A 121,896-nucleotide genomic window follows, 5' to 3' on the forward strand; every position below is an offset into this window, starting at 1 on the left:
TAAACTAGATGAAGCAAGCTGTAGAAGAGTTATGAATTATACTGTTATCAATAATCATCCATACATCCACACCTCCTTTGGGTCGGATTTAAAAAAACACATATAAAATTGATAAGAGCTGCATAATTAGCTGTGAGGGAACAAGGGCTGGGATCCACACATTTGGGAATTGCATCCTTGCGGCACAAAGCATCCATGCTGTATCAGTAAACAGTACATTGTGTCGAGTACTCACATCAGTATCACCCCCTCGGTCAGACCGTGCAAGTGCATGCAATGCCACTGCTTTCATCACGCTGTTTAAAAAAGCAAGAAGAAACCCAAAATGTTTCAGACACAGGAGGAAAAGAGAAGCTGAAGACCAGATTTTGGCTCCTGCACACCTCCCTTGCACACCTCTGCAGTGCCCCAGCTCACAGGGCCAACAGGGACAGAGAAACCCAACGGATAAACCAACTGAATTATGAAAATGACATCCTAGGTCTCTCTCATATGCCTTTTCTGCCAACTTCTAAGATTTTTTTTTAATTTATAAGGTTTTAGAGTAAATTCTTTGATTACTTAAATGATCCAAGTCTCTTGCACACAAAAGTTGCATAATTTTAAATAAAAGTATGAGTTAAAACCCATTTAGTTAAAGAGGGCAATTCCTACAGAGACACACGTGTATCAGTTTTGGTGACCTGTTCCTAGATACTGCACTTGCTTTGGAACTGGTTTAATGTTAATTAAAATAAGCCACTCTTTCAATACCCTGCAACTTGAATTTAATGAAATTAATGTGAGAAGTGGAGTCAGGTTAAGCAAGTGCAGATTCTTTGTGTTGACAGGACTTGGAGGCAGCTCCCAATGTGATTTAGACACTGCTGCCCAGGATCTCAGAAACTTCAGATACACTTAGTTTAATCAGCTTTTACTTTACCCAAATGAGCACTGACTTCTTCCAGTGCAATCGTGGCCTGAGCACCTAGACAAAACATCCAGAAATTTGCCCCAGATGGTTTTCAGAGATTCAGATCTGAGGTTACGAGAGTCCCAGGGACACAGGACATGAAGGAACAGCAAGAGCTGCTGAGGTCCCACCTCCTGCACTAGGGCACATTCAAGTAGACCACACCTGCACTGTGCAGGAGGAGAATTAAAGAAATTCCTCACATTGCAACCCCAAATCGCCAGGTTTGACATGAGCAGCCAGTGAGCTGTCTCACTCTTGTACCCCCCACCCCACCAGCCCCAGATCCCTCTGCTCCCTGTTGGCTCATTGCTTACCTCCAGTTATCTCAGACAAAAAAGTTTGTTATCCTCCCTTAGCTGTCTCCCTCATGAAGTAAACAAACCTTGTTCTAGCCAGTTTCTGATAAGAGATTTTTTTAGAAAGCTTGGCTTATTTTGCTGGTTTTTCCTCTGGGGTCCTTTCCCTGCATCCCCTCCTCCATGATCTGGAACAAAACTGGACCCATCTTTGCCTCTAAATCACTGCAGTGCTTGGACCATTATCGATGCTCTCTGAAAACAGTCTTTCAGTTTTAATACATCCATCTTGTTGCACCTTTTTTTAGCCTGTATTTCCTCTTGGTTTATAGGAACGTCACAGGCACAGCGTCAAAAGTCCTGTGAAGATAAATACAGATCAACACATACTGTATGTCTCCCCAAGAAATATATTAGATTACCTTGAAATTATTTGTTCTCAGAAATCTGTTTAGCAATGTATTTCTCTGTAGACATTTATCTATTGGTCAATAATGCTTTCCAGTAATGTGCTTGGTGCCGACGAGAGAGAAAGAGGGAATACATGGGAACAAAAGTCACGCAGGTGAACCAGCGGGGCCAGGAGCTGAAGGGTGAGGAAAGGTGGTGGATAACCCTCCATGGTTCGCTGTGTGGTTCCAATAGCGTTCTTCAGCTCTTGCTTCATTCAGACACGAGCGATGCTTTTACGCACCTTGGGTGTATTTCAATAGAGCACTGATGTGTGTTTCGACCTTGGGCTCCAACAGGCAGATGGGTGCATGCACATCCCCAAAATGCCGTCCTGCAGAGCTCCACCTTTGGGCTCATTTCCACTCTCTGTTCAAACTTTCTCATGCTTCATTGGTGTCGCTAAATATTTACATGAGGCAGCAGCGATTTTGGCTGTGGTTAACAGAGAGTTACGTATTTGCAGCATCTGTCAGGGTATTTGTTTTTATTCCTGCACTGCTGGCTGAGTGAGCACCCACACAGCTCCCCACGCTGGTGGAGAAAAATCCATTTCCCTGCAGCCATCGCAGTTTTTATAAACAATTACACGTAAGAAAATAAAGGCGTTGAATCCATATTGGACTTTCCCTCGGTGAGGAAGAAAAATCAGCTCTTGGCTTTCATGTCTCCATTGCAACACTGCCTGACCCCGCTGCCCGTGCAAACATCTCTGCTTCGTGTAGCCGGTGATGGAGAAGGGTCTCACTGGAGCACAGAAGTTGTAGATATGAAATGCATTTGTCAACGCCACGGCAATAACAGGAGGTTGCCACAAGGTCAAGATAAGAGTGTCCAAAATGGGTGTAATAAGCTGGCAGTGAGCAGCAAGGGAGGTTGTTGCAGCCAGCAGGAATGGTCGCAGCCGGGCAGGATGCGGCCCCAGGCTGTCTGCAGATGGCTCTGCTTCACCAGGGTTTTTTTTTCTTGTCCTTAGAAAACTTGAGTGAGTGAGTTTCTACTTCCAATCAACTGCCACGTAATAACAATTTGTTTACTACCAACCATCTGACACAGAGGTGCTTGGCAGCACTGTACAAGAATACCAGGGCTTTTCCTTCTGTCAGGCTCCAAGCTAAACAGAGATGATCTGCCTCGATCCAATTTGGCCACAAAAACACTTGTGAGGCATTCACAGCAGCCGAGGCCCGCGAGCTCTTTGGCTCTGAAGACCTTCAACGGTGTTTCTGGCCACCTAATTTTCTGCAACTGGGACAAGATGACTGGCTGGGAGTCAAGGAGGGGGAAAAAGCTAGAGAGGACTGAAGCAACTTGTCAATGGTGATGAGTCTCATCTCGGCGAGCACAACAAGGTGACCTTCATCTTAGTAGCCTGAATGATGTTCTGACGACATTTGGGTATTTGTTTTGTTGTTGTTTTTTTTTTTTAAGGGATGATCCTTTACCATGTTGAAATAATCTTCCACTGAACTCTTAAAAATATCTCCTGTTGAGCTTATTCATGGCTCTGTGAATCATCAGACATTCAATCAATCATCGACTTTTGGTTTTTGTAAATAGATGTTGCATGTTATTTGTTTCTTGGCACCTTATACTAGGCTTTTATCAAAGCAAAATGCTGATGCAATTAGCAAAGGATATCAATTTATGTAGCAATTTGCATTATCTCTCAAAGCTTCATTAGCCTCACAAGCTAAGGCACTGGAGAGAAAATTTGGGGAAGTGCTCTGTTACCTTCTGCAGCTCAGCCCATCTGCCCTGCAGCAGCGCTCCGGCATTAGGCTGCCCTTCGCGTCCGGGAAAGGGAGATCTGGCAGCACCCAGCTCTGCAGCACGGGGAGAGGACAACTACTGCCTCCATCCACCCCAGTTCCACCTGAGGACCGACTCACACATTCACACAAGTCCAAGCTATTGTGTGGGACTAAGCATGTTTCAACAGCCAGAGTCAGAGCAGCCAGGGGCATTACTCGCAAAGAAAAAATAAAAATAAAATTCAGATTTCCTGTCTTTGAGACACCCTGGAGCTCCTGCTGGCGAGTGACGCTCTGCCACCGTGGCAGCATGCCCTGACTGACTTGTGCTTCTCCTCTTGTTCCCTACTCCTGAGGTCAACAAGGCGAAATTACCCCGTTATTTCACAGAAAAGCCACCAGCGTCAGCAAGAAGTAGCTGCCGGTGGGATAGAAACCTCACTTAGCGGCCCTTTTGCTAGAAAGGTAATTTGGTCTTTACAACTCTGAGCACAACCACCTCTTTATACCTGTTTCATTGCATTTACCAGCAAATATTTGGTCTCCAGGTTTTTGGTGTAAGTTTTTTTTTTTCTTTCAGCTGAATAATTTTCATTATGTTGATCCACGTTGCTGTCTACCTCTCAACAAGTCTGAATACAAGCCTTGCCCTTGACTGCACAACACAATGACAGCCTTCAGGTCACAGCTTTTAGCACACTTGATATTATTTTTTCTTTCTGGAAAGAATAAATAATGTTAACCTCTCTGTTAGTGTAGAGGAAAAATGAAAAGGAGAAGGCTGTCAGAAGCATGTCAACAGACTGGTATTGGCCTTGGATGCTTCTAAACCCATTGTCTATTTTGCACGGCTTGACACAAAAATTAACTCATTTCCCAATTAGCTGAATAATTAAAATGCATCATCAGACTGCCAGTCACATCCAGATTTAACAGGGCAGCCAGATGAAAAAATATTTTCCTTTTCTTGCACGTCACGGCTGGAGCCAGCTTGTACAAAACACAGGCGCTGTCCCAGTGCCGCACCTGGAGGTGAAGGCGTGGGGAGGGACGCGGGCTGGGGGACAGCCGGGGCTGACGCTTGCAGCACATGAGGCTCTGTCTCCGGACATCTTCACGTCAGGAGCAGTGAACATATTTTAGTCACACACAAATCCACAAAAAAGAACTGATGCATGCTTCTGCCAGCAGGACACATTATACTATTTAGTCACCTGTAGCAAGCTTAAGTATCTATGGATTTATAGAAAATTACAAAAAAAAAAAAGTGACAGAATTTGAGTGACTCATTCATGTCTGGTACCAATGCAACACCGGAGTGTACTAGAGAAAAATCTGGTTGAGTGCACCCCTGTACAAATCCAGTCCCAACGATCATCAGCAGCTCCCCAACCTCGCAGGGATCCCGAGCCCCGCAGCAAAACGGTCTGTGCGAGGCTGGCCCGCTCTCTGTGAGCACCCCTGTTCTTCTGAGGTAGAATCATTTGCATTTTACACAAACAACTGTGCAGCTGGAGGTAAGAAAGAGAGCAAACACAGGAAATGGGTGAGAGCCCGGCTCTCCAGCTGCTTTCTGCTGGAGCTGCAGCCCACACGGCCAAAAGCAGGCAACGTTCTTCGTTTGAAGAACAGGGACAGGGGTGGCAAGCGTGCTCCTTTGAGAAGGTGTCATCTCGATTCCCAGCGCTGATGTCATGGTTTGCAGGAGCACAAGGAACTCCTCGTGCCTTCCCGGGACAGTAAATTCAATTCCCACCTGGCCAAAGCTGTACCAGCCCTGACCAGAGTGAACTGAACAGCTGAGAATAACTTTGTGTTCTTACTCCCTCTTTGCTGAGTGTCCTGCTCTTTCCTTTTCCTGGATCTACCAAGAAAATGGTACACATGTTCCTACACAGAGATGTCCAATACATCCCACTAAAACAATACATGTATTCTGATGCAAATCCTACCTCTTATTAATTATTCTCTCTCACATCCTTTCATCTAGTTGTAAACCTAAACCTTCTTGCAATTTTACAAGACGAAAGAGGTTAAAAAATGTAAAATGCAATTAATTGCGCTATTTTACCTGTCTACAACTGCATAAATTATTGCCTTTTAAATTTTTTTTTTTTTTTAGCAGCTTGGAAAACAGCAGGAATTAGCAAAGTGAACTGGTCCATTTACATTGACTGCGTTGTCCAGCCTTCTTCTGGCTTCTTGCTCAAATACGCAGGCAAGGCCAGCTGCTAAAAGAACAGTGTTAGTGCTATACAGGAGGTGAGAACAGGCTGGTGGTAGAGACATTAGCATGGGACTTTGCAGAAATGCACCTGGTTCCAGCTCGCATGGGAGGTGCGTGATGTGAGCTCAGGTACAGCCACACATTTAGAAGCCGTCACGTGCCTGACAATGCGGATCAGCACCTCGTGGGACTCATGGGCAGGAACTGGACGTTTGCCGCTCTGAGGCGCCGAATTGCAGGCTCCCAGTCACATCAATGTATTTCAGAATTTTGGCACGCACAGACCTTTAAATTAATTGGATCTCAAATTTAATCTGAAGGCCACTTTAGAAGATCAGGCAGAAAGAGCTCGGTGTGCCCTGGTGCAAACAGTGCACACCACGAAGCCTTAATGTCTGTGGCATGGTCATCTCATCATCATGACTCTCCTGATGCAGCTGATGGTGACTGTGTGAGATAAAGCAAAGATTGCTTTGCTCTGAAGTCCAAGACACATCCTCAAACTAGTGGCTAGGCTGGCTTTGCAGGAATTACTACGTCTGATAAGATTGTCTTGGTGCTATCTTCAGTTCTCCCTTCCTTTCCCACCTAGCCCATTTGATCCACAACAGGATCACGTACATCCGGACACAGAAAGGCTGAGCCTCTCCCGCTGCCATCTGGGGAGTAACTTCAGGAAGAGCCCATATCGTTCATCACCACGCAGATGGCCAACCATCCATCGCTGATCGCCATATGGCCATCTCATAGACATCCATCAATTTTGACCAACCACAGTTTTACCTCATTGAAGCCGGGTGGTATTTCTGCAGGACAAAGAGGACAGCAGACACTGCAAGGATGCAATCACGCTGTAAAAATTCCATACTTTCTGCCTTTTCAGCTGTATTTTCATGACAGATGGCAGATTGTGACACAACTAGAGCATCTCTCGCGTAACTGCAGAACAACTTGCCCTTCTAGCTGCATAAACTCCATACACGCCCTTGGTGGCAGCTGCTGTGAAATCATGGAATATTAAAAGGCTGTCATTCATATTTCTATGAATCTCTGCAGAATTGATAAAAATTGTACTTCTGGATAAGATTTGAAAGAATAAAAGTCAATCATCTAATTAAGAGGCACGGCCAGGCAGTCACATAGATTTAAAAAAAAAAAAAAAGCCACAAAAGTAGTTTCAAGGTGAAAAATTGAATCTGCCTAGATGGGCCCAAGAGAGTGACGTAAGGGCTCTCTCTCGAGAGAGAGATGCACTTTAATTAATGCTGTGTGATGGGGACCACTACCCAGACACAGCCTGAGGAGTACAATGGGCACAAAGAAAGAAACCAAGCATCCACTGTCGGGAAAGGATTAGGTGAGGAGGGGGACAGAGTCATCTCCAGTTACTGACACTAAGGCTTTCTCATTTCTTCACGTTTGGTTAATTCATACCTATGTTATCTAGTCAGACATTACAAAGAGTTAAGTCCTACCAAGAGGCTGATGGGCTCCCAGCCTTTTGTGCTTCCCAGGTGACCATTAGACAACCATGAGAAAAGAAGCTGCTGGTGTTGGGGCTCGGCTCCCTCCCCTTAAGATGCTTTTTCTTTAGCACAAACACACAAGGAGCCCTGGCAAGGCTGTGGGCAGCCAGCTGTGTGCGCACAGAACTGCAGTGATTCTCACGCCTGGGAAGATTTCACAATTTCTTCTGAATTGTGCATGAAATATGATTTCATTTGCAAATTCAAGCCCTGTATTACTTTGTTGTTTGCAAGGATCCAGACTTTAATGAGAACATCCTGTGAGTCCCATTCGAAGTATTTCTGGCAGTAAGCATTGACTCAGGATGGGAATGTCAGTCGCCTCAGTGAGTTTAGCTAAAGGAGGGAGGCTGTGTGACTGCAACTTAGAAAGAAAATTTGCAGAGTTAATTTCTGTTCAAACTAATTAAGGCTTTAAGATGGGACAGCACGTACCATGCACCTGACTGTGAACCACCTCCATGGTTCATTCAGATTGCCTCCTGCTGTTTTCATCACTAGGGTTATGTTCCTGGAGTGCACAAATTTTTTTTACAAGAAAAAGCTGCCTAGACTTGCTCATTGCGAACAACTACCTATAGTCCCATGCATACAGTGAGAATTACCTGCTGCAGGTCTGACGCTGTAGTATCATTATTTCCAGTCCCAAAAATATATCTGAGGGCAACGATGCTGTTTTATAAAAACAGCAGAATCTTTCTACAAAATGCATGACCTCAAAGGTGCCAAGTCAGAGGCCTTCCTCTACTTTCTAGAGTGATAAGATCGTTGCACCAGTAAGAAGTATTCTGGGCTTGGGGCTGGGTGCAGTTCAGTATTACCAAGTTAAGCCTTTGGTACCCCCTGCCCTCGCGGGTTGTGCTCTCCAGGCCAAGGCCATCTCCTAACACCTTAGAAAGGCAGTGCGCCCTTTGATGGGAGATGTCCTGCAGCTAACTCGGCACTTACTGTGCTTGACATTTCGGATACCTCATTAGCTTCCTCCTACCAGCTCCTCGCAACACGCCAGGATGCGTTCCCTCGCTTCTCAGCATTTTCACCTCTGTCATTTGGAGATGGGAACCATTTTCTCTGTCCCTCTTGGCAGCGCATATCGAGGTGCCGCGTCCCCAAAACACCAGTCTCCCCAGATGCAGCTCAGCCATGGAAATCCCTGCTTTTCTTCATATTCTCCAGGTGCTTACCTCCACTCCAGCCTGATTTCCCTCTTCATCTACCACTACAACAGAAAAACAGCTAAATCATCTGCTTGTCTCCTTGTTAAATCTTACAACAATTAGCATTATTGGAGTTAAAGAGACCAGACCTCAACTGCAGAGGAGATGGTTATGTCAGGTAAAACTATTAGCCTTTTCCCGTCCTTAAAAACACTTGAAAAATGCTGAGGGAGCAATGGTGTGGCCCAAAGCCACGTTCTCGGGTCACTGCTGGTGAGTGGGTGCCATTTTGTGGATGTTTTTGTGGTTTGTTTTTTTTTTTTTCCTAAGGACAGTGTTCCCACTAACATCTAAGGCAACACATTTTGCAATCATAGCGGCAACATTAGAAGTGACGGGATATAAACACCACCATATTATTGCACAAACATGTAATTCAGATGAGACTATGAAACACCCAACTCCCAACAGGAACTTCTAACACAATTCTTCATGGTAAAACATTTTCAAAAATGCTAAGTTTTTAAGCCTCTTATCCCCTTAATTCATCTATGCCAAGCATGCAACATGGTTACATTGCTGTATATACAGTAAAACACAATAATTGCATCATGTTTGCTCTGGTTTCCCCCATTCATCTTTTTAATTACATTAGCCCGTTAGGATTTTGTCCTTCAGGCAGCGATTTGAGTTTGCTTGAGAAATTAAAGGCATTAAGATGCTTTCAGAGATATGCAGAAGTCACAACAGTGATTTCTAACCCTTTTTCTGAAAAGGTAGGACTTGCCCACGCAGCAGGGGAATAAATCACCCTCGGGCCATTCTCAGATGCGTATCTTCTTCCTCTTAATCTTGTTTTCTTTGTTCGCTGTGTCATACACACATCAAAGATTTCCACACAGGCTGGTGGGTTGGTATCAGCACTTGTTGCTGACAGTGCATGCCCACAGGAAACCAGAGACAGACAACGACACCTACTCTCACAGATTGCTGCTATGGAAATTACTATGGCTAAAGGGCAATAATTTTTTTTTTCCATTATGACATGAAGTACAGTGTAACATTCTTTCCCTCCCAAAGAAAGACAGCAAAGAAGTGAGGACTGCCAGATTTGCACAGGCTTCGCGTAGGAGCACTGATGTGCATTGTCCCACCGCCAACATCTTCTCCCCATTCCCAGGGATAATGAAGTAAAAGATCTGCTTCCCTCATTGCCACCCAAAGCCACCGAGAGCCAGGCAAGCTTGGAGCATCCACCCCTGTCCTTGCTGCAACCCCCCTGTGTCAGAGCAGGTCACCCCCATCTGAGGGGTTTGTGGGATGGGATGCTACAAAACCAAGTAACATGAGTAAGGCTTCGAAGTAAGTAATTTGATCACAGTTCACAGTCTCTTAAATAGCACTTTTCAGAGCCAGGTGTTGACGGGGGTGGTGGAGGAGGTGTAGAAGACAGTGAGTAGGTTAACATGACACAAGTAAGACATGCCAACAGAGCTGAACCTGCTCAAACCCATTTCCTGAGCATCACCATGCTTCCTCCGCCTCCCTCGCTGTCTGCCATTTATACCAATCACTGTCATTTTGTTTTCTTTAGATCTTTCATTCTCACACCCCTTGACCTTTGCTTCATCTTCCACCTCTTATTTTGAAGTTTGAGCCACATCCTTTTATACCAGAAGGGGGAAGTCCCAAATCCAGATGGCCTGGGTGGCAACATGGCCAGAACATGAAACTCTTGAAAAAATATAGTCAAATTAAGAGGTCACTTCTGAAAGGCTCTGTAGAAAGTGCTACACACTCTGCACCTCACAGAGCTCTCCTGACTGATCAGACTGATAGCAAAGGCTGGGAATTGAGAGCCATCTTGGACTCTTGAGCCATCCTTACTTTTCTCACTCATGGTAGCTGTCAAGATCCAAGTTCTTAGCTCACAGGATTAGTTTCCAGCTTGCCCAGTGCTCTTTCCAAAGCTAAAGGCAACAAGATTAATAGACACATAAAGTTGGATTGTTTAACCTACATATTCCAGGCATTAAACCTGTGGAGACTGTTTATATCACTGTAATTACTTTCATACAGGTTGTTAAAGCCAGATTCATTAGCTTAGGTTACAACGACCTATACAACATGCTTAAAACTCATTTATCTTATTAAAGAGATTTAAAACTCGCCTCCTTTCATGAGATGTCAGTGATTCTTGATTTATGATTTGGTCATGCTTTAAAAATAACAGAAATTACCTCCTTACTATGGTAAAAGCCCACTGCCTCAAAGTTGCCCCAGTACATCTATAATTGAACAGCAAAAGCTCTAATCTTCAGTTTGGATGACAAAAGCATTGGCTATTGAAATATTGCCAACAATGGTGTCTGCATTGGAAGCACTACATCAGCTGACAAGTTTCAGCAGGAACAACTGCACCTCAGGCATCTCAGGATCCAACGTGCTGGGTGTTTCCTGGCAGTGGCAATACTTTCCATTTAAGTATCCTAACACTTTGTAGAAATGGAGGGGAAAAAAAAAAAAATAAGCCCTCCTGTTAATTTCCTTGCAGGAGCCAAGATCTTTTGTTTGAATGCTTTTCCCTTGAAGTCTGCATCAATTTTATTTCAAAGAAAGTTTCTTTGAGCGTTCCTAGAAATATGATGACTCCACGATGCACAACATCGTGGGTGTTGCACCACTTTGGGAATCCAACTTGCTTCCAAAACACAGCCATAAAAAGGCTAAACCAGGCAACGTTTTGTCTCTGAAAGCATCCCAGAATCAGCCTTTTAGGAAAAATGACCAAACTCACTTATTTGTCCCAAACATGCTGTAAATATGATTGGTGCAGAGATGCATGCTGATGGCCAGATGTGGACTCTATGAGTCAAGTGAATGAAACACGACCCATTTTAGTGTATCTGTGCAACATTGTGCCTGGACTAGTTAATTCAGAGCAAAACCAGTGTGTTTTGACATCACCAAGACCTGAAAGTTCCCTGGAAGCATCCTCTGAATACAAAGAATTATAACAACTTTTCTTATACAGCTATTAAAAAAAAAATACAATTAAAAAAGCCTCATACATGCCAGAGCACTAAGTCATAGGAACACAGAAGTTTTTCCCTCTTTTCTCAAGATAGCAGGGAGTCAAACTGGCAAAATCTGGTGATTCTTTAATATTCCTGTATAACTTACAGTATGGAGTCATTTTAAGTTGAATTTTAAATGTTTTAGTTTGGAAATAACTAAGCTTTTGTTCATGCGCATTAAATTAGAAAAAAGTTACTATTTTCTTTCTCCACATCCCTTTTTTGGCCTATACTGGTGAAAAATCAGCTTTAAGATTTCTGTATGTATGAGATGCTATACTGCTGGCTTTGCCTTGAACACCAAAGTTGTGCATGAACGTTACCAAGGCATCCACCAACAAATGGCCTGAAGCAGGAGGATCTGCTCAGCCTCTTCCAGGGCCCAAGAGCAGTTTTAGGATTAATCCCTGTCCCCACGTAATTATTTAACCCTCAGTGATCCAGAGCTCCCCACTCTCCTGCACCATCAGTTTCATCCAGCCCCAGACTCACTAGCAGAGCTCTCATTTGAGCACACTTAAAACTTTCACAGCCACCTTCCCTACGTCCAGCCATACAGGCAGTTCTGCTCATTAAAACTTCTTGAAATGCAGAGATGGTCCTTCAGCACCAAAACTTTCTGCCATGGTCAGACAGTGACCTAACCACAAAACCACCTGATGCTTTACCCCTTGTCCCCAGCTTGCAATGCTAGAAGCCTGCATTAGATAGCGTTGTCACCGGGGGCCCCAGTAAAGAGGGCAAAGAGACCCAGAATAAAAAAAAAAAAGTTATAAAAACAAATGACTTTACAACTCACCTTTTGTCTCACCAAACCTACATATCTTAAAATCAAATGTTCACATGAAGAACAGATGTCTGCCAGAGTAATAAACACAGAGTAGGAAAGTGGGAGCCCCAGGACACCAGCGAGGGATTTGCTTGGTAAAAAGAATCTGACAGCGTTTACTTCTTCATCACAACCTGCATTCCAGAGGAACGCTGATCAGAAGGATGTGGATAAAATCTACTCTTTAATCCTGATTTCTGGAGCATATAATCCCTTTTAAAGTATAGATGTATGTGCTTTTAATATATACAATCTTGATTAGTCGGAGCACTAAGTGACATTTTAGAGTATTATTTATTAGCCCTTTTTTAGGGCTACAGCCAATTTCTTCAATTTGTCAGATGCTTTTCTTCATGCCATATGCTTCTCATTAGGAATGTTGTCTTTGAAAATAGGCCCAAATCACAGTGGTTAGTTCAGGTTTTTTTTTTTTTAATATATCAGTTTCCACAGCTAGAACGAAACATCCTCTCTTCCTACACCTAAAAGAGCCTTGTATTAGATCAGCCTTTCTGGTTAGCAAAGGAGCTCTACACCTAGACACTGGTCCTTGAGAGCGTGAGCTAGCATCAGTTTTAACATCGACATGGGCGCGTTGGCCACAAACCCCCACAGTTTATTCTCCCAGCCTCACCATTTGGATTATTTGCAATGCAAACTATTACTAAAAGAAATTTAGCTCTAATACTACAGCCCATTAAATGACACATAATTCAATAATGTGTTACAACAGAATTATCTTTAAAATACAAAGATCCCTGTAGGAACAAAACAATAATAATCTTTGATACCACAATTATTTGAGTCTTGCTAAAAATATATTTGTAGTTAGGCAGAGAGATGTAAAATGACTATTTAGAACACAAATTTCCTGGGAAATAAAAGTAAAAAAATAAAACTAAATCAAATTTTCTATGTAGATGCCTAGTTTAATATGTCTGCAGTGTGCAAGATAATATTCCTATTAAGAAAGTGAAGGGGAGGAAAAAAAAATTACATTTTATAACAACATCCAAATAACAAAGCAACAATTAAAGATTGTTATGAAGATTGCTATGCAAAACAGCTAACTGGCTGCTAAGAGGAATTTCAGTTGTATAATGTATATTGCTCCTAATGGCAAAATTCCAGCCCACCTAAGTTACACCTAAATTGGTTGTTAAGTGAAAAACAACCACCTCTGTCCGAGACGGAGATCTTGACAGGAAGCAAGTTCTGTCACCCTGAAGGCAGCCAGAATTCAGAGGCTGCCACCCAGTGCACCCCCATTTCCCTTCAGCTCACAAGCTGCCTTTGAGCCATTTGGGATCACGTCCTGCTCAAAACAAGGCACCGACTGCCATTTTGTCCCTTTTCCATGGAGAAGGTCCTCTGCCACCTTCCTCCTCAGTGCTCGCCTAGTATGGGAGCAAAGGCAGCCCGGGAAGGGAGGGGCTGCAGCAGCAGTTCCCAAAAGCACAAAGGGTCAGATGAGACAGACACTCGCAACAATCCAGTTACTAAATATTATTTTTTCATTATGCTCTTTGGCTGACAAGAAATTTGGGAAATAAATAAAGGAAGAAATGGGCAGAGAGATAGAAATAATCCCAGATTTTTTGAGTGAAAAAAGCATTTTTGGTCACACTTTCTCAAAGGAAAGTAAAAACTTGTAATCAAGGGACTGATAGAAACCCACAAGGAGACAAGCCTCCGTAGCAAAAGCAATAATCATGACAGTATGTATAGGACAGGAGGATTTCCAGACTGGGGCACAAATCAAAATGGTGGGCCAAACCTGCTGAGCATCCTCTATACATTCACAGAAGTCTTACATTGAAGTAAAAGATGCAGGAGGAGACTGAAGAAATACTACAGGTGCAAATTAAACTGTGATTTTGTTCAGCTGACTGCAAGAGTATGTCACATGAGCAAGATTATGACAGAAGACTAGAACTTGTTCAGAAAGGACAGGGAAAAAAAGTGCATCTATATTTAAAGCCCAGAATGTAATGACTTTGAAATGTCTGTCATCTGAAAAGAAATGGATTTCATCAAAGCAATGCATAGGACAGACAACCAAACCAGGGAGCTCAGGGGGATGAGGCTTTTTTTCAGATATCACAGCCTTTCAAAGCCAGGTGACGTGACAGGCAATGCAAAAAGAGGGTGGGGTAGGAAAATACAGGCAGGCTGCCCAACCTCTTGGCATTGGTGTGGGTTTCATGGTAGGACACAGGGACAACCAGCAGCAGGGAGGCACTGGACCCTCCTAGAATTAATTTAGGCAAGGGGAGCAACCGAGACCTCTCAGAAGATGGACACTGGACTCCAGTAACGCCAACTTGAAGACTGCCTGATCTTCAAGGAGTGAGCAAAAGTTCTCCCAAAGCAGAGGGAGAAACAGGCAAAATCCTAAGTTCTTTGTAAACCCAGAATCGAGTAAGGAATTGCACAAAAAGCAGAAGTGCAATCAGAGTTTACTAATGATTAAAGCAGCACAGGCATATACAGGCAAACCACAGAATGACCAAGGTAGTGATATAAAATTAGCAGCTGACATACTTACTATTACTTTTTATAATACTGTAGGTTGGAGATTGTTTGCTTATTTGTGAAGGTCTTGATCTGTCTTTATTCATTCCTCTCCCCCCCCCCAACTAATTTATGTTGCTTAGACTAGCAAAAAGCACACATTATAAACATCAAACTATACCTCACAAAACTCGGGGAAGAAAAGGTGAATCATGTCTCAAGTCCAAAAGCAACAGAACAAAAATAAACCCTGTACTGGGCTGAAGCTGCCATGAGAAAGATTTGAATTAGGCTCTTAAATCTTTCCAATAATAGGAATATATGCAGCTTCTTATAATTTTTAAGAAAGTTGTCAACTCTCAAGGACTTCTTTGTTTTGTTTTAAAAAACAGATTAGACATCTGTCTGTGCGTTGGTGGTACCTTTTGAAGCAGACAAGAGCTATATAACCTCATGAGATACCTTATACAGAAGGCAGGATCCAAAGACATCAGGAAAACATACAAATTTCTCTAGAAATGCCCCATCTGGGATAGCTTTCTATTTCTGTTTATCCACCACTTTTCCTGAACATTACTCTTAATACAAAGATTTACCTCTGTTTCCAAGGCAGTGTAAATGCAATTTAACAAAGACAGTACAATAAATAGCAGTGTCTTGGAACAGTTTTTCCCCAGTTATCTCATCAAGTAAGACAAATGCTGATGGATACCTTAAAGATTCTTGCTTTCAGCTTCTGACGTTCTCAGCGCCCTCGGGACAGACTCAGTACTCAGCATCTTACTAATGAAAAAGTCATAGACCCAGACAGGAAAGTAGCAGAAGATGCAGAGGGGCACATAAGCCCCTTTGCCGGGGGTGTACAAGCCGCGTGGTCTCTTGGCCAGCAAAGCGTGCAGGATAGCGTTCAGCACGGGGGAGAGGTCGGCGTCGCAGTACGCGGGCATGTGCAGGAGGTAGCTCTTCAGCCCCAGGAGGTAGTCCTCACCATAGGCTCGCCTTGTGTCTGCTGGGAGGTTCTCTACCAGCTCCTTCTCTTGCTTGTCCCACAGATCAGGTGTGCCTTGTATACCTACAGTAGAAACATCACAGGATAGCAAGTGAGTTTAGGGCTGAATTTTAAAAAGTCATCTATAATTAAGTTGTTCTCCACCACCACCCTGATTCACAGTTGTTCTAAACTGTGTCAGTGACAAAAAGACAAAACAGCTGGTTAGCTGTGAGTGCTTTTACCTGGGAGAGAAGGGAAACCACGAAGCACAGACTATACAAAAAGCACGGGGTTCAGGCACCATTTGGTTGCCAGCTCTACCTAAAAAGACTCTCTCACTATGAAGTCAGCATTTTTTCCCTTTTCCCCACTCCCCTTGCCATTCTGTCCTTACTCATTTTGTGGCTGTTTCTGATCAGTATTTATTAACTGATGCGAGTGACTGAGGAAAGGCATGCAAACCAAGATGAACAGGATTCACTTGGGCTGGCCAAGTGCTAAGCTCCTCTTTCACGAGTGACATTGGTGTTTCACTAACTAGTTTCATGAAGGATAAGGCTGGCATTCGGCCAGGTTTAAAAACAAAATTAAAAAAAAAAACAACTATTTTTCCCCAATCTGCATCAGGTAAGAAAGAAAGCAGTGGCTTTTCCAGTGCATTTATTGCCTAACTACCATGAGTTATGCATTGCAAATAAAGACCAATCTTTAAATAAATATTTAAATCTCAAATACTTGTTTTGATGCGTGATGTTTTCATCCAGAAGTCTGACAGCAGCCAAGTGGGGCCCTGAAGGTACAATCTCAGGCAGGTACCACTGACCACATGGGTGCTGTCAGAGCCCAGTGCCCTGCAGGGCCCCTTCCCAGGAGGGGAGGCATTCAAGGGCGCGGGGTTTTATGAAAAAGACCATTTTGCTTTTCATCACCATAAAAATTGTCTCCATGAAGCCACCAGGACTTTCTGAGCAGGCAGCAGTAGGCTTTGATGTTGTCCTCAGGTAGCTGCCAGGCATGTCCGCAGAGCGGGGACCTGTACAGCACCCACTCTGCTCCCGGGCGGGCATGGGGCGCAGCAGGAGATGAGTCTGTAATGCAGACGGGCTCTGCAGAAAGTGCTCAGAGCACTGGAGGGAGGATTTGGAACAGCAAGCAGTAGAAGCACAGCAGCGTGAAGGAGTGGAGAGGACTATAGAGGGTAATATTGACAGCAAGTAGGATGACAGGTATTGCTGTAGATAATTCGATACAAGACTGCGCACCTCAATAAAGAGAGCTCTGATATTGAGAAAGGTAGGACGGACAGCCAGTCCTGAAGCTGTCATGCCGGATAAGCAAGGCGTAACACTCCAAATCAACTACACAGTGATGCTTGTTATTTTTTAACTTCAAAAAAGCTAGAGCAGAAAGAAAGCACCAATCGCCTGAACACTGCCCTGTCTCGAAGCAAAGAGAGCTCTCCCCTCCACCCAGGAGAAAGGCAAAGGCAGGCAGTGTGCAGAATGGGAAAGAACAGTTTATGTAAAAAATTATCTTAATTTCCGTAACTAACATGGAGAACGGGAAAAAAGTCCAACTGCTAAGAATCATTCAGAGCTCTGTTTGAGGATGCTGGACTACAGGTAAAGAGGCAAGGCAGAAAGAACTACCCAAAACGTCAAATACCAACCTGTTCGGAAGCCTGATGGATGAATTGCGGCAACTTTAATACCCCATTTGGAAAGCTCTTGCCTCATTACTCCAGAAAACATGGACAAAGCTGCTTTTGATGCACCGTATGCAGCATACCTTGGTAGCGGAATGCCTCCTGCAGGAGCAATATAAACATGATAAAGCTCGACGGCGGTTCTTTCCAGCCTTTATTTTCGTGATTTAGAAGGAAGATTATAGCGCAACCAAAATTATGCAGCTCTCACTGAGGTTAAAGACAAGTCAGTGAGGGAATCATTTCTTTCTGGAGGTTAAAAAAAAGTGAAAGTTGTAAATTAGCAGTTGCTTATAGCAGTTATGCTCAGTAACACCTGATAAGACACCTTGTATGGCAAGAAAAAATGAACTGTATTGCATTTAAGGGTAAAAACTGCTGAAAGTTATGACTGTTGGTTTCAAAACACAGATAATGTTTTAGTTCATATAGTGAAGCAATAGTTTAATCCTGCTGTTCTTGTTGTCACTGTAACACAAATTTCAAGCTCCTACCATAAACCACAGTTACAACAGGGTAAGTAATCTCAATTCTAGCTTTATAAAGCCAACTTGTCTTCCAGTTCTTTCAGCTAGTTTCAGAAAGACCAGAGACAAGACTGCAAGTCTGGGGAAAACCTCAGTGGACACACCAAAGCTGGAATCACATCCCCCAGGTGACAGGGCTCTCCAAGACCCATCGAGGAAGCAGATCCCCCATCTATAGTGATATAGAATCATAGAATGGTTAGGGTTGGAAGGGACCTTCAAAGGTCATCTAGTCCAACCCCCCTGCAAGGAGCAGGGACATCCCTGACTAGGTCAGGTTGCTCAGAGCCTCATCCAGCCTGGCTTTGAACGCTTCCAGGGATGGGGCCTCCACCACCTTTCTGGGCAACCTGTTCCAGTGTTCTATAACTCGCATCGTAAAAAATTTTTTCCTAATTTCTAATCTAAATCTACACCCCTCTATTTTAAAACCATTACCTCTCGTCCTATCGCAACAGGCCCTACTAAACAGCCTTTCCCCATCTTTCTTGTAGGCCCCCTTGAGGTACTGGAAGACTGCTATCAGGTCTCCCCGGAGCCTCCTCTTCTCCAGGCTGAACAGCCCCAACTCTCTCAGCCTGTCCTCATAAGAGAGGTGCTCCAGCCCTTTTATCATCTTTGTGGCCCTCCTCTGGGCCTTCTCCAGCTGGTCCATGTCCTTCTTGTGCTGAGGGCTCCAGAACTGGACACAGTACTCCAGGTGGGGTCTCACCAGGGCAGAGTAGAGGGGGAGAATCACCTCCCTCGACCTGCTGGCCACGCTTCTCTTGATGCAGCCCAGGATGCGGTTGGCCTTCTGGGCCGCAAGGGCGCATTGCCTACTCATGTTAAGCTTCTCATCCACCAGCACTCCCAAGTCCTTCTCCTCAGGGCTGCTCTCAATCCATTCTCTGCCCAGCCTGTATTTGTGCCTGGGATTGCCATGACCCAGGTGCAGGACCTTGCACTTGGCCTGGTTGAACTTCATGAGATTGGCACAGGCCCACCTCTCCAGCCTGTCAAGGTCCCTCTGGATGGCATCCCTCCCTTCCAGCGTGTCGACAGCACCACACAACTTGGTGTCGTCGGCGAACTTGCTGAGGGTGCACTCTATCCCACTGTCCATGTCGCTGACAAAGATGTTGAACAGGGCCAGGCCCAGCACGGACCTCTGAGGGATGCCACTCGTGACCGATCTCCACATGGACATTGAGCCGTTGACCACCACTCTCTGAGTGCGGCCATCCAGCCAACTCCTTATCCACCGAGTGGTCCGTCCATCAAACCCATGGTCCATCCATCAACCCCATATCTCATCTTTGCCAATCCCAGCAGCATTTGTTCAGACAGAAAACAGCCAGTATTTTATGCAAATTTAAAATAAATCCATATGTTCACAAAACAAAAGCTTCCAGAAAATAATATCCTCCAATTACAGAGATTTCGTCTGTTCCAGAAACTGGCAGATTGCCACTTGTTCAGCTTTAGAAAAATCTAAAGATGCTTTGATTTGAGCATCTTCCCCTTCTTCAGCTGCCCCCCTTTCTCCACAAGGTTGGCGTTACCACCGCACAGAGCATCACTGCCATGTCTAGGGGTCATCACAGCCACCATGGGCTGTGGTGGCACAGCAGGCAGGAGGGAACAAAAGGACAACCCTTCTCCCTTGAGGCACATCACTCCTCCTGCCTGCATGGGTAGTTGGGCACATCCTCCGATACAGCGTCCATCTCAAACGTTACACATTCAGCTCAATGTACTGAAATCTTTTAAAAGAAAATACTTCGATACAGGGGCATTTTCAGGTAAGCCACTGGTGCCATTTATTACATTTTATACTGCAGTGACCAAGGTATCACAGGACCTTCTCACACAGAGCCATTCCTTTGAATAATTTGGGCCAATTATATGTTAATTATTCTTCTGTATGCATCTGAATAAGTTTAAATTTCAATTGGTTTGAGCCCATTGAATCACATAGTTTTTCCCCTCTGAGGTCAGGCTAACCTTGAGTCCAGTTAGATTTGCTCTACACAGACAGGAATAGATTGGGCACAATGAGACCTCGCTAACTTTTCTGCTAATGTTTTACCAAAGGGCCCTCAGAGCCTGCATTAAGAGGAAGCTATTTACCCACATCAACCCGCATGCAAGAGCATCTGTGCTAACAGCTATAGTTTAAGCAGGGTCATTATCAACTCCTGCAAGGGCAAATTACTCAGCACAGGGAAGCTCTCCACTTATCCCTGCAAGGCAGCTCGGTGATTCATGCCAAGAATTAAGACGTCTGCCCCAAAACACCAAAAGTGCAAGCTCCACTCGGTCAGAGGTCTGTCCTCTGTGCTTGCAAGGGCTGGTGGGCACCAGAAAGGTCCTTCTGATAATTCAGTCCTGATTTCTTTAAGTGTCAGCAACAAACTATAAACACAGGCATGCAGATACAAACATACTTGGGATTAAAAACCAAAAAACCAAACAAACAGAAGACAGCAGTGTCAAAACTAGGCTGAGACCACATCCTCAAGGTAAGCCATGAACACAAGGTAATGTTTGCACAAGCCACCTCAGCAATACAGCAGGCATGGACACCAACTGCACAGAAATAAGGTTCCAAGAAGACAAGGCAAAGGAAATTTGGAAAGCAGATGATATGGTAAATTCTTAAGAGGTCTTAAAGCAAAAATGCTTTCCAGCCTCATGACATCCTGCTTCTAGCAGGTCTCGTTTTCAAAGAACCATTCCTGCTCCTCAGCTGTTGGCTACCAGATACTGTAGCATCTCAGCTGTCCTAGAACAGAAGGTTGTGTTATAAAGGCATATATATATAGCAAGCACAGGATCCAATTTATGGGACAAAACTGGAGAGCATATTATATACTGTTAATAACTTTTAAAAAATTATTTTATTAATGAAAAAATACAATTTTGCTAATATGTCAGGCTAGAGTATTTTAAAAATATTTGGTTATTTTCTTAAAAGAAATACAAACACACACTCTCTTCAGGTCCTGGGTTATTAGCAGACCACGCTCTACGACTCTGCACTCTGGAAAGAGCCATAGGATACAGCAAAAAATAAAACTGCCTTCTGCTCTTGAATTAAATGTTTCTCTTCAACAGGTGTTTTATCATTGTGCTTTCTCACTCCAACTAGAGTACATGAGCCCTACAAGGGTGCAGAGGTGGAGCTGCCCAACTGAAATATCTAACATTTATCAAGGACTGTTACAAATGGCAAATGTCATGAACATACCTAAAATAAATTTGTGTCTTTGGGGCATCTCCACGATGTGATTCAACAACACACAAACTGAGATGGTCACAGACTTCTGCTAGAACATGTATAAAATAGTCTGTGCCTTACCACTCATCTTTCTGGAAGCTCACAAAGCCATCACTCATAGCAAGATCTGAATTTTACTGTCTTTTATATAACAGCATTTTTTAAAGTCATATTAAACTCTTCTGCTTTAAGGGCTGGTATCTAGGAATAGTCTCCCAAATGAAAGAAAAACCTGCACTTATTACCTAGATACCCATTCCCTAGGTGTATTGACAAGCAAGACCGACCAACACTCTTCTCAGCATTTTTGCCAAGTAAGTTAGTTGTTTTTCCTGTTGCACCAGAAATTTATTTGGTACTTTAGTTCAACTCACCTGCCATGCTGGACACGTTAACCAGCCTCCCCTGGGATTTCCGAAGTAACGGTAAGAAGGTCTTGGACACCTCTACAGCCCCAAAGAAATTCACCTCCATGCATTGCCTGTACGTGCTCATGGGGAGCAGCTCACCGTCGGCAGGGAAGCCCAGGATGCCTGCGTTGTTCACGATTCCCCAGAGCCCTGGGTACAGGAGAAAGCACAGAGCTGCTATACAGCAGGAAATCAACTCCATAAAGATTAAACTGATGAGCTGGATGGTGCCTTGAGATCAAAGCAGACTATCCACAGATACTGATACACAGTACCCCCTCCTTGAACAGTCATCGTCATTTCTCGTATGTGCCAGAAAGCAGGAATCAATATAAATACCCTGAGACTGCAGCACAGAAATGACCTACACACAAGCCACGATGCAGCCAACAGGCAAGAGAGGCACCTTGTAAGCAGGTACATTAGTATGCCCATTATAATGGAAAAACAAAAGCCATACCTGTATTTTGCACCTTCTCCGAGACTTTTAGATAAGCTTCCTTGATTTGGGTGGCATTGGTTATATCCAGCTGCAGGACAGAGAGTCTCTGAGAACAGGTTCGTCTCAGTTCCTCAGCTCCAGGTCCATCCTTATTCAAAACTCCAGCAAACACAACAAAACCTATGTTATCCAGGTATTTAGCCAGTGCATGACCAATTCCAGTGTCACTTCCTGAAAGCATGAAAAGACACTTGAAAAGTGAGTTTGTCCCAAACCATCATCCAAAAAAAAAAAAAAAAAAAAACCAAAAAAAAAAAAAAAAAAAACCACAAAACCAACCCCACACCACACCAAAAAACAAACATGTATTGGAAATACATGCAAATGTAACCAAAAAGATGACCAAAAAAAAAATCACCAAAATACATATGACAGTAGAAAGAAATGTTCAGATCTGAAGGTTTGAGGAGCTGGACCTTTGCAGGTTCCACAAAGATTGACAGAGCATCTCCTCCTGGCTCAGAGCTGATGGAATCAGTTCATGCTCTACCACCAACAGATTCTAGGATTTACAGAAATAAAACTTCTGATTGGTTTTCTACAAATATTCAGACCGAAGCATAACAAGAAGAGTATTTAGAAAAAAAAATATCAAACTGAGAAAAAAAAACACAAATACTTTAATTTGTAATCTCAGTTAGACAAAGCAATTATAGGGCACTGGAATTCAAATAAACTCTTTGCTTCTATTTCTTAATTCAAAGAATTTTCATTATTTTATTCAAGTATCTACCATCTGGATCCTTCTGATACATACTTTTTGCCCACAGGTTGCCACCAAGCCAAAGGTAAGCAACTGTGTCTTTACCTGCAAAGGAGTTCAATGATTTCAAACCCTAAGAAAGCTTCAGAATGGCATTTTTACGCTAAGCCAAATAACACCAGCTATTTAAATTTATGCAAACTTGCATCAGAATTTCTCTTATGTCCTCTATCCTCCTCTAGACTTATTCCCAAACTTCATCCATCTAAAGCAATGAACCACCAAATGCAGGAAGCACCACTAAGGCAAACACACAATAACCTTTGTGATCACAATTGTGCAAATCCTCCCACCAGGTAAGAATGATGAATATTTAACAAATAATTCCATTGATTCATAAGTCTCTCCCTCTGATACAGTATTTTGTTGCCACTGCCTTATGGTACTCCTAAACATTTTCTTGCCCAGTGTCTTTTTTAATTCCAGTTTCCATGCTTCCCATCTACAGAGAAACAACTTGGCAAGAGAGGAAACATCTCACCCATCTGCCCCCCAAGACTCCCAATGAAGTGACACAGGACTCTGCTAAGGACAAGAAAGGCATTTATAGGGACTGTGCTGCAGGAGTTATGCAAAGGACAGTATCAGGAGAAAAACAAGGTGTTTAAGAAATGAATGTATTTTTTATATTGTAAAGCAGAGATACATCAGCATGTCCCACGATGCGGCACTGCACCCTCCGCTGCAAACTGCAGCAAGAAAGCTCCTGGATGCTGACGTGCACCAAGACCCATGGAGCTACCCCAGGGCTTGGCTGTCTCCTGCGATAGCAATTTATTACGTAAACACTCAGCTTCCAAACCCACCTGCATGGCTGGAAAGCTCAATGTGGGACAAAGGGCTGAGACTCCTGCCAGTTTTTTACTATTTCCTTGTTTGTGAAAGAGCTGTGATATTCCCTACTTACCCCCTACCAGAAACTTGTAAGGGCTAACCTGCCATCTCAGCACACTGAGGTGGAGATTATTGTAGTTATTCACAGGCCTGCTCCTGCACTCAAAATCCACAGTCAATAGAATTCAACTGCCATCTTAATCATGCAAGATCTTAATTTCTGGGTTCTGAGGCTTTAGTCCTGAAAGGTAAAAAAATATTAAAGCCAGGTAACTTGAAAGAAACACATACTACATGCCTGGATCAATCAGTGCAAGATGTTGAAAAGAATTACTCATGCTCTACTTAACTCCTTCAAAAAAAAAAAAAACCAAAACCAAAAAAAAAAAACCAAAAAAAAAAAAAACCACCACACCAACACGTTTTGGCATTTTTGAAGTCTGCAGGTTGTTGAAGATGCACCAGAGCACCACATATATCACATTTAGTTTCTTGCAGCCCTGACCTGAAAGAGAACAGAAGAACAAACCTGCATTCTTGGAATTCCCCAAAGAGGCATGAAGAGGCCTGCAAATACCCCACAGACAGGACAGATTTCTGGGTTTCAGGCTGGAGTGTCCTTCCTTCTTTTTGTTTTAGTGAAAAAATCCTATTTCTGGATCAAGTCCTTCCCAGCAAGTACACAGCCAGAGATCTACACATTGCTTAAGTTTTACAATGCAGCTTTACCTTGGGAAGGGGCAGAGCCCCCAACATCGAGGGATGGGTGTAGCAACCCTGAAAAGTAAATAAAAAGCAGTGTCTATCCGTGCCTGCCGCTGGGTTTGTCCCCAGCCTGTATCAAAACAAGTCTGATTTGAGTTTCGGACCTGTTATCCAAGTCCAGAGAAACTTTACCCTTCAAGTAATAAAATTCAAACAGTAGTTGAGTCTCTACATGGAAGAAATAGAGAATTCCCTCTCCATCGCTTCTATGTAAAGAATAACAATTTGTGAACTATTAGAAGACTTATTATAAGAAAGGCAGTCACTAGTGACTGTAACTGCATCGTTACTGAGAATTTATCATCAACTCACACCAAGCATCAGAAATGCCATCACACATTAAGAATTAAAAGACCAATTTAATGAAAGAAACTCATCGCACTGCACACGGAATAATCACAGCAAGAATACTACAATTCCTGCTACTTCGGCTCTCCATGATAATTTAATTTTTAGGGAAGCCAGCTATTGGGTCTACCAAACTAAAATACAGTATTTGCATGCCCAGGAGCTTCTGTTTAAGGATCCTGAAGCACTCACCCCTAGCAAGAGGATCCACAGAAATGGTTTCACCACTGACTTTAAGACTGAGCACATGCCCGCAGTTATTCATGTGCAAAAGCATTTTGACAACTGCGTACAGTTTTCCCTTAGCGTGGTTCTCCGGTGAACTGCTGGATTAAGGGACTTCCAGAGAGGACCAGGACAACATCTGACAAAACCCAGGGAGAGAAGCATAGAGATTACTCCATCCTCTGGCCAAAGGCAGAGGTCTCATCAGTGAGATGAGAGCACAGCAGCACTCCTCAACCCTGCGGGCTGAGCAGGGGAAAAAAGAGAGGAAAAAAAAAAAAAACCCACAAACAACAACAACAAAAAAAACCCCACCAAAAAAAACCCAAACCCCACCATCTCCCATGAAGTGCCTGCATCAAGTCTTGTCTAAATTGGAGAAAACTAAACCAAAATTGATTTAAAGGCACCCTGCACCAGCACATGCACACAGACACACATCCTACAATTGTTAAAGGGAAGAGTACTACAGTCAGAGCAACTTAACCAAGAAATGCGTTGAGTAAAACTTTCATTTCAGTTGATGGAGGGTGTGATTCAAATACCAGTCTGGATTCAAATAAAGACCAAGAAGAACCTCCTCAGATGCGTCAGCTGTCAGAGGTGTCCAAACTTGCGTTTCTTTGGGACAGTTGCAGCACAGGTACAAAGCGAGCTCATTCACTTGCTGGAGTACACCCAACTGTTCTTCACTGCCCTGTGTTGCTCTGACTCAAATTCTCTACAGCAGGTAAGCTCTGAGAGAGTGCTCTTTCCTGAAGAGCTGCAGTCTTACAAGAAGTAAGAAGATGCCCAAGTGCAATCCCTGTGTCTGCAGGGCTGGGACAGGAGCGCTCCCTGACACCCATCTTCATCCCATACACCTGCAGGGAGAAACCCAGCTGGCAGCTAAACTGCACGGGGAGAACTTGCTGCTCATCCTGTCCTCTCTTAACTTTTGTATTTAATCCCTGTATTAATGCTTGCTAGGCAAATCTAAATTATTTCCAGGTGTCCCTATAAAATGAAATGAAATTCTGCAAGAAATAGCTATATAAACCAAAGCAACTTAATTCAGCTTTTCAGAGGGGAAAAATGGAAAATAAAACAAAAAAGAGCAAGTTAACAGTGCAAGAAGCAGTTGTCAGGCAGTTTGGCTTAAAGATTTGATTAACACAAATAAACAACATTTAAAGTTTTAGAAGAAACAGGAGAAAAGCCATTAAACTACAAAAATGCCATCCTTGCAAACTAAAAGTGGGATTTGAGTAGATTAGAGTGTTAATAGAGACAGAATTCAGTAGCTCTGAACTTTCACTGCTAGTGAAGGAAATTATTCACTCCCAAATGATTTCATACATCGTTTCAAAGAGATGGCACCAAACCAGTGTCTGGAAATATATGCATGATATACACAGTGTGCACTGTGCAAACGTGCACACCAGAAGATAACCGCACATCCGTAACCAGTGCAATAAATTCAAGTAAACAAAAGTAATGTACGAATGTAGCGTTCTGAGGGCTTCCAGAAATAAATGTCTCTCCTAAAAAATTAGATCATCGTAAGTATTCTTATGCTTTTTGCACCAGTTAATTTCACAAGTACATCTAAAAAGCTACTTGTAAAGATTAAATGAGACACTAAAAAAATAACAGCATCTATTAAGATGCTTTTCTACTTAATTTCAGAACACTTATTTACCTGGAAAAAAAAACAAACATCTCTGGCAAAGCAAATAAAATCAGAAAAAAAAAATAAAAGGAAAAACCTTACAAGCATGCATTTCATAGGTACCTAACCCAAGGACACAAAGTTTTCCAGCCCACTTGCACAAAAAGCCAGTTTTTGCTTCCCAGAGTGCGTCTGCAGCACCTTACCTGTGATGAGCACGGCTCTGTCGCCCACGGGCAGCAGCGCGTGGCCACCCAGGTACGCAGAGGAGAGGAGACTCAGGGTGCAAAACACCGCCAGCCCCCCGCCAGCGCCCAGCACGGCCACGCACAGCAGCCCCAGCAAGACAGGCAGGAGGCTCCAGACCAGCACGTTCGCTTTCTCCACCAGGCTCCTCTTGGCCATGCAGATTACAGTCACCCCAAAAAGTGCGGTGACACCTGCACAGAGCCACCCAAGGGGGCTGCTGGCAAGAGCATCCATCAGCAGTGGCAAGAAGCACACACACACCCCACCAGCGGCTGGGTAAAAGCAGGTGTTGCTAAATGCAGCACGTGTTATATAGGAGCAGGGGGTGGGGCAGAGGAAGGGGACTCCGTTTAAAGGTTTGACATAATCTCACTTGCCCTTGGCACCAATAAGAAGCAGAAGCCTTCCTTTTCTTACCTTTTAATCCTTCTGCCTCACAGATCCACCTTCTGAACAATATGCTGGCTGGATAATGATTGATAGCACTGGGAATGGACATGATGTAGCAAGCTCTGCCTTCAGGAGAAAATTAACTGCTGTGTTTTATACGTTTAAAGTACATTTTCCTAGATAGTGAAAAAAGAACAGCTTCCTTTACGGGAAATAGTTGGAATTTGTTGCCTAAAAACTGAGGATGTAGTTGGAACTGATTTTTGATGGGCACAAAAGTGAGTCAGGACAAGGTTATTTACTCCCTGTCCTGCAAGCTGTGTGGTTAGCATTGGGCTTTATCACACAGGAGCCACCCTCCTCTTTCAACAAAAAGCCCAAAATGACCTTCCCTGCTTTAGTGCACACCTTTGGCTATTTACCTACTCCACAAGCAGTGAATATCTACGGCTAACTGACATTCAAGGGGTCCGGGAGGCTGGGAGGGGTGAGTGCTGGTTTGCCGTTAACAGCAGCTCGTTAAGTGAACACACCTGATATGAGCCTTTGGCTGACCTCCTGCGAGGACATTCACCTTCGTTTTGACAGGAATCACTGGTTCCATACCCGCACACGGCAAGTTGAGGAAGAAAAAAAAAATAAAGCAATTGCTTAACTATATTTGAGAGATGTAACACCTACTGTGGTGTACCCTGAAAGTTATTTAAACAGTAAGAAAGGAATAGTTTACAATCCATCCAACTGGAAGGACTGAAATACAACGTAGGCATATTTAGCTGTGTTTAAAAATCCCTGCTAATTGGTTTGAGAGATGAGCGTAACCCATCACACAACCAGCCAACATGATGTAGCTGGTTTTCCGAAAGAAAATGTCCTGCTGACCTATTTTATTTTAGACACTAGAAGACTGAAGTGCAGGGTGCAAACCTAACACAAGATTCACGTGCATTTCCATTCCATTATTCCTTTGGGGTTTTATGGGATGCCAAATCCGTTGAATATAAATTTTTACAGCCAGTGAAAATCTTTACATACCTCTATAGGTAGGTTACATTAAAGATGAGGTCACTTTCTTAAAGGAACATTACCCTCGAGGTCTGCTTGCCATTCACTACTACTGAGAGCACTCACACATCCATCCTCCCACTCGTGCACAAAGTGTAAACCATTTTCACTTCTCTTTGCAATTCACTGCTTCTGCCTTTAGTAGCATGGTGGTCTTGAGGTCAATGTTATTAAAGATTTCCTTGGAGAATTTTGATTTCTGTCCCTGATTGGTCTTCATCGCATAATTTAGATGATCACAGACATGTTGGCATTTGAAGCATCATCTCTCACACTTGAGGATATAGTGAGCTGGAGTTTTTGCACAGTTGGAAGAGGGGCAGAAGTGACCACCTCCAGCCTGATGCCCACCCTGGCTCCCCGCAGCCTGCAGGGAGGGGACAGAGGCGGGCGACAGGCCAAGCCGTGGTGGCCACCACGCCTGGTCCCTCTCAAATGGAGAGCAATCTCCATTTGAGTCTTCCCTCTGCTCCATGTTCCCCTGCCACGTCCCCCACTGAAATGTATACGTGCACGTGCGCATCCTCTCCCTCACAGACCGAATTGGAGGGTGGGGGGATACACGGACCACTGGGGATGCCACATGCACGCTTTGTACACGCGCCTGCTGCTGTGCGCTGACACAACACCCGTCTGCACCCGCAATGCTGCAGAACAGCTGTGGGAAGGGCTGGTGCAGACTGATCTCTGTCTGAATTAATGTTGAATTTCTACTTTTAATATAAAATATAACTACTGAAGGCTTCTTTTAATGAGAAGCTGACCATGTGTTCACCCTGATGTGCGAGTAAAACTATATGTAAGTGAATAGATCATACACACTATGAGAGGTTGCTATCAGAAAGGAGGGTATCATCTAGAACTGGCTAAGAAACGTTAACTTGGAATACCCACCTCACGTACCCTCTCATGTTCTCTGACACCAGCAGAGACAGATTGCTACTTCAGGACTTTTCAGCACAATTTTGCAACAAGATAAGCTTTATCATCTCATGCCCACTACCCACCTTAAGAAAGCCTCTACCTTCCTCTCTACCACTTTGGTATGTCTTCAGCTGTCACAGCTCTACGTTAACACAAGATTGCAATTGAGTTGCATTATTTCCTACTCCTCTATGCCATGCCTCCTCATCCTACGAATACCCATCCGTATCTCATCTCCTTCTTGACAGTTGTGCTGGCAAAGCTGTGGCTCCCCCATATCATCAGGATGTTGCTTCAACATGACATCTGACTTACAAGGAGAATGGATTTGGACTAATTGATTTTGAGGTAAGCTTGACCTTCTGTCTTTGCCAGGACATTTGTCTTTCTCCCCAGCTTTTCAGAGCCATCAGACAATAACTCAGTGCCCTATCCCTTTATGCCCTGGCGATCCACATATTCTATACTGAAGCCTGAACACTGCTTCCATAGTCAGCCTGTGCCAATGCCAAATGGCAGCAGAGAAACTATTCAGACCAGCCTCCTGGCTGAACCGTTCTGTTGCGTGATTACTTACCCTCAATGAGCACTTTGATCTCAGTGAATGTTTCAGATATACAAGGGACTTTGCAGATCTCAAGCAAGTCTCTTCATGCTGAGTGATAACTTTTGAAGGTCAATTAAAGCCACGCAAAAGAAGATGCTTTTCATGGAGAACGATCTTTCCATGGTAATCTGCAGCATGAACAGCCAGTCTCTACAGGATCTCTTGAGTCCAAATCCAGCTTGTTTTTCTCTGAATTCTACAGTCACAGCATCTCTCACCCCATCTAGAATCACTGCAGAACACTTTCCCCAGGACAAAGCAAGGACACCTCTCCAACGTGTGGGATCTTTATCACAGGCATCCACTCACTGACTCCATGTTCTCATTCTTTAGGCACACTCACTTCTTCCTAGATATTCATTTCCTTCCTTCCTTCCTGGTCATCCTTTGCTGGCTCTGTATTTTTCAGCATGATGGCTGCAGCCTGTGCTTTCGATTTCTGTTCTTAACACAAAAAAGGGCAAAGTGTTCAGGTTCTCCTGTTCCTTTGTGGTGAAGCTGAGCCTGTTCACAACTTCTTTGAAATGCACCAGCAAGAGTCCTAATGACTCTTCTGTCTTTGCTTTTCATGGTTCCATTTCTGGTTCAGAAGTTTTCCTGCTGTTTATTTTTTTAGCCTCTGCAATTTTCTAGCGTAGTAGAAGCTTCCAATTCAACCGTGATGCCTTCAGCATGTTTCTGTTACCTTTCCCTGCACTATTTTTCACTGCTTTGGCCACATTTCTCATGTGCTTTCTTTGCACTTTCCAGTAATTTACTAGTCAACATTTTTCCTTTCAGCACCTTCCCTTTGTCCAGAGGTACCACACGGCATATCCAATATTTGCTTTCTGTTGATATTCTGTCCCAGCTGCAACATGAATTACACTGTCTAGAGACACAAATCCTTTTTCTTTATGTCCAGTCTCTATCTCTGTTTCCTCTGCTTCTGCCAGTCACATATTTGTTTTTCAGTTCAGGCTTTTTCAGCTATGCAACACAATGACTGTCACTCCTCAGAGCCTCTGCTCCATGTGCTTTGTATGCTTTTGTGGCTTGGCTAGGGGATCTACATTTCAAGTTCTGTAGGGATGTTCTTGGCTACAAGGCTTTTCTTGGAAAATAATTACAGCAGAAAATAGGTTAGGATCTGTTTCACCGAATAAGTCATTAACCAAGACAGAAAAAAAATATTCTCATGAGTAAATAAATATACCAGCAGAAAGAAATATGGTGTTACTTACTTTGACTACTGCTTCTGAGAGACACAAATACCTTCATACATTTGGATTTTGGTGGACTTAATGGGTACACCAGCACTTGTCAGGCTGTAAGTCTGGATGCAGAAGCTATGGAACTTGCATACACAAAACTCATTTGGGCAAAGATACTTTGCTCTTACAAATACTGCAAACTCCTATACAAAGGTTGAGATAATCCTCTGCTTTCAGCCAGTCAGCTACTTATGCACTCAACTGGAAGCACATGAATCCCAGTGAAGACAACAAAACTATGTGTCTGCCTAAAGCTAGGAATGCAGCCAAGCACCTTTGTGAATTAAGATCTCTGAACGCACAGGCATGTACTGAATAAGAGCAAAAAAAAGATTATGTGCAACTGAAAATAAGGCTGTATAACCTCTCCTTTGTCTTCAAACTATTCTTTAATAGATCCTTAGGGAAAATAATTCCTGTCAAATAAAGTATGTATCCATTAAAGAAAAGTAAGAAATACATTTTACCTCGAAGTTACTGGAGATTTTGTCTCTAGAAATACAGTAATTGTAAAGATTGTAAATTCAGCGACAGACAGTAATTCCTGAAGATCACTTGGCAGTGAAGAAACAGCTGTAGTTCACCATTTTTCAATATTAAATTCTAACAAAAGCTAATAATAATTACTTCCTCAGCTAAATCTCTTGTTACTTTCTCAAGTGTAAGAACCTCAGAGTCAGGAACTTCTCTACTGATGGCCAAACTGGACCTGTAAATCCTTTTGGCAGGTACTCATGCAACACACACCTTAGCATTATACAATTTTCAACAGAAATAATTGCAGCCTGCACTTCCCACTTGAATCCAATGCCTGCAGCAGCTCTAACTTCCCTTTGAAGCAGTAGATCTCCTAATAACATGCCACATGAAATAGAGCCATGCGCCATAAGTTCTGCCTTGGTATTTATGTGAACTCTAATCGCCATCTGTAAATCTTCTGCAACAGACAAAACATCTTAAATCAGAGAAATCATTAAGATTATGAGCACTCCTCTGTATTTGCAAGGGAGGTTTTCTTCTCTAACTCTCCAGACATCTATGGATCTCTAGGCTTTCAAGAACAGCTAAAAGTAGATTGCACTCTTTGCAAAATAAGTCATTTTTAATCAACTCAATTGTCATTATTTTTTTTTTAAAGGATAGAATCAGAAAACCTAAAGGCAATTAGTTACTCTTTAGGAAGTTAGCCAGGTTATCCTCATGAGAAACTACATTTGCCTGCCTTTCTTCTGTCATCTAATAACATGAAACAGCTTTCACAGAATCATCAGTGTTCAGAGAAGAAAAGATACCAGTTTATAGTAGTTCACTTCTCTGACAGCAACAAACTCTTCCCTAGAATTTCCTTTGGTACATTCAGAGTGAAATTCCAGCCCTGCCTAGGACAGAGCACAGCATAGTGGTGCCTCAATACAAGAGAAATAAAGATGTAAGCTATACTCTGGACTGGAAGATTAGTTTGTTTTTTCAACTAGATTGTTGTGGTATCTCTCTTTTCTCTTCCCTTTTCTATAGCTTTGCCTCCTGAAGCTAACAGTAGCATCTATGTGTCCAGAACACGAAGGATTTCCGCATTTTCCTAGCCCACAGTTTGCTCATTACTTTGCAAGTGCGTCTTGAAATGCAACTGCAACTTTCCCTACCTTACTTCTAGGTGGCTTCTCCTAACCAGAAGCCATACAGACGCTGTCTACATCAGAAGGAAGTACTTTTCTGTATGTTCCTTCTGTAACTTTTCCTCCTGCATGTCTCCAAACAATGGCAGGTTGGGAGAAACATCTGTTTTACATCTGACCTTTTCCGCACACGTTAACAGTAGGCCACAAAAGCATTTTCAAATACTTAGGTATTACCCATGCAAAAGTAACATCATTTTTATTGTAGTTAAATTAATAAATAGCAATGTGAATATGGAGGCAGACAGAAAATTAGGCACATATGGTAATCAAAACTCTGATTAAAGCACAAGTGGACAAACTGAGCAGCTAAGACAGGTAACAGTAGTGATGGAGATGCCAACTTCAGCAATGCCAGCTCACCAGGGACTCCGGGTACACATGGTAGATTATGAGTTCCCGTTGAAATCTGGGCCCTATAGCACCCTTATAAATATTTAACCAAGTAGTGCTAACTTGCAGCTAGCATAAACATATATCTTTCATCAGACCTTTAACTGCAATTTAGACATGGACCAATACTCTCCAAAGCAAGGTTTTGAAAAAAAAAAAAAAAAAATCCTCACCTCCTAGTCTAGCTGCACTTCTCTCTTTTGCCCCCAAAACAGTACCTTCAAAGTGGGGGGATTTACTACATCACCAACAGGATTTGTCATTCATGGTAGATAGTGACAACATTAAAAATAAATGACATACAACTTGGAGCCCCAGAACATGTCTCTGAACTTTGAGCATGGATCCTGCAAAAAGAATGAAAGAAAATGAGTGATAGCATCTCCTCCTCGTCACTTGGGTTATTAACTATGCACATCTGCAACATGCCTTCCCTCCCATCTGCAAACTCTAAACAACTTCTCTGCCTCTCATAAACAGAATTCACTTATTTTTAGATTTTCCTCACAGTTACAGCAGCTAGTCTTTGAAATGAAAGCCGAAGCAGAATGAGATGAAAAATGAGTGATGAGCATCACCTGCCCTAAGTGCATTCTGTTTTCTGTCAACTGAAGGACAAGTCCTTCATTTCCAAATGGTGAAGCCATGTATTTTTCCTGTTGAGGAATTATGACCTCACTCTGTGTGTAATCAATGACTTACGTTATTATTTTGATTGAATGTGTGTTTGCTACATACCAAACATCACTGATTTCTCCTTTAATGCTGCTGATCTGAAGGGCATTCCTGTTGCTTTTCCGTGATGTTTGTGCTGCTCGTAAACTGCCACGATCATGTTCTAATGTTGTCAGCAAGACCAGCTCTCTGTCAGGAATGACTTGTCATAGAACCATAGAATGGTTTGAGTTGGAAGGGACCTTTAAAGGTCATCCAGTCCAACTTCCCTGCAAGGAGCAGGGACATCTCCAACCAGATCAGGTTGCTCAGTCATCTTAGTGATAGATGATCCTCCCGTACAGCAAGGGGGACAAACTAGATGACCTTTCAAGGTCCCTTTCAGGATCTACGGCAGGTTTTGATGGTTCTATGGCAGGTAGCATTTTAGTTAAATGCTATTTTTTTCTTTAGGCAATCCATCAACTATGGAAAAACCTCTATACTCAGTGTCATTTTTGTTGTTTTGTTTCCCTTTATTATATTGTCCATCTTAGGCATTTTATATCATGCAGTAACCTTAACCCTTGAATCAAAAATTGTTTAGATGTAAGCACATCTAATCCCATTAAAATCACTATGACTATCCACACATAAAACTAGACAAATGAGTTAATAGGTTGCCCAATGACAGTCCCAATACCCATTAGGTCTACACGTTCCCCTAAACATTAATAAAGGACAGAAATGTTCATACTGATGTATTTAAACATGTGCATACCTGCAGAATGAGACCCTGTCTTAAAGACCTCCTCCACCTCAATTTGAGATGTCTACACGCTAACAGATTTATGCAAATGAACCTACACCATAAAACAATTTATTTTGCTTTCCAGGTGACACAATTGTCAAGTATAACTTTAATGAACTTCTCCAAGTTTTACAACCAGTATTAAAATACTGTCAAGCCCCAGGTGGGGGTTCCAATTGGTGGTAGGCACCAATTCTATGGGGATAAGTCTGCACAGGCACTTCACACTAATCATCTCTTGCAGGAGATTCCTTCCTGAGATGTGCAGTTTGTAACTCGTTTTATTAGTACTGTAAACTATCACTTGACTTTTAGTTTTCATTTCAAAACTGCTTTTTAACAACATACATGACAGCCTGAGGGCAAACCTCTCTCTTGGATGCATGCAAACTTTGCTAGAATCACCAAGGGCTAGGCAGGCGTAGCTTCAAAGGCAGATTTGGGACCTATAACTTTAATTCATCCACCAAATGGAGCTCCAAAATCCATTAAGGAAAAATAACTAGTAACCATCTGTCTTTATTCATCAGGCTGAAAGCAGTTAATCAAACCTAGTGGACATTTTTACTTTCCTCTTTCTCTCTCAACAGCTTTGAACACAGATGCAGCCTTTCCATAATTAAGCTGAGCATAGTAGCTCCTAGAGAGATTAATTCTGGTGAGCTTGTCAAAAATGTCAGATGGCATACAGGTTCTGTGCCTTGTCCCCAGGATTTTATATATGTATATATATAGGCAGATTCAGGACACAATTATTAAAATTAACAGCTATCCATAGCCCATGCCCTTAACTCATCACAATGACAGCAGTGTTAGGAGGACCTCTTCTCCATTATAAGGTGTATTTTTTCTCTCTCTGTTAGGGACGCAAGTCAGGACATCACCTCCACAGTGAACAAACATCTGGAACCAGAACACAGCTACTTTTACTCACTGCTGAACCACATTTTTACCAGTAACTGAAAGGCAAAAATGTTTGTGAACTCATTGACAGTGTTTTCCATGAACCTAAATCATTTCCAGGTTACAGGAGTTACATTCGAAGAAGCTGGATTAGAATTAGATGGTTTATGCCTAACAGCTCTTCCAGACACGTGTTTTTAGGAAAGTTCTCAGATATATGACATGGTTTCTACTGACTTTAAAAGGATACGCACAAGTATCCAATGTGGCTTTTAGATCTTGATTACTATTAATAATGAGCTCATATGTGTTTTCAATTTCCCTTATTTCTGAGTTTTAACATTGTAAAGCAAAAAGCATCTCCAATTCTTAAAGATTTTATGTTCCTTGTTAAATATTCTGGTTTTTCAATTTAACTTTACAATGAAATTTATGGACTGAAACTAGGATTTAAAAGTACCAGCCTAGTAGCAATTTCTTTCTTCCTTTAAACTGGGATTTTATTTTATTTTTAAATAAAGTAAAAGCTCAGGTCAAATATATCTTTGAGCTGTTAAAATTAGATTTCAATGTCATAAAACTTTCAAAGTTCTTCCCTTTATAACTGGTTACAAAGAAGGGTTGATTACTATCACTTTTGATTAAACAATGCAGTTTGAAATTGAGTTGTGCAATATAAGGAGAAAGTGTCCCAGAGAAAGTCATTTAATGATGCTAGAAGAGACACGCGATGGGCTTTCAAAGGAGCCATGAAAACTGGACCACAGGAAGTACTGACAGAAATTAGCAAATACTGGACAAACTTCATAAGCTAAATTCAAATTACATTTTAAAAATTACAGGTGTTTAAAACATGGAATCTGTTTGCGCACTTAGGAGTATAATTTTGCCTCCATATGTTTAGCTGCTGATAACTGGCTTATCTATCAGTCTTCTACCCCACAGATATATTCAAAATGGCAAATGGAAATAAGGCACGCAGCTATACTTGGAAAAGTGGGCAAGTATTAAGTAGCCTTAGTACCTCTAGATATCAGACTCTACAGCAGAAAATAGAGAGGAAAGAGGTATTTTGAAGAAAAACTATGCTGGCATGATCTCTCTTTAAATAGCACTCCTTTCCCTCAGGAATATTCAAGCACTTAGCTATCATAAATGCTCTAAGAGGAAAGACAGAATTACTGTTCCCACAGTACACATGAATGAAGAGAAGCAGAGAGGTCATCCTCTAATTAGTCAAAAAATCATAGATGAAAACTCCTGTATCATTGCACTCAGTCTTGGACCCTGCTGCTTGAATTTGCTGTCGGTAGTGATCAACTTGACAGGAAGTGTCCTTTGAGTACCAGTAACCTAAAGACCATCAAATAATGTTTTATAGACATCATAACAGAGATTAAAGGCCAGCAGTAAATCAAGTTGCAGAGGCTTTCACAGAATTCCTTTGGAGAATAAGAGACACATGAGAAAAAGTAGGAAGAGGCCTAGCTGGAAAAATAAGTGGCCAGTGGAGACTGGAATTGCAGGCTCATCAGAAGAGAGTGTTAGCATTCTCTGCTAAATCAGAGATAAGTGTAGAAGATAAAAACATATATATGTAAATGGACAGACACAAGTGAAAAAAAAAATTGCTTTTACAAAGAAGGCCAAGGAAAAAAGATCTTAGGGAATTATGCCAAAAGGCTGAATAAAAAAATGTTTTTGTATGAAAATATTGCCCATGGGCAATTGCTAACTATGACAGACTTGGCCTCACTGATGTGATTCACAGAAGGGTTTTCTACACACAAGATATTCCTCTTTTCCTGTTTACTTTTTCTGATGTTATCATCTCCACTTGGTTCACGTCTATTATCATAAACAAAATTTCAGTATTGCTAAACCCAAGCATAATTACTCAAAATAAACAAATTAAATTTAAAAATTGGCAGGAGTCTGACAACTCTCAGTGTGAGGCTCTTCCTACGTACTCTTTTGAAGGCACAGCATGTTCGGACCTGAACCAACTTGCCAGCAGAACAAGTCTCAAATCCCGGATCTTTACTCAGGCACAAACTGCATCTACATTGCAGCAGAGATGCATTCAGCTAGAATTTGTGGAAAACCAGTCAGAAGCAGAGTGGGACTCTTGCCACTCACGGTGCCCCTTTTGAGAAAGGATGCTCCATGCAAAACTCTTTGGATTTAGCCAACAGAGGTCAGAGAGGAGGTATCTCAGAGAATGGAAAAAGTACAAAGCTGAAGCCTCAGCCTAGGCAGATGTGTATCTTTAAGGGCTAAGAATCAGAATCATTCAGGTTGGAAAAGACCCTTAAGATGATCTGACATATGACAGAAATTAGTAATGCTGCAATCTTTAAAACTGGAACTTTAGACTCTGTGAAACTTTGTCAGCATGTTAAACAGCTACTGCAACCTCAAGAGGCTAAATCACAGACCAGCATTGTACAGTAACACACCTGCACAAATGGGGATACATTCAACAAATTATCCGTTAAAATAAAAGTTCAAGTCTACAGTGATATAAGCCAGAACATTAAGAGGAAAATACAAAGACTTTTAATGAAAAAGTGAGAAGTGGCAAAAATTATTTTCATCCATTCTTTTGAATGCCACGACATACTTGCACGTTGTGCTGTTATAAAGAAGTCTCTTTGTAATCTCTGAAATCTCTAAAATGCCAGAGAATATGTAAAGCTTTTATAAAATCAGTACTTACAGCAAAGGACCATGAAGACTTAGCTGAATGGAATTAAAGGTTCACATTTGGTACCTCACCTGCAAAAGTACAGTGCAAGTACTAAAAGAGACAAAACTGGACAGCTCCATCGCCCAGAGACTTCAGAAAGTGCAACTGAAACACAACAGTCATAACTCAAAGGCTGCAAATGCAACCACGGAACACACGCACCAAAGGAAAAAAAAAATTACTCCAACAACCTTTCTTAGAGTGCTGTTATGCACCATGATGCACTAGACAAGCTACAGCCACAGTGTGTGAAGCATATTCTGTAGTATTTACATACATATGTTTAGTTTAGCCTTAGTTTCTGTACCAAATATTCCTCCTCTTATTCCATAAAATTAAAAAGTAAATTAGAAGTTCATAACCCACAGCACCTTCATCCCAAGGTATCAGGCCATGATATTAACGTCAGTTATTATGGCCAGAAACACTCAGTGGTCAACTTGTTAAAGAAATTTAATAACTCAAATAATCTAATAATTCTAATTTTAGGCAGTCTAAATTATGGAACATATTAACGATGTAATATTGCACCAAGATTACCTATAAAAGGTGGATTCAGTGGCAGCAGATGTTAACTGAGGCCCTTCTTAATGTATAACCTACAGGAACTGGAGGTCTGCCTCCTTATTCAGTCCTGGTTGGACTGCTTCATTCCTTACCAGACAAAATAAGGGGAACAGGTTTCCTACGTAAATGGGAGGAATGCTTGTAGCCTGTTCTCACAAGGGTCATTCCACCTTCCTCAAGTTAATAAACTTCAGGACACGATGAGAAGTCCATCACTGACAAAAAGCTCACTGAAAAGGCAAAAGCAGTGTGACCCCTTTGCAAACAAGACACAAGGAAACCCTGGCTGCATAAAACATTCTCATTAACACTTACAAACTGTGAGTCATTTGGGGATTTTAATTATGATTATTGAAGGCATTTTTTCATAAACAGATAAAACATCATGGGAGGTGGGATGATTCTCCCAGATAAGCTAATAATGTGCATGTTTCTGCCTGCTTTAGTTGATGCCTGTTCCTAGTAAAGATCACCTGTATTTATGAGGGTATGGGAAGGAGCTAGGACAGGAACTACACAAGAAACACAAATAGTGAAGTCTGTTTGGCTTTACTATTAACAATATGGCACTCAAGGGATTCTCAGTGGCCACTCAAACTGCTTTCCCAGGCTTTCCCAGAATATTTTTGAAAAAGGGCAAAGGAGCTCAGGCTATGTCAGTGACAGACTCAGGACAAGAACTGTACTAGATAATGCCTTCTCTTGGAAAGTACTAAAATGACAACTGCTAAAACAGGCATTCTTGCAATAATAATGATAATAATTATAAATTGTTAAAGTTGAATATCTAAATTGATTAAGCAAGTAATTTTCCTCTATATCATTTTATTCAGCTAGTGCATAAAGAACTCCTTAGGTAAATGGGGTTTTTTGTAACTTGAAGATTAGGTATTACACTATAGAAACTTTCATTATACAAGAAATCCAGTTACTAGAACATGTCGTTCTTCTAAGTCATTTAGAAGAACATTTTAGTTTATACAGCTTGTCCATAATGTGTTTGATGCCTGATTCTTTCACGTTCCTAGGATGAACAAAGAATTGAACTGATGTATGTCCTGGAATTAATCCAGCATTTTCAGCTGGCACAAATTCTGTTTCAATGGGCTGGATGCTTTCTCAAAGATAAAGAAACAGGGCTTTAAATGCAAAGCTCAGTCAGAATTCTTTCACTGCAAGAATCAAACAAAAAAAAAATCATATATTTGAATCCCCTGGTTATTGAGATCTTCCTTCTCACTCAAAAGTAGCAAAAATTCAAAATTAGTTATAACCAGATGCTGTGCCCACAACTTCTATTGAGTGGAGTGACAATTAAGAGCAAGAATACCTTGCAGTAAATTACTTTAAGTTACAGCACGCTCACACTCCTGGTTGAATAGCTCCTGCTTTGAATGTGTTCTTCGTGTTACCATCCCAGGACAAAACATGTCCAAATAAGGCTTTTGAACAGAAGATAAATGCATGTTATAACTATCTCATCTTTGTAGCTTCAGTAACTTTGCCCCACTGTAGACTTAGAGGATTTATTTTGTTTTGACCAAGTGCCTTCAACCCTCAAAATTTTTGGTTCTGAAAAATTCATTTCAAAGGAAAACTCATTTTTGTGCTAGAACCACTTGATTTGAAACAGGTCAGAATTAAGTCACACATCAGGCCATGATATATGAATTCTGATTCTACCATCATTACCTTCATGGAACAGAATAAATAACATCAGAGATACATAAGAACACTTATGCTGTTGTAAATACCAAGATGCCATTAAGTAAGCCTTACAGAGGTTATCTAATTTAAACACAGCTGAAGCAAGAAAGAGATTGCATCCTTCTTTTGAAGTTGTTTTCCTCTACTTACATGGTCAAACTCTTACCTAATCCTTCCTCTGCAAAATGATGTAATTTTTGCAATGTTTTCAAGGTAATTACAGAACTAAAATGGGTAGTACCTTTTTTAGCCAGTGTCTGTTCTGCTTTCTTGCTGTTCCGAGTGTCTGAAAACAGGAGACCACTGCCTAGACCTTAAACACAGTATCGTGAATATGAAAGCACCAGAAGTGTGAAGATGGGTAACATTTCCTCACCAAAGATGTTTCCCTTCCCTCTCTGCAAATAGAGCTGACTCTGAGAAACCCACAGCAAATTCAAGCTTTGGTGTTCTTGCTGACACATCTTTTCTTATGCTCACCACCAGCACCTGCAGATTCCTTATTCACAGTCAGAAAATTACCACAGTACAAAATACAGATTAAAGAACACATTTTTTGCCTCAAGTTTGTTCTACATACAGTATAGCACATGATTAGCTGCCTGTGAAGCTGAAAGATCCTTTAGATCCTTCCGAAAAGATCAAAGTAGTACACTTCCAACCATCAACTGGATGTTCAATTATTAGTGTCAATGATTCATAGCAGACCAATCTCATCTTGGTTTTGCTAGTTAAGAGGGTAAGATTTCTGTAAACTTATGGATAGCTGAATGAAATTATAAATTACTACAACAGGTAAGCCATTCCTCCTTATCAGTGAGGTAAATAAGGGCAGCTGCACGCACATCAATCACACTTGAAACAGAATCAGACAATTACTCAAACGTGTGTATTTACGTGCTGAAATAGCCACCTATTTAAACTTACAAGAAGGCTCGCTTTAAGTAACTGAATCAAAGACATTCAGCATCACATTCCAAAACCTGTCCTCCCTCACTTTGAGTGCAAAAACATCTGTGAAAGTCTTTTCAAGAATATTTTTCTAGTCTTTTCGTAAGATGTTTCTTAATATACTACCTTTTAAAGCATACCATCCTTTCAGGTACAAAGAGGCTCAATCCTTTAGCCTTTGCAGTCCTGTGTACCTTCTGTGCATTATTGAAATTATTAATGAAGTTACAGGATGGGCTACAATTTGGCTCTAAGGTGTCACAATTATATTGGATAACATCCTTTAATACTATTAAATATTAATACATTTGCAATATATTTTCTAAATAGATATTAGCATCTCAGAACATCAGGTAACACATCAGGTCAAATTACTACTTTAAAAAAACCCACTAGGCTCAAGGCAGCTTAAGATCAATATCGTTGGTGCAACCACTTACTTCAAACACCTAGACTGAAATGCTTAGGAGTAGCTGTTAAGAGTCCCTTGAGACTCTCTGTAACTCCATGGAGGTTCTGAAGATTAACATCCGCTCATTCTGAAAACTGTTATCTATGTGCTCTGCAGAGTACCCAAAGACATGCACAGACCATAAACAGCTATTTGTTGTCAAAGTAAAAAGGGAGAACACAGGTCATTCTCAGTCCTCTGCTGTAACCATTCACTCATCCAAAAATATGTAAACTTTCTTTCTTCCCTTTCTTTTAGAATAAATAACTAAATGTTAATTTTGAAATTACAATAATCTACATTTCTGAAGCATTACAGAACAGAAAATAAGTTCATTTCTGATGACTTCACAGAATGCATGCAGCGCTTCATATTGCTGAACAGACACATCAGAATCAAGGTTGTTCTTTAAGAATCCTTGCAAAAATAATTCAGAGCACTTTCAGTGTCTCTTACAGTAATGATTTTTCATAACTAATGCACTAAAGATGACACCAGTGAAATCCACACATAAAATTAAAAACAGTCTTGGCATAACTCCAAGCCGAGGTTGTTCTTTTCTGTGAAAAGCTATCTGGAAAGAAAGCTGACTTGTGTGATCCTGTTGTTTACAAGATACAGTGCACATATGCTGCACAAAATACCTAGTTGGTAACTAAGCTGTAAGGTCAGGTACCACGACATCAGATGTAACGCTGACATTAATGTCAGAGAGCTGTGCTACACGAGCACTATGGTACAACAGCACCCTCTCTCAGGTCACGCTGAAGAATACATAACTGCAAAGGGAGTCACCCAGACACTTTAAGCAGCTGGTTCCACTGGCAACCACTCAATATTTCCACCCAACCTGATAAAAACCTGATATAAAAACCTCCAAAGTTTGAGCAGTTTGTACCTTCTGCAGAGCTGACTGCACCCTTCTACACGCACCACCACAGGGCAGAGCCGGTGAAAGGAGGCTGCGAAAGGGCTCCTGACTGTGCATAGCTTTGAGCAGAGCTACTGTGACCAAATGAGGAGAGAGGGAACCTGAGAGCAGGGTCTTGACGTGCCGCTGCCAACATCACATCAGAGTCCCTCTATGGATTCTTTGTTGGATCTTGATTCTGGTCATGTATGAAAAAGAACTTGCTAGCTACAGGTTAACATTCATCCCAAAATCTGCATCCATATTCAAGATGATCCCTGAACAAAAATAAAATGGAGATTTTTTTTTTTTTTTACAATATAGGAAGAATTCTATTACAAAGCCCACACATCTTCAGTGCAACATATATCCAACTTCTTCCTCCACAGTCTGACCCTTTGCAAGTACTCTGTTGAGTAGAAATTACCTTCCATTTTGTGAATTCCTATTTTGATAAGGAATCAGCTACTGTCCACACCTCCTTCTAGTCAGGACTAGAAATGTTTATTAAGTAAGTCATCTCTCCTAAAATGAAAGAACAGAGAAGAAGTAGATTGGGAAAATTATATAAATCAGCCTTAGTGAATGGTATTCACTAAACAGTGAATACAGTTAATGTTGAAATCCTTTTCCTTTCCCAATGAGAAGAAATAGGCTAAGTTTTTCCATTACTGGAACTGTAAGTATTTTGTTTGTCGTCTCCACATCACCAAAGGTATGACACTGTACAGTGAACAGGTGTCCTAAGAAGAAGTCAGTGTTAACATTTTCAGAGGGTCTAACTTGCATACTTGCCTAAACTCTTTAAGTCCCATACAACAGATTTCCTGGTTTATTAATATTTGTACAGTACCTTAGAGCTGAGCTTCAGAAACAGAAATGAATCAAGCACCACCGCAACCTTGAGCAGTGAAGAAGGGCAATGTCATCTTTGCTGCAGAACAGAAATCGATTTTCTGAAGGTCACTCAGAAAACCTCTGTCAGAGCCAAGAGCAAAACTCAGACTAGCATTTTTATCCATTTTCACCTTTTTAGTACTATTCTAACCAATTGTTTTTATGTGTTTTAGTAAGACCATTAATGTGGTTGGTTCTGACCTAGTTCTCTAGTCTTGTTCTCTTCCCCTATCCCATTGTTCAATGAAAAAAAGCACAATTAAGTAATACCAAAAAGAAATCAATCAAATAATACAGAAATCAATCAAATAATATAAAACCAGTAGACTAAGGATTATTTCCCCAGATGAAATATTGCCCTGCTCCCTGAAACAGTACTGTTGGCACGTTTTGTGTTCTGATGACAAAAATAATTTTACCAGCTAAGTGTTTTAAATTGCAAAGGAAACCAGATGAACTAACATACCATGAAAGAATAATTAATGATTTCATTGCTCATTCTTTCTAACTTGCATTGTTCACTACAGCTGCTTATTTAGCTCTGTTTAGTTGCTGATTTAAGGATTTCTTTGCAGTCTATTTCAGGTTCATTTCAGCTCAGGTTGAGGCAGATAACACCCCATTGGCATGGCAAATGGTTCTATCCTGACACATCTTGCCCGAGTGTGCAATTCCACGTATCAATGCGATCTCTTCAAGTGGCTGTAACATAGTCTGATTCTCTACTCGCTGGGATACACGCAAGGCATGCTACAGCACGGCACAGGCTCTGAAATGCCCGGTTCCTTAAAGTGAAAATTGGTAACGGAGATTGGGTTTACAAGTTTTTCAAAAAAACAAACGATCCCAGCACAAACATTCCATTATATATAAAGTAAAGCCCTAAGTCCATTTATTTCATGGCAATATAGAATTTATGATACATTCCGAAAGTCCATAAAGTCTTAGGAACAGCAGAGTCTTGTAGGAAATGAAAGAGCATGAACAAATGGGTTACACAAAACAATGACATCTGAGAATGTCAAACCATAAAGTCAAATCTTTCACTGTAAAATTAAGACAATATTTACCCACAGCTTTCACACAGATGCCACCATTTTGAAGGAATGAATGCTCCTTACAAGTCTCTGAAGCCAAAAAGGACTACTTATAACAATGAGAAATAAAATTGGTAGTGGTTTAAGAGCAGAAGTTTTACAGTAAATTAATGACAGCTTTATTATATTCATAATATTTACTCTAATTATAAGATAACCCATAATGTTTACTCTAATTATGAGCTAATATGACACAATTCATTCACTGCATATAACATACCAGGCAGAAAGCAAGAAAAAGCAGAATGTAGAGAGGTCTCAATCCTGCAAGCTGTCCTGCATGGAGCTATCACAAAGCCCAGGGCACAAAACGTCATCCTGAGGTTAACAGCTGCCTATTCAACTACACGGATTTACCTGCTGCAAGGTCAGAGATGCCATTTGGAGAATACAAAATTCTATAAGCTATTATGGGAAAGTGGCTGAACATGCAGAGCTTCCATCCTCGGAGATAAGAATTTCCACTCCTGGAGATATTCAACACCAACACGGTCTGGAGTAACCTGCTCTGGCTGAACCTGCTTTGTGCAGGGCGGGTTCGACCGGACAATCTCCAGCATTTCCTTCTAAGCTCAACTATTCTGCAATTCTGCCGTATTTCATTCAAACACAATCTGTTTGATCAGAAGAGAGGCATCAACTGCCATAATCTACTGTGAGACACCTAAAAGATAGAAAAACACTTGGTATTAGAAGCTCTCGGGGAAAATTCAGGGCTCAACCCCACTCTTCTGCCCATTCAGACAGCAGACAGGGAAATCAGCTACAATTGAAGGATGCCCTCCAAACCAGACACTCCGCACGTCTACACAGATGAAGCAGTTCCGCATATTCAGGTTGTACAGCACAAGCCCAATGCTTGAAATCATTATTTAAGAGTCACAGAAGTCCACCAGCAAGAAATTTTTGCTAAAAATAATCTTTAATGTTCACAGAATTCCTTTTAGAATCTGCTTAGTTTTAATTCTTGCCAGTCATCAATCAAAATAAGAACACAACATACTGCATCTACTTCTGTCAAGATTTTGCAAAACAGAAACTTGCGGGGCTTTAAGTAGTTTTTGACACCGGATCCACTTTTTGAGTTCTTGCTAACATTCTCCAAGTGACTCACACTTTGATACTGTAATTCTGTTGTTTTCCTATCACAGCACGCTCTCACAGACAGCAGATTGCTGATGCCTGACTCGGGAGCAATGGAAAGCAGCCATGGTATCGTTGTATCAGTGTGTTCAGCAGCAAGGCCAGAAACTCTCTGGTCCGCCCAAAACACCTGAGACAAAAGGGCTGTTCAGCCGCCAGGCCTGTCTCTCAGCAGCCCTAGATCTCTGCAGAGCCTGACGCCCCTGGGCTGATACTTGTGGGCACCCACAGAAGGGAAAGGACAAACATGGGGATGTAACGCAGCTGCAAAGACAACGGGAGATTCCCCATTTTAAAGTGCCTCACGCTGAGAGCCATGCTCTGGTCGAATCTGAAGGGAGAAGGGGAACAGCAGCACCTCCGTGCACACAAATCTACACGGCACGGCACGGCACGGCACACTCCAACTAACCGAATTCAACATCTACCGAGCTGCTCCCCCACAGGCCACCCTCCCGCCCACCCCGCCCCGCCGCCATCTTGTCTCTCGGTACCCGCCCACCGCCCCCACGAAACTCCATTTCCCGTGGAGCCCGGCGGCAGCACGGCGCTCCGAGCAGGCGGCGGCCGGCAGAGCAGGTACGGGCTGGAGCCCGCCGGCTCCCCCGAGCCCCTTCCCGCCGCGGGTCGGTTGTGGCTGGGCCCTCGGCTGCGCCCTGCGCGGGGTGGCCGCGCTGAGGGGGCCCAATCCCGCCCGCACCGCCCCGCCTGCGGCCGGTGTACACTGAGTCGCTGCACCGGAAGGCCCGGGAGAGGGAAGTTAACGAACTCCTCATGACGGCAGCTGTATATTTGCTTTTTTTTTCCACAACACTCATCTCTTCTCTGAGTGTGACCTCTTTTTTTGAGGAATCCCAGGACAGGATGTATTTCTGCCTCTCCTAGCAGATGGTGAAACGAAGGGCTTCAACTAAAACATGAAATAGATCTGTGAATAACTGAATGTCTAGTAACATTAAAGGTCAGATTGATTTTAATGTGTATATTTACAATGTGTTTTATAGGTCAATTTCCTTAAATTGTGCCAAAGGAAAGAGGATGGAACCAGAACATACTGCCAAGGAAACAGTGCTCATTACGGGAGGAGGTGGTTATTTTGGCTTCCGGTTAGTGCATTAAATAGTTACTGCATACAGGAATAAATCTAATAGATTGCTGCTGGTTAGGCAACAAAATCCATCTATAAAAGGGAAAACTGTGGGCCTGAGATACCAAATCCTCTTTACCCTCAGTTTTAAACAAACACATTATTCTGTTTCCACATGTTTTAAGTAAATATGTTCTTCTGTTTCCAAATGTCAAGCATCAACTGACTTGCAGACGTTTACCTGTCTGGTCACATTTGTAACGGGGATTTAGATCATCTTTCAGTCTGCTCTCAAGAGGAAGCCTACACTTGTACGCAGATCTTTTTTATTTTTGACAGTAGGCCATGGCCTGCAAATAGTTACACACATGCTTAGCTATATCGATTAAATATTCCAACTGCTCTCTCCTCTCTCAAGAATATATTTATTTTTATGGACAGTGATGTTTTAAGATTAGAGTTGTTAATATGGTGCCTAGTTCGGTGAAATCCATTTCCCCTTACTGTAGATGGCTCTGCAGGCCATGTGAAGAAAAAAATCCTATTTTGAGCCCTAGATTATCTTCTAGAATACCTTCAAGAGATGTAACTGCTTACATAGGTGAAAGAGATTATAGTCATGACCGAAAAGTAAATTTCAAGCGGGGGTCGGGTGGGAAATCTCAGAAGATACCTATCTGACTTCTGCTTGGCTTTCTCCTCCACTGTCTCACCCTTTAAGCACTATAGAAATAAAACAGTTCTAAGAAAGGGGGAGAGGAATACCAGCTTTATACTTTACATCAGTACCTGTGATTTGGAGTAAACTGTAGACACGTGGCAAAGTATTCATACCAGCTTAGAAGCATCTCGTTCATTGCTCTTCTCCATAAATTTCAAACACAACAGCAAAGACCAACCTCTTATTCTGACGGAACAGCAATAAGATAAACCCAGTCAGATTTTTTTTTTCAAGTATTTGGCTACAGGTTTATATCTGAAAGGTTTGCTATTGCTGATCTGTAGGGAACAGAAGCAGAGTAACAGCTGGGTTCTTCCAAAAGGCTGCTGAAAGCACTTAAGTTTTATTTCTGTTCTGAATTTTCCTTTAATGCAGTTTCACCTCTTTTTTCTTTTTTCCCTCCAAAGTATTGATGGAGCATGCGAAATTAGTTCAGTACCTAAAGTATCACAGCTGAATCTTCCTCAAGGTAGATGGTTGAATATTTAAAAGATTCCTGTCAGAAAAAGAAAAGGCAAAAAAAAAAGTATAAAAATAGTTAATAGTCTTCTCTTACCTCCAGGTGAAATGTTTCATGCATCATTATGTTATGTATACTAACATATGGTTTCTGTCATGTTTTAGTTTAGGTTGTGCCATATACCAAAAGGGAGTTGATGTGATTCTCTTTGATGTCATGAAGCCACTTCAAACCATTCCAGAGGGAATAAAGTTCAAGCAAGGGGATGTCTGTTGCCTGTCGGAAGTGGAAGAGGCTCTCAGAGATGTAATCTGTGTATTCCACATCGCTTCCTATGGAATGTCTGGCAGGGAGCAGCTGAATCGAAAACTTATAGAAGATGTTAATGTGAAAGGAACAGAAAATGTCATCCAAGCCTGCAAGAGCACAGGAGTGTCGAGTCTGGTTTATACAAGTACATATAACGTGATATTTGGAGGCCAGATTATAGAAAATGGGGACGAATCTCTGCCTTACCTACCTCTTCACCTTCATCCAGATCACTACTCCCGCACCAAATCATTAGCTGAAATGAAGGTGCTGGAGGCAAATGGTGCTGAGCTGGGAAATGGGAAAGGGGTCTTAAGGACTTGTGCTCTCCGACCAGCAGGCATCTATGGGCCTGGAGAACAAAGACATCTTCCGAGAATAGTCAGTTACATTGAAAGGGGGCTGTTTAAATTTGTATATGGAGATCCTCTTAGTTTAGTAGAATTTGTACATGTAGATAATCTAGTTCAGGCTCACATCCTTGCGTCTGAGGCCCTCAAAGCCAGCAAAAAGCACATAGCTGCTGGCCAAGCCTATTTTATTTCAGATGGTAGGCCTGTGAATAACTTTGAATTTTTCCGACCGTTAGTGGAAGGTTTGGGTTACAAATTCCCAACCTGTCGGCTTCCTCTCTCCCTTGTCTATTTTTTTGCATTCCTTACTGAAGTAGTTCATTTTCTTGTAGGTCACATTTATAATTTTCAGCCTCTCCTCACTCGCACAGAGGTTTACAAAACTGGAGTCACGCATTATTTTAGCATGGAGAAGGCCAGAAAGGAGCTGGGGTATGAGCCTCAGCAATACACCCTGAATGAAGTGGTTGAGTGGTTTAGATCTCGGGGATGCGGACCAAAGCCGAGAAAGTACACCATTATGCATCTTGTTAGGGATGGAGGATTGCTCTTGCTGCTGACTGCTGTGATGGTCTCATGGTTCCCATCTGCAGTTACGTTTTCACTCTGAAAGATGAAACACTGAGTGTGGAGGACAGAATTTAGTTACGTTCTCCGAGTACTCTTGGTTTTGACAGCCAAGTAATAAAAAAAAAATAAAATACCTAAGATAATACATATTTGTGTAATTCAGGTAAATACCTTTAACAGTTTTATCCCCAAGAAATGGAACTGCTGAGTAAAAAAGTGTAATTTTTATACATGGTTCCTCTTCAAAGTAAAATTGATCAGATCACTAACAATCACTTTGCAGACTACTGCAAAGAGCGTTTTATTTTCAGGTACAACAGCACACTACAGGGAATGGAACAATTGTCCTGAGACTGACCCTTCCTCCTCCCTGATGGGATTATACTCTTGATCCCTGCACTTTAGTCCTAAAATGTTTGTGCTACATGATCCAGAGGAAAATAAACTTATTCTTTTATCCCATTCCAAAAATTCTGCTTTCCAGCTTGGATGCATATATGCCTAACCAAGATTAACTGATAAACTGCTAGACAATAAATAAATGTTTTTTTAAAAAACGAATATATTCTGGTATGCTTTTCTGAGTTAACTCTGTCATATCTAATGACATTTCTGGAAAATGCACCATGGTTAATCTAAGTTTTAGCTAAGTGCTTGAAGCAGCACAGATTTGTAGATTTTTCTAAGGGTAAAATATGCCTGTTTAAAATTAATGAGCTAGCTAAAGTGCATTCATCAATAACAGCTATGATTTTTCCCAGCATTACTGAATGGTTAAACAAATAATCCATCAAAGACATTTGGTAAGTGATTACATTCATGTTCCACTATTTATAAAACACTTTTAGCCTTTAATAATATTTCTTTAACACCTGACACCACTTGAATAGAACTTCACCTTTGTAGTCAGATGATAAACACTTGATACAATGCAACTTCTAATTTTGTGGACATTTAAGAACAGAAAATAAGACTTTGTTAAGTACAGGTCACTATTATCTCTACCAACTCCCTCATCTCTGGCAGTTTAATATAAGAAGAGATACAGAGAAACTTAACATCAAAATGTTAAATCACAAAGTTGTTTTCCCTTAACCCATCGGCATTAGATTCAGTCCTTCTTGATAAAAGCACAGGCCTTCAAGAAGTTCACACTTCTCTTTAAATTTTAGCCTATTTTAATAGCTGAAACTACACTGATCTTACATTAATTTTGTGTAAGTTCCAGTTACTTCAGTTCTGTTAAACTCTACTGTAATTTAAATGAGGAAGTGAAGAGGAAAGAAGACCGTAGTTCTACTGCATTGTTAAAGGGTTCTCAGAAAACAAAAATACCTATATAGAAAAACCAAGCTAAAAGTCCACTGCCACCCATGTTTAGAAGATGGAGATTTTTGTAGTTAATGCTGACTAAAGAGAGAATTATTTTTGGAATGTTGAGTTCTTTTCCTGAGAATTTTACCTTTAAAAAATAAATAAATAAATAACTCACTATTGATAACTAGATGTTTTGTTTTGCTTGAAATCTGACTTTTCTCCTCCTTCATTCCCCTACCCGTGTGTATACCATGAAAGAAACTAAATTTAATATTGAGTTTGAGGGACAGAGAACTCTTTTTTTTTTTTCCTTCCCTTTTTTGCTATTTTAATAGCAAATAAATTGAGGGGGCCAGGGGCAGCGATGTTTGTGTAGCAGGAGTGTTGCACTCCTTTATAAAGAGCTTATATATATACTCATATATGCACTCCTTCATAAAGAGCCTTCTGCCGTCAGCATTCCAACAGAGCGCTGGTGGCAGAAGGGCCGCTTTCCAGAAGTCATTAATACACATCATCACAGCCTGCAGAAAGAAGAAACTTTCTTTTTAATAAAACAGAAGACAGCCAACCATGACCTCCTGAAAGCATTGGACTGCTGTTCTCTTTCCAACAGACCTTGTTTTTCAAGTGAAAACCACTTGGTTATTTTCCCTTTTTATTTCTCTGCTTCTGACACAACGTTATCAGAAATAGATTAAGACATTTTAACAGCAGCAGAATCAATACACAAAAGCAAAATGTACAAGAAATTGCACAAGCCTGTTGCACAGAACCATAGCACCAGTACTTCATGCTAAGTCTTGTAAAAATATCTTTTTAAGATACGGAACGTAACTCCTGTGCCCAGAGGAATTTCTTCTGCTGTTTGTGATCTTTCTATTAGCAAAGCTCAGCTACTGCCATCATAACTATCTCAGTGGTGAGCTTGGTGGAAAAATCTCTGAAAGGGTCCTAAACTCATGAAGCCTAAACCCAAGCTGTGAATGCTGGCTGAGGTTAAAGCCTTGGATAGCTATTCAGGTACAACAGAAGAGCTCAACACATGAACCTTTTCATTTGTCTGGAGTCAAGGACAGAACTTTTCACTGATAAGAGAACAGAAGGCATTATTTTGTCCTAATGGCCCATGTCGTCTGCTTGAGCAGAGGGTACTAAATCAGATACTCATCAGGAGAAATAAGCAGCGGCTTGGCAATGGCTACCCCTGACACATCACAGTGTGTCAGAATAGTCATTAATTCCCTGTCATTCTGCTCCATCTAGTAAAAAAAAAAAAAAGCTGAATCCTGACTATAGAAGAGGTGAAGGATACTTTCCAAAATGAAAACAGGAAATCTGTGGCTTTACTTTAAGATTGCTTGAAAATTACATAAAGCCAGTCACAGCTGCTCTATTTTAAGTATTTTACAACAAGAATTCTACCTCCTTCTTCCTGTTTATTTGTTGTTACTACTTTTGCATGAGTAGCTGAGTAAATTAAGGTAATTAATTGAAGTGTTATGTCTGTTACCAAATTTTAATCTAGTACCTGTTTTCCTGAAAGCGAATTACCAGAAAGGCACCTAAAAACTGAAAAAGCAGAATTAAAAATACAGCACAGCTTCAGTTTTTCCTAGTCCTCAAAATTATTTAACAATTTGTGCCTCTCTATAAAGAATGATGCTGATGTTTTAAATGTTTAACTGTTTTTCAGTTAGCTGCTTAACCTCACATACTAGCATGTCAAGGTAAAACTCTGCCAGACATACACAAACTTATACTTCTAATGTGTATTTAAATATATTTTAGAAGTTTAAATGTCAATCATCCTTAAAACAGACCAGATTTTTATAGTGCCTTCTCCAAAGAGACTCAACCAAAATTTTCCTTCATTTCTATTTATTACTAATTTCCACAGACCTTCAACAATTTAGTGGCATATTTAATAATTTATGATGTGATCTTCATGCAAAAATGGCCTAGATATTGATAATTTACACATATTGTAAAAAATCTGGGGATTAAATTACAATTCAGGAGTGCACAAGGGAACTACTGCTCTATTTTAGTCAAGCTCATAATTCCCTGTTTTGCTGGAGTAACACCTAAGAATGTAGACTAACAATGAATGAAACTGCACTTAAAATTCTTCTAAAACTAATTGCTGTACATGTTTGTAAGTACTGTTACAGATCACGAGATAAATTTGGCTCCTAGCTGATTCTGAAGGTTAATTTTCATTGTCTTTAACTTCTACTTCTAATGATATAAATGGAATTTCAGTCTGGAACAAAGTCAACTAGTTGGACTGCACTTAGAAATGCTGACACACAACTATAGTAGAATTCAGCAATTGTACTTCAGCTTCTGTGCTTCATTCAGATTTTTACTAGTTTGGAAAATTCAGAGATCATCACTGATACACAGCTAATGCCATCTCACCATCTAGAAAGTTAGTTTGAGAACTGCAAACTAAGACTGTTCGGAACAGAGAAAGTTATAGATGTATTGGGGCGGAAAAAAAGTGAGAATATAGGCAACAAAACACCTGAATGGAGTCAGTTGTGGACTTCAGAACTCATGCATACCAATACTCACAAATTCAAAGGTGATAAAGACCCTTTGGCTCGTCTAATGGCCTCCAAATGACTCAGGCTGCAGATACCTCATATTGATTCCTATTTAATAAGCATATAATTTTTATCAAAAGACTGAGAAAAAAATTTGTTCCCAAGACTCACAACAATGAAAAAAAAAAAAAAAATCACGAAATAAAGACAGCGTGCATTCACCCAACAGCATTTCTACCCATGCAACGTCACAGACAGAAAGTGTGCTGATATAATTTTATGGTGGACATCAAGATTACTGTTCTTCCAAACTACTAAAAACTTAATCTTTGTCTTGTTCAGACTTTACTGTTTGAGTTGATACAAATCTGATGCTCTCCAAAGCTGAAGTTTTTATCTACCTATCACTGAAATAGGTCGGTTAGGAGCTGCAAGTTAAAGATGATCTTTGACCTTTTCTTTCTGCCCTGCTTTTTTGCAGCCAAATGAAATGCAACAATAACCATGTCTAGGGAAACAATCAATAAGTCAGTTCATTTTAAAAACACAGAAATGCCCCCCATCCAGCCTCCAGCAGAACACACCATAACACACCAGCAGACCACTTCTCAATAAGAACTCACTCACGTTGCCTCAGATGACTGGCAACATTCATGAAATTCAATGAGCAATTCTTAGCAAAGAACCATCTGGCATCATTCACACCACTGCTGAGATAATAAAAAATTATTTATTAAAAATAAGTTATTGTAAGGATTTAAAATAGTTTCTATAAGGATATACCAATTCAACAGATATTGTTAACTTCAGAAAATTTATAAATGTTTTTCCTTCTAGATTATAAAATTAGCACACACATTTAAACATACTTTCATATTAAAACAGTCTCAACTGTGAAAAAGTTGCTACAGAGTCTGCCTTGACAGGTGGGGTTTTGGAGTTATAACACACAATGCAAGGAACAAGAGAACAGTTAGTACATAGGCTTGCCCATCACTTGCAAGTCAACAAAACAGCCAATGCAGTATTTTCCTTCCAAACACAGTGTAACATTACATTCTGGGGAAAAGTCTTCCTGTAAAATGAAATGCATTTTCATAAATACTGAGGAGCACCTGCCTCTTACAACTTTTGACATCATCTATGCGTGGAGAATGCGTACAGGACTTTTCAAAGGACTATAAAATGTGCTAAGTCTTAAATATTTGCACAGCAGCAACACAAGGAACTCCTGTGTTAATCACACAATGGCTGTTCTGTGTCAGGAATACACATACCAACAAAAGAAGCTAGGAGAAGTGGACAATTTGGTTATGTCCTCTGGCACTGCGCTTAAAAAAAAATATCACCACAAAACACAACCAAAAACCCACCACAGCAACAGCCTTGAGCTTTAGGGTTTGGTCCCCATAAGCCCTAGCATCTTGTAGTCTCCTGCGATCAGTTCAAACCTGGCTGGCGTTCAGCTGCCTGTAAATCCTGTCCCACCTGTAACAACAACCTCAGCACCTTTCAGACACAGGTTAGGGCCACCCTTGTCTGATCAATACTGACAACAGCGTTCGCACAACATTAAATGGGAATCGTGGAGGCTGCTGAATGAAATATTCAGCACAGGGACTAACCGCGTCCTGGAACATGCTACAAAATGCATGCACACCAAAGGTCCCTCACCTGGAGGAACAGCAACTGCATCATCCCATTACATCTGGGTACTGCAGATAAGCCCAGCTTTATACAGCAGTCTAGGTCACAGCTTCACCTCCCAAATCTACAGCTGATGTGATTTTTTTTCTTTGTTTGAGGGGAGTTTGCACCCATCGAATCCTTGAACAGGTCAATCACAACTGGGTACTAAAGAGGTTTCAGGTAGGAGGAAGAAAAGCAGAAAATTGGCTTTAACTTTGCCCTCTTCTCTTTTTAAATCGGGTGATTAGTAATTAATTACTGTATAATAAAAAAAAAATCTACAGAAGCCACCCCATTGTGGGACACACTATTATAGCACTTTCATCTTTGAGACACGACTGTCTTTACAGAACAACTAAAACCTCAAGAGGGTTCCTCAAATCATCATCTGTGAACGCACAATGGCATCAATTAAGTGCCTCTTGAAACAACAGAAGTCATAGCGTAGGGAGGCAAGGGAAACTGAAAATTGCTGAGGCAGCTTCATCAAGCCATGAATCCCAAATCCATGCAAGTTTTCTGCGATCAGAAATACAGCACTATGTATGCAGCATTTTATGCCTCAGGCAGTTACTTAGACAGAAAAACTTAACTCCTCCACAGACATTTGAAAGTTAAAGTCAAGCGTACAGATAGTAAAGCTCCACCCACGAAGAGGTAAAGCAGCTAGGAATGTGATAGTAAAAACAGTGCTAGCACAAAGAACCAACACATACACAAATTATGACAACTGGTGTTAAATATACCATCGAAGGACTTTGGTTCTGATCAGGTAGGAAAACCCACTTGCTAATCTAACAAGTTTCCTCATCTGTAGCTCCATGTTCTTCACTTGATTAAAGCTGTAAGAATGATGTACGTCTATATTTGTGCATACTACTATTCTCAGATTAGATACATTGTGGGAAAATGGTCTACATTTACTACCATTTGACCCTACCGTCTAAGTAGGATTGCAAGATTAAAAATGGACAGTTCATTAAAAAAAAAATCATTTCTAAGCACATTAGCAGCTGAAAGGATTTGCAAAATGATACTATACCAAAGTAAATGCTTTTCAGAATTCGAAATACCTTTCCTTTCTGCAAACTGTAAGGGTCGGTCACACTGACACACCGACCATCACCATGACACAAACAGTTATTTCCTACTGCATATCTTAAAACTTTCCTTCCAGTGCCTTGCGGTTGTGAACATACGTTCACAGGGGCTATGAATACAAGTTCACACATTGTTCCCTTCTTAAACCTTTACAGAGAGTTCAACAGGAAAAACACAACTACAGTCGCAGAGGATATTTGGTTTCAACAAAATTAACATATTATCTAGCTCTCAAAAATGTAACAGAAAACTTCTAACAAGAGGCAATACAGGATGAGCTATCTGCTGCCCAAAATATTTTATACAGTTATCAGAAGTACAATCTGCTGCCTTGGGCACTTTGACATACATGACATGACAATGCTGGCGTAGAAGTGCTTTTACAGCATTTAATAAATTAAAAACTCACTACCAGTTAATCTTAAAGAGCTGAGTTGTTAAAGTGGTGTGTTTCCATGCATGCAAATTGTTGTGAATGTCTTATCTATAGCCTGCATACACAAATACAGTAGATTATTTATACTTGTACTTCAGGTATTGGTAATGAGAAGTGAGGTCTATCCAATGACATGCCCTCAAATTTTAAAAATCTTGAATACACAGTGGGTATGCTTTGTACAGAATATAAATTATTAGGAATTAAACCAGTTTTTCTTATAACAAGAAATTATTAAAGAAATCCATCTTTCCTCCTCCTCCTCTTCTTCCAGTCATTCAGTCTGATGAGACCGTCATTGAATAGGATGACCAGGATAAATTAATATCTCTTCCTGAATTGCACCATAAAGCACGCATCAAAGAATGACTGCTTTAAGAGTAGAATTTGCTGTTACTGACTTTCTTCTCCTTTAATCTTAAGGGAAAAGAAAAGGAAAAAGTCAAGTCTCCTAGGAATTTTTTTAGAGGAAAACAGTCTACCAAGTTCAATTTACTTAGATACAAACAGCGAGTAATGCATCAGCAACAAACATTGCAATTTTTTTCCTCAATAAATGGGAGCAAACCAGTGATTCATGCAGCTGTTCAGCACACATTTTAAAAAGGGTAACAATACTTTAAGAAAAGACTTCTTCCCATCCCACCTTGAGATCTACTCAAGACTTCCTCCTGGTACATGAAACCTGTCTGTCTCCCTCATACCCAGCCCAAATGTGGCAGCATAGGAGAAAGATCCTTCCCCTAAGCTTTGGGTAATGTTCTGACACGTAACTGACAATTCTATGCTGTTAAGACTCCATGCTGTTTTTATCTTTTCTGGTTTGTGTATCTGGAAGTGCGTTCTGTTCCCACGTATCTAACATGCTAATGACATTTCCAGGGATGTAACTTCAACAGTGTAGGAGGAGTGAAGCGGTTTATTTATTTGGCTGTATATACTTCCAGACTTTCCTCCTGGAAAGCAGGAGGAGAGAGGAATATAAACTCACATGTTTCACTATGATTGCTGAAACTGAGATTTCCCTGAGCAGACATTTCATAGCATCTGCTGGCCTCTAGTGGCTTGCAGCCCAGCCTTGCTTCAGGTATGCTCATCCTACCCTCACCACTCTTTAGATGCTTGTTTTGATAAATCTGAGATTTCCTTACCATAAATCATGTCTATATAGAGCTGCCTTGGAAAGGAGAATGATTATCAACCCACCTGCGGTTGCATGTGTCTTGATATATCTGTAGTTTGTGCTCATTCATATTGAATTCTTTTAATACAGCATCTCTGTTAGGATTCCTTAAATTCATACGGGTGTCATAAAGGAACAGCTGGTTATTAAGCTCCTCCTGGCGCTTCCGAAGTTGCCGACATGAGGAATAAAGCTCTTCTTCACTTTCCTTCAAAATAACATTGAAAATCAATGTAACTTGTTTAATTTTTTACTCTTGCATTGTATTTGCATCGTATTTACTACACGACATACTACCAATCCTGGTGCTTTCCTATTGAAATCTAGACTGAAGGTTGAAATACTAACTAGTAAATAGGACCCCTAATAGCAGCACCACTCAGATGATCAAGAAAGAAGGACAGCTCCTGTGTTTCTATATAGCTATGGCAATTCAGTACTTGCAGAGGAACTACGTATTTGAAGAATAATTTGCAGCAGTCCGAGTTTCTGTTGTTGTATGTGGCCCACAATAGAAGGTCTCAAAATATTCCACAAGCATAAAATAATCATAATGATTCCCTTTATGACTTCAAATTATTTTTACACTTCAAAACTTCAAATGCAAAAGCTGTCTCCTTTACAGCGTTACTGATGGGGAATAGTACTGGCAGGACTGAAGTCTTAATTTTCACATCAGCAGCAAAACAAGATACTTATCTTACAAGAAATGACATGCAATCAATAAATGTAATAAATCCAAACATTTTCAGAGGTAGCATACTAATAAGAATGCTTCTTTCTGCACCCAGTCCAGGTCTAGGAAAATTGATAGGATAGCAACATGCAGAAGGAGTTTCAGTTAGGACAACAAGATCCTTTCCTAAACCTTCTTTTTCTTCCCGAAACACATTCCTACTCAGGCATGGGTTGAAGCAACTGAAACAGCTTCAGTGCTCTGCTACTGTTAAGATTTTAAAAGTAGGGTTTTTTTATTTTAAAGGGAAAGGTAATTTTGTATTCCCAAATCACAAAGGGAAAAGCAGATTGCCAATCACCAATTTGCAGGTGTAATCATCAAGATGCATAAGTACTTCTGTTTGTTCTTGTAAATAAATATATCCACAATGCTAGACTTTAACATCCCATTTAAGAATGTTCACTGCAATCTTTGCGTTAAAAACGTATAGACTGTCGAGGCTGACTGTAATCAGAAAATGCTGAAGAGATACACACATTTTCTGAAGCAACTAAATCAATTTTCAATCTAATTAGACATGTTTCTAAATGTAACCACCACCTCAGTATAGTACGATTTCTACAATATTGAGAAAACTGGTCAACTTCAAAAGAAACTCCATAAGGCCCTACATAATAATTCACAAATGTCTGCAGTATTCTTGCTTGTCTATTCCTGAGAAATTCCACAGCCCTCTGTAATTCCCCTTTATAATTTTGTATTTAATCTCAAAGACTATGCAGATGGGCTCTGTATATAAACAGGCCTGTTATTAAATTATATCATTTTTATGGACTATCATAATTTTTTTTAAAAAGGGTAGAAGAACAGATGGAGACAGCCTTGATCTCTTCTGATGCTTCTTGAATGATCTGGCAAAAGTTCTAGAAGTTGATTACTATGGCAAGTCTTGGTTTGTTGCAGGCTGCCAAAGAAAAGGGAAAAATTTTGAAAGTTCTCCTGCCAGTGCATTACCACTCAGGGACATCAGACACTGTAAAAATACAGAGCTGTGCTGCATCTTCATTTGGCTCCACAAGCAGAAGGGGCTTCAGGAGTGCGAAATGTGCTACTGTCAAAGGCCTCAGCGCTGACAGACTGGCAGACATACTGCTGCTATGAACAACACTAAGAGCTGCTCCTGCCCCAGGCACATAATGATCTGAATTTCTGAAGAGAAACCGCAGCAGGAATTCGCAATGTATCTAAAAGTGATGTCCATGCTCAACATATTAGGCAATGCTGAGCTGCTGCTGATTTTCTCAAAGGCAGCAAGTCATAAAAGAGCAGTTTATCAGGCCTCCTCTATCAGACTTGTGTCCACGGAATATGAGCATTTTAAACATCTTTAAAGGACATAGGTCTCTCTTGTTGACACATACAAACTCTTAATCTCAGCTTCTAGGCTTCTCCTGCTCTCATGGCTCTCTGCTAGCCAACAGAAGGAAGCTACCATGGCTGCCAAACCCAGTCATTACATGCAGTCATTTTACATCATCCGTAATAAGGTGGCTTTGTAAAAACCCTGATAAAGGGTGTTTGAAAAAGGCTGCCACTCCTTTGTTAAGAAGAATGTGACTGAATTCAGTAATTTCCATTTGAGTGTATGCAACTGCAGGCACAAATCCCTCCAGAGACATAATGACTTACAGTTAGCAGAACTCGGTGTTTTACGCAGGAAAAATAATGTACACTGGTGTGAACTGCCACGTAAGCCTGAATGGTTGTAAAAGACTACAAATAAGAAGTTGGGCTTTTTTTTTTTCTCTCAGGATCTGAAGGGTACCAGAAAGCACTCTGAAATACCCACTTCACAAATGCATCTTTAAACTTTCATTCACATGGCCTCTACACCAGTGTATTTAAAATACGTAAAATATTATTGAGATAGAGAGGGAGATAGAATACTTCTGCTTCAAATCAACATATACACCAAGTACATTTGGAACACCACAAATGTTGTTCACCGATCAGACTCTTTTAAAAAACACTTGGCTTCATGAGCAAGGATGCATCATTATGTTTTTCCCCTGTATGTTTAAAATACTAGTACTTCAATTTGGTGTTTTAGAGAGGCTTAAAAGAAGCAGATTAGCACTTCTGTAGGAGCCAGAACATGTCTTCTACCTGATGGGTTGTTTATCTTAATGAAATACTGAGAGAAATTACTATCTTCTCTTCCTAAAGTGAATTCTTCTTATGTAGGACCTTTAAAAAAAAAGATTACTTCACAAAGTCAAAGCTGAATTTAGCTAGCTTTGCATGGCATCAATCAGTTAACACGGGAAGACAATGACCATGCTGTTACAGCAAAAACTAGTGGAGGTAATGAGGCTTTGTTAGTGCATTATTTCTTTTAACAACTGTGTAATCTATCCACCCAGAGTGAGAGTAACTCAATTTGCCTTATTGGTCTTCCCCAGTTCCTACAGAAAAAAATGCCTGACAACAGCACACCAGACACAGAACAGAAAACTGAACCCTCATTTCCTGGTTTCCACGAAGAAACGATAACATACACTGTAAGCGCACAAAACCCCCTCAGTAGTTCTTACCAGAACTTGTTGCATTTCACAGTGAACCAGAAGTGAAGCCAGCTCTATATCTTCACTATAGCCATTCTTGAGAGGAACTGATCTAAAACCTGAGGAGGGGGGACATATACAAAGCACAATTAGCGTCAAGGCAAATGGTTATCTGCAGTCACAAGAATGGTGCATACATTCCTGAGGGCTAACAGATCCTTCACTGCTCAAATGCTCCACTGCTGAGAGCAGGCTTTACTGTGACAATTACAGGGAAGCAAAAGGCAAGAATGGCAAAATTGAGAAACACACAATTTCAAATGCTCTTAAAAACTAAAGCCAGAAGCGGAGGAAAGTGGAAAACTTATTCTATGTACATCCACATCTAAGGTAATTAACAACACAAATGCACTGACACCAAAATGGAAAAAAACCTCCCAGATTTTACTCGGAGCACATAACCCTGTTAAATTCTTATATGCTACAAACCCAATATCATAACAAAGAATGGATTAGAGGAACTAAGATCAAAAGAGCACTTGCCCTTTGGCACATTGTAGCTGCTACTGAGAGCAAAGTCACCACACAACAATGCTTAACAGCATCTTTCTGACTCAGCCCCTTATTATACCCACTGATCTTACCTGATTTGATTCCTTTGATGGGAAAAGTGGCGTGTGCTAAGAAATTGGGATCACTGAACATATCCTCCTCATAAACAACAAAGCGTAGAAATGCTAGATTTGGATCATAAATTTCAAATTTCACTTGCTCTGGACAGGGTGCCCAAACTGGATTAAGACCATTGTCATCTGTAACAAAAAGGAAACATTTGTGGTATGAAGCAATAATTTCACTTCATTCACATATGGGTATGTATCCCAGGACATTTTCTGGGGATACAAAGGCCCAAAAATCCTATTTACTGTCTGTCTCCTGTTGCAACCTTGCTTCAGAAGGTTTGTAGTTGTTTATTTGTGGAGGAATAGGAGGAAACTTGGCAGGGATGGAAATCTGTGAAGAAAAGCTATTATTTTCATTTAAGCATGTAAAACCTCCTTGGACATATACTTGTAAAAAATCACTAATTCATTGTTCATATTCATGAGCCTCATGCTCCATATCAGAGTAAAAGCGTGAAAAGCACTGGGAAGACTAATGTACAATGGCCCAATTCTTATAGTCATTGGTGGAACACAGAGTAATTTGGTATGTGTGACACAGCCAGAAATTTTGCTCTCCAAAGTCTTGGTCACTTCGCACAAAAAAGTTAAAAGCATAATTCTTTTCTCTGAAGTACTGAAGAGCCACAATGCACAGTCTGCTCCTGATTCTGTGTTTATCTTATCTTCCACTGGCATCAGTGGTGTGGATAATTAGAACCAAAGCCTCTTGTCTACTAGAGGAACACTGCTGCATCCATCCATCCAGACAATATTTCACTAAACTGTGGAATATTAAGTGGCTGAGATATTGCCCCGTTTCAGTGTACTTACATGAAGCTCATGTACCCATAAAACACACATGAACACAAACACAAATACAAATCCCTTATCCAAAAGTGAGCTTTGATCAAACTTCTATTGCACTGCAAGTAATACTACTTTACAGCCATATAAAGCCAAGCTGTCTCCAAAGGGGATGCCAGTCTTAGAAAGCAAGTTCAAATAAACACAGTCTGGATCTCACACTAGTAACCTCCGACTTGGATCAGACTTTTAGGAACCGACCAGCGCTGCTGGAGGCACTTTCAAGACAATTTTTTTTTTTAATATGCAAATACACACTTATGCATAGGCAAAAACATAACAGAATTGCAACTTTTTTTTTTCCAAACTGCAACACTCCTTTTTTTTTTTTTCTAAATTTGATATACATTTAAGTTTCTCAAATTAACTGGCCCTGAGGCAAGCAAGAGAATAATACTGTACGATTCATCAGTCCAGAGGAACAGTTAACTTATTCTTCCCTCTAAAGGTTGCTGGCCAATTACAGACAACTAAATTCGTGGTCAGGCTCTACTCATTTTATGTAAATGTACTGGAAGTATAACCATATCTCCACAACAAAGAAAATTGCAGATACTCACTCACAACTGTTGTCTTGAATTTGTTGTTATCATATTCAGCCCCACAAATTTCTACCTCTACAAAGGGACAAGCGATGCCTCTACCAGGTTTAGGGAGATGACGAGCTCCTAAAACCTACAAAAGCAACTGTAAATTATAACCACCTCCAAAGGAAACTTGGCACCATTATTTCTGTACAGACGGTAGCCCACACAACCAGAGGGGAGGGGGGGAAAAATCCAGAGAACATGCAAAAATACACACGCCCTCTAATAAGTTCGCACGTACTAGACATACTATCTATGCCACCAATAACAATGTCTTTCATTGTTTGGGTGACCCAGTGACTTTTATTGTAAGATACTGTTGCTGACATTCATTACACACAGTATATAACTCCAGACCAGGCCTGAAACATAAGTTTTGTTCTCCTTCTTCAGCCTTTATTACATATCTATTTTAAAACATTCCTGCTTTATATTCAGAGCGCCTGTTTACCTTTCTTTCTAAATTGGAGTGAAAAGAAGTTAATGTGTCTCTTCTTTCTCAGAAAACGTATTTTAAAGGATATCTCTTACTGTATAGCAACTGAGAACAGAAACAAGTTCGATTCCTGTTTGACACCAAAAGACAACATGGCATAATTTTCAAATGATAAACCCATCTCTCCATGAAAAATGAGAGTGACATACTGATTAAGCCACAGTGTACTAAATATGATGAAGTGGAGGATCTGCTTATTTTTTCTGCCTAGTTTCTGTATTTCATTATAAATATCTTTCTTCCATACTGGAAATCTCTGAACTAGTTAGGCTGCTGCTAATCAATCTCCAATAGGACCCTTCTATTGAGAAGTCATTAGATTGGAAATGCAAGTTAGCTCATTTGGAATTTTCATTAGCAATTATATAAAATTATCCCAGCACTGTGTTTCCAGTCCTATAGCATGTGCTTTATTAGCATGATAAAGACATATATCTCTTTTCAGGAACCAGTAGAATTAGTGTTCTCAAACACACTGACATTCAAATACAGTATTTTGACAATCTGTCAGATGTTGCTCTGAAACATCATAGCTTTATTTTTAGTTTTATAGATATTTATGACTTGTAAAAGACATAATTGACAAAAGAGATTTACCCTCACTGTCATAATCATCTGCAATTTCCTCTTCGAGTCATTTGGCATTGGGTCATATTCTTCATTTCGCATGCTTTCTGGCTGCAGAACATAGCCAGTGCGTCCATTAAGTGAAAACAAGGCATGGTTCAATTGCATGTATTTATCTAGGGAGAGAGTTAAACAGTCATAACAGAAGATCTCCATTTGAATACATCTAGAAAGTACCAGGCTAATGGCTCCTCTCTGCAATTCTTTCTGGTCGCCACTTTATCAGAAAGAGCTGGAAAGGTAAGTTGGAAGACTCCGTTCCCTTCAGTAACTAAACCTGACAGGCTATTTCTCACCAATTTTGATCGCGATAAACACATCTCCATTCACAATTAGTTTCCTATCAATGTGTCATAAGCTACCTGGCCCTTACCAGAAAGTTGAATACAGCCTTCCCTGTGGCTGAACAACTGTAAACCTGAAACTTACTGTAAATATCTCCACTTACTTATCATATAGAGATCAAGGTGAAATAAACTTTTTAGAATTTGGGGCTAGTTAGGCTCAGAGACAGAGCTTTTGGAGACTGATTTTTGGGGACCAGCTTTATCCGGCGATCCACACATTCAAATTTAAACTTTAGTTCTTGCACGTCCCTTCTTGCTGGAAAGTACAAATAAATAGGACAGCCACAGCACCTAGAATAGCAGAGGGGCCAGAAAGGGGCTTGTTTATGCTGAAATGGAAGGTGGATTGGATCCTTTTTTAAAGAGAATATTACCTGGAGTTTGGAAGTTAAGAGCCACCATCTGGGAGCCACAAAGCCAGAGGCGAAATGGGTCGTAGTTGGATGAGTCGACCCTCTGTCCTTTAGGATAGACACGTGTCAGTCCCTTCAGGTTGTATTTCAACAATTCAACTGGCTTTTGCTTAACAATGCTCTCGGCCTTGGTTTCCACAAAAGAACGGATTTCTTTGAAATCGGGATTTTCTACACAGGGTAGGGAGGAAAAAGAGTGGTTACTAAAGGAAGAAAGAAGTTGACATTTACACTGCATTTGTACTAATGCTTTGTTTTACTTTGTGTCGCATTGTCCTTTAATGCAATAATTGGCACAATTTTCATACAGACACAGCAAATAGGTTGAGCATCAAGTCTGAAAGTTAAAATTGCCTGCCTGCCACATGCTTTGCAGCAGGGTAGATAAGAGTCTATAGTCATGTTCTCATCTCATCATTGCTAATAACGCACTTCCAACCACTATAACACATATTTAAACGAGACATCTTTTCCTGGATTTAAACGGGGAGAAGAAAGGGTGAGCCAGGGTTAGCCAATGCCTCAAACAATGACTACAATTACAAGGTCTTAACCACACTGACAGCTTATTAAAGACGTATGCAAAGAAACTTAAGGAAGAAGGGCATATTTGGTGGCTTCTCCAGCAGCAATGACAAAAAACTGGAATAAGAAGTACATATTTCAGTGTCAGATTCCACACCCGCACTTACACAAACCCCAGTTCTCATTTATATTCTGAAACCATATACCATTTCCCTAGCTTACGTAAATGGCAAATGGGTTCTTACAGTAAAATCATACAATGCATAACAAGTCAATTCCGAAGGCTTCTACAAACAAATTACAAGTGTTCAGCCAGAGTTTTTCATCTCAAAAAAGTAACTTGACACATAACTAGTGAGCTTCCCCATGAAAGACACCTACGAGAGGGTGTCTCTAGTTAACTAGTTAGAAATTTGTTACAGCTGAATAGCATCAAGTTCCCTACTGTACAATTTCAAACTGCCACTGAAAACTGCATGGGTGAGGCAGAATTTTGTTTTCCAGTACAGAAAGGACAGATTTTATCTTCCATTCTAAAGTTTCAATTAACATCTGAAAAGACAGTATGAAGGGTAAAATTCCGATGTAATATTAAAGGAAATACCTAAATTGTCCTTGGTTTTGCTTGTTGGCTTGCAGTAGATTACCAGATCAGATAGTTCAATAGCAATCAATTGATTCTTTTCCCAATATTTCCTCCTGTTCTCCTGTAAAACATGACAAAGTTTTAAGATTACAGATACACTGAGAATTATGATACAGTAACACCAGGGTATACTCTAATGGAATGACAAAGTTGATGCATTCTTGTTGCCCAGATTCCTATCCAATACTCTGGACACTTGCACAGATGTGATCTACTTTAAGATGCAATTCAGAGAACAGGCAAAACAAGTGCTTTTAAGTTTCAGTTCGGGGTGGGTTTTGGCGGGGGGGGGTGTTGTGATGAGTTTTTTTTAAGCACGTGTTTCGGTGCTTCCCTGATCAGTCCTACTCAGAAACCTGGCAACAACAATTTTCTTTTTTTTTTCTTTTAATGTGGTTCTACTTAATTTCAATTATGTTCTCAACTCTATACCTTATATAAATGCAAATGTATGCAGAAAAAAAAATGCAAAGGGTAGTGAAGTGTCTATTTATTTACAATCCTGAACAGAACTGAAGTGTTGTTAGTAACTCCCATACAGCTAACTTCAAAGTCTACGAGCATCATTCCTGTAGTTTTCTATTTGCACACAAAACCAATAATGTTATGTATGGAAAATCATGTGCAATCTTGTTGTCATCATCAGTATTAAACCTGCTATCTACTTCGATGTTTGTAAGCACCTGCTCTGTGGAAGCTGAGCAATGGTTCCTGTAACAAGAGATTGGGAACTACTGAAATCAGTAAGATTTGTCCTGAGTGAAGACATTTGGGCTGGAGGCTTTTCAGACATAAGAAGTAATTACAGGATAAAACATGTTAGAAAAGTCATACTGAATAGAGATTAGCTTTGGTACAAGAGGTTATGAAGCAGCAGCAATTAGGAAGTCTTCCAAAAGAATTCCCCCAACAAGAAAAACTGAAGAGGAATGAAAATCAGAGCTAGGGAGCCACACGTTCCCAGAAGGTTTCACTGAACAAGGGATTATACATTAAAGTCTAAGAAAAGCAAAGAGGAATATGGCTTTTAGACTTGGAAATAACCTTGGGAAAAAGCTGTGCAAACCTCATCGTCCTTAGCGATCCACCACAGTTTCCTAGCCATTGCTCAATAACAATCAGGACTCCAAATAGCAAAGCAGCACTTCTAGATGCCATGAGCTCATCTTTAGATACAACTCTCTAGTGATAACCAAGCAGGTTAGCTAGCAATGAAAAACCATTCCTAGGAGCATGGCAAGTGTCAGTATTAAACAGAGATGTTTATACATATGTGAAGCTTAGTTTTACCTTTTGTGTATAATGGACACAACCCAAAAATAAACTCATAAACACCTGTATCGTATTGTAGCATAGTGTTAACTCACTCTGCTTTTTCCTTCCCTGAAATTCAGCCTGATAACTGTAGTGGCAAAAAGGGCCTTTCCTCACCTTTTTCCCCTCCCCATGGAGCAGTCTCTCACGTGAACATTCTAGAGGCCACACTGTGCGAAAAGCCTCCTGATTGACAGAAATTGGTTTTAAAGCATCTTTGAACACAGACTGTTTAATGCTTATGTAACTGTACAGAGGAAGGAAAAGCTGCCAAGCTCCTGAAGAGCCACTGATGTGCCATAAAAAACACTCCATTTAGAGACACTTCTTTTAGGTCATGTTTCACTTTTTCTCATTTTTATTCCTAAATGAAAGCCTGGTATAGGAACTGCATCTCTCCTCCTCCAACAATAGGTCAACAGCTCCTGTTGCTTCTTCCCAACCAACTTGCCTGCTATAAATAGGATTATGATGACCCTCAGAGCATTATCACTCCAGATAACAGATAAACAGCATGAGCCAACACGATACTGAAACACATTTTCTATCACTCATATCACCCACTTAACAAAGAGTGAATAAAAGCAACAAAGGAAGGAGTATACTTAAGCACAGTCTTTGCAAGGGCTTTTTGGTCATGTCAAAGACTTCTTAAATACTAGAAAAGATGACAGGGAGGTAAATTAATACATTAGAATAGGAAAAGCAAGTCCTGAAGAATGTCTTTAAGCAACAGTACTCATACCGGGATGTAAAAGCTAAACTTAAGCAGAATCCTTTAATCTTTAGTCAAGGATTTGGAAATAAAGGATTTGGTAAATCCAGAATGTGCCTGTTAGTTACAAATAAATAAAATATTAGCCAAACTATTCCCTATCAGTGCCACTGTATTCACTGAAAAGAAGAGTTAGGAAAAAGGATTAAGAAGAGTTTAGGCAAAGGCAGCTCAGATTTCACATATACTCACTAATGGATTCACAACTCTGAACAGAAGAGTTTGACATTTGAGTTTCTTCTGCTTAACACTAGGATTGAACTCATGTAACCAGATGTTAATAGTATCTACTTTGTACTACTAAGCACAATTCTCCACTGAGATGTGAGGTGCAACACAAACAATATTCTGCTGAAAAACTCCTGTTAACATAAATTTACATAAAATGTTGATTTACGTAGCATTCCCAAAAGAGTTTAGGGAACAAGATTCACAGCATCAATAAAATGAACAGACAAACAGCAATACACACAAGAGTGAAAGACCAGATATTAGCAAGGTTTAGCAGTGTATGGCAGCTAAAGACATATCCCATTGTAAATTTATAGCAGTACATTATGAAAAACAACACTGGATAGGTTTTTATCAATACCTCTTCTGTAGTTTTCCAAGTGATTTCACGAATACTTTGGTACCATTCAAAGAGTTCTTCTACTTTATCAGTTGCAAATTCAACACATGGATCTTCTGGATTCTTGGGTTCCAGAATGAAGACAAAAGGCTTTTTGTGTTTCCCTTGTGGCATTTTCACTGTTAGGCAACACAGAAGCAAGAAAAAGAAATTTATATTAGAATCCATCAGTTGTTCTTCTAAGCTGTAATTGTTGATTCATTGCAACAGTTAGTATCATAAAGTTTCTTAATATTAATTGTATTAGCTATATAATACAAATCGGTGTTTTGGTTGGTTGGGGTTTTTTTAAAAAAAAAAAAACAAAAAAAATATTTCCTGCTTAACATAAAAGAGCCTACTCAACACAGAAAGCTCAAGAGTCCATGCGTAAGCATCAGAAAATACATACCAACGTTGTACGTATTGAGTACCAGTATGCCACGACACAGAGAGCCCAATGGATTGTCCTCAATAATCTGAAAAACATGAATTAAATCTGATCCTAGATCTTCTCTTGAGTCAACATGCACAGGACATTAACAAATCATAAACACACACCATTAAATCTCACCTCAGTTTCACTGAAAGCATGCTCAGTATGTTTAAAAGCCTGTTTCCATATAAAGTATTTCTCATTTTGAGAAACATGTAAGAATCTCTACGGTGACAGTAGCCAAAATGAGGAGTGCAGCTTCTGTCCTGACAAAAGTGCTCATTTTTCAAGTTTGCTTAAAGCAGCAGTGACCAGAGTCGGGAAATTTAATACATGTGTTCTGCTCCAAAGACAAATCAGTGGGAGTGCTTCAGAACAACAAAATAATTCAATGCTTTATTTTTAAAACCCAAAAAATGTCAAAACTGCTTACTATGGAGTAGATTTTTAGACACTTTTGACAAACAGTATAGGGTTACTGTGTTCTCTCAAATACAGCATGCAGAGTCATAATTCTATAAACCCAACTTCCACTTCCAGTAGGCAGCATCTTCTAGGGAAACGTAGCAGACAAACCTTAACCCTCACCTGGCTTTCAAGCTCAGTAGAGTTATCGGATGACAGTTCTTCAACATAATTAGATGGAAAATAGTGTTGGACTTTTTCTCCATAATCCCCCTTCCACCTGAATTTAAAAAGAATTGTATACATAAAGAAAAAAAATAGTTAAAAAGCTTCAATAGGCCATTAATGAAGCAATAATCCTCAAGAAATTTGTGATTAATATCCCATATTAGCTTGTCTAGATGGCTATCACCAAAATATTGGTGATAAAGTAGCTAAAAGCTCTAACAAAGTGATCATTAACTGTAGCAACAGATTATTTCAGAGGGATTACAGTTACTGTACACTGCAATTAATGACTTAAAAGGCTTTCTCCCCCTCCAGTACTAAAAATACTATTATGTGGTTGATTACCCTGCAGAAACTACAGGGAAACATTAGATTCCCAAGCTTTCCAAGCAATTTACAAGCCAGCTAAGAAAGAAAATCTCTGATGACAGGAGACTGTACAGACAACTAAGAAAGGTGGGTTTGACATCTGAAAAGTACTTAGCAGAGCAAGAAAAGAAACAGAGCAATGATGACAATGGTAATGGATGCATGACTTCCTAGAATACACAAGTGTTTGTGAAGGATGGATGTAGTAAACTAAAAATACTGGATACACTGGGCTATGGAGGTTCTGCAGGCTGAGGTTATTGCTGTAGAATAGAAAAATGGAAAAGACATGAAAGAAGACTTGAGGATGAGGTGGTTTGGTTTTTTGTTTGTGGGTTTTTTTTTAAATACACTGTCATTAAGATTTATAAGGCCACAGTTAATAAGCGACAAGCAGACAATAGACAAAGTTTTTGAAAGCTGCTACCCAAAGCTCAATTTTTTCCTCCATCTAGTAAGTCACCAGAAGTTCTCCTATGAGGAATCTTTGTCCTTACCAGCCTCCAGTTTCCTTTGTGACATTATGAATTAAAGCTCCTCGAGAGAAGCTCAATTCATCACTTCTTTTGGCTCTGTAGTCATACAAGGCTTTCACTGTTCTCTGAGGCTTTAAGAGAAAGAGAGCAAAGGGGTCATCTAGGGGGACGGGTCATAAAATGATCAATAATGCAATCTTAAAAAAAAAAAAAAAAGGAGAGTGGACTGGATTTTTTTTTTTGTTGTTATGAAGCTTAGAAACCATACTACTAAAGTTCCAGAGTGACATCTATTGGTGGAAGCAAGTGATGCCACTTAATTGCTATTCAAGTATCTGCTTGAAAAAAAAGAATCCTTCCTTTTTTGGGTGCTGCAACATAGTTACTCTAGGGGGAAGAAAAAAAATAAGAAAACCACATAGCGAAATATCAATCTTCTATCTTCATGACACATATTCATATGCAGTTGGGAGTCTGTAGGGTTAGATGCCTACAAAGCCTCCACTTCAAAACCACATCAGCCATCCTGCTGGTCACGTTTCCTTCAAGAAGCCCGACAAGCATTTTTTTATCTTGAATTTAGTTACTACCCAAATTCTTCAGAAGCAATGAAAATTCATTGGCCAAAAAGACTAAAAAGAATTACAGCCACAAAATTTACAAGCAGGTGAACTTTTATGAGAATTTACAAGTAGGCAGGCCCTAACAAGAATCTGAGATAAGTAGATATTTGCCGTGCCACTTGTTTTTAAAACATTACATATATGTGTATATATATGGATGAATCAGTATGCACAAGAAAATGTGTGGGTACAAATTTTAAAGAGATGCTAGAAAAAAGTCACATCCTTTAAAATTCTGCTGTCCAGTCCCTCATAAATCAAGACTTCTAACACTTTCAATTATCCTTTTCATTACTGCTAACAGGAAATCAACAAACAAGTCTCGTAATTTTCAGAAATCTACAGTAACTATGAATATCTCTCTTTAGGCATACCACTGTAGGGGTGATTTCACTGGGTTCCACATACATCTTGACATCATAGAGGGAGTTAATATCTTTTTCCTAAAAACAGGAAGAAGGGAAAAAATAATGAAGTTACAGGAATCGGAAATTACAGAAGTACTTAATGTTAACAGAGTATTCACTGCTTAAACCACCTGTCTGACAATACACAAGCAAACAGAAGAGGAGGGAAGCCAGACGCCTACCTTATGTTCATTTCTATAGTCGAACATGAGTTTCTTATTTAACCTGTGTCTCAGTTTAATGAACAGTAAAACACAACAAAACAGCAATACCTCACAAAGATGTCTCTTAATCAGTCAAATAGCTTTGAGATTTTGAGTAACCTTCTATGTGCAACCAGGAAGACAACACCTATATCTATGATTTCTGTGTTAGAGTATTTCAGTTACAGTACTGGTTTCACTATTAGATAAAAATTCTACAACAGTATACACAGTCATATTTTTCATTTTATTTTCTCCTTGCTAGATACAAAACTTTAGCTATAGGCAAGACTATAAAAAATCCTAAGGTCCAAAATCTTTTTGGTCCTTTTTGGTCTCCCTAGAAGAAACAAAAACCTCAGACTTTCATTTCTTCAAACATGCCAGACATGGTTTTCCAGCAGCTTCTAACAGACATATATTTGAAAACAGAAGACAGCATTTCAGGCTTTTCAAAAGTCAGTTACCTCGGCAAAGCTCTCACCATGAAACACATGATCCAGAAAGTAGGCCTCTATCCTATGCTGATTATCCAGGCTCCTAGTTTAGTCAAGGGACAGAGACCAAGTATCTTTTGGGGAGATTTCCTCATGCTTATCTCAAAAGAGTGAGCCTTCAGAAATACCTCTCACTTTTCACCACAGAAGGCAGCTGGACACCATCCCTGAGATGGCTCCCTCATGGTGAAGCAAATGCCACTGCCCATCCATAGCAGAGGCAGAGCAGAATACTTCATTTTTTTTCTGAAATGCTTAGCACCTGGCATCTGCATGATCATTTTAAGACCTCTGCCCACTCCATCAATAGAAAAGAGTGTCAACTACAATTATCAAAACTGGCTCGTTTTAGCAGGCTATTATCTAAAACTCATGTTAGCAGAGCAACGATCCCCTACTTCACAGAGCAGCTTTTCTAATCAAATCATAGAATGGTTTGGGTTGGAAGGGACCTTAGAGATCAGCTAGCTCCAAGCCCCCCTGCCATGAAGAGGGACACCTTCCACTAGATCAGGTTGCCCTGTCCAACCTGGCCTTGAACACTTCCAGGGATGGGGCATCCACAATTTCTCTGGGCAATCTGTTCCAGTGCCTCACCACCCTCACCACAATCATGAGGAAGGCAAGAGTAGACTTGTAATCAAAGATTAAGCTCTTCCTTTCGCAAATCTCAAAACCTTTGTGAGAGAAGTCAGTATAACCACCTCATTTTCACAGATAAGAAAACTGCCTACTTAACCTCCTCCAAAAATCATCTACCACAGCCAGAACCAAACCCAGCACCCCCAGGTCTAGATCTGGGACTCCATCTTGTACAGCAACTGGTACTTGTACAAAACCATCACTTACCACGCTGTAGCGCTCCAGCAGCTCCTCAGTCACCGGGTAACGCAATTTCATTTTCCTGTACAATGGATGCTTCTCATAGTACGTTACCAGCTCCACTAAACTCTCAAAATAGGCCGAGGTTCCAAGCACAAAATGGCGACCTTCTTGCTGAATTCGGAAGTGCTTCACCTTCCCCTCCGCTCTGTGAAACAAGTGCAGGTACTGTAAAAGGTACTGGTACTTGCAGTGAGAGCAGCAGTGCTGCCAACTGGACCAAAATTGCTTTGTATATCTTAATCACATGAAATAACTTCTCCCTCTTTCAAAGCCTCTTTTATTCAAGTTGAATTCCAGATGCTTGATTGAATTCACAAAAAAACATTCTCACATTCCTACAATGAACGGGGTCTTGGGACAAATTCATGTTTTCGCTTAGATTAAATTGCCCTATTTTTTTCCCCTACAGACAGGTATTCTGTCATCTTCCTACTAACACAAATGTCTGATCAGACTGAGATTCCCTCAGGAATCCGCAGCCGCACACACTCCCCTCAAAACAAGTAACTGTCTCCTCTCTATACTCATTTTGATAACTATAGGAATCAGTCGGGGGGGTGGGAGGGGAGGCAGCTCTTGTGCTTGAACACAAGGTTTGTGCTTGCATTGATAACAGTAAAACCATCCACTGACAACCATCCCACCCACAGAAGACCCCTGCTTTCCTTTCAAGCTGCTGAAGTTTTGGTACTTCTTGTTTTCCTCACTATGAAATGGTTTTATTGAGATGCTGCAGTTCAAGGTACTTCAGTATCCACCTTGGTAACAGCAGAAAGCTTAAAACCGAAGTACATAGCTGACTGGGAATTCTGGACATCTTAAACACATAGTAAGGCAGGCATGTAAACAAGAGGAAAACAAGTATTTATTTTTCCAAAGCAATTTTATATGTTGAAGAAATGCACATTTTCAAAGAAATATAATTTGATTTGAAGGCACAACGGAGAATACCACAATTCTATACATTTTACTAATGCTGTTGCAAGAACCACAGTTTCAAAAACATTTTCCCTGTCAAGAATAGGTGATCATTTCCTTTTGACATTTCATTTTGGTCACTTATATGACAGGGCAGGATTTCCAAGGGATAAGGATCTAGAATCACTGCAGAACCAGCACCACAGAAAACTAAAAAATAGTACCCTCTAGCAAGGAGTGTCAAGGAAGTGAAGAAGAGCCATGCACCGTTCTGTATGGGGAAAAAAAGGGACAGTTTGTGCCCAAATATTCTTTATAAAAGCCTAAAGGTTTATTCCAGTCACAAATTTACTTTTGTACTTCTCATACATGGACCTACTGCACAAATCAACCATGCTAATTACTTGAAGTGTGAAAGCAAGAATTTTATGACTCTAAAAAGACCACAATATTAAATAAGAAAACACAGAACACTGTCAGGCTATTAGGTAATGCATTCATATCTGTCTTTGCCTACCTGAAAGTCATGGCAAATGAATCAGGCTCATCTCTCTTTCTAATCAGAAAGGCTCCATCTCGAGGAATTCGCATCAGCATGTCTTCTGCCTCTCCTCGACTCAAGTTGCTATAGTACCAGCTACAACAGTTAAATATTAAAATGGACAAAGGATCACAAAGCTTGTCGAATGTCATTCAGTTAAGAGTAGCAGGCTGCGTTATTAACAACAGAGTTTCAAACTTTACAAGAATGCATTAGATTTTCCCCATCTTGCCACCTATGGCAGCAGCTTATTACAAAACATTGTAACACAGCAGCTTATTTTGGATGAAAGCATCAAGAATAGATCAGAACACCTTGTCTGTCTGAAATGATAAAACAAAAATCTGCATTTCTTCCTGAAACAAAGACACTGGATCCTGCTTTTAGTCTGCCATTCATTTTTCCATAGTTCATTCATTTTGGACATAGCAGATTTAAGGAAAAGCCCAAACATAAAAGAAAAACACCAGGCACTTGAATTCTTTTATTCAGTTTGATTTTACCTTTCACTATAGAGATTGACCTATCTTGGATCTAATGTGCCTTCAGTGGAGCTGTGGCCACTTAAACTGGCAGTACATCTCCACGTTATACAGAAAGGCAGGAAAGCCTAACCTTTAAACTCTACCCTCTCACTGGCTTCCAAAGTTATCTACGGGTGGTCAGTGACTCCCAGATCCCAGGGGGGAGCGTGTGAAAAAACAAGTTTTAGTCACAGAGCAATATTTCACATGCAAAGGAGATTTACTTTTTCTTACTGCAAAGAAAACAGAACAAAGGGCAGTGATTATAGTGTTCTGCCAGCAAACAAGAGCAAGCTCTGCCCAGGATCTACATCGGGCAAATACCAGCTGGAAGTAAACACCAAGCTATACTGTTTCCTCTCAGGAAGGGGCAAAGTCAGCCTAACCAGCTCTGACAGGGGTGAGATGGAGGGCAGAATTAGGAAAATACAACTGCTTGGGCTGACTGTCCCAGTAACAGAAATTCTAGATGGCAGAGACTATGACGGCTTAGTTGCCAGACCACAGCCAACTACTGAATATCTAATCCAACCCACTGGGTGTTGTAAAACACTGAGCAGAGAGAGAAGGAAATGGCACACTTCCACAGCATTACAGTTCTCACTGATTTTCCTAGTTGCTGCTAGTAAATTGCTTTCCCAGTGACTGCTCTCTGTTGTACCAGGTTCTCCCGAAGTCAGTATCTTTCAGGGAAGCCTATTCCTATGACATCTGTGGACAAGCAAAAACTTAGGCGTGTTCCTGAATCTAGGGAATTTTCTATGCAAAAAATCCAGGAGCATCTGGATAATGCACAGGACACTGACATAACAACCCTGCTGCTTGCCTTCTGCTGTACGTACTCTTTAGTCTCATGAGGGCTGGGATTAGGCACAGCATCGGTCAGACGCAGCTCAAATTCAGCACATCGCAAGTGGGCCTCCTTGTAGTGTTGAATGAGATCATAGATGCTATCGAAAGTGAGGTTGTCTGTCAGGTAGTATTTCACAGTCTCCCCATCACTTGAAGAACGGATTCGGCAGTGCTGGACTCTACCTGACCTCCTGAAGAAATGACAAGGAGCATAAGGAAAAGAAAGGTTTTATAACAGATTTTCTTTCGAAGTGTTTCCTCACCTGTTCCTGGTTAACTATGTGGTGAGCTTGTGAAGAGGCAAGAAAACTATACCATCTCTTAAAACAACTGAAGTAAGACCAGCAACAAAAATCCTGACAAGTAAGATTACAGGACTGAAAATAATAATGGTTTTAAAATCTAGCATACACTTACTCCCCGCAAAATTTTCTCTGATAGCTCTCTAGGTCAGAAGTCCATTTGATACACCATTCTTCACAATATCCCAATCAGAAGAAAAAAAACCCAGACTACCAAAAAAAAACCTTGAAAATTCCTTATTATTTTCCCTCTAGAGGATCCTTTCATTGAAAAGATCAGTATCTGCTAATAAAGGTACACTTATGAGACCACCTTTTCAGTGTGGAAACCAGTAATTTATCCCTAAACTAAACCATCAAATCGTGGCCCACTCATAGAGGAAGTAACAAATCCTGTATCCTGCCAGAGCACCAGGGGGACAGGGAGGGGAGAGTCAAACCAGTCAGTCCTCTCTTGACAACCATAACACTTCAAACAAAGCCTATTATGCCAAAATGTACTATGCTACACTGAAGTTTAATTTAGAAAGTGGTCTTTCACAATCCCATCAATAACATTCCAGTAATTATAGCAACTCCTTATTCCCATTTCCTCTCAGCTATAAATGCATACTTGAAAAATATACACATTTTTGTGCAATGCCGTAAAACAAACAAAACCCATATAAAATTTTATGACAATCACCATACCAGAATGACAAGGTGCAATCATTAGGGAAAGCCTCACTTTCCCTAACTAGGAATGTCCCATCCTTGCCACCCATTTCAGCACAGTATTCCTGGAGCAGTGTCTCAGCAGTCGTTCTCCCCTCTCTCATTTTTCCATGGAACCATTTCTCTTTTAAGTGCAGTTCGGTACGTTTCACCTCCTAGATTGGAAAACAAGAATTTTTACATTGCATTTCTAATTTTATGATTTTGAAAAAAGTACCTGTTATTGATATAACAATCCACTATTTCAGGATTTCAGCTCTTCCTAGCCCTGAACTCCTTCCACAAACAAGCCAATCACCTTTACAGTCACCTTTGACTCTCCTCTCCAGGCAAACCACTTCATTGGAGCAGTCATCAACTTCAGCGTTATTCAAATAAATTATCAACAGAAAGCGAAGGAACTGCAGCAATGCAAACACCGATTTGTATGTTCAAGGCAAAACACCCTACTCCTAATTCACAGAGTTTCTAATCAGCTTTTTCCAGGATTCATCTGTATTCTACTCTACACATTAATTGTTTTACTGACATTAACATCAAGGTGAATGGGTAAAATGTTCTGCATGCACAGAGAGAACTCTGAACCATGCACATACACGTTAGCAACGAAAGAGCGTGTGTGGAAACCCAAAAGGTCAGAACAAGAAGCCATGCTGAACATCACTGCTATTGCAACCCTTTACATAGTTCTGCTTTACCATGCAAAACAGTTAATACATGCTCACCTGTGACAAACACTTTGCAAATGTGAAATGAAGAACATGCACTGTGTAAGAGGTGCGCTGTATTGCTAACACAACAAACCTTGGTTCATCATGCTGTCTAGTTTGAGAATAGCCACAATACTTAGCCAAAAGCTAAGACTTTGATTGTCAGCGCACACATGAGCACTGGCATTTAAGTACCAAAACTATATTTCATTGTCTTTGTATTCCTCTTTGCAAGTCCTCAATTAACCAAGGGAAAAGTTATTTTATTAAAAATAGGGGTAACTAGGAGTACCTTGGCAAAGACCCTTTTAAACATTTTTCATCTCCAGATATACTTGTTATCTGACACAGGTCCTCTACAATTTCAACATCGACATAAAAAGTACACATCTGTAGACACTGAAATAATCAGAGAGAATAAAAAGAGCATGCTTAAACAACAAAACATAGCCATCACCTTTGATGAATCTTCATCAGCGTTCTGTTCTATATCATCACTGAATGACAGCTTTTCATCAGCAATAGCACAGTAGTGCCGAGTCCATTTCTAAAAGTTGAGAGATATTAAAACCATTAAGATATAGTGAAACTCACTGACCACAATTTCAAAACAAGGTATAACAATAAATATACCTTCTTCCTCTCATTCACATCTGCTCAACTGACAAATTATTTACACAAATATTGTGAAAATTCACATAAATTTCCAGTATTACACAACCTAGTAACAAACTATAGCAAATGTCACATAAATGATACCTGTTCTATTGTGTCCCACATGTAAAGTTCTCCTTGTTGCTTTTTTTCTTCTTTCTTGTCTTCCAGGTTCACATCAATGTCTCCCTTTGGCCCCAGTTTTTTGTGCTTAAAAACAAAAAAAACCCCAGCATATTCATACACTCATACAGAATCACATACTAAATCGGTCATATTTCAGCATATTCAGTATTGCTGGAAGTATTCCCCTCCATTGCCCTGTCTTCTTCTGTCATTACCATAACAACAAGAGCTTTATGCAACAGAGCTGGATTTTCTTTCATTAAAATTTAAACCTCATAACAAAGGTTAAAAATTTAGTAGAGCAATGAAGAAGCAACTATTTTGATAAGAGCTCACCACTCTTTAGAGGACAGAAAACATGAAGTGACATATACCATGAAACAAGGATAAAACAGGAATCCCTCTGCAGAGAGCAGGAACATAAGGAACAGAAACCAAACCAAACCAAAAAGATAAGGAATTAAAATGAAGGGGAATTCACCCTTCTACAAGAAAATGTTAGCAACATGGACAGTACGATTGAGTACACCCTCAGCAAGTTTACCCAAAATACCAAGCTGTGTGGTGCAGCCAATACACTGGAGGGAAAGGATGCCATCCAGAGGGACCTTGACAGGCTGGAGAGGTGGGCCCACGCAAACCTCAAAGTTCAACAAAGCCAAGTGCAAGGTCCTGCACATGGGTCAGGACAATCCTCAGTATCAATACAGGCTGGGGGATGAAAGGATTGAGAGCAGCCCTGCTGAGAAGGACTTGGGATTACTGGTGGATGAAAAATTGGATGTGAGCTGGCAATGTGTGCTCACAGCCCAGATGGCCAATTGTATCCTAGGCTGCATCAAGAGGAGCATGGCCAGCAGGTCAAGGGAGGTGATTCTGCCCCTCTACTCCGCTCTGGTGAGACCCCACCTGCAGTACTGTGTCCCACTCTAGAGCCCTCGGCACAGGAAAGACATGGACTTGTTGGAGCGAGGCCAGATGAGGGCCACAAAAAATGATCAGAGTGATGGAACACCTCTCCTATGAGGAGAGGCTGAGAGAGTTGGGGCTGTTCAGCCTGGAGAACAGAAGGCCCCAGGGAGACCTTATTGTGCCCTTTCAGTACTTAAAGGGGGCTTATCAGAAAGATGGGGAAAAACTTTTTACCAAGGTCTGTTGCAATAAGACAAGGGGTAATGGTTTTAACCTGAAAGAGGGTAGATTTAGACTAGATACGACAAAGAAAATTTTTACAATGCGGGTGGTGAGGTACTGGTATAGGTTGCCTAGAGGGCTGGTAGATGTCCCATTCCTGGAAATGCTCAAGGCTAGGTTGGACGGGGCTCTGAGAAACCTGATCTGGTTGAAGATGTTCCTGTTCCTTGCACAGGAGTTGCACTAGATTGTCTTGAAAGGGACCTTTCAAGTCAAACTGTTCTATAGTTCTATAAAAATTAGCAGAAGGGAAATCTTTTAGGAGAAGACGGGATAAGTTTTACTTTCTTGAGAGTGTTCACCAAAAACGGTGGCTCAAGGGGCTACGGGTAACATCAAATATTTAACTGCAGTTAATGACTGGATTAATCATCTCATATCTATTAGTTCTCAACTACATTCAGTTCTGTGTAGGCTACTGTAGGTAGATTTCAATTCGACAGGCTTACCTGAAAAATCCCACAGGCCCCTAAACTAGAAATTTCCTCTGTTTACTGACAACATTTTCCAAACGAAATAGCTCACTAGCAGGTGACTGATCTATCTAAAGACTCTTCAATGCTTTTTTAGACAGGACAGAGTGATGTGGATGTTCTCTCATGCAGACTCACAGTAGTTTGTAATCCCCTTTACATCAGATCTGTCATGTTATTATTCATGTGCCTATGTAACTCCCCTCTATGTTCTGCAAGGTAACAACAGGCAGTTTGGAGGGAAAAAACCACCCAAAATCTAAGCAGAGAACTTGTGCACCTTATAGTGGGGTGTTATTCTTGTCAGTCTTACATTCGAGAGCTGTATGTGTGTATCTATCTACCCTTATTTCTTCTGTTCAGAAGTTTAATACATAGCATGCAGTACTGTTACAAGAGCTGGAAAACCGAAGCATGGACAAAGGTAATTCTTATTTTACTAAAGAGATCATAAGCAGCTGTCAGATTCTCCACCTAACAAACAAAAAGTTCTACTGCAGTTTCAATCTGAGAAGTCTTCTTCGGGTTATCTGCCTCATGTTGCACAACAGTACCGAGTAGGGCATCTGCATTGTCCAGAAGGGAAGACAGTAACAGTGACTGCCTTCTAATAGAAGCACCTCCATGTTTCACAAGTTGCTCACTAAATTGCATATGGAAATCACAGCAAGTTAGTAAACACTCATCAATTTTTGCAGTTTGCAAGCAATCCTGGCAACTTAAGTGTGCAGCCTCCAAGTGCTTTGGCTTTCACTTGAGTGAGGCATTCTCTGGAAAAAAAAAAAAAGTTAATAATACTAATCTAACTTTCTATTCAAGAACATACTTTTATTATTTGTAAGCAGGCCATGTTGTGTAAGTAGTCTATGATGAGCATCTGAAGCAGTGAACCCTTCCTGAAATTCAGCAGTGACATTTCAGGAGCTGGAAGACCTTTAGAAAAGAGCTGACTTTCAATTTGGCACTTGAACTAGCAAACTTACTACGCAGAAAGCACTTCAATGTGTAGTGTTACCGAACTCCATACCATATTGCAAAATGTTACTAGTACACACTTCAAGCACGGGGTTTCTTGTCTCCCAACAAAGCTAACAACTAAGCTGTGAAGCCAGAAGTAGTATTTCTGGCTCCTGCTCTTTTTTTCCTATTTTATCTATCAGCACACAAAGCAAGCCTACCTTGATGATGATTTTTTCTTTCAGCTGGGTTGGTGATGGTAGCTGATCGGCACTGGCTTCAACAGGCTTCATTAAAAGCTGATCCCCAAATACCTCCTTGAACACTTTGGCCATGTGTCGCTGCTGCTCGACACTACAGTGCTCTTCAATTGACAGAATGACGGGGTATCTTTGAGGGAGAAACAAAGGGTGAATGAAGACAATTTCTTTTTGCTACAACTGGCAAGGCAAGGAAAACAGTACCCTCCCTCACTCCCCAGGATCAAAGTAAATATTTACAGTAAACAAGACGACAAAATGAATAGAGATAGATATACAACAGATAATAACAGATGTGCAATCATAGAATCATTAAGGTCAGAAGGGACCTCTGGAGGCCATCTAGTCCAAATCTTTTCTTTGGGAAGGCTCAATTCTTAAGTCAGATCAGGTTGCTCAGAGCTTTGTCCAGCCAAGATTTTAATATCTTCAAGGACAAAGATTCTTTCCAAGCTCTACGGGCACAGTTTCAGTGCTAAAGCACTATTAGGTGAAAATTTTTCTCCTCTCATCAAAGTTGCGTCTGTTTTCCTTCAAATGCGCTCTGAGAAAAGTCTGGCTGCATCTTCTCTATAATCATCCACTAGGCAGTGGAAGACAGCAACCAGACTCCCTCATTAACCTCTTCTCGAAGCTAAACAAACTTAGCTCTGCAAGCTTCCCTTTGGAGAGTATGTACTCCAGCCCCAATGCTTAAAACTGAGGCAGAGAAAGCATTGAGTACTTCAGCCTTCTCCAGTCACTAAGTGTCCTGTACAATTCAGCAGCAGGCTCACATTTTTTTTAATCTTCATTTTGTTACAATTGTACCTGTAGAAGTCTGTCTTGCTGTCCTTCACATCCCTTAGCAATTTCATCTCCGGATAAGCTCTAGCTTTTCTAATTTTGTCCCTGCATGTCCAGGAAATACTTCAATATTCCTTCTGAGTAGCCTATCCCTTAATGCAAGTAGGGAAAGCATCACACTGCATTCACAGTACTGATGGTCTGAAACCATAATGCAATATTTATTATGGCTGTCATTAACACAATATGCCTGTGCAGACACTGTGCCACTTCTCTGTGTCCAGTTGGTAAAGCGGAAAAACAGGACAATGACAGTCCTATCTCCTTCCCAATTTTTGGGCAATATTTTTCATGTTAAGGACATCTCAGCACAAGTTATGTAAGGGCAGAGCAAAAACACAGATTTAAATCCACGTTATCAGTTCTGGAGCCATGCTATGAATTCCCCACCTTTTCAGCTAAGACCTCCCCTACAACATGAACATCACCTGACAGATACATTTCTTGTCACTTGTAGTATTTTTTTAATTTTTTTTTTTTAATTTTAAGATATACTATTCAGCATTTGAACTTTCACGCTTCTATTTAATAAAAGATGACCCAGGCAAGGAGACAGGAACCGCTTTAGGGTACTCACTGTCTTCCTCAGTAGCGAACTGTTATGTAATGGGATTTTTCCTCAAAACTGAATCTGTTAAACGCCAACGTCTGGCAATAATGAAGACTACTAGAATGTCATTATTCCCCTATTAATTTTTGCTCTAGATTACAGAGAAAAGAAGTTCAGGAAGTTCTAAGCATATGCAAACAAGCTTAAGGAAAATAAATAAAAGCTTACTCAGATGCAACAAAGGCATGATCTTTGATTGCCTGTACAACATCATCAAATTTGATCTTTGTTGTCCGTGTCCACCCATGGTAAATGATGGGTTTCCCATCAGGACCATCCCAGCAATCCACTAGGAAAGACAGTCAGTGGAAAAAGGAAGAGATCAAGCAGTTGCTTAAATAACTGTAGTAGAAAGAACACATCCAAATCTTCAGTGCTCCACATACTGAGTCACAGACTTTAACATTCTAATAAAATACTCTGTTAGATGAATTTATGTCTCTGACAGATGGAATTATGTTCCCTTAAGTAAGAGCAATACAAATAAAATACAATATAAAATTTTCCCAAAGCATTATCATGTGGGAATCTGGAAGTAAGGAATTCAGGCAGCTATATTGTCAGTCTACTAGTTTACCATAATTTTCCAGGGATAAATACACTCCAACAAGTGGCAAGTTGACAGCTTGTCTATTTTGTTGATTTTAACCCTGAAACTCTAATTTGAGATCAAATTTGCAGTAGCAACTAGTTTTATGAAGTAACTGATGAAATAACATGAAATTAAAGTCAAACTTGTCAATAAGGCACAGAAGCACAGGGATGAAGATGCATACACCGTTAGTGGAGAACAAATGCACAAAGAGATGAACTGATTTACAAGCAAGTTAAACAGGATGACCAATGGCACCAAATTACAAAAATCTCTGTGCCTTAGGCTAGTCTGTATTACAATGAAGGCACATAAACTGTCTATGCTACACAAGTAATTCCAGTTTAAACCCTATGCTTTCATATAGTAAATCCAGGATTGAATTTTTGATGTACAGTGAGATGAAATTTAAAAAGACCATCTTAAAATTCAGGGGAACAATAATCAGAGCAAGTGAACAGGGCAATAGTGAGGCATAAGAAAAACAATTTAGGGAATCTGTGGTTTTTATATGACTAACTTCAACTTCAGAAAACAAACTAGTTCTTGATTTTGGTTCTTTTTTCTTTCTTGGTAAACAGGGTAAACTCTACCTATATGGAGATCATGTTACAAACCACTCCACAAACTCTACTCACGCTCAATACATCGGCACCCCATTCTAAGGCACCTGATGTAAGCTTCTGTGGAGGATTCACTTCGAAGTTGGTCTCCTGTCAGGTATCTAAGGAGTAAAAGGAAATTTTAAAAGACAGGCATGCAATTTCAGCCATTTCCCACTCACTCACCAAGTGATATATTTTCTCCTGTCATGGAGACTACATGTATCTTTTTATCTTTGTAACAGGATTCAGGGTTTGAGTTTTCTGGCAGTTGAGCTCAGTTATATCTTAGAATCTCTAAGATCTTAAAAGAAGGAGGAAAAGGAGTCCCACAAACTGTATTTGCCACATTTACACCAGGCTTTAGGGAAGTTTCACACATCCACGCAGTACAAGTATTATTTTCTCCTAATAGGTGCTAGGTCTATTTGAACAGGGATAGACAACAAACTTTTGGTAACTTACGTGTTATGAGAGGAAGAAATCCAGTAGTGGGACAAAGGATTATTCATGTCTTGCACGTCTATTGAATCATATTTTTCATCCCAAATACTGTTTTCTTTTGCAAAAAGGTAAGTAAGGAACTACAATACACACAGAGAGAGACTGAATTTTAATGTTTTTATCATACAAGACTAAAAGAAACACAGCAATGTAGCAAGAGAAGTCTAGAGGACCTGTCCTCCAGTTAACAAATTAGGAACTAGCAGTGAATGAAAAAAAGTCCACAGGGAACTATTAGAAAGTATCACTATCTTACCTCATCAACAAAGAGGAAGGGTTCAGCAGTTTCTCTCATAGTGTCATCAATAAATTTTGTCATTCGTTCTCGGACTTTACTGAGGTCTTGTGCCCAAGATTCCTTCAGATAATAATAATATAGTAAAAAAAAATACTTTAGAAGTGGTGTTATGCTATATAAAATCAAATAACGAACAGACACACCTCTCTCACTTGGCTACTTTACTGTCAATATATTTTACTGTATCCACGTATCTTAAGAGTTTCCTCTGTGATGTCTAAGGGGGAAACTGGCTCTCCACTCCTCCAGTACCTTTACATAGACTGGAGGCCCACAAGATACATACTACATATGTACACATACGCATGCATGCACACACACAGAAAAAAGATCGCCTCCTTGAAATATATGCCTTAACTATAACATCTCTCATTTCTAAGTGCAATCTGAACATCTTTTTAACACAGTGAAATAGTGAGAAAAAGAAAGTAGCAAGCTTATACAGGAAGTGTAGATCTCACTTTTCTATCATATTTGCAAACCTGGAGCTTAGCAGCGACTAGCAAATATCACACAATTTTTTTCCCTGTGGTGTCTGCGCTAAATAACATTATAGAAGAAACTGAAGACACAGTTCCAATCCCTGCCTCCATCCTTATCTGCTTGCTGGTATGGGACATCAAACTGGCTCCATTCAACAGAAAATTACCTTTGACTCGAATGCAGGCAGTCAGCTCCGCTTTTTATGAAAGAGTTGCTAAAATGGGGCCATGGCCAAGGCATTACCTCAGATCTAGCTATGATGACAGCTGTAACTAGGCCAGGCTATCAACTTTGACATACATCCAATGTTTACCTCTAACCTTCTCTGTTTATCTACATGACTGAATTGCAGACCTGTTAAAACCTTATTTTCTTTGTCCTCCCTCTCGCCATCTGGTGCATCTTCAGAGTCTTTATATAGATGAAAAATAGTAGTTCTTGTGAACTTCAATGGCAACAAAGAAGGAAAAAATCTTTCCAAGGCCTAGTATCACAGCTGACATCAATCAGATTCTATGACACATCATATTTCTTTTTAATGTGCAGAGAATCTGTGAGACAGCCTCAAGAGAAAAAAAATCAGAATTTCTTCCCACCTGCTGCTCATGTAGCAGGAATCTCTGAAAGTCATGGAGATGAACTGCTGAAGCATCTGGACGGTCAGTATTTCTTAAAAAAAAAAAAAGAAAGGGAAGGTGAAGCTAAAGAAATAACAGAGCAAGTTCCATCAGATGTTATAGCAGAAAATGACATGGGTTTGTATCTTGGATTTACAGTATAAACGTGCTGCCACGACCAAGAACCTTTTTATAACTTAAATGGAATTTTGATTAGGCCTGTAATATTGTATTGTCTAACTCCTGTGTTTTGAACCTTCAAATAAAGGCTCTTGGTTTCCGGACGGATTTTTGATAGTGATTCATTAGGAAAATCTCTGCTTTTTGATTTGAGGCAAATGAGCAGCACTTACTTGACAGGGGTGTTGTTAAGTTTAGCTGAGGCATACAGAGATACTGTTCTCTTAAATGATCATACAGCTACACTTCCACAGGTAACTCCTTTCATGTATTATTCAGATTATCTACTGTGATAGATCAAAACCTCCTGAAAAAGGAGGTGAGATGCAGCTGCACCAAGAAAATGCAGTACAACTGCTTTCCCTTTTGTAAGACACAAATTACACATCATCTGGTACAAATAAGGTATAAATAACCTGCCCATCCTCGATAAATCTGTGCTTTTAAGCAGTCTCACAAAGTTTAATTCACATGGCATGACCCAGGGCTAAGAAAATACAAAATACACTCAGAGCAAACTTTTAAAGTAACTTCCTTAATCTGTTAGTGTGATACTGAAAACCAAGATAAACTGGTTTAATTCCCTTAAAATCTTAGCAATGCCTGTGGCCTCCTTTTTCATGCTGTACGCATCTTACTTAAATTTTCAAGTCCACCAAGTGAAAGATGCAGAAACCATTACTATCAGCAAAGCTGGTGCATCACACCACTCTCCAGACAAGTTAAAATTTCTGTTAATTTGTCCTTCAATAGTTCTGTTCAGCCCTCCACAAAAATCAGAGGATAGGTAAATTCACTTGTTCAAGTCCATGCCATTTTTGTAGTCAGAAAATAAAAAACATATTAAATTATATTCAGGACTTATTTCCATGGCAAGTTCACCTTTCTGAACACAAAAAGATGTATCATTTCCTTTCACTTACTAAAGCATCAGAACAAAAAAACAGTGATGAAATTAAAAAACAATCCTGCAGCACTACAACCTTATGGAAATGTGGAAAAATAATACAAATTAAGTCTCACCCAAGAATGAACACAGAGGAATCCTTTTTGAATTCATCAAGAATCTTAAAGCAAAAACAAACAGAAAAAAAAACAAACAAAAAACACAAACAAGACAAAAAAGATAAATAATAAAAGAATATGCAATTTTCTATCTAATTCCATATAATAATGTCCATTGGTTTGCAAAAGGGAAATATACACATTTCTGCTCTAGAGAGGCTGCATACAAATCAGCAAGATACATTTTGAGTTAAATGAGTAAGAAAAAAACATACTGCCAAGGCTGGCAACTGCACTTCAGGCCTTTCAGTGTGAACACACGCAGTCCTCAGGCAAAAATTTGCTATTGATAAGGCGCCTCACACACACAATCAGTCAAGTTTCTGGGGAGCTTTTATTGTTTGATATCCCAAGAAAACTGGAATTGCATATCATCCATCACTTTTATTCATGTGAATATAAATTGCTTCCAGCCTGGAGCAGCATAGTTACAGATCACAGGAAACTTATCAACTGGCCCAAAGCAGTTGTTGAGCAAACTGAGGAGTTTCTTTGAAATGATCCACACAGAGCGATAACAAGAGTTTAAGGAAGTCAGATAGCCTCCTTATTCTGTGTTTTATTCTTCAACTTTCTGCTCGAGCTAAGTAACTAGACTGTCACATGCAAAACTAAATCCTTGTCCGTAAATGCAGACTCTTATTACTTCACAGTAATTTCAGCATCACTTTTAAACAGCACAAGAAAGGTCTATTGCCAAAAGAGACAGCACTGACTTTCACTATCAAAGCTTCTACTTTAGCAACTGCAAGTTGAATCAACAATAAACACGTCATCAACAAAGACATTTATGCAAGCAATTTCAAATTATGTGTTTTCACACAATTTTAAAGGGTTCCTAATTTCAGAGTCACTAAATGGATGCAGTTTCCACCAACTTAATGAATCTCTGCAACAAATACATGGAAACAGTAGTTAGGCAGTTGCCTAAATAAATCAGTTAAAATGTAATTTTCCTGCATTCATGCCTCCCAAGGACTGCCCAACGTACATCTTGTAATGGACTCACCACTGGTAATCTCCAAGTGTGAGAGACAAGAACAATAGCTGTTATTTGATGCTCAGGACACATCCCCATGATTTACAGAATGTTCTCAGCGATAAAAGATGAATAAGAGTATGGAAAAACCTTGCTCCTATCGATAAATAGATCAGCCACGCGTAATGTAAAGATATTCTACATCCTGAATAAAGTCACAAAAAAGTTCTTCCTAGAAACCCCATTATATCTGTGCTATCTCTGCTACCAACACACAACAAGCAACATGAATTAATCTTCTTAAGCCAATTGCTGATAGCGACTGTTATCTACACATCAAGTACAGTACTATACCCTTTTTCTGTTACTATACCTTTTTTCTGGAAAAAGGAAAATCAGTAACAAACAAAAAAAAAAAAATCAGCACTCACTCTTTATTCTGACCAAGCAGTTTAACGGTATGAAGACTACTTATGAAAAAGCTTACCGATTTCTGTTGTTCAAACATTATTTTCTTGTAAAACAAATGAAATTGTTCAAAACTGAGCTCTTCCTTGTGAGCACCTATTTCCTACAACAGAAAGTAGCACGCAGTGAATTCAGAACTCCCTGAACGGCATTTGCACAGTAAACAAGTTACTCTTACTCCAGCTGCCACTCTCTCACACATTCTGTTCAACTTCATCCACTTTAACCACCTATGATTTTTAAACTTTTTTTTTAATAATAATACAAACAAGTAAAGAGATTCTTGGTTTGTGACATAGTGCTCCTAACCCATATCTTTGCTCTTGCATTTGCACCCTGCCTCCATTTCCACTGTTACTGGGAGTGAAGTAGTGCCTCATTCAGTCACTGCTAGCTGGAGCAACAGCGCGAGAATGTATGCTTTAAGGGTGGAAAGTTAGAAAGCAGGAAAAGGTGGAGATATTAAAATTCCTGTAGAAATGGAAATGACCTTCAGAAGTTATTAATATTAGAATGTTGCACTGAAGAGGTTACTACTTGATATTGAAAAAAAAAAATCTTTTTCTCATATATGAATTTTATCTTAAACATAAAAGAGATTCCTATGCACTTGCATAGTATCAGCACAGGAGCTCAAAACCCAGTGTTGGCTTCAGTCAACTGTACAACAAAAAGAAAGAACATTTATGTCTGTATTTTCTTATAGCTTTACATAAAGGCAAAGCCAAGCTGAGAGATTAACCAATCTAATTTATTTAACTGTACATCAAGCAAAAATATAGGCAGTATCCTAGGAAGAAATAACAACACTTATCAGAGAATACCGAACAGATAGAAGTTATCAGGTAATTACCACAAATTTATCCTTCAAGAACTTCACGCTGTTCACTTTGAAGTTTACTTGGGGAAGGACAGTTTTCAGCTCTCTAAGACTAATACTGGGGGAAAAAAAAAAAAAGAGAGATAACAAAAACCTCACAGTTCTGCTTTATCTAGTCAGCTACTAATATATTTTCTATCAACACAAAAACGTGTAGGGGTCATCTCACATTACTGCAAACTTCTATAAACATAACACCTACACATGAGCAAGCTAGACTTCTTCTAGTTAGTGGAGAGAAATAGGCATTTCAATTAATTTGGGCATCCATATTAGGATGAAAAGAACCATGCTGCAGACACACCCATTTCTCTCTATTAACAATTAATCAGATCTAGATGATCAGCTCAAAAGTAGATGTTTAAACATGGCCAGATGAACTGCAGCCTTTCTTCCATTGTTGCAGTTCCACTGAAACTGGAATACAGACACAGAAAACATTATACAAAGGATATACCAAAAGGATTGGCAGAAACTGAAAATAAAAAGCTTCAGTTTTCATTACCATTATAACCTTTTTCCCCAGCTGTTATTCACTTGGATGGTAAAATTGATTCGCAGCAGCAAGATCTCCCCCTTCTCCAACATCTGAACATGACCTCATCCTCCTCTCACAACCAAGTCTCCCCAGAGAGGATTGCCTTCCAGGTTCATTTACACAGACCTGCTGACCCTTTCTACAGAGTTTGGGAATGTCCAGTGATATACCAGCAAAACTTCAAAAAACAAAGTTTTCTAGGTATCAGTAAGACCTTTCAAATAACACATATTTATTTCAGATTTTAAGCAACATAGTGCTTACATACAGCAAGTATTTAAGCAGTACTTACACAGAGTTAAATTCATTAATCACTGCAACACTTTCTGGCCACACATACTTTCTGGCCACACATCAAATCATGTATACATCAAACTTCTTTTGTTGAAGGAAGACTTTGTGTTAGAAATAAACCTTTGAATAGCTTCTTTCGAAAACTTCAATTTCCTTCACATCTTCCAGTCTTCTGATCAACTCCAGCTTTTATTCCAGTGTCCCCGCTGCCACTGCCATAGCATCCTTCACTGCAAGCTCAGGGCAGCTCACAGTATCTACTATACTTATTATCAAAATCGAAACAGGAGGTAGGGGAATGCTACTATAACTCCTGCATGAACAGAGAGAGGGGTGATTTCTAAAGGAGCTGGGTGTCCAAATGCTTTAAATCTGCCATAGGTACAGGTCAGCCAATCTAACAGCTCACTGCTGTTACAAGAAGCAAACCCAACTCCTTTCTTTGTGCCACACTCTATTCTCCTGTTGCTATGGTCCCACTGCTTCAATAGGCCAGCTGTGATGCTTATCACACCGTCTGCTAACCTGATTCAACTTGCTAAGTCACCAAAAACTATGTGGCCGAGAAAGAGATAGAACAAGTTTTCCACTGGCTTCATGAGCTCACTCAGCTCACCTCACGTCCAGACTAGTGTCATAGCCAGAATAATAAAAGAAGCTGGAGTGCCTGATTAGCAGCATGTAGAGATGGTAGAGGACAAGGAAAGAATGAGACGTCACTCATTCAGTACCACCAAGCTGGTACACCAACTCAGCCATCTCCCGTAGCTCCACTTTAGTCACCTGCTATTCAACTTGTCTTTGGATAGCCAAGAACGGAAATTAGGTCTCATGTTCTAGGACACAGACTCTGACTCCGGCACTGGTGTGACATCTCAATGAGAAAGACATGGCATCACAGTGGGACATGTGAAGGGCACAGAGGCAAGTCCTAGAGTGGAAGATAAGGGGAATCCATGGCAGCAAAAAGCAGCAGAGAAGAGTCAAGAGAATGAAGGCACAACATCCATGGTCCTACTGCCAATGCTGACAAAACATTAATGCAATACTAAGAGTACCTGAGAAAACATGGCTAAGGTACTCTGTCTTGACCTACAGTGCAATTCATAAGCCATTAACTCTCTAAAAACACAGGGTCAGGACAGAGTCACTTGAAAGCAACAAAAACAATTAGCACCTCGATGAAAGCAATACTTCTATTCTACCGTGTCCATACAAGCAGCTGCTCTGCGAGATATTCTCATCTCCATTGTGTAGAGAGGGAAGGAGGCAAAGCAAGAAGGAACTTAGCCAAAATCCATGCCAAAGCCAGATTAGAACTCAGGAAATTCCTGGCTTTCCGCCCTGTCGCCAGACCTCTGGAAAAAAAACACTTCTTTTAGGACTAAGAATGAGCACTCCGTTTATACCCTAAACACCAAGCACAAGTAATTTCCTCTGGCCAGACAACTGCAAACCAAAACAAAGAGCTGGGACTTCATTACCACTGGAAAAAACTCAACCCATGAAACAGGACTTGCCTGAAAGCCTAACCTTTACTATCAACCTCCCTAGAAACTGCAATACTAAATACAATGAAACTCAGTCCAAACTCCTTTCTTGAATTTTTCTAAAAGCATGAATCTATCAAAGATCAAAAAAATGCTCTCTCCACAGTGCACGTCCCCTTGATCCTAACCAGACTACCTTGCGGTGCTGAAACAATCCTAAAGCAACAAATGAAACCTCTTCAGCAGACATATACTGTCAGCCACAGCTTTTCTTTCCTAACATTTGCTTTTGCTTCATGATCCCCGCCAACATAACCCCACTGCAGGGCTAATTTTTCAGGATACATCAGGAGGTGTAAGCCAGTATCCAGTAAAGGATGGTACTTCCCCCTTCACTACTCTGATCAGCTTAGGAAATGCTGTTTTGAAATCGCACCTCAGCTTACACTGAAGCCAGCTGCACAATGCCACAGGCTGTGTGCAGAACAGTGTTATTTCCTGCAATAACAGTCTAATTCACTGAATGAAACATCATGCTTTATTTTGCTTTTAGGAAAAGATCTAAATTAGAGGAAACGTATGTACTTTTCTACACCGAATTGCACCTTAGAATAAAATGCATGTTTCAGACAAAGAACAAAATCATGGCGAAGTAACAGACAGGAGAGAGAAGGGGTTAACATTCTTCTTCATGTCACATGATTTCTGGCAACTCTAAGGAGAGGTATGCAGCTGAATTCATTTTTTTAAAAAAAGTCTCCTTTGTTGTGCAAAAGCTACAAACCCACATCACACATGGACTTGAAATGAAGTACTGACATTCAAACAAATACAAAGCTACACAACACACTGGGAGCTACAACCCATGGGACTTCTTTTACATGAGAAGCATCAGGTCAGAGGTGATTCTTTGGCTTTGGTCTATTCAAATATGTGGCAAAGAGATAAGCCCACGTAGCCAGGTCAATTGCTCAAAAATTAAAAAAAAAAAAAAAAAAGATTTTAAAAAAGAAAGATTGTGCCCTTATTCCAAACCACTAACTTGGCTTCCTTCTATATCTATCCTCAAGAGTATCTTCTGTTTCCACTGTTAAAGTAACTCTTCACACGGTACTAGCCTGTCACACCAGTAGTCCTCCTCTCCCCTAGTATCCTCAGGTATCTCTGCTATCTCCTCTTCCTCTGAATATTCTGTTCCATTCTTCTCATAGCCCTGACTTCTGCAGGAAGGAACTTATGTCATTGCCGGGACAGGGCTGTCTCTGGATATATCTGACACTGCTGCTGTGACTAGTTTCAAACTAGATACCACACATTCTAGCCATGTTCAGGCCCCATCAGGACTGAAACAAGGGAAGGCTAATCACTTAAACACCTGCCCTGGGTCTTCAGCAGCCCATGTTAAACTCTGCATGTGCAGCTGCATTATTATGAATGCTCAAATAAGCTTTTAAAAGCTGGTTCTGGTCTGTCTATTTAGAGTGTAGTCACTCCAGTGGAAACATGCCGCAGCAATGAAGGAGAACTGGTAGCATAGCTGCACAGGAAAACTCCCAGTGGGTTTTACAGTCTAAGCTGCTGGGCTCCAACCTGGCTATGAAAGGGTAAAGACCTCTAAAGAGCAAGCAATCCAACATACTGGCACAGCTGAGCTGAATCTCTACAGTAAGACTGTAAGAAGACAACTCACTCTCTCTTCATTCTGGCAGGCTAATTCTAGGCTAAAAGCTAAATTATTTATTTGTCATCACTTGCTTCCTCATTATACCACATATATGAACATGAGCTAGGGCTATGAATACATTGTGTTTAGCAAAAGGCAAAACTCAAGTAGTTAAAGCAAGAGTAAATACTATTTTCAGAGGTCTCATATTTCACATCTTGGACAAAGAATTATCTATTCTTTTCATTTCATTTCATGTTAGAATCTGCAACAAAATTTCAGTAAAAACAAACTGAACAAAGAGAGAGCTTCTTACCTATTTCTTCTAGTTTGATCAACAGAATAAATCTGCTTTCTCAGCCAGCTTTTGCAAAAGAGGGAAAAAAGAACAACAAAAAAGGTTTAATCTAAGAATTATAAAGAAAACAGAGTCAATGAAATATCAAAAATCCATAGATTATAGTAAATAGAAATATTTAAGAGTCAGAAGTCATCTTCTTTAATAAAGAAAAAAACATTTCCAGCATCTAAGGATTCAGCCAGTTTTAAAAACATATTTGTAAATATATACTTTTCTGCTGCTTAATACTGCATTTTAAAGCTACATAAACAACACAGGAAGGGGAAGGGCAGGCAGGACAGAAAAGAATGCACAACCAAAAGCTTTAAAAATACTAAGTGGACAACATGAGCCAAAACTTCAGCTAACCTAACCTAGAGTAACTCCATCAACATAATGACTTATGCCAGCTGAGGCTGCTGGCTCAAAGATCTGTTAGATGCATTAAAATTAAAAATTAGGGGAGATGGAGAAAGGTTTAGAGAATTTTAAATAAAATCCTCATTAAAGTGCATATCAGCTAATATACTATTAACAGCACTAATAGTAAATACAGACACACAATTTTGATCTAAAGGATGAATACAGTATGTCATTATTAAGCTTATCCTCAGTCTCTACGGGACTCACTCTGCTGCACAAACACAGCCTGGAACCCAGCAGCACTTCGTATAGCAGCTCGCTGCAATACCATACAATAGGTAAAAATAGATAAGAATGCTTTCTCCCCAACTGAAACAGCACGTAGGTAAAGACAACATCAACGTCAAAGCCACAATTTGGTCAAGTATAGCGAGCAAGGACAGGGTACATCCTCACAACAGGTAACAGCAGTGACCACAGACAAAAATGTCAGCAGAGATGAAAAGCCATCAGGTACAGAGACAGCATTAAAAGATTGTCAACAAAACTGGCATTCTGAGTGTGAGTAGTTTTGCATTGCCTCAGAAGCATTAAGGGTGCAGTTTCACCATCACATGGCTTGCTGTCCAAAAAAGTCCTTAAAAATGTTCATTTTCAGTCTGGCTCTCTGAGTCAGCTGATCACACTGTCATACAATGCAGTGTGTCCAAAAAAGAGGAGAAACTGCAAAACCACACTTCAGAATTATTGGGGGACAGGACACAAGGACATCTACTAGAGCAAGTCTATTGTGATTGCATAAGACATTTGAATTTTCCAAAAAGTCAACACACACTTACAGCAGATGTTCTTGTGACCTCATGAAGAGATTTTTTTTTTCTTGGTATACAGAACAAGGTAAATTGCACAGTAGTGCATGCAGCACAGTACAACTCCAGAACATGTATAGTGCAAAACCAACATGGAGAATTTCCATATGAGTTTTCTGTATCGTACACTAACTGGAGAGTACTTAGTCTTAAGGTAACTGGCAGGCACCACTTGTTGTACCTTAAAAATTTCTTTCAGATTTTCCACTTTCAATACCAAAGAAACATTAAGTCTCATAAAGTGAAAATATGTCCACATACCTCTCTGTGATCGCAGGTGTGGGAGCGCTCATGACCTCTAGATACAAGATATTCAAGCCACACAACCATTTATCAGCATCATCTTTAGAGTCAGCTGAAAGAAAAAAATACTATGAGAAATATCAAAACAAAATCAACACAAAACCAAGACAATTTGTGATGTGTAGATAAACCCTAGTATATAAAGCTGTTGATTAACCTTTCTCTTTCATAGATCTCATTGCATAGCTTCATGTTGCTAATAATAAAACTAATAAAAAACATCATAAATTTGGGAGTAGGAGGGTTAATTCTGGAAGTTCTTGTCAAAAAATATCTTCCTTTATAAGTTTGCTTATCAGGGTAGGCAAGTTTCAATATCTCACCAGGAAGACTATGAAACTGCTGCTGAGCTCTGGTAGTAACAAAATCAAAACTCATTTTCTTATCTTCTATCTCCAAAGTGGCAAAAGCCCAGGGACCTAGATCTAAAGCAAATTAAAGTGCAGTGACAAAAGAACTCAGTCCATTATAGCATAAAGCTAATTCACTATATCCCAGGAAATAAACAAAGAAAAATCGTGAGGTACTGGCTTTTGAAGGACATAACCACCTCCTGTCTAAATACAGATTGTCCCGAGTAATCTTAGGCAAGAGGAACAGGAAGGGAGCAACGTACAAAACTGGTGTAGCTTACAGAGAACATACTTAATGCAAGTTAAGTTTAAAAAAGATCTGAAATCCCCTACACAGCTTAACGCTACAAGCCAGGTACATCTTCCTCCCAGCCTTACAAACTGCTTTATCACTGTCTTGTTTTGTTTTAAACTTAGTTTGCCTTTCCATTTCCTAAACCAGAAGAGTCCTCCACATCATTTAACGTGATCACATTTGGCAGTGCTTCAACCCAACAGAAGCAAGATGATGAACTGCGTGCTTGCTATAACCTTCCCCAGGGAAGCTGAAATCAATTTTTTGGGCCTTGGATGACATGCTAGCATGACAGCCTTCAGCTGGGCAAAGTCCATCGCTTTAGCATGCTGGTTCTGAAATATCATTATGGCATTATTCAATTAAACCAGTTCTGAAAAATTATTTTCACACAGGAGCTCTAATCTGTGCAAATTCTTTTAACTGCCTTCAAAGTAAAACAGCTTCTCAAAAGATGAAGATTACATTTTATTTAAACATACTTTCAAACAATGCTTTATCCCCCAAGGATGAAGCCAGAGCCCAGCCTCAGGTCCCATGGAAAAGTTTTTCAATTACTTATAACTTTGGAAAGAACACCCAGTACCACTGCCAAACCAATTCTTCTCCCAGGACAATTCTGCCCTTTATGGCAGCTACCATTCCCTTTAAGTAACAATTATTTTATATTGTTTTAAGAAACTATGACAAAGCGCTTTAACAAGAAAAAGGATTTCCCCCTTAATTGAAAGTTATATAATGTTGTTCTGCAGTTCAGCATTTCAGCAACATATCTCATGGTACCAAGTGTTTTCAAAGTATTGGCAGAGACTTGGTTTTGAGAACCGCCATGGAGGAGGGGAAGGGGTGTTAGAGGAAATCAATCTAAAGTACCTGCCACAGCTGCACGTAAGCACAGCCATCTACTCAGATTTTTCACAGACTTCATCTAACAATGGTAAAACTTATCTAAAGTTAAAAGCTTGTAACAATGGATTAGTCACAAGCAGTCTTTAATTTCCAGTGCATCAGACTGAAAAAAAAAAACCAGTCCTTTAGTACTGCAATGTCTAAGCAATTAATTCAATTACAAAAAAAAAAAGCTATTACTGTTAAAATGCTTACAATGCACTTCTCTTTTCTCTCATTAAGATTTTGCAATGAATTTAACTATTTAAATGGACAAGTGTGTTATTGCACAGGACAGGGAGAACCACCACTCCAAATAAATCATCCATATGATTCTAAATCAACAATCCATCACAAGCTTTTTAGAAGATAAATCTCTTTGTAAACACCACTGGTTAGAAACAGCATTCAGCATGCACTGTAAGAATTTATAACCCTTTTCATTTCAAAATATTTGGGTTTGCAACCCTGGATAATCTCACCTGAAATAAGAAGTATCCTGTATCTGTGGAAAGGTTTGGGACACAACTTCCCTCTGTTTCACACAGATCTCTTCATTTTCAATTTAGCACTTTCCAATTTTATTTATGGTCCTCTAGTACTTCTTTAGAAGAGGTTTAGTAGAATTTTGTTTTTCCAAATTAGTTTGCAATTGCACATGGGTGATAGGAAAGTTTCTGTGATGCAGCTGTAGTCTAACTCTTTATGGCTATTGTTTCCAGAATCATTTTGGCCAGACTAAAAATGCCAAGGCAATATTCTGGCCATGCTGAAGACAATAGCAAATCATTTACTGACTTTGAAGAGGACAATGTCACCTCTGCTCTTCAGTGTTGAAAATGTTACTAGAGGTATTTACCCAGCAAAAGTCTAGCTTGCCAGAAATGATTGAGCAAACTGGAAACTACACTCACATGATACACTATTTGAAAGCAAAACACTAGAAATGCAGCAGAAGAGCTAAGTAAAAGGTCTATCTCCAGATTTCAAACATCTGGTGCTCTCCTGAACTGCAGAAGTCAAAACCGCAGTATTCTTTGCACTACCGTTCCATCAATATCATTGATTTGTTCAATCGGTGGGTTTAAAGAAGAAACAGAAGAAAAAAGTACCGGCTAAGCTTAGGGTGTTGAGGACAAACTGGGTGCCATAAAAAATAGTAAAGCAGTGTTCTTCTCTTTGCTTTGCTTTGCAACGCTCAAAGTCCTTTGAATTCTTTCCTGGGCGAATTTCTTTTATTTCCATCAGATCCACTGAAAGGAAACAACATTCAGTCAGTACAACTGCATTTACATTTCATCAGAGATTGAAACAATAAGATGAACAACTCAAAGCATGCATGCATATATAAAATATCTCTCTATATAAACTTACAGGTGTTTATTGGGCAAGAAATGCAAATTGCACCAGCTTGCAGTCCACAAATCCACAACTAAATATATTACTAACAGACAACAGCAGAGAAGGACCAAAAGAAGAAGAAAAATAATTCCTCATGTTTTTATCATTTCACTATCAGTAGTTATCCATAGACAAAGTGTATAGACATAGCTCCTTTGGCTTACAGGAGACGTGATTTCACAAATGGTATTTACTCTAAGCAAGAAACTTCAAATTGCCATGACAATTGTTTAGAGACAAAAAAGAAAAAATACAACAACTAATTTACCCACCTCAAAAATTATGCATCAGATCTTACAGAGTCAGCTAACCTTTTTAGCTAGTCAGCTAGTATAGTCACTAGCACTTGTAAGAAAAATATTTGAAGTAGGAATATAAAGAGAACATCCAGCCTAATAATTAAAATGTTTGTGAGCTTTCTCCTGGTCAACTCCAAAAAGATCTCTGTCATTGAACATAACCTGTGGTATCACTTCTAACTCATTGCTTTCTACAGAACACGTATTAGAGCACAGCAGAATGGGAACAGTGCACAAATACCCATTTTTCCAAGTCAGCTCTCTTTTTGTCAAACAATTGCTATATGGCCTGCATAACAGTAGTGAGACAGCACTGAAATAGAAATATGTGCACTCTCAAGATAAGATACTTATTAGAGAACTGAGGAAGTGGTTTTGTTCTGCCTGTGGCCCAGACAAATAAACAGCTCATCCCACTTCTGGACAGTCTTGACTTACAAGCTACAGGACAAAGAGTGAAGAAAAGCATTTCATGGCTGCTCTTGAAATGTGTTTATCAGACCTAGCAATACCCAAGGAAAATAGCTGAGGGTTTCTGTCCCTGCATTTAAGAATGCCACAATATAAAACCCTGGTTTTAAATGAGCACCTCATCAGTAAAAGAAGACAATTAATAACATAATGAAAAAGCAACCCTGCTGCCAACGGAGGAGGAGGAGCTGAATACTGGTTAAAGCTTCAGCCTGTGTAATGCTGGGTTTCTATGATGTCAACATGGAAAGGAGGGAGATACAAGCAAGGAAGTTCATCAATAAAATCCTGATAATGAAACATTAATTCATCTTGGAATTCCTTACTCTTTGCAAAGTATCCCAGGCCAAACTTTCCACCAGACACTCCTTTCTCCCAGTCATTGAAAAACTTACCTTGGGAAAATGGCACCTGAAAGGTTAACCTGAACTAATCATAGAATACAAGTATCTTTCTTAAACTTATTTTTTCCAAGCATAATCATCTTCAAGGTAGAGCTTTTAATGTCTCAACTTCTGTGTCTCAGCCACCCTCTGAAACCATGAAAACATCTTCCTGAGATCTGCACATCAGATTGGCCAAGGCCCCAAAATTTAGATGCAAACTTCTGAAATAAATTCACTACATGACATAAATAACCAGCAGCCAAAAGCTCCTACTGATGACTGTGATCCCTCTACCACCCAGAGTCTCAGTTACATCTCTAGCGGTGTGTCTGAATATGCATCCCAAAATGCTACCGTCTGAAAATTATCTAAGCTCAGCAATTCACATTAATATCAGCAGGGAAGAATCAGGACGCAGAGATAGAAAGTACCCAAATGGAGAGAGAAGGAGGTTTCATGGCTGCAATAAATGGCACTGGACTGTACACCACACTGGCTCATTGTAATCATGGGCAAGAGCAATCCCAGCCACCTCTTCTGCTTTCCCTTCATCCAACAAATCCCTGCTGAACAACACACTTTTAACTTCAAACTGAAGCACATCTTTCATTTCAGACTCCCACAAATCCACACCTATGAAACATCACACCATTAAGACCCCCTCAAAGTATAAACTATAAGCAGCGATAAAACAGATTTCACAACCTGTATTGCCGGTGTCATTTCAAGTGGCTCTTACCTCATACTGACCTCTGAAACAAACAAACAAACTTACTCATTGTCTCCCCTCAGTTACATTTTCTCACTACACTTCTTTTCCTTGCATTACAGCCTTTCAACCCTAGCATCTCATTCTCTTGTGTGAACATGATGTGTATATACATACAGGCAAAAGGATTTTTGCATGCACAGCTTTTACACTTGTAACCACATTATTGTTTCTCCGAATGGTCTTTGAAAAAGAGATTACTATACCCTAAGTGATAAACAGTCAGTAAACAGAGGAATGGTTCAGTAACAGAAAAAAATTGGGGGGGGTGGGGGGGGGGAAATGAGAGAAAATACTATACAAAAAAATCATCAAATTCAGAATTTTACACTCCTGTACTTTTCAGGCAACATATTATATATGCCCTACAAAATTCTGGCAAGACAGCATTATGTGTACTTAAATACTACACGAAACAGATGCACAAAACATAAATTTTATTAAGCATTCTTTAGAATTTTACAGAAAGAGATAATACATGTTACAGTTTCAGAAAATTAATAGAAACTACCTGTATATATTTTAACGCCATTTTATAGCATGGTTTAGGATGTATTATTCTATATTATTGAAAGCAAATCCAAAGCAGAAAATCAGAGAGGGAAAAAGAGAGACATGCACAGCAAACATCAATTTTGGTCTTGCACTAAGCTCTGCTGCCTCCCCAGGTAAGTTAGGGTTGCCTGGCTCCCTCCACATGATGTCCACTAAGTCCAGAATGGCTGATCCCAACTGAACCTAGAAAGGAACAGGCCAGGAAAAGCTGCAACATGTTTCAGACTCAGATAGTAAATCAACCAGTTGCAGTTACCATAAACTTTTTATAGCACAATCTGTCACTGAACAATTAAAACGTAACTTCATGCCCGTGCCAGAACTATAAGCACAGTGCCTCAGACACTGTCTTCTTACTGCCTTGAAGTACTGGAGCCTTCCTCCATCTCAATCCCACGTGCAAACTGCAGGGCTGTATTCTGATCCAGCTTCACAGACAGATATTCCTGGGGCCTGACACACCTGGAAAATGCACAGACCTGGACGTACGGATCTTGCGGCGTCAGATCAAATCCAATACACTTGCAGATGCGGTTTCCATCAAATAGTGCAAGAAGATTAATGTATTTCCCAAGGAAACATAAATCAAAGTACGCCCGGTAGAGAAGTTGACTCACACCCAGTAAGACAAGGAGGACACTCCCAACGCATTTGGTCCCCAGCCAAACAGTTAAGAAGTCCAGTGCCACTCTAAATACCCTACAATACTAGTTTACATTTCATCCATTCTTTTATGTGGCTATTTCCATGGGTTAAAAGGATCTCCTTAGCAGCCTCATCAGTTACCTACTGATTCTGACAACTCTCTCAAGTGGCTCTTTAACAAGACCGGACTCCAAGGCACCTTCAATTACCATCCTATTTCAGGCTCTGATCTGGACTTCAGTATTCATGGCAGTTCAGAGCCTGGAGCTGCTGATTTTCAGCTCCTGCTGTTGTGTGTTGTTTGGCAAATCACTTAATTCAATGGATCATTACACTACTACATAGCTACTTTCCAAAGACTGCACAGATTAATTGCTCAGTGCCTTCCAGAGGGCCTGCTAGAGCTCTTTACTGCCATAAACTTAACAATAAACTTTTGATCCTCAACATCTCCACTGCTCTCCATTCAAATAACCTGGCAGTAGTGATCACACTTAGTCACACGCTTATAGGTATGAATTGCTGTTACCTTTCCTTCAGTCATACTTAGAGGCAGGCAGTAAAACAGAGCTTGGATTCCACTACAGTAGGCGCTATGCAAGCTGAGCAGAAGGTAAGACACAAGGTAAGCACAGGTAGAGAATGATGTGAGCAGAACTGCAAAAAAAAAAAAAAAATTACATTGTTGTACACAACATCACTGTGCTCCTCAATCCAGAAGAAAACCAGCACTGCTATTCAAAGGATGAAGTTCTGCCTCCGTTCACTCACGTGCTCCCGCAACGCCCACCTCTGGTTGGGAGCGCAACTGTTCAGCACCCAAACAGACAACTGGGTTAGGGCAAGGACCTTGCTTGAAACCAGTCAATGCCAACAGAACACTTCGTGTGAGCTGGAAGTGCCCATGCAAGTTCACTGTAGGAAGGCATATTTGCACAGACCAGCTTCAGTCAAGACAGGTAATTTTAGACTGGAAAGTTAGGCAGATTGTATATGAATTGGGTAAGTCAGAAAACCTTAGAGGTTTTCCTGAACACTGGAACAGACTGCCCAGAAAGGTGGTTGATGCTCCATCCCTGGAAACATTCAATGCTAGGTTGAATGAGGCTCTGAGCAACCTGATCTAGTCAGGGATGTCCCTGATCCTTGCAGGGGGGTTGGACTAGATGACCTTTGAAGGTCCCTTCCAACCCTAACCATTCTATGATTCTATGATCTGTGGCCACAACAGTGTGTGGATCAGAGCTCAGAGTTCCATACTTAATGGAGGAGAAGAAAAAGCCTATGTAGAGATTCAAAGGACGCTTACAGTCAGGAATCAGGCCATGAGCATTATTTACCTCAGCAGACATTTTTATTAAGTCTCAAGAAGCCTAAAGGGAAACTGCTGGCAATGCAGGGACTCTGATCACCTAGGTGCTGTGGACTGAGACATGAGGTGGGCACTCTCAATATGAACATATTTGCATTTTCATGTGTATGTTCATATAGTGACATTCTGCACTTAAAAATGAGTTTTCAGAATCCACTTTTTTGTTCAACAATTTGCATTACAAAATATTCCAAAGAAGGTTTCAATTCAGAAAGGCAGAAACTGTTCCCTGCAACACAGGCCATGTGCAAATGAGCACCCAGGGAATGAAGAAAGCCTTTAGTATCCTTTTGCAAATGTACTTCATGGTGGTTAGTGAGGACAACGGCTTTGTTCTCACTTCCGCAGAATTAAAGATTAACTATACAAGGTGTGTCTTAACAGTCTGTTTTATTCAGAGAAGCAATGAAACACAGAGCTTGTGTAACTCTAAAGGGAATAACGTGAGGCTTCTCTCAGAGGACAAAGTCATACAAAGGCAGAAATCTCCTGCAGCGTGACAGTACAGATGTGGCATGGAACGCAATTCAGCTCATACAAACAGTGAAATTTAGTGAGACATTCGGCATCCCAAGGTAAGCCACAAAATTATCTGAACACACAGTTACGAGGATGGAACATGAGAAACAGAGCAGTGCATCTCAAGAAAGCACACATAACTAACTACCTTTCCAAGGACTCCCCCAGGGATTTAGCTGTGTGACTGACATAAGCTTTAGAGAAATGAACCTTTTAAACCCACAGGTTCTTAAGTAATCAGGCCACACATAGCTGTCATGTACAATAACAAATTACCATTAAATTAATAACTTCTCACTGGACCGCTGTCCTGGATTCAGCTGGGATAGAGTTAATTTTCTTCCTAGTAGCTGGTATAGTGCTGTGTCTTGGATTCAGTAGGAGAATAATGTTGATAACACACTGATGATGTAGTTGTTGCTAAGCAGTGCTTATACTAAGTCAAGGACTTTTCAGCTTCCCATGCTCTACCAGCAAGAAGGTGCACATGAAGCTGGGAGGGAGCATAACCAGGAGAGTGGACCCAAACTGGCCAAAAGGACATTCCATACCATATGACATCATGCTCAGTATGTAAACTGGGGGGAGGTGGCCGAGGGGCAGCAAGTGCTGCTCGGGGATGGACTGGGCATTAGTCAGCAGCTGGTACGCAACTGCATTATGCATGACTTGTTTTGTATATTCTTTTTTTTATTATTATTATTCTCTCTTCTTTTGCTGTTCTATTAAATTGTCTTTATTTCAACCCACAAGTCTTACTCTCTTTTTTTTTCTCTCCATTCTCCTCCCCATCCCACTGCAGAGGGGACAGGTTAGCGAGCGGCTGCGTGATGCTTAGTTACTGGCTGAGGTTAAACCACAACAACTGCTTAGCACAGCAACAACATATCACAGCCCTTCCCAGTGTGAGCTCTGAATTCAAGGGGCCACACATCTCAAATGGCTGTTCGTTTCATATGAAAAATTAAAAGGTACTTTCACAAAATGAGATAAGAATAGGGTAAAATTTACATGTGTGCCTATAAAAGTTTACATTCTACTCCATGCAACAAACCAAAACAAGTATGTTGCCATGTAAAACTGACTTTGGGGAAGGTGTACTGGAGCACCTACATCTCGCACTCACTTTGATCAATCACATTAGGGGTGTTCACATCTATGAAGTTCATTCCATCCCCATTTCACCAGCTAGCTGTGACAGAAAGTCTGGTTTTTGTAAGTTAACATTAAACATGGCAGAACTGAGCTGGTAAAGGGAAGAAATGATCTGAAAACAGCTAAAGGCTACACACATTCATGTTTTCATTTGACCACAGAAACTAAGCTGTAAATACTCAGCTGAAGACTCACACAAAGATCCTCTCAGTAACAACTGAAACACAGCTATTTCAAAACAGAAAAAAAAAAAAGGTGAATTTTAATGTTCCTTTGAAAAGATACTCCACAAAGAGCAAGAAGTGGATCCACTTTGCAATGACATACTGTTTTTTAACAGTATTCAGAATATAAAACAGAAGGAAAGTGACAGAATATGGATGTGGGGTTTTCAGTGCGAGTTAAGTTTATTTATTACTTTATGTCTGAAACAGTGAGCAAATTCAGACAGAAAAAAATTCTGATAGCAGTAAAGAAAAAAAAAAAAGAGCCACTAGTAGAAACTGGCAAGGTTAAGCCTAACATTCAAGCCAAAAGAAGCACTCATTTCACACTCTCCAGCAGAATACGTAGGTACTTATCACTTCTCCCAGAAAGGTACAGAAGCTCTAAATGTTTATACCATCTTCTCCAAAGGGAAAGACCTACGTTTTCCACCATAAAGGAAGTTCACATTAGCATTAACAATTATTCTAATTAAATAGCTTAGCTGTTAACCTATGGGGGGAAAAAATACCTCATCTATGTTTAAGAATGTAAGCCACTTGAATAAACAGTCTCCTAAGTGTTAGTTTAAAGTTTCCCAACATACCTGATAGCCAAATGGATGCACCAAACCAAAATTTGCTCTCTTTGGCAGGACATTTTAGCAAACATTTTAAAAGCACAATTTGCAAAATTTATTTTCAGGGAAAACATGCTGCAGGATAAGAACAATGAAGACTAAAAAACCCACCTGGTAGCTAGGACAGCATCACCCACGGCAACATATATAAGATTGCTATTACATTAAACTATGCATCCCTGAATTTCACCTCACCCTGTAAATTGTACGTGGTTTGATCTGGTCCCATTATCTACAGGATTATATTATAGATGCACTGCTTCTCCAATGAGCTTTGATCATTAAATATCCAGGTGCAACATTTTGCAGAAACTAGTGATTTCTGCTTCATGATGTAACACAATCTGAAAACACACACAGTGCAATCTTGCACATTGAGAAAAAAAACAGAGCAGCTCCCACAGGTTACAATTCTAAATCTAATGTCAATTTACTAAGTTAGTTCTTTGGTTTTTTTAAAGAAAAAAAAAAAAATCATAGTCTAGAGGACAAATTCCATAAAATCTCCTCTTTTGAGCAGGAAGAAAATCTCAAGTGATCTTAACAATCTCTAATAATTCTTTTTCATAGGTTAGGTGAACAATCAGTAACACTAAATGAATTTGAGATGGCAAATGTACTAAATAAGTGGGCCACGATCATTTTGTTCTACAAACTCTGGAAAAATATTCAAGAAAAAACAGGAGAAAAGAGACAATGTGAAATTATCAGCCCATGTTAATCCTAAAATAACATGTTGTGCATTGTCAGTCATATCTTTCTTTTAAAAATAAAAATAGGTATAAGACAGTCCTACCACATTAATAAAGGTCTGGACTGAAGAAAACATAGATGGTTACTATGTGTTATAGTGACACATATCATTAGCATCAAATGCCTCAATTTAAATAGCCCTTATTCCCCTGCTTCGTAATTTTGAATTACATTGACATGAGGTCTGCATCTCTGCCATTCCCAAACACAGGTATTTCATCCTCTGAGAAACAAAATTTTCAGAATAAATGAATACTAACACATCTATTCCCTTTTCTCTTTCAACCTTACCTAATAACCTAACCTCTTGGTCCACACACAGAAAGAGCATTTTATCAGCGGATATATTATACAACCTTTTTCTAAATATGGCCCTCCAATGCTTTAAACCTACTTCTTGTTGTGTGCTCGTACAACTAAATGGTCACTAGATTTTTTTTTTCCTCAAGAATTTTGCAATAAATCGAACGTAAAAAAGACAGGTGGCCTTTCTTTTCCAAAGATTAAAGGACTAAAATATGGCTTAAATCATTTTACAAAAGAAGATCACCTCTTTACACAAAAAAAAAAAAAGCCTAGGTATTCGAAAAAAGATAAATCATCTTATGTCCTCAACAGAATCTTCCTTGAAACGTGCATACTTGTATCACACACGCTTGCACATTCAAGGAAGGCACCACAAGATTTCTCAGAGCATAAATTCTCCTGGCTGTGAATCATCACTTAAGAGAAGGATTCATGGAAGAGTAAGCAGAAACTCACATATTTTCCAGTGACTACTCAAACTCTAGTCACCACAAACTTTCTCTTAATAATTTTTCTGAAAGCACTACGCATTTCATAAAGAATGAAATATCCATTATGGATCAGCTTGCTGGAGATTTACACCTTTCCACCGACTTGCTCTACAAGCTTAAATACCATAACCTACTTGTGCCCTCATTTATTCACGTGCATATAAATGTGAATTTGTACTGAAATGTACTCTCAGTCAACAACCCCAGGTGCCAGTCCCACAGACATGTCTAAGCAGAGGAGTGACAAGCATTTCTGTCTCTCGGCCCACCCCTTCCTTCCCCTCTGCCTTTCACTGCCGTCCAGTAGTTCCCTCCACTGCTATCTCAGCTTTGACAGTACATTTGTTTGAGGACATTTGGTATCCCAGGAAAGAAACAGTGAAGCAGAGCAGCTGACGCGGAGGCAGAAGTAACCCTCAGATACCACGGGCACATACAACACAACCCCACTGTGTGGCCAGCCCATCACAGTTTGAAGTGGGGAGAAACAAACACAGGGTGTGCGTGACCCAAGGGCCACCACATGGACCCACGCACCTTTGTAAAGGGTAAACACACAATAAAAATACACAGCAGAACCATAAGGAAGCGACACGCTGAGCACCACACTGCAATAAATCATGCTGGTAAGTCACAGCTTCACAGTCATGTATCGAGTATGCATCAATTAGTTTCTGCAAGAAGAGAGCTTACTACTAATTAGACAAGCAAATCCATTCCCTCCATATAGGGAAACTGAAGCTTCCTTCTCTCGCATGTTGGCAAAGCAAAAGTTAGTTTGGCTCTATTATAGCTACCAAGATCTATAGTTCTTAAATTGCAAACCCATGAATGTACAATAGTCAACAAAACCAACAGGTAAACGATCCATAGCATGGGAACATGGCTCCCACGTGCACTAGGGTATCACCCAATGAGAAACACACTCCTCACCACACACTTTCTTTCCCCTACTACATAATCAAAGTTGCCAAATGCCTTCCCTAGTACCAAGCAGCTTCGAAGTCAGGCTGCGCTACTGCAAGGAAGAACGGTGGGGGAACACTCTGGTCCACCTAGACTTCTAAGGGATTTGCTTATTTTTCCTGGCATTGGTATCCCATACCAGCTGCAGAACTAATGCCACGGTTTTAGACCCATGGCAAAGGGTCCCAGGAGCAAAAAGTGCTCCTTTAGTTCTGTGCTGCCTTTTACACTCAAAATTCCTCTCAATGTTCAAATCACATTTTTACATCTACAATGCTTTGCAACGGAACTCTCACACTTAAACCAACTGTATAGATGGAAAAAAAAAAATCCACAAAAAACCCATGCTGCCTCAGAGTTAGGAAGCTGGTTTTATTTTGCTTTTTATACATTCAGTGGCCAGAGCAAGAGACTGCAGCAGACAGTAATTCACAGCAGGAACTAAACTTTGCTCCGGAGAAGCCTTTCATTCTCCCAGTTGACTATCTAGCAGACAGGTAAGACTAGTCTTATAAGTTATCTGCTTAACATTAGGCTGTGAAAGTATCATCTCAAAGTTATTTCACACACTCTCAGAAATAGCATTCCTATTTATAACCCCCAGTCCCCAAGACACTGTGTATTCTGCATCAGAGCCACTAACCTTTAGCCAGGTCAGTTTATCTGTTGGGCAGCACTCCTGCAACACTCACCAAAACTTACTTCTTATTCAAGAAATGGAAATTTCTCCAACTGAAATCAACGACAATGGCTCCACTGAAACCAGAGTTAGTGTGCATACCAAGAAATATAAATGGGGAGAAAAAAACCCACCACAATGAATTCAAAGCATGGGTGATCTGATGAAATATTAACACCACACTGCAACATACAAAGCACAATAGGAAAAAAATAAAATAAGCAAAAAACCAACGTTAAAACCAACCAACCAACAAAATCACCACACAACTCCACGAGAAAGACATTTGTCATCAGAAGTTAAACCACTCTTTTGGCACTGATCATCTAGGTAACTTAGGATCAATAGCACGGAGATTCTGAGCCCCATGAGCAGTCCCATAGCCCATCTAGCAAACTTTAGGCTATCTGTAACAGTTTAAAATGAGGACAGTGCAGAATACAAAGAAATGCCAATAATAAGTAAGAGGCAGAAGAAAAAGCTCTGACATTTTGTAGCCAGCATCTACACCTATTTCCCTCATACAATCTTGGAGCTATCAGGGCATCCAAAATGTCCCTACGTATAGAGCAATAGCAAGATTACTGAAAGAAGCCCAGGCATGGGTGAACACAGTCACATCTAGCTCAGACCTGCTTCCTTCAGCTATTTGCATAACTCTCTGCAGGCCCACATAAGGAAGCACATGTTGCTGGCGTTCATTTTAATACACTAATGAAACTAAGCATGCCAAACATACACGATAAAAACACTTCTCAAAGGTGCATTGCTCCCTTCTATCCATTTCGGTTTTGACAGTGGGTTGCACCAGACCCATTTGATGTAGGAAAGGCATACATAAGGTACTGTGCAGTCTCAGCAGGTGACTAAAAGAGCAGCAGCACTAAAAACCTTCAGGCCCTCCACTAAACCTGAAAAATAATCCAGGATGGGCAGCCTCTCTCTTTCCATTGCTAATCTTTCCCCTTTCATCTAGAAGGAAACTTGGAGCTCTCACAAAATGGAAAACATGAACAAATTTTATTTAACTTTTCTTGAAAGGTGCTCATCAGTCTCTCCTAACTTTACAGGCCAAAAAGAAAGGTGCCCCACAGTCACTTAATCTTTGTTTTGGCCTACAAAGCATTACATTTTATAGCAGCAGAATCACAGAAAACCCAAGAAACACAAACTGTACAAGAGAACCAGAGTTTCCTTACAAACAGGAACATCTACTGTCTTCAGCAAGTCTGATAGGCTTGGACAAGTTCAACAGCTAGTTTGACCTCATGAAAACTGAAATACCATTCAGGAACTCACTTGACTTGAACAACTCTTGACTGCGCAGCTTTACAGGAAAGGAAGACTGTTCATGCACAGGTTACCAACACCATTAGGACAACCCAGGAAGGGTGTGAGCAAACACTGATGGGTTGCTCTTCCCCCTCTCTTGCAGGTGGGCAGGGAGGACTAGCACTAGTCGAAGACCTGGTACGTAATGCCTCCTCTCTGATTTGTAAAGCTAAAACTTACCAGAAGCTAAATTAAGATACTGTATTTGAAGAATTAAGAAATTGTGTAGCACTATGCTCTGCACTGCAGTAACTCCCAAGCTAAACCAATGTGACCAAGAACTTCAGTTGCTCTATGAAAGTGAGGGGACTTACTTGACATGTCTCAGCTTATAATCTGGTCTTTTGATCTATTGTTGAAATAGCATATCCTTCCCTAAAGGACACAACCAACCTGTATTCTTTCATTCAGAGGAAAATACAGAGGTTTCTCCACAGCTCATTTTTGTCAGAAAATCCCTTCTGTACACCTTCTGGCGACTCAAGTCTTTCAGAACGTCAATGTAAAATCTCCAATACTTAGACATCATGTGGTCTGAGCTGCACAATGAAGACAGAAACTGTTTAAAATCACATTTCCTAGCCTTCGTGTATCCTCACTTGTTACCAAACCAAAGGTCTGGGCCTAGAAAGAGTTTTCTAAAGACAGTTACCTCTATTGTACTCACTCATCCAGAGAAACACATCTGCACTGAGCAGGAAACAGCCATACTTTTAGTAACTCTTTTGTTCTGTTCTCAACAGAAATACTGACAGGTTTTTAACGAAAAGGACCCTTTCAAGAGTAATGCAGTTTAAAATACACAGTACTGCCACTTACAGGGCCATGGGGTTGTGTAAACATCATCAGTATAGCTAACTCTACACCTCCTTGCACGGGTCAATTTATTCCAGATTAAGAGTAGCTGCCTTTTTGTTATTGTGGGGCTTAACTTAAATCACTTCCAAAATAATATTAACCAAACTTGAAAAGGTCCTTCCTCCAAGGAACTGAGCGTCCTTCACACATTTACAGTTCATCAGCAAGAAAACTGGCACTATGACATCCAAAATTCCCAACACTATACAGGGCAGTTAGACAGAGGAAAAAACCTTTCTTAATTTCCGAAGGACGAGTATTAAAATAAAGTTTAAAAGTTGGTCTCCATCCTCTCTATCTATTAGCAGTCTATTTTGTGTCCGAAAGCTTAAGAATTCTCCTCACTATCTGATTTCAAAACACAAACCCCATAGTAGATGCAAACATTCAATTTTCAGCTTTTATAAAGGGCAGTTGCCAAATTTGAGTTAAAAGGCACACACAGAACAGGAAGTCATCTTAACTTTCCCACCCACACTCAGTATTAATTCTTACTGGACTGTAGCATGTGTAAATAACAACCATTAAGATCGCATCACAAATATTATTTCTTGTACAGCACAAGCATATTAAACAATATAATACTTAGGATGAGAATTCTATGCCCTCACAGTCACTAATAAAATAAAAACAAAAAAAGTTAGGTTTATTTTTTTACAAAGTCAACACAATCCGCTAGTGAATACTTGGGGTCTTTCATATATACAAGCCAAAACAACTTCTCTCCTGCCACAAAGTGGGTATAATCTCAGGATAGCTCCAGGGATACACAAATTTTAATTCCCCTCTCACCAGTATTAAAAAAGCCCATCCATTTAATCATCAAATATGAAATCTTCAAATCCAAAATTTTTCCATTTTTCAAGCAAGAACACAGCCTGAGTCTGAGTCAAAAGAAGCAATAGCAAAATTTAACTAACTAAATAAATAAATAAATAAAATATTTCCTTCCTCTTCAACAAAAATACTGTCAGCAAGTTAAAGCTGCAGTGACTTTCATTTCCAGTAGATCAGATATAGTTCATGGTAAACTGCAACAACTGTTCATATTATATTCTGAAACAATACCTCCAAAATACGTCTTGGTTTGGGGCAGATTCATTGCTTTTTAAGACAACAAAACTGTATTTTGCATATTCGTGCTTTAGACTGACATATTCTCAGACCTAAAATTTCCTTCGTTATAAAGGTCACTTAAAGGTTGCTCAGTTTAAGAAAACTGCTACAGTACCACAGTTTTCGGGAAGAGGGGCAGATGCCTTTGGGTAAATCACAGGTCTATACTATACTCCCTGTGCTAGTAATAACTGTCTCTGTAACTGGAAGCAGGTCATTACCCTGCTTTATTATTCAAGTGTAAGAGTCAAATGACAATATTCACCTTCTTTTAAAAGTGTCAAAATCCATGCATAGAACAAACTATTTAATTATCAGGATGTATTACCAGAAACATACGCCACTCCCAGGAAGCTTTGATAAAAGAAGATGACAAGTCAAGTACTAAAAAAATTGACCCCGAAATGTGGAATGTACAGTCTGTACAGCTTTAAATTTGGCTCCTCTGTGCAAAAGGCTACAATAAGTCTTCAACTACATGATCACATATTGTTTTTGCCACAGGACTCTAATGGCTCATTCATTAAGTGGTCATTTCCTATTTTGTTTTAATCTTATTGCTCTGTTCGTAACCTCAGGCTTTATTTGCTAAGCATACTCAAGCCATGCTCTCATAACTGAATTATTCATCTCCCCTCAGGACTTTCTTCTTTGGCACACCTCACTTTGGGATCTGAGCATATCAAAACCAGTAATGTACTGGCATTCACACAGCATTACAGGAAGGAATAATTACCTTTACTTTCCACATGAGAAACAGGGGAATTGCAAGATTATGATCCAAAGCACCTGTTATTGAAGGTGTCCAGACCCGTTTGCTTTTTCCCAGAACACTGCATATGACCACATTTTCACTACCAGTGATAAAAACATCCTCCAGAAAACCAGTCTTTCATTCCATTACATTTTAATTCCATTTGCAAGTCCAGTCTGTACAAGGAATGAGACAGGAACCAATGGAAACAGTAGCAAACAGATTTAATACTTCTAAGTAAGGAGCATGAAGGGAATGCAACTTCTCAGTGTCTCTCAGGTAAATATTGTGTATTTACCAAAAAGGAAAAAAAAAGAAAAACCAAAATAAACAAACAACCAACAACCAACCACTACACCCTTCTAAAAATACACAGGATCTTGAAGCCATCTCTTACATCTCACAGCTTCATCCTCCTAAGTCATTGCTACTTTCCAAGAATGGTCCTAAATAATTATTTTTATCCTGAAAAAGCAAATTCCCTGAGAAAACAGAAATTTTAATTCAGTTTCCTTTTATTTGGAGGTTTTTTTTTTCTTTTTGGAGAGAGATGGGGTAAAGAAGTACTAATTGCTGTAATTTAAAAGAGATCTTGATGTTTAATTATGGGAAAACAGTTGTCACTCAGCAAGTCAATTGATAGAGAACACAAGCACTGTCGTACTCAAAGACGGAAGCTCTAAGAGCAAGGCTTAGGGTAAAAGCACTTTAATCATATTTAAGTAGTGTTAGACATCTAAGTAATGAGCTGCAGAAGATTCTTCATCTACATTGCAACAATTCAGAATACTCTCAGCAAATTACCAAAATCTTTTCATCCAGAAACTTCATTGTGTAAAAAAGGCTCATTAAACCAATTCTTGACAATTACATCAATTTATTAGTGACTCAAGTTCAGGTACACTTTGCAAATACTCACAGAAACCTTCAATCTTGTCAGCTGTCTTGCTCCATGCTACCTGCCTGGTTTCCATGATGACTTGAATAGTCCTCCTCTCTGGACTACTCTTCTTAAGACTGAATACTGTCATTACAGTTCCCAACTCCAAGGTTCTTTTGATCTGGCTTTTCTCATACTCTGGCAGCACTCCATAGTTTATACTCTTTCTGGGCATTTTTTTTCTTTTTTTTTTTAAGTCAAACTTTTATGGTTTTCAGTGTCCTGAAAAGATAAAAGAAAGAAGAGGGAGAAAATTCAATACTTAGAACAGCATTTTTATTTCTTTTAAAATAACATTTTTTTAAGTTAAGGCTACCTAACAGAGACTCCTACCCCTTCAAATACAAGGCAGATACCTGGCTAACACTAACAGCATCCTTGCTGTTTTATCCTGAAAGTACGAACAGTCCTCGCAGAGGGCAGTACCAGTGGCACGTCGGTAGATGCGCTGCTGCAAAATCTATTAAAATGGAAGAGCTAGGTGGATCAGCTACTGCATGCAATGAATTGTGAATCTCAATTTCTCAGCAAAACCAATGCCTCTCTTCTAGCTGTACCATACCACTAACTGCTTCCTCAGTCTTCTAACACAGAAGTACCCAGTGTTCCAGACCAAAATAAAGTCAGTCAAGGTTTGGTTAGCTCAAATACATAAAAATCACGTTAAAGGGCATAACTCCCCATATGCTTTTATGCATTCATATTTTCAACCGCATGCACACTCCCATCACTACAAGTACAGATTTACATCTCTAAAGGCTTAGCATTATAACAGAAAAAAAAAGCAGAAAAGACTCCAAGGAAGACCTGGAAGAAATACCAAGTATAAGTACACCTGAGTAATAAGGACAAAAGAGTAAAATGTGAAGAATACAACGCACTGAAAAGCCAGAGAAAATAATACCTAGGTCATAACAAGGAAAACTTTTAAATTAAATAAAACTAAAGAATGCATTGGAAACATGAAAAAAATGTGTTCAGACTAAAGTAGAACTATGTTAAAACCTCTTCTAAGGAAGCAATTATTTGGTATCTCTGCAGCATTTTCTGCCACCACCCTCTCCTAAGCAAAAGATAAAGTAAATGCAATTATACTGCACAAAAAGCCTTGACCATGGCAGTTTATTTCACTTACCAAGCCTCCAACTTTTTTGCCAGTACAATCAGCATCCAAGGAAGGATTACTTCCTGGGATAGTTACACAAGCAACTCTTCATTAGACAGCCAAAAATGGTACCTAGTACAACTATGAATAGAATCCTCTTCTGTAATATCTAGCACGTTTTCTGTAGTAAGTATATCACGTACAAATTACACATGCACATCAAATGTAAAATGTAAGCACAACACACCACATATTCTGTCCAAATGCACTTTTACTAAAATGGCATCTCATAGGACTAAGAAGTAAGAATACACCTCTGAAGCCTTCGAACAGCAACACTTTTTTTTTTTTCCCCCCAGAAAATGGCAACTGTTACTGGTAGGTCCAAAGTAAGATAGACTTCCTTAAACAAAGATCAACCCTGACCATACTTATCTTGATTTGTTGACTTCAGGAGTCTCTTAATAGATCAATAAATGTGCACTTGGACCAATCAAATTCCTGCCAAGCATGAGATCTGCTTTTATTTATTTTATACCGTGAGAAACCTGTGCTCACAAAGATCTTCTCTAAGTGACAGAGACAGAAGTAGCTTTTATCAGAAATCACTATTCCCATAGGAATTTCATTATTGTTTTAGGGTATTTGTAGAATTATGTTCCATAAAAATCTCACCTGTACTAAGTGAGATTTACAGAAAGTAAACCTTCTATTCTTGAAACTGAGGATAACTGAATTTCCACAACTCTAAGAAGTATCTGGAAATCCACTTCGTCCATTTTAAGATACTTGCAACAGATTTGAATCACACTCAAAATCTCTTTACTCTCACAGGCTTTTTTTTTTTTTTAAATATTCACAAGGCTATCTTGAGTTAACCAAAATGCCATCCCCATGGTGAACTGCAGCAGGTTTGTACTTCTTCTTGCCCTGTATTACTAAAGAAGCATCAATTTGCTGCCTGAAGAGACCTCTGAAGTCTGAGAAGCCTCAAAGGCTCTGCAGCCAGTGTTGCTGTCTTCTTGACATTACATCAAGGAGATTACATCAGGAGGAGCTAAGAAATGCTGATGATTGAAGCTTAGCAAACCAATGACAAGATAACACAAGAAATAATGACATCAGCTTGCGTAAACTCTTGCAGTCTGACCTATACGAGAATTTAAGCCAGCTAACTGTCTTTCTGTGAACTGTAAAGAAAATGAGGGGAAAACGTGAGCAAATACAAATTCTGAAACCAATGTTGGCTATGTCTAAAAAGTCTCGGCTCATGCACTTCTAAAACTTCGTGGCTGTGTTTCCCCTACAGAGTCTACTTTTCCTTACTCACATGTCAGCTGGCAGGTATTTGTGCGCACACTCGGGACACATCTTGGCACAAAACAGCCAAAAGAGAGATGCACACACAGCAGCTCTCAAATATTAGCAAGTTTCTGTGCTTTGGCCTCCCACACACCATTGCATCAAACAGCTAATTACAAGCTTGATTACTCCTCAGCAAGATGATTTACAAACAAGATGCCCTGGCACCTGCTCTTTCATTCATGCACAAAGAAGGAAGCATATCATTTTCACACATGTAGCAGGAGCTGCCGACACAGTTCCCACCCATTCCCCTTCACCACATCCCTGAGCAGGACAGGTTTAAAGAATCTCTGGGCACATGCAGTCACCAGCCACAGCATCTCCTCCGGTTCTCTTCCTCTCTCCTCAGTCCACTACTCTCCATCACAAGCAGTTTCAGTTTCCGTGCTGATAGCTAATTCGACCATGCCACTTCTCGCTTCCCTTTCGTAACTTCTTCCAACCCTCCTCCCCCTCACCCCATGTCACTAACTCCTGACCTGCTCTTCACTAAAGAGCACTCTTTTCTGCTCTCTCTCATTAATATCACAAAACTGTCTTTCAACACTGTGTCACTAACTGCTTTCGGTGCAATGCGTCTAACTTTAAAGCTGTTTGGTGCAATCTTTCCAACCCCTTTTTACATTTTACTAATTCAATATTTTTTTTTTTCAGGTAACAGAGAAGCAAATAACAGTCTCTTTTTACCTGCAGAGTGGCCTCTTCTGCATTGCCCACAGTGAACCTGAAGTGCTCTAGAGCAGAAATCATGTCTCACTCCATGTTTTGCAAAGCATTATACAGATTATATGGTGTTTATAAGCTTGTTATTGTAGTAGGAAAATGGAGTACCCTTTCAATAGTGAAAAACATATATATACTCCAGTCCTACAACTGAGAAGGCGCGAACAACTTTTAAGAGTCATAAGCAATGACAGATTTTAGCCAGGACGCAACTGATCCTTTCTGAACTCCCTGTAACTAATCAGATAATCATTTAAATTATCACGAGCTAGGAATTAACAAGTTGGCCATAGTCATCTTGTCTTGCTACAATGACTTGTAATAACAGACATGAAAGGAAGGGAAAAGAAAAAATTAAATTAAACTAAAATCTTTGTACAGTGTCTGGTTTTCAGACAAAAAAAAAAAAAGAAATGCTGTCTTCTCACTTTGCTCTTTTCTTTAAGAATTGTACTAAAATGATTTGGAGCAAGGTTTAACCATTTTAATAACACTTCACTGCAATAATAAAAACCTCAACTTTTAAATGAGTACAGTTTTTCAGGAGACTATTACAAAATATACATCTGCTCTGCCTTTTACAGTACCAGGTGTAACTGTAAAATGAAATATGAGTTAGAATAACAAGAAGAGGAGTTTCTAAATATAGCTATTTAATAAAAGGCAATGCAGCAGGTTTTTTGAGAGATTAGTCCCTCAGTACAAAGGAACTGCCTCTCAGAGGTGGCTTCTTAAACAGTTTCCGCTGAATATAATATACTGGACTTCCCCTTTTAAAGTAGCTTTTTCTTCCAAAAACAGAGCAAATGGTGGTTTTAGTCTAACTGAAATCCTAACTCCTAAGGCAAGTTTTTTATTTACTATTGAACAATATTGTAGCTGAGGATACCTATTTCATCAGTAAAAGGTGGAAATAACATTGTAATATTTTATCAGTGTAGCTGACTGTTCCTATACTAGCTACCTGCTCCAGTTTAAGAATAACATCACAGAGAGCTTCCTAACAGTAAAACACATTACATCTCCTAAGAGAACTAATGGAAGCCCTTGATATTAGACCTAATCTTTTTAATGCTAAGAGTCTCCTTACACCTACCCGCAGGTGTCCCTCAGCCTTCTAACACCCACCACTGCACAACTATTCCAATCAACAATATTTCAACCCATTCACGCAGCAGAACTCCATAATGACCCTCATTACCCCATTATCCGGATACCTCGAAGCCAGCGGGGTATGAACTACAAGACGCTCTTACATGCAACAGAAGCACTAACTGCTCTTTGACCAAAGAGTCATTGAAGCCTAAAGCAGAAAGGTCCAGTATCACTTATTTGATTCAACAAGTGAGCTAGTAGTCACAGAAACATATAATAAGCTCTAGTTCAGACACAGACACCAATACACGACTTCTTCCCTTACACTGTAGGCACCACAGGAGCAGAACTTTGATGATGTCCTGTAACACCTGCAGAACTGGGACCATTTGTTACTGTTCGTGTAAGAGTAGTTTCTATATTGTTTTTTATTGAAAGTCAGACTAATTTGGTCTAAAAAGCACTCACTGCAAGGAACTAAGTGAACATGGACATGCCAAAAAAAACCCCTACCTAGTCTATCAAAAAATTTATTTGGTTTTCCTTAATTTCAGTACTTCAGAGTTTCAAAAACAAACCCTTCTTATCTGAAGATCAGTCTACAACTCTTAACTCTCTTTGTGATAAAACAAAGAAAGAGAGGAAAAACGGTAGGGAAGGCAAACTATGAAGGTACAGGCTAGCAGAGAACATCTCAGATAAGCACTGCTGAATCCATACTCTGTTATAACATCACTCATATGACACAGCAGGTGCTTTCCAGATATACAACAAGTTCAACCAAGAAGTGCAACCCAAAGTTTGACTCCAGCCAATTTCCAAGTGTTCCCATGTGCTGTAGGCACTGAAGCCTCCACTTATGCAAATAAATCCTCTTCCCCTAGTTCTGCCTTTGGATGCCTTCAGGCCATCACCTCGCTGCCAGTACGGATATCCACCAACAACACCAGTTCGTTACCACAACGCTAATAACAATCAACACACGGCTCTTGGCACAGCTTTGCAACACAGCTGCTGCCCTCAGAGCCCTGCGGTCTGGGCAAAAGCAGGGGAGTGGAACCGCAGCAAGGCAGCTGCCCACCTGCCGCGGCCTGGCAGGGCCTGCAGCCCCGGCCCCAGGCTGGGGCCCTCGCCCCCGGGCAGAGCTGTGCAGGACGCGGGGCAGCTGTCAGGCGCCACGCCGACGCTTCCTTCTTCTTCGGCAGGCCGGCCCGCGGCGGGGACGGTGCGGGGTGGCAGGGGCCCCTCGGGGAGCCCCCAGGCTCGCTCGTCCCGTCCAGGCCAGGCGCCCCCCGGCCCCTTCCTCACAGCCCGCAGCCCCTCGCCGGCTCCCCAGCGCTCTCACCGAGCCCCCTCACGCCGACAGCTCCCACCGCCCGCACCAGACCCTCCCTCACGCCCACCGCCCCCGCCCGGTCAGAACCGCGCAGGGCACGGCTGCCCCGCCCCAGCCCTGCGGCACCTGCTGCCGCTGGGGCCCGAGCGGAGCCGGTGGGACGGGGTCACCGGCGGCCCCTTACCGCCGCGGGCAATGTCTCGCCGCCGGGGACGCCCTCACCTGCGCAGACGGCGGGGAGCAGCCTCCCGCCGCGACGCCGTCGTACCGGTAGCGGTGCCTGCGCGTCCCGCCACGCCTCTCCGCGGCTCCCACTTCTGCTTCTGCCGTCACCGGGACGGGGCGGGGTCACGTGACCCCCACCTCCCGCGGCCGCCCACTGGCGTGCGCGGCCGGTCAGCCTTTAGCCCGGGGTCCCGCTGGGCGCGGGGGTTCCGTGCCGCCCTCGGCGGGTGAAGCGGGACCGGGACCCTTCGGGGCTCCTCGCCCCCGTCCCTCAGCCTCCCCCGGGGCTGGTTTGAGGCCAGCTCGCCGCTGCCGCCGTCCCCTCAGGGCCCCAGGCCCGGCCACGTTCCCCCGTCGCCCTCAGCTGCCCGCTGAGGCGGGAAGGAGAGGCGCGGTGTCCGCTGCTGTCCAGCCGTGCGGGGCTGGTACGTTCTGCTGCTCAGCTGCAGGGAGAATTCCACTAATTCGGCTGAGAATCGCGAAGTGATGGAACCGGACCGTGAGAGAGCGAGTGTAGAAGATCTGCTATCACTGGGGTTACGTTTTCACATTAAAATTGGCTCGTTTTATGGGATCCGCTGCAAAATTCATTATATCACAACCACCTCAGCTTACAATTGGCAAAACTAAAGATATTTCCCAGTTTGGGATTCAGAAGAGTAGTGATAGGACATGGCATGCTGTTTTCGGGCCAACCCCAGATACTGCCATGAAATTTGAGGCATCGGTCTCATCCCAGACCTGTTTGATAAGCTGGGGAAAATTCCTACATCCATCAGCAGAATGTCAAAGGCATCACAGGGAACATGCCAATTCAGAAGACTACAAAACAAATGCCTACAAACCAGAGCCAAGGCTGACACAGTGTCTGCAAAAACAGATTTCCCTGGGCTGAGGAAGCTCCTGGCCATTTCTGCAAGGGCCACTCCACATTACAACAGCAGGACCCATCTTCAAGGCCAGGTTGGACGGGGCTCTGAGCAACCTGATCCAGTTGGAGATGCCCCTACTCCTTGCAAGGGGGCTGGACTGGATGGCCTTTAAAGGTCCCTTCCAAACCAAACTATTCCGTGATTCTGTTCTGTGATTCAATGTTCCAAGTGCTGGTTCCCAAATGAGGTTAAGTCTGGCACAGATGGCTCTTCATCTCCTCTCCTTTCAACACTGGTACCTGGCACAAAGGTGTGAAAAGGACATGTCTTTTAACAGACTAGAATCTAATCTAATCTATCAAGAGGAAAAAATGTTTTCCATTATTTCAGACAGCTTTATAAATGGTGAAAGAGTAGTAAAAGATTATTTTTTATTAATACTTTCACCCTATACATGTAGAAACTACAGAAACAAAATGATATCGGGAAGAGGGTTCTGCAACAAACACCGGCAGCAATACTACCTAGATGCTCAGGTCAGGAAGAGAAGAAAATATCCGTTGTATCCAGCAAAAGCTGTAGGAACAATTTGGGAAACTTTCCCCATAAGCAAACTAACAAGTCTTTATCATAGTTCAAAGCACTGAAGGGTTCCCTATGAGTATGACTTAACAGGGACAGAATTGAAGAGCGCATTCAAAATATACTACCACAAACTAAAAAAAAAGCCTAAACCCCAGTACCTGTGAAAGGTGTGGATCATTTTAAATGCAAAATAAAAAGATGACCATTACAATCTCATCATTGTTCACTGTTTCATGAACCGTATTGCTAAAGACTTCACATTTTTTCTGGATGCCAAACCTGGGAAAGCTTCCCTCTTCATAACGTGTGACGCAGTTACAAATTCACAGAACAACATCTCACAGGGGACATGATAGTAAAAGAACGAGACTAGCAGAATACGTATCAATCACACGAAGGTGTCTCTCCCATGCTTTATTTTTAGCTCTGCATCTTTAAAGCTTTCAATGTTTCATGTTGAAGCTGCCTTTGAAATTGTATAAATGGTGACAGAACGCTAGTGCCAAGCGGCCAACTTCCGCAGCTGCAAACGCTAATACCAAAACATTCATACGGTCAAAGCCACAGGGCATACACCACACACCACAGAGAGCTGAAGGGTGCAGGTGATCCCGGGCATTTTAGAAGCAGGAGATGACAGTATTCTCTGA

At 40.3% G+C, this 121,896-nt stretch overlaps 3 protein-coding genes across 4 annotated transcripts; 1 reads left to right on the forward strand and 2 right to left on the reverse strand.

Annotated features, from left to right (window-relative positions):
- Positions 1-15,498: 15,498 nt before the first annotated feature.
- HSD17B2 (hydroxysteroid 17-beta dehydrogenase 2) lies at positions 15,499-27,251 on the reverse strand. Its single transcript, XM_086758267.1, has 5 exons — positions 26,975-27,251; positions 22,141-22,353; positions 21,645-21,830; positions 17,446-17,583; positions 15,499-15,857 (listed from the first exon to the last, which is right to left on the reverse strand). The coding sequence occupies exons 1-5, from the start codon at positions 27,249-27,251 to the stop codon at positions 15,499-15,501; spliced, it is 1,173 nt and encodes a 390-aa protein (XP_086614393.1).
- A 19,439-nt stretch (positions 27,252-46,690) lies between these two features.
- On the forward strand, positions 46,691-50,210 carry SDR42E1 (short chain dehydrogenase/reductase family 42E, member 1). Of its 2 annotated transcripts, none has more exons than XM_086758124.1 (3): positions 46,691-46,744; positions 47,170-47,271; positions 48,598-50,210. In XM_086758124.1, the coding sequence occupies exons 2-3, from the start codon at positions 47,204-47,206 to the stop codon at positions 49,703-49,705; spliced, it is 1,176 nt and encodes a 391-aa protein (XP_086614250.1). In that variant the 5' UTR covers positions 46,691-46,744; positions 47,170-47,203; the 3' UTR covers positions 49,706-50,210. The 2 variants fall into 2 exon arrangements, with proteins under 2 accessions (XP_086614250.1, XP_086614251.1); XM_086758125.1 differs by having other exon boundaries at positions 46,711-46,744; positions 48,603-50,210.
- A 4,035-nt stretch (positions 50,211-54,245) lies between these two features.
- Positions 54,246-119,873, reverse strand: PLCG2 (phospholipase C gamma 2). Its single transcript, XM_086758065.1, has 33 exons — positions 119,787-119,873; positions 113,920-114,162; positions 98,442-98,582; positions 95,752-95,845; positions 94,235-94,282; positions 89,907-89,991; positions 89,073-89,156; positions 87,565-87,608; positions 86,341-86,413; positions 85,220-85,321; positions 84,925-85,043; positions 84,496-84,581; positions 83,434-83,554; positions 81,771-81,939; positions 78,905-79,009; positions 78,603-78,692; positions 77,412-77,590; positions 76,410-76,610; positions 75,020-75,139; positions 73,549-73,729; positions 71,967-72,035; positions 70,991-71,100; positions 70,080-70,176; positions 69,468-69,534; positions 69,038-69,195; positions 66,315-66,417; positions 65,147-65,356; positions 64,396-64,541; positions 63,276-63,390; positions 61,831-61,998; positions 61,217-61,305; positions 57,967-58,151; positions 54,246-57,177 (listed from the first exon to the last, which is right to left on the reverse strand). Exons 2-33 carry the CDS (start codon positions 114,113-114,115, stop codon positions 57,135-57,137), a joined length of 3,798 nt encoding a protein of 1,265 aa, XP_086614191.1. The 5' UTR covers positions 114,116-114,162; positions 119,787-119,873; the 3' UTR covers positions 54,246-57,134.
- Between the last annotated feature and the right edge of the window lie 2,023 nt (positions 119,874-121,896).

This window comes from Chlamydotis macqueenii, chromosome 13 (genome assembly GCF_036417535.1).
Source record: "Chlamydotis macqueenii isolate bChlMac1 chromosome 13, bChlMac1.mat, whole genome shotgun sequence".
Taxonomy (NCBI): Eukaryota; Metazoa; Chordata; class Aves; order Otidiformes; family Otididae; genus Chlamydotis; species Chlamydotis macqueenii.

What these genes read in the sequence shown, in the direction of transcription:
- PLCG2 (XM_086758065.1), bottom strand. Translation starts at nt 114,115, where the DNA reads ATGCCCAGAAAGAGTATAAACTATGGAGTGCTGCCAGAGTATGAGAAA. An exon ending in TGTGGGACACAATAGAACAG is followed by an intron (nt 78,693 to 78,904) that starts GTATCATTTATG and finishes CTCAACTTTTAG; the next exon opens with AAATGGACTCGGCACTACTG. An exon ending in TGCTGGAGCGCTACAGCGTG is followed by an intron (nt 72,036 to 73,548) that starts GTAAGTGATGGT and finishes TCCTGTTTTTAG; the next exon opens with GAAAAAGATATTAACTCCCT.
- HSD17B2 (XM_086758267.1), bottom strand. Translation starts at nt 27,251, where the DNA reads ATGGATGCTCTTGCCAGCAGCCCCCTTGGGTGGCTCTGTGCAGGTGTC. An exon ending in CAGAGCCGTGCTCATCACAG is followed by an intron (nt 22,354 to 26,974) that starts GTAAGGTGCTGC and finishes TCATGCTTTCAG; the next exon opens with GAAGTGACACTGGAATTGGT. An exon ending in GGAGAAGGTGCAAAATACAG is followed by an intron (nt 21,831 to 22,140) that starts GTATGGCTTTTG and finishes TCCTGTACCCAG; the next exon opens with GGCTCTGGGGAATCGTGAAC.
- SDR42E1 (XM_086758124.1), top strand. Translation starts at nt 47,204, where the DNA reads ATGGAACCAGAACATACTGCCAAGGAAACAGTGCTCATTACGGGAGGA. An exon ending in GGTGGTTATTTTGGCTTCCG is followed by an intron (nt 47,272 to 48,597) that starts GTTAGTGCATTA and finishes GTCATGTTTTAG; the next exon opens with TTTAGGTTGTGCCATATACC.